Below are 144,179 nucleotides of genomic sequence, written 5' to 3'. Positions count from 1 at the left end.
GAAACTTCAGGTATCATTTTAGAAAATGATAGAATGGAAATTGGAAGTGAGAATGGAAGCACAAGAGAGCACAATCTGTGCTGATAATCCTTCCACCTTGGACGGCGTTCGTGGTTATATGATAAATGGTTCAGATTGTAGTCAGGATTCAAAATCAATTGGCAGTGCGATGGTTGTGTACTCAGAACCATTGCTCAAGTTCTCATCAACATCAAATTGCTACAAGGAAGAGCTGCCTGTTGAGAATGGGGCCACTGAAACTCTTCAATCACTGAATCTCATCTTTAAAAGTGTAAACTTCAAGAGGGTGCCGAAATCATCAACAATAATGTGGTGATCCGCCAGCCAGTTATCAGTGACATCAATGTTACTTCTGCCAAGGGAAATGCTCGAGGTGAATCTGTTATTGCCTTTTGACTAGGAGTTCAACAGAGGTGAATCTGTGCCTGTTGAAAGTGGAAGTTCAGGCCCCTCAGGATGCTAACATTTCTTTGGCAATGGAAATCCACACAAACCTGGGTTTCCCTCATATGAAGTGTTATCGAATGTACTAAACTGGTTTCCAACTGGTATTTGACATGTGAGATTGTTGTGCTAGACGCTGAATTGTTGGAGGAATGAAAGCTGCAACAGTGATGGAGGGATCTCACCCAAGATGTTGTTATGTGAAAGGTCCAAAGCTTCAAGATATGTCAAGTTTCCCAAGGATGATGGGATGCGGCTAGTTAGAATGTTATTGGATACATTAAGTGAGCGAAGCCCCTTTAGGTTCCCAATAAATTCTGGAATCTTGCCTTCAAATCTATTGCTCGACAAATCGATGGCCATGAAGTCTTCACGAACCTTTTGGAAGTATCTATCTAAACCTTTATTCATCAGCGTGATTGAGTACTCATAACTGTAACTAGCTCCAAGATACCAACTACTGGGTCCAGATTCATAAATTAGGAAGTCAAATGCTGTCATGTACTCTAATCCGTTTAGATCGATACCTCTCATTGATTTTCCAGAGAGGATGAATTCAAATGCAAACTGACCGGTAAAATTATTTTGAGACAGATCAAGGATGCGCAAATTGGGGAAACCATCATGATTGCTTTGATGTCTCGGAATAACACCGTGGAACCCACTATTCCTCATTGCCAAAACTTTTAATTCTGGAAGAGTTCCCAACCAAATGGGGAATACATCATCGAACTTATTGTTTGACAGAACGAGAGACTGGAGCCTCAAACAATTCGCCAATGACCTCGGTAATTTCCTCTGCAGTTGGTTACGACTGACATCAATCAGCATCAAATCGCTTCCATTGGTGGAGCAAAAATGAGGAAGAGTGCCATGAAAATAGTTGTTTCCAACACTTAAAACTTTAAGACTACTACTGAAGTTTCCGAGACACCGCGGAAGCATACCACTCAAATGGTTACTTGACACATCAAGGGAACCAAGAGAACTCGCATTACAAATCAAAGGTGAAATTTCTCCAGTTAATTTTTTGTGTGAAATGTGATAGAATTCCATGGATTGTAACGAAGGTACCAACAATGGCCCATTGAGCATGTTGAACACGAAAGATCTAGCCCATCTAGTTGAACCCAGGGAAGGATAGCCGGAGGCTGGTCAAAGCCTGAAAGGATGTTATGAGAAATGTCCAAGAACGCCAAAGACTCTTTGCTTGTGTACCACATCCATTTTGGTACTTGGCCATGTATTCCATTCCAAGAAAGGTTCAAGAACTTTAATGTATCTTGATATCTTAGGAAGTTTGGGAACTGTCTTATGTTGCACGAACCCAATCCTAGCATCTCTAACCTTGGAATGCTAGATGCATTCATAGTTCTGGTTTCAGTGATCACATCCAAGTTGCTACCAGATAGATCTACCCACTTTAAATTTGGTAGCAACTTAAGAAGTTTGAGGAACTCCACTGTACCACTGAGAGTATTATAAGCTAGAAGAAGTTTGTTGAGACTTGCTACATTCAATAATGACTCAGGAATCTCTCCCTGAAATTTATTGAAATCAAGTTCTAGAACAGTAAGTTTGCCAAGATTACCTAGACAAGATGGGATTGGACCAGATAATTGATTTTCATGAAGACGAAGTACTGCGAGCTGGGTAAGATTCGCAAATGAAGAAGGAATTTGGTCATTGAACTCATTAGATGAAAGGTCCAAATAGATGAGATGTCTCAGATTACCAAGAGAAAATGGTAATTTGCCGAACATGCCGCATTCAGCTAGGACGAGGGATGTCAAATGTGACAAATTGGCGAAGGTATTAAGTATTATGGATGATATTTTAATGGAAGGAAGTTCAAGTGTTTTTAGGCCTGTTAAGTTTTAAGGTAGGCTTCTTAAAAAAGCTTCATTCCAAAACATATGACCATTATGAGATAGATCAAGGGATGACAACTTGGTCAATTGTTAAACTTCAGACGGGACTTGACCAGAAAGCATAGAGAAATAGAGGTTGAGATACCTGAGCTTTGGAAAATTCCTAATGGTATGAGGAATTTGAGAGAAATCGAAATGATTGTCAGCAAGGTTGAGGCTCTCAAGATGAACAAGGTGGAAGATGGTGTTGTTGGAGTTGATAGAGCCATAGAGACAACTGGCAAGTCCAATCACATGATGAGTCTCCTCATCGCACTCGATCCCGTCCCATGAGCAACAATTGTTGTTTGATTTCCATGAAGAAATCTTTGGATAAGCACCCTCATAACTTGAAGCAGACATGTTAATGACAAAGCTTTGCTTGAATTGCAGTAAGGCAGAGATCTCATCATCATGGCAAGGAGGAGTATATGACTGCAAAGAGTTTGCCACGACAAGATGTGACAAGACAAATTTTGAAAGGATAAACATCGACGCAAATGCTAAACATAGAGATGATAACCCCGTAATAAAATCTATGTTTAGTTTGATGAATCTGGTTTGCACTTGGAGAAGATGAAAGGACGTATTTATAGACCGTCCTAGCCTGCTGCAAATTATTGAATTAAGAGAAAATTTCAGCCCACGTCCCCAAACTATGCTACCAAGGCCAATTTGATACCCGAACTCTCAAAAGTATCAATGTGATACCTAAAGACCTAAATTGGCATCAATGTGATACTTCCGTCTAAAATTTCTGACGGCGCGGTCTGTATGCTGATGTGGCAAGCACGTGGGCAAAAAAAAGAAGGGCAAAATTGACTTTTTACCCTTTTTTGTTAATTCATTTTTTTTATTTTCTTTTCTTTTCATTTCTTGTTCTTCCTCTTCTTCTTCTTCTTCTTCTTCCTCTTCGTCTGGGATTTTCTTCTAGCCCTAGACCAGTCCGACGACGATGGTGACTCTCTCCCAAGAAATCAAAGAAAAATGGCTTCTTCTTCAACCTCACTCTTCTTCTTCTTCTCTCTCATTTCCTCTCCTTCTCCTCCGCCCAAACCATCACTAACGCCGCCGGGATCCTCTACAATTAAGTGAAAGAGAACATTTTGGAAGAAATTGCACAATGATTCATGAATCAATCTTGAGTCCAAATCAAGAGTTTAACAAGAGTTTAAAAATCATAATCTTGATCATCTTCACCCTTCTCCAGTTCATCATCTTCACCCCTACTCAATCCCGAAGCTTTGTCTTCATTCCTATGATCAAATTCAACCATCTTTACTCCACCATCTTCAACCATGTTGTCAACTCTAACATCTTCAACCATCTTCTTAAACTCTGAATTCTTCAACCATTTAAATAGAGAAACTAACTAAACAAATCACAAATTAACATGCCCAAAATTGCGGAAAAGAGAGAGAGAGAGACGTTGTACCAAGACCCAAATTAGTGAGCAACGCCTGCAATTTGAGGAAAAATAGAACAGCCCAACAAAACCCAAGCCGAAAAAAAAGAAACGAATTCAAGAGAAGGCACCGGTTCGCTACACACCAAATTCCGGCGAACCCAACTCCACCAACCACCTCCTCCCATCGCTTTCCTTGTTCGATCACTCAAGTCCCTCCCATTCGGCGCCAAGATCGGCCACTCTCTCACAGTACCTTTCGGCTGACCGCCTCGTCTCGCTCAACAACTCGGCCGCCCCAATTTACGCCGACGGGTCATTGATCATCTCGGCACCAGCAGGTTCTTCAACCGGTATCAGGTTCGATTGGGACCTTCAGCCCCAAGCTGCTTGGCTCCATGAAACCCTAAGAAGAAGATCGTAGAAGAAGAAGAAAATGGCAGAAGAAGAAGAAGAAGAAGGAAGAAAAAGAAATGAAAAGAAAAAGAAAAAGAAGAAGATCGCAGAACGCAGAAGAAGAAGAAGGAAGAAAAAGAAATGAAAAGAAAAACAAAAAAAAATGAATTAAAAAAAGGGTAAATTGGTCATTTCTCTTTTTTGGGACCCACGTGCTTGCCACGTCAGCAAACAGACGGTGTCGTTAGAAATTTTAGACGGAAGTATCACGTTGATGCCAATTTAGGTCTTTGGGTATCACATTGATACTTTTGAGAGTTCGGGTATCAAATTGGCCTTGGCAGAATAGTTTGGGGAAGGTAGCTGAATTTTTCTCTTGAATTAATTAACTAATATTCCATGTCCCTATTGCATGTACTGTTTAAGAACAAGTGCGTGAAAGATGCATTTAATGATTTTTTTTTTTTATGTAAAAAAGTGATGAATAAATGTAAATGGAAAAAGAAAAGACAAGTATTATTGAATGAATGAAAGTTTAACAGGTTCATGAATTAATTTGTAGGAAAATTTCCATTACATTTTTTTTTTAGGAAGAAAAAATTTATTAGGACGCAACCTCTCTCATGCATTGAACTGATCCTAACAATTATTCTTTTTACGTGGGATCTCACTGAACTGATGCAATTGGGAAACTAATTAATCTCATGCAAGAGCTAAGCACTTGAACCCTAAAGCTTTCTCTTTTGTTTTCAGTTTGTTATTTTTTTTATTTTGGATAGAGTATGCTTAAAGTCTAAGAATCTATCATAAACCTATTTTTATAAAATATCGATAATCTTAAAAAAATAAAGAGGATTGAAATTGACACACGATTTTTTGCAAACCACATCACCTCTTATTTTTGTTATGCACATGTTCATTGTAAAACATATACAAAAGTAAATATACGAGGATATAGGTTGCAATGGAAAAAGAAAAGAAGACACTTTCATCACTGCCTAAAATAAAATGCAATATCTTAGCGGTGCATGAAGCATGGAAGCAGGGAGCTAGAATGGATATCTTTTAGTGTTAGAGAAAAATCGATTGAGTTTGATATAATGTTATAAATGGACGACCGATTACCATTGGTTAAAATTTAAAAATAAAAGCGTCAAAAGGTAGTGGACTAAAGCAAAACAAAGAATAAGCGCACTAAATTGTATATATTATTATTAATAGCATAGTAAAAATAAATGATCTAGGTATAGACCTGTAAATGGACCGGATTTGGATCGGATCGACCTAAATCCAAATCTGTTTACTTAAAAAAAAAATTCGATCCAAACCCGCTCCGTTAACCCGGCGGATCGTTGATAGCTCGATCCAAATCTGTATCAACTGGATTAACGGATACCCGATCTGCATGCTAATCCGACCCGTTATAATTTCAAATATTTTAAAATTTTAAATAGTAATATTAAATTTATATCATGATACCTCATAAGATATTAATAAAATATTAAAACAACATGAAAAGTATCACCAAAAGTAGAATTACATTATCAAAATTCTTAATGCTTCTTGGAATCTTGAGTGATAGACTGTCCCTTAGATTTCTGCAAAAAAATTGTATTAGAAATTCTTCATATTTTATATTTTATATTTTTAAAAAATAATAATATATTAATAAAAAAAATAATATTTTATTATTACAAAAACGGCCCGGATCATTAATGGATCGGATCGACCTAGATCCGTATTTGATCTGTTAAATAAACGGGTTAACGGATTCGGATCATTAACGGATCAACGGATCAAAACTTTCGATCCAAACCCGTCCAATAGTCACTGATCTGGAGCGGGTCCGGATCAAAATACGGTCTATTTACAGGTCTATCTAGGTATCTTGATGCATCTTGATATTAATGATGGACCCATTCTTTATAGAGGAATGCTAGCAACATTCCCCTCTAACCTGTCCCTTTCTACCTTCCCCACTTATCTTATGCTATGTGGATTCATTTATGATTACAATCTATGTATTTACTACCTTGAAAAAATAATTAATTCCATTCCATGTTTTGCCCTTATTTATGTTTGACCTTATTAAATGCTTTCTATTAATATGAAAAAAAAAAAAAAAACTCTTAGACTCTTTTGTTTTTCTAACGTTTTTTCCATTTGTTATATTTCCTAAGTTTTTCAACGAATTTTTTTCAATTATTTGGTCATGTTCCATAATACTAAGTTTTTTTTTATATAAAACCCACAAAAAACAAAAAGAAACAAAAAAATGGTAAACCTCACTAACATGGCAGCTGCAAACGTTTTTTTTTTTTTCCTTTTTGTTAGAACACATGTTAGATTAGATGATTATATAAATTTTCTCTCTTTGTTTTTTTTTTTTTTTTAACATTCTCTTTGATATATGTATATAAGTAAAGCAAACGTTTGGCCATTTTTTTGGTTTCAATTCTTTTTTCTTTTTTTTTTGGGAAAAAATTTGAAGTATGTTCTTACATATATATGTATGTATTTCTTATGTAAATACGTACATAAGCCCACAAGAGTAATATAAATTGGAAATAAAAAGGATTCACAAAAGAAAGAAAAAAGTTCAGAAACTAAAATTAATTACTTAATTAAATGCATGTGAAATTAAATAAGGGTAAAGAGGGGAAGTGAAAACTTGTCTTTTAATTGTATTAATTATTTGAATTTTTTAGATAGTGGAATACACATGACATGCAATGAATGAGAAATGTCGAAAGAGAAAGGTTGGAGAGGAAGATTGCTAGCATTCTTCTTCTTTATAATACGTACTTTTAGTCATAGACTAGCCAGATTGGTTGATTGAGAATAGGCCAAGTTAGTTGACCAATACATCTATAGAGCCAATCTACCTATTTGTGAATTTCTTGGATGAAGGATGCAAGTGACTGCAGGGAATTAATACGCTATCAATAGACTCAAATTCTCCAGCCATGCAATTAATATCACAAAAGATTCGTTGTATATGGAACTTCCAAACATATACTTATAAGAACAATAAGTTAATAATTTTTTTGGAGGTCAAGTCCTCCAACTTATGAAATGGGGCAACCTCCAATAAGTTTTTCCATGTTAAGAAAAACATGTCTGCACTCGGGTCTTCCCGTCTGATCGTTGATGCATGTCTATATGTTCATGTATATTGCCTTTCATGAAGGATAAGAAAGCAACGTCAGTGGTTGGAGATGAAGCAACCTGACTCGAGAATAATTACAGAACTAATGTGGTTCAAAGTTGACTACATACTGTTTTGGTTGATGTCAAGAAATCTCATTTTACCGACAAAAAAAAAAAAAAAAAAATAAGACATTAATTTGGATCCACTATTGACATGCAGCCAAATTGCGACCTCTAATCCTCTATCTCATTCGAAAGACTTAGTCAGACTGTCACTGTAAGTCTACATCGTTTTAATTGCAACTTCTAATCCTTCATCTCATTCTGAAGACTTAGTCAGACTGTCACTATGTCACGTTTGGTTCATGGAAAGTATGCATCAGGAAAGGAAATTTGTTCATTTCTTGCGTTTGGGATAGAAAATTTGTTCATTTCTTGCGTTTGGGATAGAAAATGAAAGGAAATACTTTCCTGAAGGAAGAGAAAATAAGGAGGAAAGTGGTTCCTTCCAAACACCAAAGGAAACACTTTCCCCTCTTCATTCCTTGCATTTATTACTCACAACATGTTATATTATTGCATTAATTACAAACTTTTTAACAATTTTCCTGATAACTTTTCTAATGTTACTGTGAACCAAACGAGGCCTATACGTCTACATCTTTTTACTTGGTCTTGATCTGTTTCATCTATTCATGTTGCGATATTTTTCTTCTATTGTGTGAGTTTTACAACTCTTTGTATGCAAGTGAGAAGTATGGAATTCAACTGATGGGATTCCTACAAATGAGGACTAGTTGAGAATTTTATGTGAGACTCACTTTTCGATCACATTCCGCAAATCAAGCGTTAGATGGTTAGATATTTTTGTATAGATCATTTATGTAATTTTTCAACTAAACTAAAAATTGTTAAGGCATTCATAATCATGATTTATCAGTTATGAACATGAATGGTTCATGTTTGACAGATTTGGTTCGTCCATAGATTTAATCTAGTTCGGTAACTTAACGATTAGTAATTTGAAAGAAAATTTTCAGAAGTGATCTACTTATGCATACATAAATATCTAACTATTGATTTTCTGTAATATAATCGAAAAGTGAGTCTCCCAAACCATTGATTAGAAAACCCTCAACTAGTCCTCATTTTAATGATCTGACATAAACATTTAACGGTTGATTTTCCGTAATATAATCGAAAATTGAGTCTCCTAAATCATTGATTAGAAAACCCTCAACCAGTCCTCATAAAATGAGGACTAATTGAGGACTTTTGTGTGAGACCTACTTTTCAATCACATTTCTGCAAATCAAGTGTAGATATTTAGATATTTATGTGTAGATCATTTATGCAATTTTTCAACCAAATTGAATAAGTCACTGCCATAGGTTGGTAGGACGAGATGGGCTTCGTGCTGGTTTATGCACCTCGTGTGACTTGTCTGCTCTAGGTAGGCGGCGAGTTCCTTGCTTGGTCAAATGGTCGCTGCCTCCTAGTGGCAGGGTGAAACCAAGTGTCACTGGATGTATTTTCCAGTGGCAACATGGTGGGAAAGCTGTGAGAATGGATATTATGTTATGCTGTATTCGAGTTGCAGATCGAGTTATCTTTCCGTTGTGTCTCCGCTGGGAAGCAAATAGAACCGTCTGGAGCGCGTTCTTTGCTAGTTGGTGCGTATTTGAATACAATTATTTAGTAGAGATTCATGATATTATTTCAGGATGTACTCTAGGTGCCTATTGTAATCAGGGGTTTAGGCTTAATGTCCCCCCCCCCTTGTATTCGACGGTTTCATTAATCAAGGCTTGAGGGCAGCCGCACCAGCCCTTTATTCAAAAAAAATAAATAAATAAATAAAATAGTTAAGACATTCATAAACGTGATTTATCAGTTATGAACATGAACGGTTCATGTCTGACATATTTATTCGTCCATTGATTTGATTTAGTTCGGTACCTTAACGATTAGCAATTTGGAAGAAAATTATTAGAAGTGATCTACTCATGCATACATAAACATCTAACAGTTGATTTTCCGTAATGTAATCAAAAAGTGGGTCTCTCACATCGTTGATTAGAAAGTGTTCAACTAGTCCTCATGTTAATGGCCCTCATTAAAAGGGTTCCCAATTGTCTAAATATCACAAATTATTTTGCAGTTGTTTGTCCCCAAATCTATTAGCAAATGCAATAGTTTGATTGTTTTAAGTAATTGTAATCAGTTTTTGAAAATTAAAATTATTGTTTTGGTAAGTAGAACTAGAAGAAGAAATAGAAAATAGTGTCAAATTATCAATTCCTATCTTGTTGATTAGTTTGGAAGAGATCAAATCTAGATATAACCTTGTCATAAGCCCTACATCTCCCCACCCTCACCACTTAAGCTAAACCACAATAGCAAATCACTTCCCTATTTCATTAAAACAAGGGTCCTTGACCCAAAGCACTAAAATTGGCCAAACTTATCCTACTTACCCCAGCAACAGATTTTTGTTCCCACTTACCCAATTTAAATTGAAATGACAATTTTACCCTCAATTTAATTAATATTTACATCATGTCACCTCTCTCTCTCTCTCTCTCTCTCTCTCTCTCTCTGCCATGGCGGCTCCGAAATCAGAAGACCACCACCGCCGGACCTTCACTGCGCCCAAACCCCGCCGGACCTTCACCGCGCGCCGACCTCGATTGGATCAAAAGACGATCCCAGCTTTGCTTCGTTCAGAGCTCATCGGCGGAAGCATGGCGACCAGATCTTCCAGCCGGAACTCGAACTCTCCTCCAGAAAGCTCCGGATCTGTACCTTTCGTTGATTCTTTGCCGGAGACGAAGACATAGCTCCTGAAGACTGGATCCCTCTGCAATTTTTTTTCCGTCTGAGATCGACCGCTTCGGTCCTTTTTTTTTTTTGGACAACGTTTTTTTTTTAATAGATAACATGGAGCAGAAGGCCTATAATCAAAGAGAAAAGAAAAAAAAATGTTTTAATTGGGGGAATAGACGTCTATTGCCCTCCAATAGACGTGTAATAGACGTCTATTGGGGGGTAATAGACGTTTTGAATTGATATAATCTCCTCTTTTTTTTTCTTTAATCAAAGTTTTGTTTGTCTAAATTTAGGAAGATTAGTTCTCATTCCGGTGACCAAAAGTTCTATTGGGGAGCAATAGACGTCTATTGGAGAGCAATAGCCTATTGGGGCAATAGACGTCTATTGGGGAGCAATAGAGGTCTATTGCTCCTTTATTGGGGGGCAATAGATGTCTATTGGAGGCACCGAACTTTTTCGGTGAGGTTGTCATAAAAGTCCGGTCGGCGGCGGCCGGTGACCGGACTCTGGCGAAGTCCCCTATGGTCTCTCTCTCTCTCTCTCTCTCTCTCTCTCTCTCTCTCTCTCTCTCTCTCTCTCTCTCTCTCTCTCTCTCTCTCTCTCTCTCTCTCTCTCAGTAACAAAGGTGAGGGTAAAATGGTATTAAAAACAAAAAACAAAAAAAAAAATCTTAATGAGGTATTAGGGAATACCTCCTTAAAGTGTTTTGGGTAAGAGGGAATTAAAAAAAAACTTAATGGGGTAAGTGGGAAAAAAAAATCTCTAGAAATGGGGTAAATGGACAAAAACCCTTAAAATAATAAGATAGTTTAAGTCCGGAGATTATTTAGTATTTTTGTTTTCTTCATGTCATTTTGTCGAGTAGAATAAAGGCAAAAAGTGTAAAGAAAATAGAGCCTATTAGAATCGAAAGATAGAAGGTTGAATCATATTTGATGAGCACAAGCATCACTTGATTTACGCAGCACGACCCAAAGAAGAGCACCTCATCCCAGTTATGATAATTATTGAATTGAAATAAGGAGGCAGGCAATCTTTGCTTCATCAACATTAACTTATAATACTGATTTTACACAGTGGTAAATTTTATTATTTACTATTATTAATTTATGTTGTTTAATTTGGTTGTGCGTTCTGCGAGTAATAAGTCCTCACACTTATTGTGTAGGGCTAGTCTGGCTTCGTGCCTGTGTGTGCACTTAAAGTGCCTTGTCTGCTCTAGGTAGGCAGCAAATTCCTTGCTTTGTCAAATGGTCGCTGCAGCCTAGTGGTAGGGTGAAGCTAAGTGTCATCGGATTTATCTTCCGGCGGCAACATACACTACTAGAATTTTGGCCTTAGACATCGGCCAGAAACCGATGTTAAAAAAAAAAACCATCTGATGTCTTAGTGGGTGATGTTAAAGATCACGAACAAAAAGACATCGGTCAAAAATCGATGTCCAGTTCAAAAATAGACATCGAATAAGCTTATGGAACCGATGTAAAATCGTTATTATGATGACATATTAGTGTGTTTAGATGTTGTTAAACCTTCATATTTTGGCATTTAATGCTTAATGAAGTATAGGTCCAATAGCATAAGTATTCATTTTAACACCGTTGCTCATATTAGAAACGATGTTTTATATGGCATCAGACATCAGATTCTTTTCATTTTGCCTGCGGTTTGTGAGGTTCACGCATATTTTCCATATATCCCACTATTTAAGATTCAATCTACATTCCTTAGTATTGTATGAACGATGTGCAATATTATAATAAACATCATTTTCTTTCATGAAGTGATGTCAATTTTACTATATTACATCAGGTTTTAGGATAACGACGATGTCCATATTAATAGTAGACATCGTTTCCCAAATCGTAAATCGATGTCCATTTTGATTCTAGACATCGTTTCCCAAATTGTAAATCAATGTCCATATTGATGCTATACATCATTTTCCAACTTGTAAATCGATGTCCATATTGATACTAGACATCATTCCCTGTAGTTTACATCGACGTCCATTAGTTTTTGTAACATCGCTTCTTACTCAATACGTCGTTATCCATGAAAAAAGAGACATCGATTTTTGTTTCGAATCTGATGTATCATCTCTTTAATGACATCGTTTTTCTAGTTTAATACTGATTTGAAATAAGTGTATATACATCATATCCTTTATAAGAGCATGATGTCCACTAACTTTTTAATTGCTGCTACAAAATCAACCAAATCCACATTTGACAACATGAAATTCTAAATTAATTTGAATATGGGGCATTGAATTAATTTTTATCAACATCAAAGATGTTAATAGTTCAAAAATAGGCAAAAAGACCCTAACCTACTTCAAGGCTAGCTTAAAACATACAATTGCAATAACTACATGGAGTTTAATTTGTTCGCAGCTGCTGCAACAATACAACTACTCCAAAATGGTTCAAAAAAATATAACTAGCCTTACTCAAAATCACTTTGCTAGTCTCCATCTATAGCAAAGTCTGCAAATAGTCAGCCACTTCAATATTCACCTCGTCAAGTTGTTCTTGGGTGTATCTTTTCCGAGTCTTTGCTGCCCGCTAAAAACATATAGAATAACATAAGTCATAATCATCAGGTAAAAGGGTTTGTGATTATAGACAAGCAATCGTCTCTAAGCTGGCCGCATAGTACAAAATAAATTGCACGTAGTCCATCACAATTTTTGTTACTTTCAATTGCAAATTCCTAAGAAGTACGAGGAGTGCAAGTAAGATTGACCTATTTTGTTGACCATAATTCTAACTGTTAGTTAATGTGTAAACTAGTCTACCCTGCGACTACAAGGATTTGCATTGTTATTCTTAATTGTTCCTGTTTGTCATATTGTGAATGATTTTTGTTAACCAAACGAGACATTCAATCCTAAAATCACTGATGATAGATTGAGATGGGTGCCCAGTTGAGCAGAAAATGACTAATTTTCTTTTCATTGGGAACACATAAAAAAGTGATATATATGCTTATGGACGATGTTCACCAACTACTAACCTTTAAGCTGGAGTCTAGTTTTCCTGCAAGAGTCGTGAGCAAAGTAGATTTGCTAGAACTTGGGTGTCCTAAAAGCAAAGTCATCATACGAAAGGAAAAGAAGAAACATTAATATAAAAGTACACCTCTATGTTGATATTATGGTTACATTACATGTGAAAGCGATGAATTTCTTTAACATAGCACCATCTCATCTAGGAATATACATTACATGTCAGCTATCAATAAGTTATACTTATGTAGTTGAAGAGTAAAAGTAATAGGACTAATTACTTTTGCACCAAATACAGTCCATATTTGGTAACTATATCTATCAATGCATGATCTCAATAAATAAAATAGGCCTCTACCTTTTAAATTTCCAGTGTCTTCATTTCCTTTCATATATGCAGGTCAAGTAACTATTATGGAAGACCAGCATTTCAATAGAAATTAATTTCATTTCCAAATTAATGGAAGCACTTCCAGTGAGCTGATCAATTTAAAACTCATGACTATACATATACCTCTATACCATCACGAGTATAGTTGATGAAAGTAGGCAAAGCTCTTGATCCTGTTTGAACGTCTGCCACGATATTCAGGTTCTCGTCCCTTACTTCCACCTTTCGAACCTCCAATGCCACTCTTTAAGCCAAAAAAAAAAAACACAGAACAATTTGCGGTGAGTAGTGTAATTTAGAATCATAAGTCAACATTTGCTGAACTGATCTAAACTCAACAATAATATAAGAAAGCTATCCACACTTTGAACAAAACAGTACCTGCTTGCATAGGTCCTTCAAGAAACTCAGAGTATGCAAAGGGCTTTATGTCATTGAACTTAGCAATGAACGAGTGCTTTACGATATCGATAATCATTTCACAAACGAATACCACACCAGCGTTCTGCAGTACCCAAATGTTAAAACAATTTCCCATCAAATGTTTCCTCTAGAATGTTTTGAGCTAGGATGAATATGATAAATGCAGAAATGTGGAACCTCTCCACAGAATCTGGTCATAAACAAAAAATAAAATAAAATCAAAGAGGATTTAGGACCATCTGAAAAGAATATAAGACTAATCTAATTTAATTCATCGAACACAGAACCACATCTAGTTTAATTAACATAGTGGCTATAAGCCAATAAAAGGAAGCAAACTCACCAAAGTATACCAGGCTATGAATGTTTTCCTTACTATATCGCTTGAACACATTGCTTTTTATCTCGGCAAAGTTATAGGACACCAGCAAAGCGAACAAGGCATTATTGTGAGCAACAATGCAGTTTGACAAAGTAATTGCCTGAACTAAGAGGATAAATGAATGAATAAGTACGTAGAGTCAAGGATCCAATGACACTGAAGGGAAAATAACATAACAAAAATCATAAATTTCCAAAGTAAGGATATTTGAGGCAGTCACGACTAAAGCTTGGTCGCAAGTAAATCTCCAAATCCAGAATCCCATATTTTCTGTTGGACAACTACCAAGTCCGTCTGCTGAGTTAAATAGAGTTTGCAATACATTTCCATTAAAACTCTGGCATAGTTTGTCAAATATCTGTATAGAGGGGCAAGAATCAGTAACATGAGTGTTAGCTAAAACACTGTAACAGAGTAGTGCAATCACTACATATCAAACTGATGGACTGATATTAGACCATCCACCCATTGTCTGTTCATCATAAGTGAACCATTCTAACATGAATGAGTGAGATAGGGCCAGACTTTTGACCCTTGATTATGGTAATAACCTTTCACTAGTTGGTGTAAAAATTGTTTTTGATAAATTTTTGTTTCTTCAACTATTTTCCTTTTTGTAAGTCTGAATCGCAAAGTACAGAAAAAAAAAAAAAAAAAAAAAAAAAGAGTAACTATTTATAGACATTGCTGCCAACAGCAATACTTCAAAATGAATATTTGAATTCTATTTTACTTCTGCCTTCTAAAAGGGTCAAGTATACATATTTATATATTTATGAAGAGGAAAAAGAATTCAACAAGGGTATAACATAAATTAGATTATAGGTTCAAAATCTTAATTTCCTCCAACACATTGTACACCACATACAATTTGAGTGTTCCTTGACCACGAATCATGCATGAAAGCTGATATTTGAAACAACTCAATGAATAGATAAAAAGACCAGTTAGTACAGTGATCCGACTCTTGTTCTAATTGATGGGAATTGGGATCACATTCTAATAATCCCGGCAAACTGGCTTTAGTTAGATGCTTCATGAATATTTAACACTACTATTTTTGAAAAAAGCACATAGAAGGCTTTCCTAACCTGTTTGCTCCAAAAGAATGACACCACAAGCCATTATCGTAAAACACCCAAAATCAGACAGTCTGCTGCAGATGCCCTCCAGCACCTTATTCCTCCGATGCAATACTTGGTAATTGAATTGAAAATTATAAATAAAATAAAATAAAATAAAATAATTCATAAGAGGCTTTGTAAATAAAAAGAGCTAGTACGAAGATTTATCTGACTATGAAAAAACCCAAATTGTCCAAACCAAAAAAAAACCTCAAAACCAGAAGAACCTTAACCCCAAAACCAGATGCTGAAGCTGTGGGAGACAATTCTTCCGGGGACTAGATCTGAAGGAAGGGTTGAGGGGGAAGACGAAGAAGGCGAAGGCTTCTATCTTCTGAGCTTACAAATTTTATCATGTGATTGTATTAGGCTCCCAGTCTTCTTCAGGGAACACAGGTATCCCCAAATTTCCACCCATCTATAATTAAAACCCTAAAATTGAAAACCCCCAAAATTCTCAGGACCCAAATAGAAAACAAAGAATTCAGTCGCAACGACTCACCATTAACGCGATTAATTCAGATCAAAACATGTTGTAAAGGGTGCTTTGCCAGATTGAGATCTTCAGAGATCTTAAAGAGCTCGAGAGCTTGAGAGAGAGAGAGAGAGAGAGAGAGAGAGAGAGAGAGAGAGAGAGAGAGAGAGAGAGAGAGAGAGAGAGAGAGAGAGCTTGCGGGTGGAGGCGATAATGCCGGCGAGGGGGTAGAGGTGGTTAATAAGAAAGAGATAGTTGACGGAGTGAGCGCAGAGGAAAGCGATGGTGGCCATGGAAAGAGGGCTGGAGAGGAAGGAGAAGAGAGCTACGGTTTCGAGGAAGAGGGAATGTATGAAAATTGGAGAAGTGAGTGAGATAGATATGGGCAAAATGTTATGATTCTTCCTTCTTTCTTGATATTCTGCCTGAGTCAACCTCCTATTTCCTCCAGCTGGATTAGCTGCCACTGGTGGTTGCCTATTTGGGGCAGTTGGCTGTCGGATTTGAGCAGTTGCTCCTGCTTGTGTGCTGCCTGGTCTATGGGGAGTTGCCTGATAGTTCCGGTTCCCAAAAGATCCCCTAGAGTGATTCCTCAAGTTCAACTCTCTTTCTTCATAAACTTTGGCTAATTCACATGCTTCATAGAGTGTTCTTGGTTTTTGAGCTTTAACATCTGCTCTAATAGAGTCCTTTAGTCCCCCAATAAAACATGAAAGTAGTACCTGTTGAGAGAATCCCGGGGCTCTTCTAGAAAGTTTTGTGAATTGGTCCATGTAGTTTTCCACACTCCCCACTTGAGTCATCCTTGCCAAAGCTGCCTGATAGTCCACCACATTATGTCCACTGAACTCCCTCATTAGGAGGTCAGACAATCCCATCCAAGTGTTTGGGAATTCAGTTTTGAACATGTACCACCTGTCAGCAGCTCTATCAGAGAGATGCATAGTTGCTAAAGCCACCTTCCTTTCTTCAGGCACTTGATAAAGTCAAAGTATTGTTCCACCTTGTTTAGCCACTCAATAAACCCCCACTGAAGACACTAAATTCCATCTTCATTTGTCTCATGGTTGGCAAATTGGGGTCAGAGGCCTCTTGGGTTTGCTGCTGAATTTGTTGATATTGGGGGTACAACTGATGTTGTTGTATAGGAATAAAATTCTGATGTTGTATTGGGGTTTGGCTGAACAATGGTAACGATGTGGTAGTGGTGGAAAATATAGGTTGAACCTGCATAGTGAAAGGGTGAGTATGTGAACTATTTTGTGATGGTAATCGGGTACTTTGGTAATTAATGAGGATTAGCGTAAGACAAGGTAGGTTGGGGAGGTAAGCTAGCAAAGTGAATGGGGGAGTGGGAATATGGTCCTGAATAACTCAAGGTGAACGGATCTAGTCCACTGTGGGTACTTTGGTGTGGGAAGGGTATGGGATAAGGCCCTCCAAAAAGGTTGAACGGTTGTGTCCCAAATCCCGTATGTTGATAATAGTGAGTTTGGGCTATTTGTTCATGATTCTGAGATCTATTCAAACTAGATTCACCCCCATCAGCATTAACACTGTGGATACTTGATAAAACAACCCCAGAAGCGTTGGTTATCAAAGCTTCACCATGACTCGGTAATAGGGGACTAGTGGAACTAGTATGAGAGGTAATTGGCACAGTCTTAGTGTTAAACTCGCTAGCAAACCCTAGTATCACATCTTTATCCCCTAGATTCAGTGGGTGGCTACGAAGAGATCTTGACACACTACCACTGGTGGCCACGGCGTTTGTAGCCGACAAAACTCCTTGAGTAGATGAAGCAGACTCTAGCCTACCTGCTTGAGCTGGTGACCCCGAAGTTGGTGGTAGGGAACCAAACTGCAATGCTTGGGAATTTGGATCTAGGATGGGGCGTTCAGATCTATCCCGTATAGACCTCAGTTCTTCCAACATCTCAGTACAAAATGATGTTAGAGACTGTTGATAAGCACTCACAGTCTCTTGGAGAGCATTAAGCCTAGCAGTGGTTTCATCCCTATGAACCTGTAAATCAAACTCAACATTGGAAAGTTCAGCAGCATCTCCACCCGGAGGATGAGCTCTACCTCCCTTCAGCTTCACCATGGCCCTCAGATTGAGGGCATTGATACCAGTTGATAGGAGAGTAGCTCCTAACTTAATTATGTAAGAAAACAGAAAACAAAGCTAAAAAGAAGGAAAGATGATATTCATTTCTGGCTTCTCCACAATGTTTACATAATTTATACTGAGCTGAAAGCTAGCAGATCTTGACACTTGTCAAAGATCTAGACATAAAGTAAACCCTAGACAACACAACTCTATCCGGACTGGCCACGTGCAAGGCATGTGCACGATCAAAATATAAGCCTATCTGCTAAATTCAAAACGGTGCGAATTGACAATCAAACTCTTTAAAGTCAGCAGCACTATTCCTAGCACCAATAGGATACCAACACGAAGGAAGAATCATAACAGAAAAACTGACAAAGTGTGGGTGGAGTGGAAATTTTGTTCCCCGCGTGTCCAAATTTTTAACTTAATCTTTTCCGCGTTTTTTTTCAATTTTATAATCAAATGGTAGACATCGGTCAACAGTAATAAACGATGTTAATTATATAAATATAAATCAAAATTTAAGGAATCAATGTTAATGATATTTTTTTACATCGCGTGAATTTCTTACCGATGTAATTGTCGTGATGTCTAAGAGCAAAATTCTAGTAGTGATAGTAGGAAAGCTGTGCTTTTGGTAATTATGCTATGTTGTAATCGAGTTACATATCGAGTTATCTTTCTGTTATGTCACCGCTATGTCAAAGCAAATAGAGTAGCCAGTAGAGCACTCTTTGCTAGTTGGTACCTGGTTGAATACATTTATTTGGTAAAGGCTCCTTATATCATTTCATAACGTTCTCTAGATGCTTATTGTAATCATGAGTTTAGGCTTAATGTCCCCCCCCCCTGTATTCGACAGTTTCATTAATCAAGGCTTGAAAGCAGTCGCATCAGCCCTTTATTAAAAAAAAAAAAATTAATATCGCAAAAGATTTGTTGTATATGGAACTTCCATATATATAGTTTTTCAATCTTAAGAAAAACCTTCCCGTCTGATCATTGATGCATGTGTCTATGTCTATTGCCTTTCATGAAGGATAAGAAAGCAACGTCAATGGTTGGAGATGAAGCAACCAATTAAGACTCGAGAATAATTATAGAACTAATATGGTTCAAAGTTGATTATTCTTTTGGTTGAAGTCAAGAAATCTCATTTTACCGACCAAAAAAATAATAATATTGGATCCACTATTAACATGCAGCCAAATTGCAACATCTAATCCTCTATCTCATTCAAAATTAGTAAGACTGTCACTATAAGTCTACATCATTTTACTTGGTCTTAATTTGTTTCATCTATTGATGTTACGTTATTTTTCTTCTATCGAATAGAGAATGGAAAATCTAGACCATTGCGTGAGTTTTACAACTCTTTTGTATGCAAGTGAGAAGTATGGCAACTGAGGGGATCCCTACAAATGAGGACTTTTTTGTGAGACTCATTTTTCGATCACATTCCCGTAAATCAATCTTTAGATGTTTAGATATTTATGTGTAGATCATTGTGTAATTTTTCAACCAAATTGAAAATCGTTAAGGTATTCTGTGATGCACCGCAAATTCGTATTTACTTTCCGAGGATTTTCCGGAATTTAAATTGTGGGTATCGGCCGGTTTCGTGGCTCGTGGATGGAACGGAAGTGTTTCGGGCGAATAATTATTCAGCAAGCGTCATTTTAGAGGGGGGCAAGGGTTGACTTTTTATTCGTTGGGTTTCTCCGAAAACTTCCTTCACGAAAGTTGTAAAGCGCGTCGATACGAGTTTGTGGACATGCAGAACACGAGAATCACATGCAGAACACTAGAATCGGAGTTCGTATGAAGAAGTTATGGGCTTCGGAAAAACTTTCCATTTTGGTATAAAAGGACGAAAATTTCTGAAAATTGCAAAAGAGCCCAGATTTCCCAAAATGGAAACCCGAGCTCAGTCTCTTCTCTCCCGAGCCTACGTCGCATGTAACGTCCCGAACCTAAATCTACGTGTTTACTAGTCATTTGGACGGTAAACGACCTTTACTTTCACTTTTACTTTCGGTTTAGTACTTTTAGTGGCCCTAAAAGTTGACTTTTTGTTCGGGTCAAAATTTGAGAAAATGTTCTTCATGAAAGTTGTAGGGGACGTTAAACCGAGCACGTGCATAGGTGGTTCGTAAAAATCGGAGTTCGTATGTGAAAGTTATAAGCGAAATAGTAAAGTTACTGTTCATGGTAATTTTTGGTTAAAAATAGAAAGTTACCCCGGGTAGGTTTCCATTTCCGGAAACCCACCCTTCCTCTTTCTCTCTCCTCCCCCCGAGCTCTCTCTTCTCCGGTTCGGCCATTTCCCATCTTCCTCCGATTTCCGGCGATTCCGGCCACCAACCGGCGTGCCACCGGTCACCAGAGGAGCGCCTCCTCCCTCCGAGCACCCTAGCAACCTTGGTTTTCCACGATTTGGCCGGAAAACCACGGATCGAAGCAAAACCTCCTCCGGCTGCAGTTTGAAGATTTTGACGATTTCCGGCGATTCCGGCCACCTCCGGTCCCCATCTCGCCGTCGAAGGTTCGGTTTTCATCACTGATCATTTCCCCTATGGCCTTATATCACGATTTGTTGTGTAGATGCCGAATCGACGAATTGAAAATTCTAGGGTTCTTGAGGATTTCTGGGTTTGTGTTCATCGATCGATTTCGGCCACTTTTAATTGTTATTTGGAAATGTTGTAGTTGAGAAGTTGAATCAGTGTGTTGAGAAGGTGCTACTGTCAAATTTTGGTGGCCATCGGAGATGGTGGCGGCGGTGCCGCCATTGTGGGCGGCGGTAGCGGCGGCTAGGGTAGTTTATAAATTTCAATTTTTAGCTAGTTAAATTCTATAATTATCATAGAGCTTATATGTGAAGTTTGGTGATTTTTGGAGGAGTTTGGAATTAATTGTGATTTTCCGAAGTTCGGAGTTGTGTAATTGAATTGCGGAAAATCCGGCCGTTGGATTTTCCTCGTTTTCGTTGTGGAAAATGTTAATTGAGGAATTGGTGTTGTGGAAGAGATTTGGGTTGAATCCGAGAAGTAATGGAGTTGGGGATTTACGGATTTTGTTTAGGTTAGAAATTAATTATTCGAATTGCCGTTTATGGAAATGTAATTGTGTACAGGACGATGTTGCGAGCTACGGCTAGATGAAGGAACTCGTTTGCGTGGTTGCCAATAGTACTGTGAGTGGACTTTTGATTTTAAGTGATGCATGCCATATTGTTTCGTAATTAATTAATACGTTTATTTATTTAAGAATATAAATCGGTTTATTGATTTCGGATTTTGAATTTGATCATGATTTACCCTGGTTATAATTTTAGAATGATTTTGGCTCTACGTTTTAAAAGATTATTGAGGATTTAGAAATAAAGTATGATTTGTGATTTATTTAATTAACATGTTATTTTCCTAGCATATAAAGTTGATTGCGAATTATCTCATGGATTTACTTTTAAATAATGATTCTTATGAAGTATTTATGTTTTATACCGGTTGTGAGTTTTGGTTATGAAGATGTTATGCTCGGATTCGAAATTAAATGATGTTGATTTTCGACGAATTGATTTTCGATGTGATTTTCGAGATTTATACTGTTTATATTATATTTATACTCGTCGATTTGAGATTTCTGAAAGATTTTAGAAATGGGATTTCGATGGATTAAATTCTTGTTTATTTATTCGATTTTTGGCATTGGGAATGCCTCATTGACAGTCTACTTATTTCTTTAGCGTGTCCCACACGCTGTTAATTTATACGATTCTTTGAGTATTTCCGGGTACGGTTGGGAATCGTACCCGTGTTTTCTTTATACGTGGGACATGGGGAAGCTTTATTGATTTATCGGTTTTTAACCACCATACCCAAGGTCGTTATATATATATATATATATATATATATATATATATTATATTACTGGCTAGCCTATTAGTACTCCTCCCTACTTACTATGTGTTCGTAGGCGAGTAAGAGTAGAGCATGGGATGCTCCAGAGTGTGGGACACTCCGACCCGAGCCTATAAGGCTCCCTTCTTTCGTATGGTGAACGTTCTTCCCCATATTTTTATTTTGATTTGACTAGCGGGGCTAGTCCGGTTTATTTTATCCAGCGGGGCTGGAATGTTTTGCACGAGTTTTGAGTTTCAAGAAATACGTTTTATATTCGTTGCATGCATCGAAACTTTATATTGTAAATTGTGGGAAAGTATGAAATCCTTTTTCCGTTAAATTGTTTATTTTTGTCCACTCACGCTAACGTTTTTCGTCTACTTTCCCCTGGGCCTTTCGGTTTCTAATGCCCAGTTTGCAGGCGAATTAGGGGAGGTCGGGCGTACATGACATTTGAGGCATAGTTGTCACTACTTCCGCAGTGTAGGATCGCTTGATCCTTTACTCTTCTTTTATATCCCTGTGTATAGTAGTATTGCTCTGCATAACCTTGGAATTAGTATTTTTGAGTTTTGTGTTTTGTGAAAGTGGAGTTGTTGGTAATTGGAAGCAGGGTGGCTCCAGGAGTATAAGGTTGGTTTGCTGGAAGTGTTTTATGTGTTTTACAGGTTTTTGGGTAGTCCATTTTAGAGGTGACTCTGCCGAATATTAGGTAGAGTTATCCCTAAGGTGGGCCCCACAGGGCCACCTCGGATTTCAGGGTGAAATTCGGGGCGGGTCCTGTCAATTTGGTATCAGAGCATTAGGTTGTTAGGTTCTGTAGACTCGTTTCTATTCTGTTACCTTATATACTTGGTATTGCCCGGTACCTCTCGAGTGATGGCCCGACTGCAGCGGTTCCCCATCGTGTGCTCTTCGGTGCTGTGGTATTCATCAAGTGTGTAAGGTACAAAGTTAGGGATAATTTCTGTTCCTGAGTTCAATCTACTCGTCGAAACGAGCATTTCGATATATTGTTTGTAATTTTTGGAGATCGTATGAGCATATTGTGATTTTTACGGTTTCGGACTGTTTGATGTTTCGATCTGTGAGGATTCAAGCTTCCGATCGACTTGTGGTTTTGGCACATCCATCGTAGAAGTAATCCGGAGACATTGGGTGGTCTCGGATGTGGTTTCGCCTCGATTGGCGTCACTTTGGGGATTTTAGTTCAAAACAGGGGTTTCGGACTTAAATCGTTTGTGGATTGTTGCTAAGTTGAAACCGTATGTGATTAGGTGCTTGATGAGGTATCATTGGACGGTTGTTTTGTGATGTGGCTGCCTTGTTTTGTATTAAAGACGCAGCGTTAGTTTCGAGGTGAGTAATCTCACAAGGTTCATTATGAACGGAATTACCATTATTGTTTTGGCGTTAATTATTTAACTGCAAACTATAGTTGGTATTAGTAGACATTTCTGAGTGAATGACTGCATATATATATATTTACTTGAAATATATATATATATATATATTTCTTTTTTGTGGATGATGTGTGATGAATAATATGCATAATGGTGTTCATATTATTGTTAAATGCGACTTTCATAGAAACAATATTGTGGAAAAAGGTGTTTTCTATTGTTTTGAAAAGTATAGATGGTTGATTTTGAGACCAGATGGGGTCTGAAAAGCATAGGTCGCAGATGGTGACCAACGGTTGGTTCTAAGACCAGACGGGGGCTGAAAACCAAGAGTCACAGATGGTGACAGGATGCAGATGGTGACCAGCGGTTGGTTCTAAGACCAGACGGGGGCTGAAAACCAAGAGTCACAGATGGTGACAGGTTGCAGATGGTGACCAATGGTTGATCTGAGACCAGATGGGGTATGAAGATCAAGTGTCACAGATGGTGATAGGTCGCAGATGGTGACCAAAGGTTGATTCTGAGACCAGAAGGGGTCTGAATGATTATAGGTCACAAATGGCGACAGGTCGCAGATAGTGACCAAGGCATGAAATGGGGAATCGCACAGTTGGCCGGGTAAGTGGGTACGATCAGCTAGGGTGCTAGTCTGTCCGCCATGGTACTTCATGGATCTAAGTAGGTTACTTATGACTACTGGGTACATACTTTGTCCAGGTTGGACTAAGAATCATATTCTATTTGTTAGGTTAACGATAGGTATGATTGAGGGTGTGTTAATGTGTTATGTGTCCAGGTTGGACTAAAAGAATCATATGCTATTTGTTAGGTTAACGATAGGTATGATTTATGAGCTTTGTGTTTTGTCCAGGTTGGACCGATTTGATGTGTTTTGTCCAGGTTGGACTGATTTGATGTGTTTTATCCAGGTTGGATCGATTTATCATATTTGAATTGTTAGGTTAACGATTTATATGATTTTGCCACTGTGTGACTTTTGTGATTTCCTTTTGGGAAAAGAATATTGTTTTGGGAAGCATGGTATGTTTTCCTTATTCTCGAGTCGAAAGGTTTTCCTCGTGTTTGGTGTGAGTTGTGCGGGCTTTTATCCCGTGATATTGTGTGAGTTGTTTTGAGTTACTCATACGGGCTTGCAAAAGCTTACCGGGTTTGTTGTGTGGCAACCTGGTACACCATTCAAACGGTGTAGGGGTTATTTCTACAGGTCAGGATAATCATGGCCGATGCTGAGGTAGCATGCTTGCAGCTTAACGATAGGAAGCCCATTTTGTGACTTTACTGTGTTTTGACTTTCGCTTGTAGCAAAACTCTGAGGAGCATTTACGTTTTATTTTGTGACGGCAATTTAATTCGTAAGCTTATGTAATATATGACTTTGTGGGCGGGTCAATATTGATATAGTGGATTCAGGGTATCAATATGTATGTTGTATAAGAGAAAAAGTTTTCCAGGTATTTTGTATTGATGGCTGAACGTTCACGCATGTATAATTATGGGATTATATATCAATTTTTATTTGTGTTAAAAATCAGGGGCGTGACAGATTGGTATCAGAGCGTAAGGTACATATTTGGTGATAATCAGTACTACCCGAGTGATGGCCCGACTGCAACGGATCCCCATCTGATGCTCTTCAGTATTGATATAATCACTGGGTATGTAGGATTGTTAGTTGTGAGTTAGAGTGTAGAATTGTCAGAGCATTGGTTTGCTATGTTAGTGAAGTTGTGAATCTAGATGTTGGTTCTTTGAGTTGCAGTCATTTGAGGAATGGGAACCTCTGGATTGAACTCTGATGGGGTGATGAGGATTGTTTTCGGGGAAAGCTGTATCCTTTCATACGAGCTTAGTTGTTAGATTGTTGAAGTCATGTTGTTTGACTTATGCTTGCGTTTGGAGGTTTTGCAAGTATTAATCAAGTGTGTTTTGCTCCTTGGGTGATGGATTCACAAGGAGGTAGAGCTAGGGGTCGAGGTAGACCCAGAGGCAGGAGTAGAGCTCGAAGTAGGGGCAGGATTCCTCCTCCTGCTGAAGAGACATTTGAGAATGAGGTTGAGACATCGAGTGTTAAGCTACCCGTTCCACCTGTTGTGGAGGTTGTCAATGTTGTGGATGCCACTCGTTTGTCGACGTTGGCTAAGGAGATTTGAGGCTGGGAGCAGTTCATCTCATTAGCCCAAGGGACTAAGAGTGTGAGGGATTATGAAGGTGAGTTCTGGAAGAGGCGCAGGACTCATCAACAGGCGCTAGCTACAACAGGCGCTAGCTAGAGAGGTAGCTGCACCTGTTAGGGTTACACCTGTGGGGCAAGTGCATGGCACCCGTGAGGTGTTTCAATTTCGTTGAGATGTGGAACAATATTGAAAATGAGTTCATTATTGCTCGAGGATGGTGAATTTCACGTGTTGAGATACCATGAGTCACAGATGGTGACTGATCACAGATGGTGATATATTGAGTCACAGATGGTGACTGAACACAGATGGTGATATATTGCGTCACAGATGGTGACTGATCACAGATGGTGATATATTGAGTCATAGATGGTGACTGATCACAGATGGTGATATATTGCTTCACAGATGGTGATATATTGAGTCACAGATGGTGACTGATCACAGATGGTGATATATTGCGTCACAGATGGTGACTGATCACAGATGGTGATATATTGAGTCACAGATGGTGACTGATCACAGATGGTGATATATTACGTCACAGATGGTGACTAATCACAGATGGTAATCAATTCTGAGTGGATGACTATATGTGTGTATATATATATTATGGGGTATATATATATATATATATATATATATATACATATGTATTAGTGGCTTCGTAATGAATCTTTGTGATGATTGCAATGTAAAGCTTGTGTAGAAATATTTGTGTAGCTTGTGTAGGAATATTTGTGTGATGATTTCTATCTGTGTGATGACTAGCAATGAATCTAGGTGATGATCGCTATCTATGTGATGACCGGCGATATCTATGTGATGACTGGCGATATCTGTGTGATGATTAGTTGGATGATCACTATCTGCGTGATGATCGGTGGAATCTGTGCGATGATCAGTGTGATGACTGCTCGGTGGCAGAGCTGAATTGTTATTAAGTTAACAATGATCGCGAAGACTGCTGTGATGGTAGGGGTTACCTACGAACGTTAGAGTGTGGGGTTATGATGTCAGTCAGAGTTCTTGTCTGTCTGCCATTATAGCTTATGGGAGTAACGGTCGAGGTTACCGGAGACTCATAAGAGTGTAGTTTAAAGGAGATTTCAGAGAGTATTCTTCCTTTATTGTCTAGATGAGACTTGAATTGCTTCTTGATGGTTAAGTTAGCAAATAGAACATTGTCACAGTGGTGATTTATGTTGTCCTTTCGGTGGAAATGATATGGAATGTTAGAAGGAATCATGGTTGCATGGTTTCCTCAAGCTGATGTGTGTGAGGATAAGAATGTACCTTATCTAATTCTGCTTGTGTGCTAGAATAATGTGTGATAGTTGTGTACTTCTTTCCATGTGTTGTGTTGTGTTGGGTTTTCCCTGTTGTCTAAAGTTAGACTTTGAGTGTGGTTTGTGGTGTGATGCATCCTTCATTGTTGTGGTAGTAGAGGGTCTATACCACTTTGATTTTGATTGCAATGATAGGTGATGATTTATGTGTGGGTCAGGCGGGGCCAAACCTTGGCTTAATTTGCGTCTCAAGTTGGGTAGACATTTATTGAGTTCTGATGCTTGGGCTTTTGTTGATTTGAGTTGAAGTGAAGGTTTCACTTTCAATTCTTGTAATGCAAGGGTTGCATTATCGAGGAAATGAGGCAGATACTGTTGTGATAACAGGATTCTGGACTCTTGTGTGATCTGTGTGTAGTGTTGCAGTCACGGAGTCTTTGTTGGGTAGTATACGTGGATGAGATCCATGAAACGATTGGGTGACCACCAAGCGGTGTGGTAAAGATTCCTAGTGCTGTGATACTAGGTAGGGTACCTGTATCTGTTGTTGATCTAGGTATGTTGTACAGTGAGACAAGAATAGGTTGTTGAGGAATGAGAATTGGATGTGGGGATAATTTATCCGTACTTGTTGGAGTAGTACGTTTAAATTTCAGGACGAAATTTCTTTAAGGGAGGTAGAATGTGATGCCCCGGAAATTCGTATTTACTTTCCGAGGATTTTCCGGAATTTAAATTGTGAGTATCAGACAGTTTCGTGGCTCGTGGATGGAGCGGAAGTGTTTCCGGCAAATAATTATTCAGGAAGCGTCATTTTGGAGGGGGCGCAAGGGTTGACTTTTTATTCGTTGGGTTTCTCCTAAAACTTCCTTCACTAAAGTTGTAGAGCGCGTCGATACGAGTTTGTGGACATGTGGAACACGAGAATCAGAGTTCGTATGAAGAAGTTATGGACTTCGGAAAAACTTTCCATTTTGGTATAAAAGGACGAAAATTTCCGGAAATTGCAAAAGAGCCCAGATTTCCCAAAATGGAAACCTGAGCTCGATCTCTTCTCTCCCGAGCCTACGTCGCACCATCCACTTCGCCGGCTTCGTTCTTCCTCCTCCAGCCATCATAGGACTCAATCCAAGGTGGGTTGTGTTTGCCTTGCTGCCCTCTACACGTCTATGGAAGCAATCGAGGGTGGGTCGAGCTGTAGCTCGTGCTACAACGTCGAGAAAAACCCGATAAGAGGTCGGAATCGCCTCTATTCGCCGATCTTCGTTCTCCCAGCTCCGGCCACCTTTGGCGGTGGTTCCAAAAGGGATTCTGCACTTCAATGGACGTAGATCATTTCCCCCAAGGTGGCTTGCATCAATTTCATCTGTGGAGATCGAATTGGAGCGAATTCAAAACTAGGGTTCATCGGATCCGTCTGCTTCTAAGGTAAAATTCGATCGATTGGCTCATATTTGGACGTTGATGTAGTTATGAAAGTTGAAATTGGGGTTGAGATGAAAAACTTTGGTGTTAGGAGTTTTGTCAAATTCTGACTTTGGGCCGCCGCCGGTGCCGCCACTGTGGTGGTGTTTTCCGGTGGTTTTTGGCCACCTTAGGGATAGTTTCTGTTCCTGAGTTCGATCTACTCGTCGATACGAGTATTTCGATATATTGTTTGTAATTTTTGGAGATCGTATGAGCATGTTGTCATTTTTACGGTTTCAGACCGTTTGATGTTTTGATCCGTGAGGATTCTAACTTCCGATCGACTTGTGGTTTTGGCACATCGATCGTAGAAGTATTCCGGAGACATTGGGTGGTCTCGGATGTGGTTTCGCCTCGATTGGCGTCACTTTGGGGATTTTAGTTCAAAACAGGGGTTTCGGACTTAAATCGTTTGTGGATTATTGTTGCTAAGTTGAAACCGTATGTGATTAGGTGCTTGACGAGGTATCCTTGGACGGTTGTTTTGTGGTGTGGCTGCCTTGTTTTGTATTGAAGACGCAGCGAGAGTTTCGAGGTGAGTAATCTCACAAGGTTCATTATGAACGGAATTACCATTATTGTTTTGGCGTTAATTATTTAACTGCAAACTATAGTTGGTATTAGTAGACATTCCTGAGCGAATGACTGCGTATATATATATTTACTTGAAATATATATATATATATATATATATATTCTTGTGGATGATGTGTGATGAATAATATGCATAATGGTGTTCATATTATTGTTAAATGTGACTTTCATAGAAACAATATAGTGGAAAAAAGGTGTTTTCTATTGTTTTGAAAAGTATAGATGGTTGATTTTGAGACCAGATGGGGTCTGAAAAGCATAGGTCGCAGATGGTGACCAACGGTTGGTTCTAAGACCAGACGGGGGCTGAAAACCAAGAGTCACAGATGGTGATAGGATGCAGATGGTGACCAACGGTTGGTTCTAAGACCAGACGGGGGTTGAAAACTAAGAGTCACAGATGGTGACAGGTTGCAGATGGTGACCAATGGTTGATCTGAGACCAGATGGGGTATGAAGATCAAGTGTCACAGATGGTGATAGGTCGCAGATGGTGACCAAAGGTTGATTCCGAGACCAGATGGGGTCTAAATGATTATAGGTCACAAATGGTGACAGGTCGCAGATAGTGACCAAGGCATGAAATAGGGAATCACGCAGTTGGCCGGGTAAGTGGGTACGATCAGCTAGGGTGCTAGACTGTCTGCCATGGTACTTCATGGATCTAAGTAGGTTACTTATGACTCCTGGGTACATAGTTTGTCTAGGTTGGACTAAGAATCTTATTCTATTTGTTAGGTTAACGATAGGTATGATTGAGGGTGTGTTAATGTGTTGTGTGTCCAGGTTGGACTAAAAGAATCATATGTTATTTGTTATGTTAACGATAGGTATAATTTATGAGCTTTGTGTTTTGTCCAGGTTGGACTAAAAGAATCATATGCTATTTGTTAGGTTAACGATAGGTATGATTTATGAGCTTTGTGTTTTGTCCAGGTTGGACCGATTTGATGTGTTTTGTCCAGGTTGGATCGATTTATCATATTTGAATTGTCAGGTTAACGATTTATATGATTTTGCCACTGTGTGACTTTTGTGATTTCCTTTTGGGAAAAGAGTATTGTTTTGGGAAGCATGGTATGTTTTCCTTATTCTCGAGTCGAAAGGTTTTCCTCGTGTTTGGCGTGAGTTGTGCTGGCTTTTATCCCGTTATATTGTGTGAGTTGTTTTGAGTTACTCATACGGGCTTGCAAAAGCTTACCGGGTTTGTTGTGTGGCAACCTGGTGCACAATTCAAATGGTGTAGGGGTTATTTCTACAGGTCAGGATAATCGTGGCCGATGCTGAGGTAGCATGCTTGCAGCTTAACGGTAGGAAGCCCATTTTGTGACTTTACCGTGTTTTGACTTTCGCTTGTAGCAAAACTCTGAGGAGCATTTACGTTTTATTTTGTGATGACAATTTAATTCGTAAGCTTATGTAATATATGACTCTGTGGGCGGGTCAATATTGATATAGTGGGTTCAGGGCATCAATATGTATGTTGTATAAGGGAAAAAGTTTTCCAGGTATTTTGTATTGATGGCTGAACGTTCACACATGTATAATTATGAGGTTATATATCGATTTTTATTTGTGTTAAAAATTAGGGGCGTGACATATTCATAATTGTGATTTTTCAGTTATGAACATCAACAGTTAATGTTTGACAGAATTGGTTATATTTGTACCTGATTTTGGTAAATCAGCCCTTAAATCTTTGGCTGATTGATGAGGAAAATTTGTTGGTTTTATTGCTGATACTCAATAAAATTTCATATTTATAAGATGAGTTTTTCTATTGGAACCTCCAAATTTGCTCACTTGACCTCTATGTTTTTTGCACCTCCTATCAAATTTTCAAATACTAAATTTACTCACTACACCTCACTAAAGTTCCTTAAATAACCTCACTCATATAATTTGCAAACAAACTATTATCTTTAAAATAAATAAAAAACTTAGTCATTTCAATGATTAATTACTCTATAATCTTAATTACATGTATATTCCTTAATCAGACAACATAAATCTCTTATCCAATAAAAAAAAATCAAAAATAATTTCTAATCAACAAGAAAATAACATGAACTATTGTGTGATTTTTTTTAAAACTTTTTTTTTTCTTTTAGTTGTGCAAAAAAAAAAAGAGTAATAATTTTTTTCTTAATGTTTTTTTTTCTCTATTTTCTGCACCTCATGATTAATTATTTAATTTTTATTTTTTAGTTTTTCTATAAATGCTAACTTTTTTTGTTTTTTACAAATATAATAGATAGACGTAGATTTAGGTTATAATATGATTTATTTTGCTCTCCCTCACAATATGTGTTCAACATGTATATCATATATTTTTATGTCTCATGATCTTAATCATAGTTTTAGTTCTCATTAAATATATATGAATGCTTTAATGAGTATGTAGTGAAATTGGAAAATGAAAATAGATAAGGAAAATAATAAAGTATGCAATCTGATTATTATTGAATTGGAAAGTCTAGAGAAATAAAAAAAATATTTTTTTGATATAATTATTGTCCTTAATAGTCATTTTATAGTAGGTTATATATGTAATTTAATAATTCGATTATGAATGAGGTCAAGTGAGCAGATTTGGAGGTCTCAATAGAAACACTCTTATAAGATTTGATTAGATATTAACTTTTGGAGAAGAAATGAGAAGGGCAGGAAATAACGGCGATTATTATTTTTTGGAATAATTAATGCCAAAATTTAATTAAGTTTGAAGGCATTAGAGAGAATATTGCATATTTAAGAGCAAATCAATTATAATGCCCGCCGCAAGAAGGATGCAATTATGGTGCGATGAAGGAATTTATTACACCAAATTTCAACTGTATTTCTTTGCTAAATGTCATGTTTGTAAAATTGTAATAGTCTAAATAGGAGGCGTCTAGCTCATTGTAAAAGGTCCCCGACCAACACAACTCAAAATCAATACATCAAATTCTCTACAATATCAATCTTTTCATTCTTTCTCTAGTCTACTTTAATTTTTATCGCTTTCTTTACCTTCTGCACTTTATCTTTCTTGCAATTTACTGTTCAGTCTCTTTAAATTTCATGCAATTTAATTAATTCGCATTTAGATTCTTGCTCTTTCACTTTCCGCACTTTACTTTCTACAACCAATATCAAAAAATAAAAAAGAGAAGCAACATCGGTGAAGACGCCAAAAGTCCTTGCAACAAAGGCAAGAGAACCCAATCACTTGAAAGAAGTCTAATCAAGCGCAAATCTTATCAAAACCTCGCTTGGCCAATTGGCCGCGAGTTGGCACGCCTGCGTATCAAGAAGGACAATTGGACTTCAAATCCCTCGGCTACTAATTTGGGCCGAGACGATTTTGAGGCAAACAGGTTCATCCATTGATTTAATATAGTTCGGTACCTTAACGATTAGTAATTTAAAAGTAAATTTTCAGAAGTGATATATTTATGCATACATAAACACGAACAACTAAAATGAGGACTAGTTGAAGACTTTTGTGTGAGACCCACTTTTTAATCACATTTTCGCAAATGGAAACATCTAACGGTTGATTTGCAGTAATGTAATCGAAAAGTGGGTTTCCCAAACCATTGATAGAAAGTCTTCAACTAGTCCTCATTTTATGAGAGCCACTAAAATGAGGACTAGTTGGGGACTTTTGTGTGAGACCAAGTTTTCAATCACATTTCGGCAAATTAACTATTAGATGTTTAGATATTTATGTGTAGATCATTTATGCAAATTTTCAACCAAATTGAAAATCGTTAAGACATTAATCTTGATTTATTAGTTATGAACATGAATGGTTCATGTTTAACAGATTTTGATCTAGTTTGGTACGATAACAATCCATTGAGTTGATCTAGTTTGGTACGATAATGATCCATTGATTTGATCTAGTTCGGTACGATAACGATTAACAATTTGGAAGAAAATTGTCAGAAGTGATCTACTCATGCATACATAAACATCTAAAGGTTCCCTTGTCAGTCAGCCAACAATGAGGTGATCCGCCAGCCAGTTCTTAGTGACATCAATGTTACTGCCGCCAAGGGAAATGTCGAGGTGAGTCTGCTAATGCATTTTAACTATGGAGTTCAACATACGTGACATATTGGTGCTTCAATGAACATTAGGGTCCTTGAACAAGAAAAAAAAAAATGCGTTTAGGGTATTTCTTCATGTACATACTATTCAAAAAATCCCCAATTATATAGGATTTTTGTTCACTCCACCTGATTTTGAACTTTGAAGGCAAACATAGCTCAATTGAAGCTGTAAGGTATCTCATTAGTTTGTTACTTTGTTCTGGTGATCAAGGAATGGCTCTATGCTTTGCTGAAAATTTGAAATGTCCCATAACAATCAGATTATTTGTGGCGTATAAAGTAGAAATGAGGGCCCGTAATGAAAATAATTCAAACAAGTTATATGGTGGACAGTTTAGAATTTCCTATTTCTTTGGTGGTCTGTACGCTCAAAGCTAAATAAGTCACCTATTCGTTACAATCCTTGTGGATCAGAAAGTCACCTACAAGCTGTGAATGTGTTGATTCACTTCTCTAGCTCCTTAATCCTTATAATCAACTGATTAGGCAATTGTATAGCAAAGAGCTGCTACTGTATACAACACGTCAACACTGCATCAAGATTGTCTCCTTTACATTGTCATGTCAGTTCCTCCTTCCTATTAACAAGGTCAGAGAGTAGTTTCATGTAACGGATATGTAATTTACAGCTTGATTACATTTATAACTCCAAAAATATTGAGGCCAGAATCGAAGTTCATCAATAAAACCAATAACCAGAGAGTTCAGCCAACATCCCACGGATATCAACTTCACATTTTAATATCTTGAATTTAGATTGCTCCAGTCCAATTCAATCATCATTAGAGTTTCCGAACGTGTTCATAAGCAAACCACAGAATCTGCAACCATGAAGCAAGATATCATAACCAATTACTTGCAAACAGAGAAACAAATAATATGTTGGCGTGTGTTTATGAGGGAGGGAGTACCATGATAGGAGGTCCAACAAGTGCAAACTGTCTAGAAAATCCTGAAAAGAATGCAAGGGGTCCTCTCGATTTTAGAATTTTAAGGGCACAATCCAGGGAGGAGCCACTTTTCCCTTGTGCTAGAACATTTTTTACTGGTACAGAGCATGCTGCACTGAAGAACGCTGAAACCGCACTTGCACCTGAATAAAAGAATACGCTATTATCACTATCATGCACTTTTATAAATGAGCAGAATCTATCCCAATTCCCAGAAAACAAGTACCCCATCGAGAGCATTCTGTTTTATATCTAGAATGCGTCGAAGTTTACTGTTAAAAAAGTGCCAAAATTATCAAATTCAAACTTCCAACATTTGAAGTAAACATATGTATTACTTGTAATATTACCATTCTTTTGAAGTAATGATTATAATAGAGATATCAGAAATCTACCAATACAAGACAGATCTTAGGAGCTACTAGTTGGAAGGGCACAGCTCAGTAAATTTAACATGCAACATAACTAGCATGCCATTTGTTCTTCTTCAGGTCCAAATAGTTGGTTGGGTTATGATTAAGAATTCTAAAATTTCAGATCTATAGTAATGAAAATAGAAAACTTGAATTACATTCAGGAGATTTATGTGTTTCAGTTTTGTCAAGTCTAACCACCTTTTCATGAATAATTCTTTTTCCCCCTTTTTTCATTTCCCTTATCACATATAGGTGAGAACCTATGCACCTAAACCAATGTGGGAGAGCAACTACAAGGAAAGGCATAAATCCATTTGACAACGGTAAGAACTGCATATGTTGGTCATCAAACTAAATACCAACAACAAAATAATAACCAAATTATATGATATTGGAAATGTAATTGTCCTATGTCTCATCCTGCTGTGATTAAGGAGTTTTAAAATTGTATTGTGAGATAAGTGTATACAGCTATGGATAAGTTTTTATTAAGCTATTAATGCCTGAAAAATCAAGTAATTGTGAGAGGATTTTTACCCAGCTGTGCTCTTGTTTCGCTTAAACCACACGAGTCCCTGAGATAACAAAGGCTTGGATTGCATACCCACATTAGTCCCCATTCTTGTCTTCACATAAGGACCAGCATTTGTCCATAGTGCTGAAATTTTTCTATTGGCACTCATAGAGTAGAAAGCATCAAATATGTTTCTGTATTTGGCACGCTGCACTACTGATAAAGTCGTGGGATCAACCTGCGGGAGACATGCAGAAACAAATGGAAAGCTGAAGTATGCCTCAGCTGCCCCGGCAATCAACCCGCAAGCAGCTTCCCGATAAAGAGTTAATGCCATTCCATCATTGGTAGCAATTGCTTTGTTTCTTAGAGTCCTAATAGAACAAAGGCAATAAAATCAAAATTCAAATAGGGGCATTCTAAATCAGATGAAAACTAGTTACACTTGAACCAGATAAATAGCCATCTACACTCATTAAACAACAAAGGTTATCACTTATTAACCCGAAAAACAAACATTTGCATTTCTCTATGTGTCATAAGAACTAGTACTAAATCGGTAAAGAATTACAGTGAATACTTGTATGTTTTGGCTCATTGGGGACTTGAAAACTTACTCGAATAATCCAAGTTGAAGGCTTGTAGATAAAGTACGGATCACAATCCCATCAGGACACGACTGCAAACAACAATGAATTCACCCAAGTTTAATCTTGAAAGCCCTTGTCAGAATTCAACATCAAGATGTTAACTTTCTTGTTCAAAACTCAAAACCCAAAACCCAAAACCCTGAAAGTGAAAAAGATGGGACCTTGGCAAGAATGTTGAAGCCCAGAAATCTGGGACTTCGGCGAATGGGAGATAACAATGGGCAGTAGTAGATGGCAGCGAAAGGAACATAAAGGGTCAAGCCTTGAAGAAACGCAGCGAGTCCGCCATTCACAAAGGGCTTTAGCGACGGCCAACGCTCAATAAACGGCACGTCGTACTCTGGCTTGGTCTTCTTCTTCTTGTTCTGGTCTATGATGAAGCAGCTCATATCATTTGCAATTCTAGTGGCTACTCTCTGCTACTCTTCCACCTCTCCCGCGACCTTGTCTCTATTGTGACCAAACTGGAACCTAAAGTTACAATGGGCCGTCTTTGCTCATCAGGCCCATGATTTTTCTTGCAAGCATATTACATAAGTACATTTACATATCTTTCTTCTACTGATTATGATTTTACTCTAATGAGGTGGGGGGTATGCTTTTTTTTTTTTTTTGTTTACTTGCTTTGATCGGGTAGGTTTCTAATGAGGTCATATTTTACTCTTTGTCTTGGATGTAATATCCGAATGTTTTGAATGAAATTCTATATTCTGATAAAAAAATAATTATAATATAATATATCTTTTGAATAAATTATAAATGTATGGTGAATTTCGTTAACTCAAGTTATAATGACACATTACATAGTTATATATCTTTCTTCTACTCATTATGGACAGATAAGAAACAAATGGCATGTAAATTAGCATTATCATTCAAAGGTTCTATACTCACTTATTTAAGTAAGCCTATGCACTATGAAACACAATGGCATAGTGAATATGTAAAAAAAAAAAACTAAAATTTTTTCCTTGTCCTTCTAAGTCTTAGTTTGGGATTGCTTTTGAAACTGCTTTTGAGATCAAAAGCGCTTCTAGAAATGTTTGGGCTGTTTGGTAAACTATCAAGAAACAGCTTTTGACTCGAAGCACTTCTCCCAACCTCCGAAATGGAGAAGCTACAATTCGTAGCTTTTGATTTCAGCTTCTGCGGGAATCAAAGTCGGGATGCGGAGGATTAAATGAAATTTTGCTCATCTATCTGAATTGTCCTCAGGCTTTTCTCAAATTGACATCCTTCTCACACTCCTCCCTCTGGAAAACCCCTGGCAAAGATCTCGACGGCTTCATCTACAATGCCTCCACCTCTTCCTCTTCCTCTTCCCTCTTCGTCGACGCCTTGAATTCCGTTCAGATCCAGTTCCCTGAAGGCTTCTCTCCCGCCGCTCCAGCCTATGCCTCCTCCATCCACCCCAATTTGCTCTGCAGAAGACCACCGACTCCAATGCCCTGCTCCCAAAATCGATTCTTTATCTTGCTTCTCTGAAGATCGAGGTCGGGAAAGTGGCCGGAGCTGAAATCTGGAAAAGAAAAGGAGGAGGGTTTTGTGTGGGTAAGAGCAGCGATCGTGGGAAGAAGGGGAGGGGTGCCCAATTTGAATTACATGGTGGCCTTAGACAAATTCTCAGGGACCTGAACAAGAGGATTCCTAATAACATCATCAGTACGCCCTAATCAATCAGTTCACCTTCATTCTTTGGTGATTCTCATTTTCTATTAACTCTAGTTTTGGGTGTTGGTTGAATTTCGTTGCAATTTTATGTTGATGTTGTGTGGATTGTGTTTTGTTGTAGGTACCAACATGCGAACTGGTTGTTGAGTTTCTATACTCCTGGTGTGTCTCTTTACTTCAATTTGCTTGCAATTTGCAAGTGTGATAGGGAATATCAACCATAGGAACATGGTTAAGCTTTGGAGTTTCTGTTATGAGAATGAACATATGTTGTTGGTATGTGAGTAGCTGGAGAATGGATCCTTGGATAAACTGTTATTTTGGTATGAAAATAATATGAATCAAGTATCTGTTTTGTACCTTTGGTAATGCAATGTCGGAGTATGCTGCCAGTTTTGGATTTTTGGTAGAAATGGATGTTGTCTTGTGAGAAATGGTTGTTGTCTTGTGAGAAATGGTTGTGCCTGGTTTCTGCATATAATTATCCTTAGATTTAGCATGTGTACCATTTATATATAAAGAATAACGAGAGCTCAACATAGTTCTTGATATACAAATAGATTCACAAGAGTGAAATTATTTTGCATTGTTAGCAGGATTTGATGAAATAAATGCAGACAATTTTAGTACCTTCACAAATCATGATAAGTATCTTGTCTGTTGACAGCTGATCTTGGGGAAGGTTAAATGACCCAAAAAGCAGCCATCTTTAGTTATAAATTATAATCCACAGAAAGGCCCTGCATCTGCTTATTTCTGTTCAAATAAGAAAACTGGAGAAACGTTTTGACCAATCTTTCCTTCTGCTTTAATAAAAGCAAATCCCTGAATCAATACCCATGGATGTGTCACACAAGCAATTATGCTTTTCATGTTCCAACATTAAGCAATCTTCAATTTTTATGAATGATTCCACTGTCCTTCGAGTCTTTGGTCCACATACAAACAATCGGAGGGATAAACTGTTCCCTTTGAGATTACTACCATGAAGTACGATTATAATTTTTATACACAGACATTGAGAGCGTGGACAAGAGCAGAAGTCTCATCATCCATCTTAATTCTGTCCTTCTCCATCATCTTGAGGATGTGAGAAGCTGACCTCTAAGCAGAATGGTGCATTCTTAGCAATGATTTGTATAATGGCAAACTTGCAAAACCCAAGTTATGGATTACTATTACATACCAATTTGCATCCTCAAATTTCCTGTTTAGTTGCGGTGTTAAGAAATATAATTGCACAAAATCTAATGAATGCATACAACTTACTGTTTAGTTGAAAATTTTGAACAAGTATACAAGACAATACATGAGAAAACTTTTAATTTGGTACGGGTACAAAATTAAAAAACAAAATCATGTATTTTAGAAGTATTTGTAGCATTCATGACTATTTTGGTAATTATACTCAGCCAAAGCACTTTTGCTTTGCAACTTACCAAACACTCAGAAATTGCTTTTCGTTTTCACAGCACTTTTAAAAACAGTTTACCAAACACTCAGCTGCTTCTTCTCACAGCAAGTTCGAAAGTGCTTCATCTCACAGCAAGTTCAGAAGCGCTTCTTCTCACAGCACAGCAATCCCAAACTAAGCCTAACTAAGGCTAAGAGGTTTTGTGTGTAAAACAACTTTAGAACTTCTTCAACAACCGTAGCAATAGCAGCTTTCTTTGATTTTGGGGGGGGGGGGGGGAGGGATTTTTGGATCCCATGGCAATCTTCCCCTTTTCTTCGTGGTGTCATCATGCTCAACAATTGCATCCTCTTTCAAACTCTGTACATACCTCCAACAATATGGAGTATTTACTACATCACCAAGCATAAGTAACACCCTCTTTGAGACACCCACAAGCCATGGTGAGGCCCAACCGAGACATGCATCTTGTAGCCCTATGTTCAAGCTACGCTACGGTATCCGGAAGTCGCAAATCCGTCGCCGGGAAGCCACCTTCCCGGCCTTGCCAACATGCCCTCACAAATAGGCTTTCTAGACTAGAATAGTAGTTTTGCATCCCACATCTAAGAAAATGTAAAGGAGAAGCATTCCTTCACCTATAAAAGGAATGCCTCCTCCCACTTAAACACCATTCAACATAACTCCATTACATTTCTTGTAATCTTGTTGGGCCGCAAGGCTCGACACACTAGTATAAGCTTTCAAGTGGACGTAGTCTCCCGCTAAGGCGGGAGGTGAACCACTATACTTCGCTTGTGTCACTCTCTCTCTCTCTCTAAAGCTAACTAGAGATCCCACGGATCACAAACGTTAACAAACTCATAAAACCTTCAGCTGTCTCAACAAGACCAAGTGACTTGACAGTAAATTTAGTAGTTAACTCAGGCACTATAAGGTTGTCTCACATTAGCTGAGCATGCTATTTCATATGATGAAGAAAGAGATTGGTTGCAACTTTAGATGGAAGAGGAAGGCATAGGCAAGTATGTACGTCTGCTTAATTCTAAATTTCAATAAAGATTATAAAGAAAGTCTATTAGTAGGGTGTAAATTGCAACGATTAGAAGAATAAATGTAAATAATCAAAATTCAAATGTTATGAATAAATCAAAAATCGGAAGGATAATTTAATCATTTTGCCGATAAATAAATGTACCTGAGTTTTTTTTTGGGTTCTTGACCCAAAGCACCAAAATTAGACAAAATTATCTCACTTACCCCAGAAACAGATTTTCATTCCCACTAACCCAAATTAAAGAGAAATGACAAATATGCCCTCAGCCTAATTAAGAAACTACAACCACTGCCACCACCCTCATCTCTCTCTCTCTCTCTCTCTCTCTCTCTCTCTCTCTCTCTCCCTCCTCCGGCGCTGTCTTTAAATTGTTGCGATCGAATTCGGGAAGAAAAGAAGAGGCGGAGAATGTGCCGGTGAACCCTAAGGACTTCACGGCGACGGGCCAAACTAGCTCGGAGTTTCAAGAGCTCCGTTTAACCTAATTCAAAACCCTAAGCCGGAACAGAAGTCGGCGATTTGGAGTAGGGCTGAGAAGACGCCGACTAAAGCTTCCAAGGCCAAAGCTTCCGATCCGGGGATGCCTCTTCGGACACCGGAAAAGCACGGTGCTGCTTTTTCGGCTCGGAAATGGTTCGGTTGGGCCCAGAGGAACGATTTAGGTGATTTTCATGAGGATGGGGGTGCTTGTAAGACTCAAGTGAGCAGAGGACGTAGTAATGGAAATAAGGGTTTGACAAATTTGACGCCTCGGATAGCCAGGACGTTGGGAAAGGTGGTTCAAGTTATTCAGAGAGTAAATGTGAAATTTGCAAGCAGAGCAATTTGTAATTCGACTTCACTATTGCGGGTCTATTGCCTGAGGGTGCTTTGGTCTTCGGTGCCCAGAGCATTTTCTGGTGCCCAATTTTTTTTTTTTTTTGTAAACTGTGGGAAGAAATCTAAGAAGCAAAGGAAAAAAAAAAAAGAAAAAAAAATTGTATTAGGGGGCGAATCAAAATGGTACTACTTCTGTTTTGCAACAGAAGGCCAGAAAGGAAAGAAGACAGAAAAAATAATATTCAATTGCTCCCCAATAGACTATTGGGGAGCAATAGACATTTGAATTGATGTAATCTACTTATTTTTTTGTTTAATCAAAGTTTTATTTATTTAATTTTATGAAGATTAGTTCCCATTCCGGAGATTGAAAATTCTATTGGAGGGCAATAGACGTCTATTGGGGGGCAATACAGGTGTATTGGGGGACAATAGACGTCACGTCTATTGAGGGGCAATACATGGCTAATAGATGTCTACTGGGGGGCAATAGACGTCTATTGGGGGCAAAATAACTTTCCGGTGGGTGGTAGTCCGTGATCGGAATCCGGCGGCCGGTGACCGGATTCCGGCGAAAATTGGCCGGATTTCGGCGACCGTTCACCGGATTCCTGCGAAGTTGGCCGGAATCCGGCTGCCGGTGACCGGACTCCGGCGAAGTCCCCTATGGTCTCTCTCTCTCTTCCGTTCTCTCTCTCTCTGTCTCTAAGTAACAAAAGTGAGGGTAAAATGGTATTAAAAAAAAAATAAAAAAATAATAATAAAAATCTTAATGGGATATTAGGGAAGACCTCCTTAGAGTGTTTTGGGTAAGAGGGAATTAAAAAAACTTAGTGAGGTAAGTGGGAAAAAAATCTCTAAAAATGGTGTAAATAGACAAAAACCTTTTTTTTTCTTTTCTTTTTCTTGAGAATATTTATAGAATGACATGAGTTTCCAATTAAACCCCGACAGATAGTCCCCCCAAACACAAAACACTGTAAAACCCTAGCAAAGTCTCTCTCTCTCTCTCTCTCTCTCGCTCTGTCCCTCTGCACCAGAAATCAGGTATGGCGCAGAACCTTCTCCGCCTCCGGCGAAGCCTAAGCAGCAGCCTCGTCGCAAATCTCCACCGCTCTCTATCGTCCACCTCCGCACTCTCCTCTGTCCCACGCTCCTCTTCCCCTTCCCCTTCCTCCTCCTCCGCCGTTGTTCAATCTCTCCAATTCCGCTTCCAATCTCGATCGTTCAGGTCGTCCTCCTTCTCTTCTGCACGGCCGCCTTACGGTAGCAACAACCAAAATGACGAGATTGGCCCCGACACCATACTCTTCGAAGGCTGCGATTACAACCACTGGCTCATCGTCATGGACTTCCCCAGAGATAACAAGCCTTCTCCCGAAGAGATGGTCAGAACTTATGAGGAAACCTGTGCCAGAGGCTTGAATATCAGGTCACCTCTCTCTCTACATGTTTGTACTTCTTGTAGTGCAAAATTGGGTTGGTTGGTAATGTTATTGCTGTTAGATGCTGTATTACAGAGCCAATTGAATGTTAGCTGGGGCCAATAACCGAGCCATCGACCAGTTTAACCGTATTGAATGATAGAGGAAATGAAAAAACTAACACCATTCAAAGCAAAGCAAAAGTTTCAGCTTATACATATCTTCTTTCTTTGGATTTTCTTCTGCCTTGCCTACTATGCCTAGCTTTCTGCCAAAAATATTAACCTTGTGTTAGTTCATGTGCTAGTATTTCATCACTGCTTGTAAATGGTGACTGGTTTTAGCCAGAGCTACCACCGTTATTAGGCTTGAATACGATGAAATTGTATTTCAAGTATGGTCTTGTTAAAAATGAGTTTTGACAGGATGATCGAGTCAAATGAAGTCGCCTGGGACACAAAGTCCCATCTACACATAGTTAGAGGGGGACTGGAAATACGTATGTATAGGTGTGGAGTCGGAATGAGAGAGATATAACTTGCTAGTGACTACAAAATGCACACTGGATTTGTAAATACATACATTGGCCAGATTTTGTATTTTGTATTTTATTTTTTTAGAAAGATATCGAAAATACAGGCCGGAGCTTAAACATACTGTGGGTCCGTTTGTTACACAGGATTAGGGACTGAATAAAATAACCCAGCTTTCTGGCATTTGCATCTGTTTACTCTTTAGTTTATGAAACTTTAATTGTTTATTATGTATCAGCTCAAAAGCTTTGCTTTAGTTGGAGAGAATTAGGGTGAGTTAGCAGCTTGCTGCTATATGATTCATTTTGCTTAAGAATGAACTGGGTCATGTGGTACTGTAACTAGTTATTTTGTTCTGTCTCTGGAATTTCTCTGTTGGGCTTGCCATGTTGTCATGGACTTATGATTAATGCTTGAGTGCTGTGTTAATCATTGCAAGTTGATTGACGTCAATTGGCTGATTGGTTGTTTTTCTGGTTTAGTTTCGAATGTAATGTAATGCTTGGTTGTGGATGATTCATTGTTTGTTCTATGCATTCAGTCATTAAAGCACATTATTTTAGATCACCAACTTATGCCTCATTGCTTCATTTTCTACTTTAATATATTGAACCATATAGGTTATTTGGTTATCTTCTTTGTGATTCAGTGTGGAAGAGGCAAAAAAGAAAATTTATGCTTGTAGCACAACAACGTATACAGGCTTTCAGGTGTTGATGACTGAGGAAGAGTCTGAGAAGTTTAATGGTAATTTCATAGCACTTTATGTTACCTTCAATCATCCTGAGATTCTTTTCAAAAAGTCAAGATAGTCCTGAGACTGACTTTTCCTTAAACAGGTGTACCTGGAGTTATTTTTGTGTTCCCGGATTCTTTATTTTTCTGCACGATACTGGAAAAATGAGTTGGCGAGCGGTTTAACATCTTGGCAAACAGCTTTGGAGATTGTAAGCCCCAACGACACAGGAACGAGCATTTTCGGGGAGAGTTCAGACCTGGAGGGGAATCACTAATGTCTCCCTCTTAGTTGTCCAGTCTACTTACTTCTCAAATCAAAAGAAGCGGCTGGGCGAGAACAAGAAGCGGTCGTCGAAATTTTTGTTGATTCCACAAGCCTTGAAAGTACATTGGAGGTACATGTGCAAAAGTAACAGACCAGCTTGATCCAGAAAAGGCTTATATTATTTGGAACCCTGGTTCACAATTCAGTATTTGCAACTGCAGTTGGGCACAAATAAGGAACCTGTGTGAGCATAGACTCAAGATACTCAAGGTTATTAGTGTCTGCAGGAAAAGAAGTCATCACGTGCCATCTGTCAGCTTATTGCAGTTCCACCAGGCCTTGCTTGATATGCTCCGTTGCCCAACTCATGATTCTTTAATTCGTGATCACGCTGTTTCTTTTGCGGTCTTTGTACAGAACCAGTTAAGTGGACCTAATTTTGAAAGCAGCAATGGCACAATGGATCAGGCAGCCTTAGCTGATAAAGATCTAGAATTATGTAAATGAGGGCCCAGTAAGTGAAGAAGTATTATCTCATGAGAATAGTTGTGCGGATGAGCATGTTGCTGTGGGCACTGAAACGAGTAGTATGGTTGCATGTGGAAATGGCCTATATAATGAGGGTTGTGGAGAAGAAATCACTTCGTCTGAGATGGGAAGATGGATGTTGACCCATCATCCATCTGTATTTCTCCACCTGGGTTACATTCTGTTGATGAAGTTGTGTCCAGCCATGTCCTCTCACGAAGCAGACAGAGGCCCTTGTTTAGCGCAGAAACTGAAGATTTGCTTTCTGCAGATGATCCTATCACTAATTCAAGTGAATATGAGGATGATATGTTAGATGAAAATTGTGAAAAAAATGTGATGAGTACGGATCCACTCTCCCTTCACATCCCTTGTTCAACAATGGAGTTTGTGGAGCAATGCACAGTACGCCATTCTAATGATCTCCACAGCCATGAAGTCAATCCCGCCATTGTTTCAAAAGTACATAATGACATTACAGTATATAATAATACCTCCCCATCTTCATCTGTGCCCGTTGAACCACAAGCTTCAGGTGTCATAGAAAATGAGAGCATGGAAATTGGAAGTGTGGACGGAGTGGTCTTTGTGGAGCATTGCGCATCAACCAATCCTAATGGTAACCACAGCCATGATATCGATACTGCGCCTACTGTTATTTCCAAAAGATCCCCTGACAATACTGTTTATTACAAGACCTCTGCATCTGCATCTATGCCTGTTGAATCAGAAATGGTTGTAGTGGCCGAAACTTCAGGTATCATTTTAGAAAATGATAGAATGGAAATTGGAAGTGAGAATGGAAGCACAATCTGTGCTGATAATCCTTCCACCTTGGACGGCGTTCGTGGTTGTATGATAAATGGTTCAGATTGTAGTCAGGATTCAGAATCAGTTGGCAGTGCGATGGTTGTGTACTCAGAACCATTGCTCAAGTTCTCATCAACATCAAGTTGCAACAAGGAAGAGCTGCCTGTTGAGAATGGGGTTACTGAAACTCTTCAATCACTGAATCTCATCTTAAAAAGTGTAAACTTCAAGAGGGTGCCGTAATCATCAACAACAATGAGGTGATCCGCCAGCCAGTTATCAGTGACATCAATGTTACTTCTGCCAAGGGAAATGCTCGAGGTGAATCTGCTAATGCCTTTTGACTATGGAGTTCAACAGATGTGACATATTGGTGCTTCAATGAGCTTTAGGGTCCTTGAACAAGAAAAAAAGTAGTGTTCAGGGTATTTCTTCATGTACATACTCTTCAATAGATCCGACTATATAGAATTTTTGTTCACTCCACCAACGTTGCTGCATTGAAGCCTTAGTATCTCATTACTTTGTTCTGATGATCAAGAAAATATAAATATTTTAATAACTATATGACTAATCTACTGTATTTTCCTTAGATGGTTCTTGTAATATTCCCATATGGAGGAAGGAAAACGATAGCTAGGTAATGTGAATTTCGTTGTTCTGAAACTTTGAAGAGGAGGCCGGTGTATTGCAGGCTTTTTTGTCTTTTCCTTTTTTGTTTTAAGGGTAATGGGTGGAAAGCATGGGGTGAATTTTAGTTGCTGAGTTCATTTAACAAAACCCTTGTGTAATGAAAATAAATAAATAGTGTCGCAAGTTACTTTGATGAATGATACATTGCCTCGCTTAACTCAAGCGAGCTGGTCATATAGCAAATCTATTTGAACATTTGGGAAGGTTGATAGCATTTGATGCATGAAATTGCCTGTATCTAAAACGTGCATATACCTCTTTTTGATCTCAAGATTAGGGATGACAAAAATCTCCATCGGGTATTCGACCCGAACGGGGAGAAATTCGGGGATGGGGATCCCCAGTACTCGAATTTTGAAATCGGGTACGGGGCGGGGATGGTATTTTGATCTCTATCCCTATACCCACCCAATAAGAATTATCTGAAATATATATATATATATATATATATTATATATATTTTTGATATTATTTATAAATAAATATTTATGTGAACTTCATCTTTTTGTCAATATTTAAATTCTGTTAATAAATATGTTAAAAAAAAAAGAGATTCTTTTAATAAAAGATCTTTATCAACATGTTAATTTTCCTTGATTGAAATATTATTTTATTTTAATGTTTGATTTTAACATCATATTTTACAATCCATAATTATTTATATAAATTTTTATATAATAAATTAGTAATATTGTTAACGGGGATTGGGGCGGGTATGAGGACCTAATCCCCAATGGGGACGGGGACGGGGAATCCCCAGTATCTTATTACGGAGATTTGGGAGGGTAAGGGGATGGAGAATGAAGTCGGGTATGGGGATGGTAATTTAATCCCCTTACCCTACCCTCCCCATTGCCATCCCTACTCAAGATTAGTATCAAATGTGAAGTTATAAACCGAGAATTACGGAACCCTCCAAGAAAAATTCCAAAATTATTCATTCATTAATATTACAAAACCTCGTGTATAAATCTATTACACATAACAAACAAGAAGCCTTTCTTCAACAAAACAAGCAAACAGCAAACAAACAACAAACAGGAACATGTATTGTCTGATCACTCAACTTCTGGGCATTCTCATCAGTCTGATCAGAAATGCAACAATCTCAATGAACCGCTCACTGAACCTCGTGGTCACAAAGTCTGCAAGAACCACTCCCACCACCAACCCACTCACTAACCCCGCCGCAGCAAATTTCCAATCCAATTCAACTCCATCTTCTTCTTCTGCTGTTGAAGGTGGAAGTTCAGGCCCCTCCTCAGAACGTGAACATTTCTTTGGCAATGGAACTCCACACAAACCTAGGTTGCCCTCATATGAAGTGACTTCGAAGGTACTAAACTGGTTTCCAACCGGTATTCGACCTGTGAGATTGTTGTGCGAGACGCTGAATTGTTGGAGGAATGAAAGCTGCAACAGTGATGGAGGGATCTCACCCGAGAAGTTGTTATGTGAAAGGTCCAAAGCTTCGAGATTTGTCAAGTTTCCCAAGGATGGTGGGATTCGGCCACTTAGAATGTTACTGGATACATTAAGTGAGCGAAGCCCCTTTAGGTTCCCAATAAATTCTGGAATCTTGCCTTCAAATCTATTGCTCGACAGATCGATGATCATAAAGTCTTCACGAACCTGTGGGAAGTATCTCTCTACACCTTTATTCATCAGCGTCATTGATTGGTCATGTTTGTAACTAGCTTCCAAATACCAATCATGGCTGTTTTCATAAATATCGATTCCAAGTGTTGTCATGTACTCGGATCCTTCTAGATGGATACCTCTCATTGATTCTCCAGAGATGATGAATTCAAATGCAAACTGACCGGTAAAATTATTTTGAGACAGATCAAGGATGCGCAGATTGGGGAAACCATCATGATTGCTTTGATGTCTCGGAATAGCACCGTGGAACCCACTATTCCTCATTGCCAAAACTTTTAATTCTGAAAGAGCTCCCAACCAAACGGGGAATACATCATCGAACTTATTGCTCGACAGAACTAGAGACTCGAGCTTCAAACAATTCGCCAATGATCTCGGTAATTTCCCCTGCAGTTTATTACGACTGACATCAATCATTCTCAAACGGCTTCCATTGGTGCCTTGGTGAGGAAGAGTGCCATGAAAATAATTGTTTCCAGCACTTAAAACTATAAGTTTACTTGAGTTTTCCAGACACCGCGGAAGCATACCACTCAAATTGTTATTTGACACATCAAGGGAAAGAAGAAAACTCGCATTACAAATCAAAGGTGAAATTTCTCCAGTCAATTTGTTGTTTGAAATGTGATAGAGTTCCATGTATTGTGACGAAGGTACCAACAATGGCCCACTAAGCCTGTTGAACGAAAGATCTAGCCCATCTAGTTCAACCCAGGGAAGGACAACCGGAGGCTGGTCAAAGCCTGAAAGGAGGTTATGAGAAATGTCCAAGTAGTCCAAAGACTCTCTGCTTATGTTCCACATCCATTTTGGTACTTGGCCATGCATTCCGTTCCAAGAAAGGTTCAAGTACCTTAATGTATCTTGATATCTTAGGAAATTTGGGAACTCTCTTATGTTGCATGAACCCAGTCCTAGATACATTAACCTTGGAATGTTGGATGCATTCATAGTTCTGGTTTCAGTGATTACATCCAAGTTGTTACCAGATAGATCTAGCCATATTAAATTTGGTAGCTTAAGAAATTTGAGGAACTCCACTGTACCACTGAGATTATTATAAGCTAGAAGAAGTCTCTCGAGACTTGCTACATTGAATAATGACTCAGGAATCTCTCTTTGAAATTTATTGAAATTAAGATCTAGAACAGTAAGTTTGCCAAGATTACCTAAACTAGATAGGATTGGACCAGATAATTGATTTGAATAAAGACGAAGTGCTGCAAGCTGGGCAAGATTTCCGAGAAAACATGGGATAGTGCCATTAATATGGTTCTCCCCAAGTGAAAGATATGTGAGTTGGGTAAGATTCGCAAATGAAGAAGGAATCTGGCCATTGAACTGATTATCTGAAAGCACCAAAAAGATGAGATGTCTGAGATTACCAAGAGAAAATGGTAATTTGCCGAACAGGCCGCATGAATTTAGGACGAGGGATGTCAAATGTGACAAATTGGACAAGGTATTAGGTACTGTGGATGATATATTAATGAAAGAAAGATCAAGTGTTTCTAGGCCAGTTAAATTTTGAGCTAGGCTTCTTAACAATTTTTCATTCAAAAACATATCCCCATTGTGAGATAGATCAAGGGATAACAACTTCGTCAATTGTGAAACTTCACGCGGGACTTGACCAGAAAAGGCAGAGTAAGAGAGGTTGAGATACCTGAGCTTTGGAAAGTTCCTAATAGTAGGAGGAATTTGAGAATCGAAATGATTGTCAGCAAGGTTGAGGCTCTCAAGATGAACAAGGCGGAAGAGGGTGCTGTTGGAGTTCATAGAGCCATAGAGACAACTGCTACTAAGATCAAGTCCAATCACATGACGAGTCTCCTCATCACAATCGACCCCGTCCCATGAGCAACAATTACTGTTTGATTTCCATGAAGAAATCTTTGGATAAGCACCTTCATAATCTGAAGCAGACATGTTAATGACAAAACTTTGCTTAAATTGCAGCAAGGCAGAGATCTCGTCATCATGGCAAGGAGGAGTAAATGACTGCAAAATGTCAGCCACCACAAGATGTGACAAGACGAATTTTGAAAGGATAAATATTGACAGAAATGCTAAACATAGAGATGATAACCCCATAATAAAACCAACGTTTAGTTTGATGAATCTGGTTTGCACTTGGAGACGATGAAAGAACGTATTTATAGACTGTCCTGCTGTAAATTATTGAATTAATCAACTAATATTCCATGTCCCCATCGCATGTACTGTTTAAGAACAAATGCGTGAAAGATGCATTTTATTGTACGTAGAAAAGTGATGAATTAAAGTATTGTTGAATAAATGAAAGTTTAACAGATTCATGAATTAATTTGTAGGAAAAAATTTCCACTACATTCTTTTTTGACGAAGATAAAATTTATCAGGATATGCAATCTCTCTTATTGAACCTGTCCTAACAATTATTCTTTTTACATGGGATCTCATTGAACTGATGCAATTGGGAAACTAATTAATTTCATGCAAGTGCTGAGCACTTGAACCCTAAAGCTTTCTTTTTTGTTTTCGGTTTGTTATTTTTTCTTTTTTGGATAGAGTAATCTTAAAGTCTAAAAATCTGGTTCCCCTTGAGCGCCTTAAAGTATCAGAACCTTAAAATTCATAATTGCATCTAGGTCTTCCATTTTAGACGGCTAAATTGGACGGACATGCATCTATGGGTGCAGATACGCGTCTCCGAGATAATGGCATTAACCACCTCTTTAATTGCTGCCATTAAACTCGACCTCTCAACCAACCAGTCATGCACGAGGATCACATGCATTTGGCCCTAGGAATAGACCCATTTAGGAAGGACCACATGCATTTGGCCCTAGGAATAGACCCATTTAGGAAGCAGAAGAGAACTAGAACCAAAAGCAACAGTGGCTTTCTTATCTTTGATGATGATCCTTCTCCTTCTAAAATCTCCCCCATATGAAATAGCCTTTAACCTCCAAACACTAGGCTTTATAGTGAAATCTCATGCCTGGGATAGACAGTAAAAAAGAGACCTCCTCAATATATTTTCTAGTCTCCATCTATATCGCTCGTACCTTCCTGCTCTGCATGTTACGTACTTGGAAGTGAGGTTTCATCGTCCTTGATGCACCTGCTCAATTCATTTGCATGGGCACAACTTCCCTGTAAGGTTATTTGTATAGTCTATGAATTTTCACAAAAAAAATGCCTGTTGTTCTTCGAGCCACTTTGCTTCCTTGATTACATCTATCATAAACTGATTTTTATAAAATATCAATAATCTTTAAAAAAAAAAAACAAAAAAGAAGTGAAATCGACACACGATTTTTTACAAACCACATCACCTCTTCTCTTTGTTATGCACATGTTTATTGTAAAACACATACAAAAGTAAAGATACGAGGATATAGCTAGTTTGCAAAGGAAAAAAAAAAAAACAATTTCACCACCTCCAAAAATAAAATGCAATATCTTAGCGGTGCATGAAGCATAAAAGTAGCATAGAGTGGACGTCTTTTAGAGCAACTCCAACATGTTCTCCATATTTTGATTTTTCTCTATTTTAGGGATATATAAGCCTATTTTGCTCCAACAGATTCACTATAACTATCCCTATTTTGGGGATAGTGAGGAAAGAGAAAACAAAGTTCCCTACATTTACAGCAATCTCTAAAATTTTAAGGAAGGATTATGAAGATCCCTTCCGAGGTCTTTGTGACCTTATTGAGCAGGTTCCCATTGCTTCTGATCCTTTAGCCACCGATGAGCTTATTTGGTCTACATCATTGTCTGGTAAGCTTATTGCAAAGAACTCTTTTCAATTTCTAAGACCACATGCTCATTCTACGTCATGGGGTAAGTCTATTTGGTCGATATTCATTACACCCCGTATGTCTTTGTTGACATGGAGGGTCTTACATGGCCGTGTTCTTTCTGAGGATTTATTGCAAAGGAGGGGTATTGCTCTTGCTTCTAGATGTGGTCTTTGTTGCAAGAATGTGGAATCTATTGAGCTTTTTTTTTTTTGAATTGCTCCTTTGCTTCAACAATATGGCATTTTTTGTTGAATAAATTTGAATTGGGTGCTTTGCCTAGTTCAATATTAAATGTCTACAATTGTGGCCTTCATGCTGGACGTAGTGCTTAATTAAAGGAGTTATGGGTGGTGGCTTTTACTACTGCTCTATGGTTCATGTGGAACTCTAGAAACAAGGTTAGATTAGATGGTGTAGTGGTTCATGCAATTAATGTGTGTGGGTTTATTGTTGGGCATATTCAAGCTTCTAGTCGCCTTGTTACAGGAATAATGAATAACTCGATTGTTGATCTTCGAGTGTTGAAGTGTTTTGGGGCTAGTTGTAATCCTCGTAGAGCTCCTAGAGTTCTTCAGGTTAATTGACACCCTCCTCCTTCTGGATGGGTGAAGGTTAAACACCGACGGCGCTTGGAGAAGAGGTTTAGGTGTTGAAGGCTATGGTGGTGTTTTCAGGAATGATCAAGGCTGTTTTATTGGAGCTTTCTCTTCTTCTCTTGATATTCCTAGCTCAGTTGCCGCAGAGGTAATGGCGGTCATTAAGGCAATTGAGCTTGCTTGGGTGAGAGATTGGAAATATGTTTGGTTAGAGGTGGATTCTCAAATTGTCCTAGACCTTCTTCGTTCTCCCATGTTAGCTCCTTGGCAGCTTCGTGTGCTGTGGAAGAATTGTTTGCATTGGATTTCTATGATGCATTTTTGCTCCTCACATATATATCGGGAAGGAAATCAAGTAGCCGATGCCCTTGCAAGTTTTGGCACCTCATCTTCTGGTATGACTTGGTGGGACACGTCTCCGGATTTTGTTCATTCTCTTTATAATAGAGATAGGTTTGGCCTTCCTAATTTTTGATTTCGATAGTAATAGTTTCTCTTTTTTGTATGAGAGGTTTCGGTGTTTGTCCCCTCTCCTTTTTATCTTAATTAATAAATAACCTCGTTCTTACGAGGCTTAATAATAAAAAATAAAAAAAAGGAAGAGTTATGGAGATTTTAGAGATTGCTGTAAAATAGAGAATTTGTTGGAGTTTGAGAAGAAAAAGAGGCTAAACCTGTGACTTTTGCTTCCCTATAATACAAAAATGAGAAATTCTTACGTTGGGCAAACGTACCACGTGGCTGGCAGGGCTGTCCAATCAGTGAACATACAAGGGGATGTTTTGGGTATTTTATTTTAATAAGTAAGGATAGTTTCGGAATATATTTAAAAATTTTTGGATTTTGATTGGGCTACCCCACCGCCACGTGGTATGTTTGCCCTATGTAAGAATCTCTCTACAAAAATTATAGAAAAACTATTGAAGTTACTTTTAATGTTAAAGAAAAATCGATTGACTTTAATAAAAGGGTTAATTCCTGTTTACCCAGAAATCACATGTATTGTGCCCACTTGCACCAACAGGTTTGTATTGTGCCCATTTACACAAATCTTTGGGGAAAAGACCTATGAGGGTAGTCTTTTCTAAACTAGTGTCTAATATGTCCTATGCTGACTTTTGGATATTTAACCTTTACTTTTTCTTAGAAAACTCTGTTCATACTTTTGAAAAAAACAAAACTAGCCTTCAACATGCCCAAGTTTTTCACCTAACGGCTCCCTGCCTAACGGTTACTTTAACAGGCGGAATCACTGCTGCTTGTTTCTATCTTAAGCTGAGCCAATTTTTTTCCGAGAAATAGAAAGGCTAAGCCTAAAAATAGTACAGGATTTTAAGACAGAAACAGATATAAATTTTGAAAACATCAAACTAAAATATAATTGACAAGGTGGATGAGCAATCTGAAATTATTTATTTAACATAATTTACAGAGTAAAGTTCAGAGCCTCATTCTCAGGTAAACAGCTAAGGAGCTGCTTAGCTCTCCATGAGAATGATTACAGATACTTGTAATGAAAGCACACTACTTCACACTAGACAGGAAGGAGCACACTGCTACTATGACATTCTTACTGCTTGAGAGAAGACTCTTCTGCTCAAGTTTCTTATCTAGGATTTTTGATAGTAAAATCTGTCTATCTTTTTTTGAATGCCTTACAAATGAAACTAAAGCTCTTTATATAGGGAGTGGAACTCAAACTAGAATTCAAAACATAAAAATGTACAGAACAACCCCGTGATTTTTTGCTTTCCTGAGTGCTCCTGCTGGTAGAGGTCGGATAAGGAAAAAGAAGATTCCTTTAGGTGAAATGTTTTTCACCTTTCTTTTTGAAAAGCAAAAAGCAGCTTCTGGGAAGAGTCCAAAAGTACTTTAGGTGCTTTCAACACATGCTGCTTCACATGTTCTCATCTGTTTCTGAATTGTGGCCAAGGACAAAGGAGTTGTTGTCTGCTTGGGCCATTCGAGCAGTTGTGGCATTGTCTTCGACATCTGTATCAACATACATCTCGTAGCGGTTGTCATTTTCAAGTTTTTCAACCCACTGTAAGCATGCCAGTGTCGAGTCTATCTCCTTTCTTGTGAGAGATAGGAATAGGTCACTGCTGACTACGTCAGGATGATCGTAGATAGTAACTATGGTTTTTTCTCCTGATGCTAGGAATGTATTGTTTGTATCTTCAGAGATGATCTTTTTGATATATTCCAGAGTCATGGCTTTCATCCATGGGATGCTTGAGTTTGGCTGGCAGTTGTATCCAACACAGGCGGGCTGAAGATATTTTCTTTGAATAATTCTCACATAATGATATGGAGAAATGTATTTAACTTCACCGTTTGCCTTCTGAATCCATTCTGGTGGAGTGGATCTGAACTTTAGTCAAAGCATGCAGTCATTTTTTCTGATATTTTTGACTGTGTTGACAATGATAGGGGGCAGGCCTTTGAGATCATCATTCGTTTTGCTCCAAAGATTATGAACAAAACCATTTTCAACAAGCCAAAGCTTGTGTTCTTGAGGATGTTCACTCAGAACATTTACCAGGTATCTTCCAACATAAGGTCCTGCAATAATGAAGAGGATTGGAGGAATACATGCCTCAGAATTATGACTTCCTAACAGACAATGGAATTCATGCCAATCTGATTGTTTTAGTGCTATGATAGGGACTCTAGCACTTTCTGGATCTTCGAGGAAGTGAATTTTTTCTTTTCTAACAGCACTCTGCTATGTATGAAATTCTTCAAATTGTGGTCTAGCATTTTCATAGAGTTCTTCAGCTAGTGCGAAGAGAGCCGGGAACATCAGACCACTGCTTCTTTCCCGAAAGGCAAATAGGAGATTATCCAGAATTGCTTTCTGGTGGTAAGCTAGCCTCCTGCTAGTTCTAAACACAGGAGTGTCAAATGTTTGAAGTTCATAATTAAAAACATTTATTACTCCAGTTGAAGTAGGTTTGCTTTTTGGCAAAGCAACAGCCGTCAACGATCTTGATGAACCTTTACCGTCTGCCGTTTGAGACGGGCTAGCCAATCCTTTACCCTGGGATTGATCAGTTGTGGCTAGTCCTTTTGGACCTAGCAGGAATCTTTTGAGGATTTTTTCTTTGGGATCCTTAGCAGGTTCATGTTCTTTCCCAGATCTTCTGTTTCTGGGATTGCGACCTTCGTCGTCATCTTTTCGGCTGAACATTGCCAGTTCTCTGGTTAAGGTGTCTGGATGATAGTTCTTGTTTCCTGCAATTAATTCAACAATATAATCATATTGGTTAAGAAACAATTGCCAATTTGCTAGTCTTCCTCTATCAGCAGCTTTGTCAAGTTTAAAATTTTTGAAATTCTTTACTCTAGCACAATCGGTGCGAACAGTAAAGGGTTTTCCAAGAAAAGCTGGAGAAGTTAAGATTGTTTTCTGGACAGCCAAAATTTCCTTTTCCCCTGTGGGATAATTTAGTTCTGCTGGGCTGAACTTGCCACTACAAAATTTGCAGATCTTTTCAATGTTAGTTCCAAGCGTTTTTGCCAGGACAACACCGGACCGGTAATTATCACTCGCATCTGTCTGGAGGATAATTTCATCATTTTCCTCTGGTTGTTGGAGAGAAGGGAGATTTCTGCAGAGATTTTTTATCTGCTTCACAATTTTTTCATCATCTTCTGTGAAGTTTCATTTTCTTTTAGAACTGGTTTTAGGAGATAACATTGCTATTAGTCCTGAGATTTTGGGAATGAAATCTCTCCCATAGTTTATGACTCCTAAGAATCTCTCTAGACTCTTAGCATCAGGAATTTTATCTGGGAACTTCCAGATTTTCTCAAGGATGTGGGGTTGGAGTTTTATCACTCCATTCTTGATGTTTATTCCTAGGAAATCAACTTCATCGAGGATAAAGAAGATTTTCTTTTCACTTAGGATAATTCCATGCTGAACTATCAGCTTTACTACCTCGTGGAGGTGTTTCATGTGTTCTTCTCTGTTTTTGGAGAAGACAAGGATGTCATCAATATAGACGACACAGAACTCCGCAACATGTTTGAAGATGTCATCCATCTTTCTTTGGAAGATTGAGGGAGCTTGTTTTAGACCAAAAGGCATTACTAACCATTCGTAATGTCCTTGTGGTGTTCGAAATGCAGTGAGAGAGATACTCTCAAGATGCATCTTGACTTGCCAAAAACCCGACTTTGCATCGAATTTTGAAAAGACTTTATCTCCTCTGAGCTGGTTGATCAGTACTCGTACTTGAGCAATTTGATAACCGTCCTTCATGGTCTTCATATTGACATCTCTGTAGTCAATTACCATTCTAGCTTTTCCTCTAAGATTTTCTGCATGATTTCTCACATAGAATGCTGGAGCATGATGAGGGCTAGTGGATGATCGAATTAATCTCTTGTTCAGGAGATCTTCGATATCTTTTCTGAATTCCTTCTGATCTTCCACTTTGTATTGAGGAATGGCTTTGACATGACAGATAGCATTCATGTCATGTAATCTTAATTCACAGACCACTGGGTCTTTTTCCCAAAATTTCTGAGGGTCTACATCGATATTCTGTTCGAGTAGTTTCTTGATTTTTTTCAAGAGTAGGGATTTTCTGAGACTCAAGCTTGTTCTGGAAGTGCTTGAGGTTATGCTCATGGAGAAAACTAGCTTCTTCATCTTCACTAGTTTCTTCTTTTTCTTCTTCAGAAGATTCTTCAACAAGTAACTCTTCTTGTTGTTTGATTTGGAGTATGGTTTCAAATTTGGGTTTGTAGGAGGTAAGATCACCACTATTCTGTTGCGATCCCTGATTGTGTAGTAAAATTAGGACCTACTACACTTTTGGCTTGAGTAAGCCCGTCTACCCAGAACACCCGTTCTCCTTTTCTGAAGCCTATCGCTTCTTCATCCTGAATAAATCTCTGTTGGAGAATAAAATCATTTCCCAACAAGAAATCTGAGCCTTGGCCTTCAGATTGCTAGACATTGTGGATGATAAATGTTCCTCCACCAATGGTGATATGAACATTTTTTGCTACTTTATTCATGGTGAGGTGACTTCGGTCAAACATGACCCCAGTAGCTGTTTTTTTTTTTATCTTCTTTCCAGAGTTCTTCTGGAATTGCAAATCTCTTTGCAATAGTAAATCTTGATCCATTATCTACAAATGCATGTAGATGATATTTTTTGTGATCAGGGAGTTTTAATCCAATCTCTATGTAGTTGCTGTATCTACTAGTAGAGACGATTTTCGACTGCTGAAGCTCATTTTCTTGAGCTTGTTCCTTTGGTCTGCCTGAGAAAATTCCTAATCCAAAGTCCTTCACACACAGTTTCATATACTGCAATAAATTCAGCTTACATAGTAGAAGTTGAAACAAGAGTTTGCTTCATTGTTTTCCAAGCAATAGCACCTCCTGCAAGCATGAACATATATCCACAAGTAGACTTCTTGGAGTCTGGATAATTCCCTGCAAAATCCGAGTCTGAAAATCCAACAAGTTTCAGATCCTCCACTTGCCTATAAACTAGCATATAATTCTTTGTTTTCTGCAGATATCTCAACACTTTCTTCCCAGCTACCCAATGTTCATGGCCTGGATTAGACTGGAATCTTGACAAAATCCCTACTGCAAAAGACAAGTCTGGCCTAGTGCAGACTTGTGCATACATGAGACTTCCTACAAGTCTGGCATAAGGCTTTGACTCCATATTCTCCTTCTCAACATCATTTTTGGGATTTTTCTTCTTGGTCAATTTATCTCCTTTAGACATGGGAACTTCTCCAGATGCACACTTTTCCATACCAAACCTCTTTAAAATTTTGGTAACATAATTCTGTTGAGACAAACCAAGTAGTCTCTATGTCCTATCTCTTTTAATCTCAATGCCTAGTACATAGGATGCTTCTCCTAAGTCTTTCATGTCAAAATTCTTTGACAGAAAGCTCTTGGTGTCTTTAAGCAGTTTAAGGTTACTGCTAGCCAAAAGTATATCATCCACATAGAGTACCAGAAAAATAAAATTGTTCCCAACTGTCTTCAAATAAACACACTCATCAACAAGATTTTCTGTAAATCCAAAAGTAGAAATCACCGAGTCAAATTTTTTGTACCACTGTCTAGAAGCTTGTTTTAGGCCATAAATTGATTTTCTTAACTTACACACTAAATTTTCACTTCCAGCTTGTACAAATCCTTCTGGCTGCCTCATATAAATCACTTCATCTAGTTCACCATTCAAGAAGGCTATTTTAACATCCATCTGGTGCAGCTCTATATCAAAATGGGCCACTAAAGCCATGATTATTCTAAACGAGTCTTTTGTAGAAACTGGAGAAAAAGTCTCAGTAAAGTCAATGCCCTCCTTCTGTGTAAAACCTTTGGCAACAAACATTGCCTTGTGTCTCTCTATATTGCCATTTGCATCTCTTTTGGTTTTGAAAAGCCATTTACAACCTATAGGTTTCTGATTAGGGTCAGGTTCAACTAATTCCCAAACTGCATTTTGGCTCATGGAATCAATTTCTGCTTCCATTGCTAGCTGCCATTGATGAGATTCACTACTTTCAATGGCCTGATTAAATGTAGTTAGATCACTGTCCTCTGCACAGTCCATTTCAATTTCTGCTTCTTGTAGAGAAACAATGTAGTCACTCTCTTCCCCCCCCCCCCCCCCCCCCCCCCCCCCCACAAGTTGGTTTTCTTGCTCTCTGTGATCTTCTAGGCTGAGGATGTTCAGGATTAGGGTGAGCTACAGGTACTTGATCAGTTACTTGACCAGTTACAGGTACTTAATCAGTTACTTGACTAGATATAGCTACTTGATCAGTTACTTGGTCAGGTACTCGACCAGTGACTTGATCAGTTACATCTTGTTCTAAAGGCAATGCTACACTTATATTCTCATCGGACACAATTTCCTCAAAATCTAAGGATAAATCCTCAAGGTTTGTATTGTGAACTTTTTCACTTAGAAACTTGACTTGATGTGTTTCAAAAATTCTAGGTGAATGATGAGCAGAATATAATTTATAACCTTTAGATTTATCTGGATAACCTATAAAATAGCAACTAACAGTTTTGGGGTCAAGTTTATTCAAGCTTGGATTATAAATCCTAGCTTCTGCATGACATCCCCAAACATGGCAGTGATGAAGACTAGGTTTCCTGCCACACCAAAGCTCAAAAGCAGTCTTTTCTATAGCTTTGCTAGGAGTCCTGTTGCAAATATAATTCGCAGTTTTTAAAGCCTCACTCCACAGAAATTTAGGCAAACCAGTTGTACACATCATGCATCTAACCATGTTCAAAAGAGTCCTATTCTTTCTCTCTGCAACACCATTCTGTTGTGGGTTATAGGGTGTTATATATTGAGCTTTAATTCCATTGTCTTGCAAAAACAAGGCAAATTGACCCTTTTGTTGGCTGGATTCAGTGTACTTTCCATAGAACTCACCACCTCTATCTGATCTCACTGTTTTGATTTTCTTTTCTAGTTGATTTTCTACCTCAGACTTAAAGATTTGAAAGGCTTTCAATGCTTGTGCCTTTTCTGAAAGTAGATAAACATAACTGTATCTAGAAAAATCATCAATAAATGTGATAAAATACACATTCCCACAGATAATTTGATGCCTAAATGGTCCACATACATCAGTGTGTATGAGTTCTAATAAGTTTTGGCTTCTATATGCAGTCTTCTTTCTAGTATTAGTTATTTTTCCCTTAAAGCATTCAACACAGTCTGTTAGATCAGAAAAATCAAGTTCATTTAGGATGTTGTTTTTCACCAAAATTTTCAGTCTCTCTTTTGAAACATGGCCGAGTCTTCTATGCCATAAAAATGCAGACTTTTCATTTAGTTTGGTTCTTTTAACACCTGTTAAAGTGCTAGTACTATTAGTGTTATTTTCAACAAGTAAAATTTCTTGTTGAGCCATTGAACAATTTAACTGTAAATAATCATTCATAATAACACCAGAACCAATTTGAACAGAATTTTTAGAAATAAGAATTCCATTATTATTCATAACAAGTCTACAACCATATTTTACTAAAAGAAAAACTAAAACCAAATTCCTTCTCATGGAAGGTACATAAAAAACATTGTCCAGAACTAACAATTTTCCTAATCCTAAATCGAGCATTAAGGTTCCAATAGCCTTGACTATCACTCTCATGCCATTGCCCACACACAGGTTCACTTCATCACTTTTTGGGATTCTCCTCCTTATGAATCCCTACAAGGAATTAGTAATATGAATAGGTGAGCCTGAATCTATCCATCAAGACTGTGGTTCAACATTTATAAGATTAATTTCTAAGGAAAAAACTATATTAGAAAAAATCTTACCCTTTTGGCTAACCAATTTTTATAGCCAGTGCAGTCCTTTTCTTCCTTAATCCTAGCTTCCTCATCCACACAGATGGATATAAGTTCATCTAGAGTCCAGTTTCCCTTTTGAGAATTGTAACTGGTCCTAAGATGACTAAAACTGTTAGGCAAGGAATGTAGTGCATAATGCACTACCTGCTCATCCCTAACCCCCATCAAGAGTTCCCTGAGTCTGTCATTTATATTGATCATCTTCATAATATGCTCTCTAACTCCCCCTGAACCCATGTACTTCAAATCATGAAACTCCTTGGTCAGCCTAGCTGCTTCTGCTTTTTTACTTTCTTTAAACTTAGCACCTATGAGTTTCAAAAAATCTGATGCTAGCTCAGGCTCTTCTATACTTCCCCTGACAGTCTTAGACATAGAGGTACGAATGAGGTTCTTAGCCATTCTATTGGATCTATGCCACTTCTTGTAAAGATCAGTATCTTTCTTGGTGCTCTTTTCATTCAACTCTTCAGGCTTATCCTCAGTAAAGCAATAGTCTATGGTCTCATGCATTCCCATATAGTTCTCTATAGAATCTAGCCAAGCTCTATAGTTGGTTCCAGTTAACATCAAGACACTGTTCAAGTTCATGTAAGAGTTACCTAAGGAGCAAAACAAAATTCATGTGAGTTCTCAATTTGTAAAGAAAATAACTTTAAGTTTTCTATGTTTTATTATGCTTTTAGCAACCAAAACAAGAACAGTTCAAGAAAAGTTCATACAGAAAACCTAATCATTCCATACTTGCATTCATGTAAGTCCATAACAAAAACAATATTAAGCATCACTTTTGAGCAGAAACTTAATATCCTGGAGTTCTTTATCAATATGACATGCTTAATCAAAATATGTTATCCAAGGAGATTCATCCACATCTTTAGACAGAAGAAAAATTTCCAAGTATCCAAATATATCTTCATAAAGCATGCATACTGCTGTCTTGCTTTCTAAAACCACACTTGACCACTTCTTTGGAAGATAAAACTGAAGCATAGTTTTAAATCACAAAACACAATTTCAGTTTTGTTACTCGATCATGTACAATTACTTGATCAGTTACTTGGTCAGGTACCTGATCAGTGTTTTCTGCCAACATCAATGAAGGATGCTTTGTGCATCATAATCACTTATGCCAACAGAAAACCACAAAACATATGAGCTCTTTTACTTTATATTCTATCCAGATTCATCCTTGTAAGAAAATTAAGCTCTTGTATCTATCAACTTTAATAATGTGTAAACAATTTCTGGGAGATTTTTGTTCTTCATACAATTTTACACAATCACAGATACAATACCATATAAGCAATTAATTCATCATGCATATTCAAGCACAATCTAAATTGTTTCGATTCCAAGAAACCACAGAACAATCAAGAAATTGTAAATTTCATCCGGTCACAATCTACTCTAGCCTAACGCATGCCGGGAATGCTACTAGGGTTCTTGCGCACAATCAAAAACTTAACAATTATGCTATGAATCGAAAACAATTTTCACAGAAAAACCTGTTTTTGCTTTTTCCCCAATTTGCTGCAAAAATTCTCAGCGGAAGCGTGAATTGGATAACCAGATGCAGCAATCGACTCTATTGGCTTCTTGATTCACAGCAGTTAGGGTTTTGAATCCCTTCTCGAGATGAAAACATCTTGCGCGTTTCCGAATCCAATCTCAGACCTCGTTCTTGATCAAAACTAACTGTTGTGATACAACGGTCACTTGTTCTTGATGGTTTTGGTCGGGTCTGGGCTTGGATGCTCCGCGTGCTGTGACTGGGCCTAGAGTAAGTAACTTACCTTGATCAGGTACCTTATCAATTACTTGGTCAGTTACCTGATCAGTTACTTAACCGGTAAAGCAAAAACCTTTTTTTTTTTTTCTTTTTTGTTTTGTTTTGTAAAACCCTAAAATGATTTTCATATTTGTGAGCCTATACTCTGATACCAATTGTAAAACCATAATTACATGCTCACAACATATGCACAACAATCACAAAAGGGATCAAGGCTTACCTTCAGCAATCACTGGCATGGATTCCATCTCTGCAACTGCACAACAACGATCACTAGAATATAGTCTTTTGTTACTTACCAACCTTGCTTCTCAATGGACAGAACTAATGCATTAATCGTGGTGGCAACAGAGACCAATTCATCCATATATATATAGGTGACTTAACCCTCAAGAAGCTTCCGGTTAAAGCATTCCTTATCGGATTAGGTTTCCTAGTTAGATTCTTAATGTATCATATCTTGTAGCCTTTCTTGTAGTCTAAGCAATGGATTACTACCCTTAATGAATTGATACACTGCTTCATTAAGTTACTAGTATTGATATACAGTTTGTATCCATGTTAAACTAGGTTTGACATTTAGCTAATCATCATAATTACTTTATGATGATATGTGTTAAGTCCATATTTGATCTAACAGACCCGAGTGCATACATGTTTTTCTTAATATGGAGAAACTTAATTATTGGAGGTTGCCCCATTTCATAACTTGGAGGACTTGACTTCCAACAAAATTATTAGCTCATTGTTCTTACAAGTGTGTGTGTGTGTGTGTGTCTATATATATATATATATATATATATATATGGAAGTTCCATATACAACGAACCTTTGGCTCAGTGGTGTTAGCTCAGTAGTTAGATCACCCACTACCTAAGATCGAGGTCATGGGTTCGAGTCACCATGGGGGTAGGAATGAAATCCTTTAATCTTTTTTTTTAAAAAGAGAAAAAATAAAAAGAGTATATATATGGAAGTTCCATATACAACGAACCTTTTGTGATATTAATTGCATGGCTGAAGAATTTGAGTCTATTAATAGCGTATTAATTCCCTGCAGTCACTTGCATCCTTCATCCAAGAAATTCACAAAGTGGTAGACTTGGTGGTCCACTAGCTTGGCCAATTCTCAATCAATCAATCTAGTCTATGACTAAGTATTATAAAGAATTGGTCCATCATTAATATAAAGATGCGTCAAGATACCTAGATCATTTCTTTTTACTATGCTATTAATAATATATACAATTTAGTGCGCTTATTCTTTGTTTTGCTTTAGTCCGTTGTCTTTTGATGCTTTTATTTTTAATTAATGGTAATTGGACGACAAGGGACGACCAATTACCATTAATAAAATAAAGGCACTACTACAAAAATCGAGACACATAACACTCATCACACAACGGAACAGAAATCCGCTGTTGTGTGTTAACACAAATTCTGTCAGACAACGGTACAATTCTGTTTCTGTTGTGTGAATGTAAGCAAATTGAAAAAAAAAAATTAGGAAGATATCACACAACTGAGTTAAGACTTTTCTGTTGTGTAAATGGGAAGCTGATTTCCCTCCATTCTGAGCTCATAATTCCCTCTCAGAACAAGCTCACCAATATGGAATTTGAACTCTACACACAACAGTTTTTTCTTATTCGTTGTGTGATTGAATGTTGTATGAAGTTCAAAAAATCCTACTAGGTGTACCTTGTGCAAGATGCACAAATTTGTACAACAGATTGTTAAAGATCTGTTGTCTGATCATGGAACTTGGTTGCAGAGCGCGGCAAAGTTTCACTCAAATCAAACATATGTAGGCATAGACGGCAATTTTCCCTCCCCTTGTTTGTCTAAATTTTTACCTATATACATTCACACAACAGATTCTTAACCATACGTTGTCTGACAGACTTAAAATAAAAAATAATAAAAAAATCACTAGCTTACCCACGACCATGTTTCAATAAACTTCTCTGTCTTCCCCGACTCTCTCTCTCTTGCCCTCTCTCTCAATACTCCCTTATCTCTCACTCTATCCTTTCCCTCACACCTTCGCCACCTTCCTCTCCAGGAAGATGTCGTCACTAGCCAAGCCTTCTCTCACTGCCTCCTCCACTCCTAGGTCCGCCTACCCCAACTTCCTTGCTTATATTCTTTATCTCTTGAAATCCAAATCCTCTTTAGCAATGGAGGAGATAGAGTGCCCTAGATCCACTTTCTCTCTCCTCCTCGCCACCAAATCCAAAGAGATGCAGAAGACTCTTCAGTTTCTCCGATTCTATAGAAAGAAAGAAAACAAAACCTCTCTCGACCAGCTCTCAACCCTCTCAGTCATCTTCTTCACCACTTTATTTTCCGCTTCTTATACAAAATGAAATTCTTGTGCCCTCCTCACTTCTAATCCAAACCACTAATTCAATCCCTCAATTTTCCCCATTTTCCTCTCAATTTTTCGAAATCCATACCAAATTTTTCCTCAATTGAAAAAATCGGATTGTGAATTGAACATTCTAAGGTTCCAAGTAATCAAGCAGTAGTGAGATGAGCAACAACCCGGAGAGTTTAAATTTCCGATTCTTCTGGCGTTGAGACTGGTTGAGTCTAGCCATCTGCGACTCGACTCGTTTGGGGAATCTCGAGCCTCTAGTCGTCTTCGTCGAAGACCTCGATGTGCAGCAACAGATTCATTTTGTGTCGGTCGTCGTCCAGGCTCCACCAGTTTGGGCTGAACGACAAGGCGTCGCCGGTGAAGGACGGCGGGAACGAGGCCTATGAGAGCATTTTGATGCCGAATCTGGATCAGCAAGGCCACCTCCAGAAGGTATGTACTAGCTTATCTCTTCCTTCTTTTTTGAAGTATGGTGCTTTTTTGGTCAAGTTTTAATTGATGTGTTCATTTTGGATTTTGTGTTGTGATTAATGGAATTGAGAGGAAATGATACTGAAGATGTGTTTTAGTTAATCTAGAATTTACCTTTAGTCTCGCGCTTCCCTCTTCAAGCTTCGTCACTCTTCCTCTTCTGGGCATTCACTCTTTTTCTTTAATGTCGTGTTTAATTGCCAATAATTGCAGGAAAAGAAAAAAGTCCAGACTTAAAATTTTAATTTGATTTCAGTGTTGCTATAGAGAAGCAGAGCTTGATGCCTGGAAAGCATTCAATAGATGGTGTTGTCTCTTCATTTTTGTCCTCTGTTTAGTTTATATATGAGTATCTAGAGCAGTCATAGTTTCATTAACCAAAAAGCTGATCATATATGCATTATCAGAACTCATTGCAGTTACTTGAATTGAGATTGTATATGAATACTTAATGAGCTTTTGTTCTATTGGTCAAGGACATGTTGAAAACTCAACGAAATCACAGGGCTCTTCTCCTTGCAATGGTTCTTCGGATGATGGTACCTCTCTTTTTCTTTTTTGTTATACTTTTTATGAGGGTCAATTGTAGTTTTTTGCATCAAATAACTCGTGTTTGATCGTTCTACCATTGTAGGAGAGACAGATTGGAATTGTTTAATCAATTGTATAAATTTGAATTGTTGGAGCTTTACTTAGGAATTGCATTCAATCTAGTTGTTAAGCTTTTAGGGTTTGTTTCAAACTATATTATCTCATTTCCATTCAGGCCCTTAGGTTGCAGTGATAATTTGATACTTTACATTGCAGAAAACACAAATGAAAGCTGTATGATTTTGCCACATAACTATATAAGAGTATTAATGATATGGGCCATTAAAATTTGTGTGATGAGTTCTATCTTTAAACTATATTATAGTTTTACATGAATTTACATAGAATGTGCTATCTAGCAAAAGGAGTCTAGTGATTTTCGTTGTCCATAGTTGACTAGGTTGGCAGAAATTTACCCCAAAGGTAGTTTCTTGACACCTTTTTGTTTGTTTGTTTTCTTTTCTTTTTTTGTTTATAATGAGATGGACTAGATATTAGATCCAACTATTACCTTGTTACTGTAGTTTTATTTACCCTTTTTCTATCATTCAAATGGCTCATTGTGTAAATGGCTTTGATTGCAGCTTAACTTAGAAGCAAGTTAAATATGTTCAAGAACACATTCCAATCTGGGTTTCTCTCCATTCTATGCAGCCTTGGGTATGCCTCATCGTCTTTCACTCTTGTGTTTTTAGTTTTCGTTTATCATACTTGTTGTAATTTTGATGCTTAAGCTGTGCATTTTTCTGGATAATTAGGAGCAAACCTTTGCAGATATGGGATAAAGAATGTAGTCCGAACAACCTAGTAATCAACTTCTGAGATGCTTTTTAAATTTCAAGTACTTTTATTTGTTGTTCTTGTCTCTCGAGTATGGTCTGGACTGAAGAAGCAACTCCTTAGTTTCTTTTTTTGCTTGGTCTGAGCTTCTTTGAATCTGAAATAAGTCTTAAGGCCTTGTGCTGCCATTTAAAACTTATATGGGCTTCTATAGGCTTATTTGGATCTTAAATAAGTTTGAATCTGTAGCTCAAGGATTAAAGTGGTATGTTTTTTCTATTGGGTTTACATCAAACTTCTTCTTTGTCCATTACAATATGTGTGCATAGAAACAACATAAACATTTAGTTATTCATGCACGAACTATATACTTATGGTTGACATTTAAAAATTCAGATGGTGATATTAATCTTTATATGAACGAACTATATACTTCTGGTTGACATTTATACAAGCTTATCTATCTAACTATGTTTGACCTAGTTACATTGACATCTAAATGCAGCACTACCCGTGGCTTCTGCTAATGGTCATCTTGACATTGTGGAGTATCTTAATTATCAGTAGAGGAGTGGTAAGGTGTATGCCTTACATTTTGTTCTTTTAATTGGATTGTCTTTGATTGATTGAACCGGTGATATTAGTTTGTTGAAGGATTAGCTATTTATTTGGCATGTTTGTTTGTTGGATGACATGTAATCACTTCAATATACATCGTGAAGTACATTTTTCTTTCCATATTTTAGGATGTCAATTGATTGCATTATTGACTTGGTCAATAAACTATGACAACTCTTGATGGATATATTTCTTTCATACTAAAATTGAGGATTTATCGCTAAGAATTCATTTCACAATGTAAACTCATATTGCTTTTGCTTGAAGAATGCTAGTCAGAGAAGTTTAGTGTGTCCTTCATCTATGTTTGAGATTTTGTTATCATATGTTGTTTAGCGTCTCCCTATGTTTGTTTTCTATTATGTTAGTATTTATTTGTCAACATCCTATGCCCTTTTTGATTTGGAATCCTACATATGATGGTGTATATACCATCTTCCCTGTGATATTTTGGTCACTTGCACTGAGAACAATATTGATTTACTACCTCATTAGGCACGTTAAACTAAATTAATGCAGCGGAACTTTTAACCATACGTGCTATTTCTTTATCATGCATCTAGACCTGATAGGAGAAGTTGGGAAATATTATTTTCTTGAGAGAGAGATTATGGTCCTATATTTACTTACAAGTTCTTGTAAACAATTGTTTCCCTCTTAATGAAAGATTTGAAAATAGAAGGGCTGATGTATGTAGTAATCACATTATGGTTCTCTGATAGTCATAAAAGAGCTTCATAGAGTAACCGAGTTATTTCTTTTTTGTGTTTGTTTGTTTGTTTGCTTTATATATCCTCTTATCCTCATATATACAATGATGCTCGTAGATAGCATTTAGGACCAAGGCAAAAGAACTTCTCCCAGATCAAAACCAAGATAATAAAGGTTTGCATCACTAGCTGTTACCCAATTTGTTCGTTGTTATTTATTTTGTCTTCGAATGATTGCTATCTAGTGGTTTTGTTATTGGATAGTTAACTTTAATTTTATAAATACTAAAAGCCTATGGTATATAGATATACTACTCTGCAGACCTCACTAGAGCTCTTGGTCTGCTCAGAGTTCTAATTTTACAAGGTTGAAGCTTGTACCTTCTGATGGTTTCTTCTTGTTTAAATATGTTATTCTTGTTTAAATCTATTTTTCAGCTGTTATTCTTGAAGTCAGAGTTATACATTCATACTTTGTATTAGGTTCCATGATTATTAATTTTGGATTCTTTTGTTTTCACTATGTTGGATTCACTGCTTTTAGGGTATTCCTCCTTAACCGAACAACAAGGAGTGTGGCTACTTTATCATGCGATACATGAGAGACATCATTGAGGATAAAGACTTTTCATTTGTTAACAAGATACAATAAAGGTTGTTTATTCTATTTGTGTTCCAATGAGCTTTTTATAGTAATTTTGACATGGGTTACTTGAATTCTTTTCAGTGGGAGAGAAGAAGCAGCCTTGTTTATACCCAAGTGGATATTGATGAGATAAGGAATGAGTGGGCTACGTTTGTGGTTAATGGATACGTGTAGGAGCCATCACTAGCTGATGTTTTTGGAAAGCATGATGAAATTTTGCTTGTGCTGATAGATATCACATGAAACAATTATCAACTTTTGATTCATTCATGCATCGATCTAGCTAGACTAGGAATGCTTTCTTTGTTTGTCTAGTAGTTTAATTATCTAGTTAGATGTTTGGTTGTACTTGACAAATGCAACTATATAGTTACACTAATTATATGGATCAATGTGGCTTTATATGTACTGTTTATTTGGTAATATATGTACTGTTTTTGTGGTAAAATATATGCTGCATTGTTTCTGGAAAATTGTTCCAAGCTAGCTAGCTAGGTAATGAATGAACAAACAACAGTTCACAAGAAGTTGTGAGAAGCAAGCTCAGACAACACAACCTCAAATAATCACACAACTGGTTTATAATGTTCACACAACAGTTGATAAAAAGAATATGTTGTCTGAGAGAACCTCATACAATTTGTTAAGGCAATCCAAGTTGTCAAAGGTTAAGTCATACAACACAAGACAAAACCATGTGTTGTATGATGATAAAAGAGTTCAAAATTGAGGCTTCTCCTACAACAGTCACTAGTTGGTACCCAATTTGATTACAATATTCACACAACGGATAACCAAATATAGTTGTTGTGTGAACTAACAACCAACAACAAAAGAAAACAAAATTCTGTTGTGTGAGATTCATAACACACAACAGAAATAAAATGATCACTGTTGTCTGAGTAATCAATAGACAAGGGAGATAATTTTACTTTAGTTGTGTGTTACTTACCTTAGACAACAAATATTAAGTTATATCCGTTGTCTATTATTAGTCTCAGACAACAAAGAATGAGTTATATCTGTTGTCTGTTCTTAGTTTCAGACAACAAAAAATGAGTTATATCCGTCGTGTTATGAATCTCAGACAACAAAGAATGAGTTATATCTGTTGTGTGTTATGAATCTCAGCAAATTTCCTTTTCTATTATCTGACTGTGCCGCCGCATCCCCGCCCATGCCATGCCTGCGCAGAATTCACACAACAGAAACTAGTATTCTGTTGAGCAAAGTACTATCACACAACGGTGAAATCACCGTTGTCTGATGATTTAATCACACAACACTCACTTAGACCACGGTGAGCTTGGTCACCACACAACACAAATCCACCGTCGTCTGATGACCTTTTTGTAGTAGTGGGGGTTCTTCCCGTAAACCCAGAAATCCCTTGTATTGTGCCCATTTGCCCAACACTATTGTATTACACTATTTTCTTAGGAAAAGACTAATAGAGGTGGTCCTTTTCAGGATAATGCCCTTTGTATCCTATGTCAACCTTTGGGTTTTTTGGAATTGACTTTTTATCTTTAAAAACTTCATTTCAAAACTTTTAAAAAAAAACAAGACTAGCCTTCAACATGCCTAAGTTTTTCACCTAACGGTTACTTTAACATGCGGAATCACTGCTGCTTGTCTTGATCCTAGGTTTTAAAACTAGTTTTTTCTGGTAAAAAGTAACACTTAGAACTTTTTGGATTTCTACAGGATACAAGCATATAACAGATAAACATGCATACTATAGATATAACAGATAAGTAAAAGTTTGATGAAGTGGGTGAGCAATCTGAATTTATTTATTCAGATATAAATACATGTTAAACATTCAGAGCCTCATTCTTAGGTAAACAGCAAAAGGCTGTTTAGCTATCCATAAGAATGAGAACAGATACTTACTTGTAATGAAAGCACACTACTTCACACTAGACAGGAAGGGAAGCACACTGCTATACTATTTGAGAGAAAACTCTTCTGCTCAATTTTTATGATTCTGTTTCTGACTCTCTTTTCGAATGCCTAACAACTGAAACTAAGGCTCCATATATAGGGAGCGGAACTCAAACTAGAATTCAAAATATCACAATATACAGAATAACTCCGTGACTCTTCTGCTTTCCTGAGTGCTCCTGATGATGGAGGTTGGATGGGGAAAGCATAAACACAGTAGGTGAAATGTCTTTTTCTCCCTTTTTGAAAAGCAAAAGTAGCTTTTGACAAAGTCAAAAGTTATATAGTTGCTATTTTGGTGCTTATTCTTCACCTGTAGCTTCACATATTTTCATCAGTTTCTGAGTTGTGGCCAAGGACAAATGAGTCGTTGTCTGCCTGGGCTATTCGGGCAGTGGTTGCATTATCTTCGACATCTGTATCAACATACATTTTATAGTGGTTGTCATTTTCAAGCCTTTCAACCCACTGTAACCATGCTAGTGTCGAGTCTATCTCTTTTCTGGTGAGAGATAGGAAGAGGTCACTGCTGACTACGTCAGGGTGATCATAAGCAGTGATAATGGTTTTTTCTCCTGCTGCCAGGAAGGTATTCTTTGTATCTTCAAAGATGATCTTTTTGATATATTCTAGGGACATGGCCTTCATCCATGAGATGCTTGAATTTGGTTGACCATTGTATCCCACACAGGCAGGCTGAAGATATCTTCTTTGAATAATTCTCACATAATGATATGGAGAAATGTACTCAACCTCACCGTTTGCCTTCTAGATCCATTCTAGTGGAGTGGATCTGAACTTCAGTCGAAGCATACAGTCATTTTTTCTGACATTCTTGACAGTGTTGACAATGATAGGGGGAAGGCCTTTGAGATCATCATTTGTTTTGGTCCACAGGTTATGGACAAAACCATTTTCAACAAGCCAAAGCTTGTGTTCTTGAGGATGTTCACTCTGAATATTGACCAGGTATCTTCCAACATAGGGTCCTGCAATAATAAAGAAGGTTAGAGGTATACATGCTTCAGAATTGTGACTTCCTATCAGACTATGGAACTCATGCTAGTTTGATTCTTTTAGTGCTATGATAGGGACTCTAGCACTTTCTGGATCTTCTAGGAAGTGAATTTTTTCTTTTCTAACAACACTCTGCTGTGTTTGAAATTCTTCAACCTGTGGTCTCGCATTTTCATAGAGTTCTTCAGCTAATGCAAAGAGAGCTGGGAACATCAGACCACTACTTCTTTCCTGAAAGGCAAATAAGAGATTATCTAGAATTGCCTTCTGGTGGTAAGCTACTCTCCTGCCAGTTCTGAACACAGGAGCATCAAAAGTTTGAAGTTCATAATTAAAAACATTTATTACTCCAGTTGGAGTGGGTTTACTTTTTGGCAGAGCAACAGCCGTCAAAGGTCTTGATGAGCCTTTATCGTCTGCTGTTTGAGACGGGCTAGCCAATCCTTTACCCTGGGATTGATCAGTTGGGGCTAAGCCTTTTGGACCTATCAGAAACCTTTTGAGGATTTTTTCTTTGGGATCCTCAGCAGTTTCATGTTCTTTCCCAATTGTTTTTCTGCTTCTGGGATTGCGACCTTCGTCGTCATCTTTTCAGCTGAACATTGCCAGTTTTCTAGTTAAGGCGTCTGGAAGATAATTCTTGTTTCCTGCAATTAATTCAACAACATAATCATATTGGTTAAGAAATAATTGCCAGTTTGCTAATCTTCCTCTATCAGCAGCTTTATCAAGTTTGAAATTTTTGAAATTTTTTACTCTAGCACAATCAGTGCGGACAGTAAAGAGTTTTCCAAGAAAAGCTGGAGAATTTAAAATTGCTTTCTTAACAACCAAAATTTCTTTTTCCCCTGTGGGATAATTCAGTTCTGCAGGGCTGAACTTGCCACTACAAAATTTGTAGATCTTTTCAATGTTAGTTCCAGGCGTTTTTGCCAGAACAACACCGAACCAATAATTATCACTCACATCTATTTGGAGGACAATTTCATCATGTTCCTCTGGTTGTTGTAGAGGAGGAAGGTTTTTGCAGAGATTTTTTATCTGCTTCACAATTTTTTCATCATCTTCTGTGAAGTTCCATTTTCTTTTAGAACTTGTCTTAGGAGATTACATTGCTGTTAACCCTGAGATTTTGGGAATGAAATCTCTCCCATAATTTATGACACCTAAAAATCTCTCTAGACTCTTAGCATCAGGAATTTTATCTGGGAATTTCCAGATCTTTTCAAGGATATGAGGTTGAAGTTTTATCACTCCATTCTTGATGTTTATTCCTAAGAAATCAACTTCATCGAGAATAAAGAACATTTTCTTTTCTCCTAGGATAATTCCATGCTGAACTATCAGCTTTACTACCTCGTGGAGGTGTTTCATGTGTTCTTCTCTATTTTTGGAGAAGACCAGGATGTCATCTATGTAGACGACGCAGAACTCCGCAACATGTTTGAAGATGTTGTCCATCTTTCTCTGGAAGATCGAGGGAGCTTGCTTTAGACCAAAAGACATTACTAACCATTCGTAATGTCCTTGTGGTGTTCCAAATGCAGTGAGAGATACACTCTCAGGATGCATCTTGACTTGCCAGAAACCCGACTTTGCATCAAATTTCAAATAGACTTTAGCTCCTCTGAGCTGGTTGATTAATACTCTTACTTGAGCAATTTGATAACCGTCTTTGACAGTCTTCTTGTTGACATCTCTGTAGTCAATCACCATTCACTACAACAAAAAACCTCATTTGCGAGAAACAAATTTCTCACTAAAAACAGACATTTCGTCGCGGAAGTACTTCCGTGAGGAAATTTTTTTCGAAATCATTATTTCCTCGCTAATTGCTTCTTTTCACGAGGAAATAGTTCATCGTAAAACACGGGCTTTTAGCGAGGAATTCATAATTTTGTCACCATTGAATTTGGCGGGTTTTATATAATTTTCTGCCAAACTAATAATGATTAAATAGTTATTTCCTCGCTAATTGCTTCTTTTCACGAGAAAATAGTTCATCGTAAAACACGGGCTTTTAGCGGGGAATTCATAATTTTGTCGCCATTGAATTTGGCGGGTTTCACATAATTTTCCGCCAAACTAATAACGACGAAATCATTATTTCCTCGCTAATTGCTTCTTTTCACAAGGAAATAGTTCATCGTAAAACATGGGATTTTAGCAAGGAATCCATAATTTTGTAACCATTGAATTTGGCGGGTTTTACATTATTTTCCGCCAAACTAATAACGACGAAATCGTTATTTCCTCGTTGAATGTCATTTTCGCAATGAAAAAATTCCTCACCCTAGTCTCATATTTCCTCGCTAATAACATGATGATTTAGGAGACCAAACTATGGTCACTTTTAGTGATGAACAAAAATATTTGTCGTACAAAGTGGTGTATAGTGAGGAAAATATGTTTCTCGCAGAAAACCTAATGACATTTAGTGAGGAATCGAAATATTCCTCGTAAAAAGTGACATTTACTGAGGAAAATAAATTCCTCGCAAAAAACTTGGTCGCTAAAAAGACTTTCTGTTGTAGTGATTCTAGCTTTTCCTCTGACATTTTCTGCATGATTTCTCACGTAGAATGCTGGAGCATGATGAGGGCTAGTGGAAGGTTGAATTAATCTCTTGTTCAGGAGATCTTCAATATCTTTTCTGAATTCTTTTTGATCTTCCTCTTTGTATTGAGGAATGGCTTTAACATGACAGATAGCATTCATGTCATGCAATCTCAATTCACAGACCAATGGGTCTTTTTCCCAAAATTTCTGAGGGTCTACATCGATATTCTGTTTGAGTAGTTTCTTGATTTTCTCAAGAGTAGGAATTTTCTAGGACTCAAGCTTATTCTGGAAATGCTTGAGGTTATGCTCATGAATGAAACTAGCTTCTTCTTCTTCTTCAGAAGATTCTTCAACAAGTAATTCTTGTTGTTGTTTGATTTGGAGTATGGGTTCAAATTTGGGTTTGTAGGGAGTAAGATGTCACGCCCCTGATTTTACACACATGAAAATCGATATATATAACCCCATAATTATATGTGCGTGAACGTCCAGTCATCAATACAAATACCTGAAATCTTTTTCCCTTAACTTACACACATATTGATGCCCTGGATCCTCAAAGTTAATATACACTCGCTCCAAAGAGTTATATATTACACAAGCTTACGAATTAAATTGTCAACAACAAAATAAAACGTAAAGGCTGCTCAGAGTAACTATACAACGGAAGTCCTTATCAAAGGTAAAGTCACAAAGATGGCTTCCTACCGTAAAGCTGCGAAGGCGCTACCTCAGCTTCAGCGCGATTATCCTAACCTGCAGGATTAACCCCTACACCGTTGGAATGGTGCACCGGGTTGCCACACAACAAACCCGGTAAGCTTTTGCAAGCCCGTATGAGTAACTCAAACCACACATGCACATCTCACGCCAAAAACGAGAAAAACCTTTCAACTCGCGAATAAGGAAAACATACCCTGCTTCCAAAAACAATACTCTTTTCCCAAAAGAAACAACGAAAGTCACACCGTGACAAAATCATATAAATCGTTAACCTAACAATTCAAATATGATAAATCGATCCAACCTGGATAAAACAATAATTAGGTCCAACCTGGACAAAACAGCAAATAGGTCCAACCTGGACAAAACAACAAATGGGTCCAACCTGGACAAAACAGCAAATAGGTCCAACCTGGACAAAGCATCAACACAATTAAATCATACCCATTGTTAACCTAACAAGCAGAATATGATAAATCGATCCAACCTGGATAAAACAATAATTAGGTCCAACCTGGACAAAACAGCAAATAGGTCCAACCTGGACAAAACAACAAATGGGTCCAACCTGGACAAAACAACAAATAGGTCCAACCTGGACAAAATATGTACCCAGGAGTCTTAAGTAACCTACTTAGATTCCTAAAGTTCGATGGCAGACAGACTAGAGCTCTAACTGAATCGTAACCTGTCACCCGGCCAAGGTTCAATCTGACGATATAATATTGCCATGAGGATGCAACCTGCAACCCCGGATCCTTAGGCCAACCTGACCCTCAGATCAAAACATCAAATCAAATCAAAAGGAGAAATCACAACCTGTGACTCTCAAGTCCTCAGACCACCGGTCGTCAGATCAAAACGTTAAATCAATTCAAAAGGAGAAATCACAACCTGTGACTCTCAAATCCTCAAACACTTTTCAAAACAATAGAAATACCATTTCCCACCAATTGTTTTCCAAAAGCCACAACCCAAAACAATAAAAAGCATCGTTCATGCATATTGTTTCACAAATCCACAACTAATACATGAATACGTATGTATATATATACATCCCATAATATATATATATACACACATAGTCATCTACACAGAAATGTCACTAATACCATCTACAGTTTGCAGTTAACTAAATAACTTTCAAAACAGTATGGTGAACCCGTTCGTGATATGAACTTCGTGAGATTACTCACCTCGAACTCCTGCTGCGTCTTCAATACAGAACCGAACCAAACTATCACCAATAACTCGTTCAATTCACCTTTTAGAAGCACCTATTCACCAATGATCTCAAATCAGTAACAATTCACAAACGATTTAAGTCCGAAACCCTTGTTTTGAACTAAAATCCCCAAAGTGGCGCCAATCGAGGCGAAACCACATCCGAGACCTCCCAAAGTCTCCGGAATACGTCCACGATCGATGTGACCCAACCACAAGTCGATCGGACGCTCAAATCCTCACGGATCGAATAAATTCACCGATATGAAACGGCAAAAATCATAACAATTCCATACGAACTCCAAAATTTGCATATTATATATCGAAACGCTCATATCAACGAGTAGAACGTATATAATACCAAAAAAAATTCCTTAAGTGGCCGGAACACCGCCGGAACGCCACCACAGACGTGGTGCACCGCCGCCGGCTAAAAACACATTATTTCACAAAACTCCCAACATCAAAAAGCTTCATCTAAGCATGCTTGTGAACTTTCATAACTGGATCGAAGTCAGAAAACAAGCTTAAGGAATCGAAAACTACCTCACAAGCCGTGAACAGTAATCCCAACTGAGTTGATCGAATTTTCACGTGAATCGATCCAAACAACCACCAAGGATCGATCGGCGAGGCTGTTCTGAGCTCAACCAAGAAAACTCGGAGCCTTGCCGACGTCGGAACTGTGTTTTCCGGTCGGGTCCGATTTCTCCAATCTGCACCGCCTTGAACTGCCACCGAGACGGAGAATCGCCGTAAGAGAACACCAGAGGGACGACCAGACGGCGGAGGCGATCCTGTCTGGAAAGTTTCACGGCCGGAGACCACCGCAGTCGGCCGGAAAAGTCGGGTCGGAATGCCGGGTTCGGGTCGGGTCAGTCTGAAATCTTCGATACCGAAGGTAGCAGCCGAGAGAGAAGAGAGAGAGAAAGGATTTCCGGAAAAGGAAACAAATGAAAATAGTAAGTTTCTCCTTCGGGAAACTTCTATTTATACCAAAATGGAAATTCTTTCCAATGGCCATAACTTTCTCATACGAACTCCGATTCTCGCGTTCCACATGTCCACGAACTCGTATCGACGCGCTCTACAACTTTCGTGAAGGAAGTTTTCGGAGAATCCCAACGAATAAAAAGTCAACCTTTGTGGCACCCCTAAAGTCACGCTTTTCAAATAGAAATTCGTCCGAAACGCTTCTGCTCCATCCACGAGCCACGAAACCGTCCAACAACCATAAATTAGATTCCGGAAATTCCTCGGAAAATAATTACGAATTTCCGGGGCATCACATAAGATCACCACTATTCTGTTGCGATCTCTGAAATTGTGTAGTAAAGTTTGGTCCTACCACACTTTTGGCTTGAGTAAGCCTGTCTGCCCAGAACACCCGTTCTCCTTTTCTGAAGTCTATCGCTTCTGCATCCTGAATAAATCTCTGTTGGAGAATAAAATCATTTCCCAACAAGAAATCTGAGCCTTGGCCTTCAGATTGCCAGACATTGTGGATGATAAATGTTCCTCCACCAATGGTGATATGAACATTTTTTGCTACTTTATTCACGGTGAGGTGACTTCCGTCAAACGTGACACCAGTAGCAGTTCTTTTCTTAGCTTCTTTCTAGAGTTCTTCTGGAATTGCAAATCTCTTTGCAACAGTAAATCCAGATCCATTGTCTACAAAGGCATGTAGATGATATTTTTTGTGATCAGGGAATTTTAGTCCAATCTCTATGTAGTTGCTGTATCTACTTGTAGAGACGACCTTCGATTGTTGAAGCTCATTTTCCTGAGCTTGTTCCTTTGGAATGAATGGTTTACATTCTTCCGGAACAATTTTTGGTGGTTCAACCAGTTCAATATTTTCATCGATTTTTTCTTCATCGATGATTTCTTCCTTTTTTGAGGAAGATGGTTCCATAATTTCTTGGAACAAGGCTTCTACCTTTTTCTCTTTTTGTTCAGAGAAATATTCTTCATATTCTTGTTCTACCAATTGGCTGACAAGGCCATTCTTGGTTTTTCTTCTTGCTTCGGCTATGAAGCATTCTTTGTGATAAGTCTTTTTTGACTCTTCACAAAACATAGGGAGACCATCCTTTTCGTGACATAGACAGCAGTTACAAACGAATGTACCAGGGTTTACCTGATAAGAAGACATTAATGATTCTGTCTTACTTTCTTCCCAGTTTTTTATTTTGAAAACATTCATCTGTCTAGATTCGAAGTACTCTACTTCAGAATCTGTATCAGAATCAGAAGATTCTTCTTCTTCAGACCAGGCAGAGTAAACTGACCTGTCGTCTTCTTCATCATCAAAATAGGCTATTTCGTAGCCTTTCATGTTTGCTGTTTCTACTATATGCTCGTATTCTTCAAAGAGAGCTTTAGTAGATCTTTTAACCTTTTCCGGGCATTTATTGGCATAGTGCCCTTCAGCTTTACATAACCAACATCTGCAAGCTTTCTTGCTTGGTTGTTTATGTTGATGAGTATTCTTCTTTTTCTTGAAGAATTTCTTCTTAGGATCTTCATCCTGTTGTTTCTTGTAATTGAAACTTTTCTTGAATTTCCAATCCTTTTTCTGATTACTCCTTTTGAATTTTTTAGAGTAATATTTTTCTTTCTTCTTTCTGTGGAATTTGGATTCATGACATCCCCAGTTGGTTGGTATATCCAGTATTCCGTAACAGAAATTTTCAACTCCTTTGAGTTGTTTCTTGGCCATCTTAGCTCTAAAATTGGCTTTACATTGCTCTTTTAGTAATTGCCGGATTCTGTCGGCAATTCCTCAAACTGAAAATCTTTCAATTGGTTTTTCAGCTATGCTTTCTCTCACAGTTGTTTTCCATGGTTCAGGGAGTTTCCTATGAAACAGGTTGACTAGATCTGTATTCTCTAGTTCACCAATCGTACAGTAATATTCTTGAAATTCATTCAAGTATTCTTCAAAATATCTCATGTCACAAATTTTGAGAGCATGGATATTTGATTTGGCCGTTTCTTTAGCCTTTTCGCTTAGATTTGAGAAATCTCCACATAACTTATCGTACAGGGTACTGCAAAATCATATGGAGATTTCGAAGTCTTGATCTCTTCCAGCCATTCTTTTCCTCTGGCTGTCTCTTTAAAAGAGAAGTAATTAATACTTCTTGGCTACTCCGGTGAGAGTAGTTTCAAAGTACATCTGAAGATCAGGAGCTTCAAATTTTCCAAGAGTAAGAGCAGATGCCATCATCAGGCTGTCTACCCATTGGTCAAGAGTTTTTCTCTTGTCTAGAGCTTTGTCTAGATCTAGCCAGATACCATAATTGGAAATTGGTACTCTGGGTATCTTGTCCTCTGGGACAAATCTTTGAGAATTTCTTTCTCCGTTTTTGCCCGTAGGGGCTTTCTGTATAGGGAGTTTTGGTTTTCCCTTTTCTCTAATGATAAAAGTTTTGGAGCTTTCTCCTTCTTCCATTTCAATATCTTGGTAGGGAAGGAGTTTTCTTTCCTTTCCTGGATTGAAAATTTTCATTTCTTCGATTAGTTTTTCTAATCGTTCAGGATTTTCGCAGGACTCTGCTTCTTCATAGAGATCATAGAGCTTTTGTGCTCTAAGCATATTTACTGGTCTATTCAAATCAGCTTCCAATTCTTTTTCAGTGATGGACTCTGATGGTTCTTCAAAGTTCTTTGTACCATTAACACTAGCATCTCTAGTGCTGTAGCTTCTTCTGAGAAGATTTTTGTTTATCCTGATGTTCTCAGGACAGACATCACTTTTCCTGTGATTGTCAAAATTTAGACTGATTTCTCCAGTCTTTCTACTTTCGTAAATTTTTGCTGCTGGTAGCTTCGGACCAGATAATTTCCATTCAATAGGAAAAGTTACTTCATTCCAAGTAACCTTGTGAATCTGTTGTGAATGGTTCTTCTGACTGGTGAGGAATCCAGTAGTAAGACCAGGGATGTTTGATATCCTTGTCTTTGGCTCTACTGTGGTACTCATCAGTTTATAGTATATTCTGTATACTATTGCCAATTCTTGCATATCCTTTTTCATAGATATGTCATCTGTCTTGACTCTCAGTCTCAGATAATGAGCTGCATCTTTCAAGCTGGTTGAGAAGTTTGGGAAGCAGTTGAAATAAGCCACTTGATTGAAATAAGCCACTAGCTTGAAAATCTGTTAGTCTATTGTCTTGTAAGACACATAGAACTGAACAGTTTATGCCTTCTCGAGCTAAAAGCTTTATGCCTACTTGGACTGCTCCAATGTGCATAAATTGATAATTTTTTGCTTTTGCTCTGGCCACTTCAGCAGGAGTGATCATCAAGAGATCTGTTTCTCCTGTTGTGGAAGGGGTTGTAAATTCCAATAATTTGAAGTGATGGCTATCCATCAGGTCAAATGTTCCCCTTTTGTAGATTTGTTTGAAATCTAGCTTTGGAATTGAGGCGTTTTTTTACCTCATGCTCGATTTCGTTGTATTCGAATTCTTCAGCATTTAGGAGTTGAACTCCTTTCTTTTTCCCGAAGATGCTCATCATTTTGACCTCTCGAGTTTCTTTCGGATTTTCATACCGAATACTAGTAGAACTAGTTGCTGGATCCAGAAAAATCATGTTCGGAACAGATTCTTTTCTGGTCTTTCTAATGGTTTGAATCCATTAGCTTTCTTTGTTTTTACTGTAGACACTTTCTTATCCTTCAGTATATTTTTCATAGAATCTAGCGTTTTTTGTTGTTCATTGATTTTTCTACTAACACTTATTAGTTTTTCTTCTTCCGTTTTTGGAAGTTCCTTGATATAATCCAGTTTGTTTTCCAATTTTTCTAATTGGTGGATTATAACAGGTATTTTTTTCTAGATGATCTTGATATCTAGATATTTCTTGTTGCAAGTTCTGATATTTTTCATCAGAAGATTTTAATAGAGAATTCAGTCTCTCTATTATCAAATCAGACATTGTCCCCATTGGGGATTCCCCTGCTGAGCCTTTTACAAGCTCTGATACCAGTGATTTACGGATCTAACCAATGCTCAAATAATCAAGAGGTTTTTGTTCCTCTTTGAGAGTATCTAAGAGATTTTCAATATCTTGCTCAACTTTATAGATCCTAGTTTGGATGCTAAAGATGAGATCCCAGTAATTGGGAGTGTCTCTCTTAAGACTTTCTCTATAGTTTTTCAATTTTCTGAATTTTTCTCTTTCTTTCTTCAATTCTTTTGTAGTATTGCGACAAATAACATTTAACTCAAGTCTGTCAACTATCGAAATTATGAATAGTAAAATGTACTGTTTACCTTTGAAATAGAGGATGAATTTAACGACTGCACTTATATTTAAACAAATAAAATTCTGATGGGCCCACCACGTTTCAAACAAAACGGAAAAGGAAAAATATTATCATTGATATACGAAACAAGCAAACACCGAAAGAGACTGCAAAAAGGGGTACTATAGGTATGAAAGTTGACAAGATGGGTAGGTAGGAAGAAAAGGGAGAAAAGTTTGTGTAAAGAGGAAAAAAAATAAGACATTGGGGTGTATGTGAAGTATTCTCATGGATTCGGGGTGTATGAAAATTAACCCTTTTGAAGTTATAAACAGAGAATTACAGAATCCTCCAAGAAAAATTCTAAAGTTATTCATACTTTAATATTACAAAACCTCGTGTATAAATCTATTATTACACATAACAAACAACAAGCCTTTCAAAAAAAAAACAAAAAAACAAGCAAACAAACAACAAAGAGCAACATATATAGCCTGATCGGTCACTCAACTTCTGGGCCTTCTCATCCTTTTCATCAGTCTGATCAGCAATGCAACAATCTCAGTGAATCGCTCACTGAACCTCGTGATCACAAAGTCTGCAAGAACCACTCCCACCACCAACCCACTCACTAACCCCGCCGCAGCAAATTTCCAATCCAATTCAACTCCATCTTCTTCTGGTGTTAAAGGTGGAAGTTCAGGCCCATCCTTAGGACGTGAACATTTCTTTGGCAATGGAAATCCACTCAAACCTGGGTTTCCCTCATACGAAGTGTTGTCGAAGGTATTAAACTGGTTTCCAACCGGTATTTGACTTGTGAGATTGTTGTGTGAGACGCTGAAAATTTGGAGGGATGAAAGCTGCAACAGTGATGGAGGGATCTCACCCACGAACTTGTTATGTGAAAGGTCCAAAGCTTCAAGATTTGTTAAGTTTCCCAAGGATGGTGGGATGCGGCCACTTAGAATGTAACTGGATATTAAGTGAGCGAAGCCCCTTTATCTTCCCAATAAATTCTGGAATCTTGCCTTCAAATCTATTGCTCGACAGATCGATGGCCATGAAGTCTTCACGAATCTTTTGGAAGTATCTCTCTAAACCTTTATTCATCAGCGTGATTGAGTACTCATAGCTGTAACCAGTTATAACATACTCAACTAACCAGTAACTGGATCCATGTTCATAAGTGAAGATTTCATATGCACTCATGTACTCTGATCCGTTTAGATGGATACCTCTCATTGATTTTCCAGACAGGATGAATTCAAATGCAAACTGACCGGTAAAATTATTTTGAGACAGATCAAGGATGCACAAATTGGGGAAACCATCAGGATTGCTTTGATGTCTTGGAATAACACCGTGGAACCCACTATTCCTCATTACCAAAACTTTTAATTCTGGAAGAGTTCCCAACCAAACGGGGAATACATCGTCGAACTTATTGCTTGACAGAACAAGAGACTGGAGCTTCAAACAATTCGCCAACGACCTCGGTAATTTCCCCTGCAGTTGGTTACGACTGACATCAATCATTATCAAACCGCTTCCATTGGTGGTGCATAAATGAGGAAGAGTGCCATTAAAATAGTTGTTTGCAACACTTAAAACTCTTTTTTCTATTTTGAGAAAACCAACACCTGAAACTTGAAGAGTATTACTATAGTTTCCGAGACACCGCGGAAGCATACCACTCAAATGGTTATTTGACACATCAAGGGAAACAAAAAAACTCGCATTACCAATCAAAGGTGAAATTTCTCCAGTTAGTTTGTTGTTTGAAATGTGATAGAATTGCATGTGTAACGAAGGTACCAACAATGGCCCACTAAGCCTGTTGAGCGAAAGATCTAGCCCTTCTAGTTCAAACCAGGGAAGGACAACCGGAGGCTGGTCAAAGCCTGAAAGGAGGTTATGAGAAATGTCCAAGAACTCCAAAGACTCTGCTTGTGTTCCACATCCATTTTCGTACTTGGCCATGCATTCCGTTCCAAGAAAGGTTCAAGTAAAATAATGTATCTTGATATCTTAGGAAATTTGGGAACTCTCTTATGTTGCATGAACCCAGTCCTAGATACTCTAACCTTGGAATGCTGGACGCAATCATAGTTCTGGATTCAGTGATCACATCCAAGTTGTTACCAGATAGATCTACCCACTTTAAATTTGGTAGCTTAAGAAATTTGAGGAACTCCACTGTACCACTGAGATTATTATAAGCTAGAAGAAGTCTCTTGAGACTTGCTACATTGAATAAGGACTCAGGAATCTCTCTTTGAAATTTATTGAAATTAAGATATAGAACAGTAAGTTTGCCAAGATTACCTAGCTAGATGGGATTGGACCAGATAATTGATTTTCATGAAGATGAATTGTTGCAAGCTGGGTAAGATTTCCGAAAAAACATGGGATAGTGCCATTAATATGGTTATACCTTGTTACGAGTCAAGTATTGATCAGCCTTGAAGGAATATTTAATTAGGTTGGGTTGCTCGTTAGCATAGGACGCACGTGGCCATCATTAATTAGGTAGACTTATATTTTATTACAGAACTTAGTTTAATTAATTAAACTTGTATTAGGGTCTTTTCTGATTTGCTTGTCGGGGGAGACGTGGCTCCATCATAGCCATTTAGTCTAGTATATATGGCTGTACTAGGGTTCTGCGCAACCACTTTTGAAGAAATATAATTTTCCTTTGCTTGTGTCAATTTTCCTTTCCTCTCTGCAATCGGTACCAGGGTAGATCCCCATCAACTGGTATCAGAGCTCTCGATTTTGGGGAGCGATGGTTAAACACAAAGGGGTAGGAGGAGCTCTTCCTCAAGCTTCGGGAGAGCTCACCAGTGTGGAGTTCGATCTACAAGTGCACAAGGATGAGACTACGGCTAGACTTAATGAACTCCAGTCTACTCTGAATGTGTACCAAGAGTCCTTCAACTCATTCCGGACTGAGATGATGAATGAACTCAGATCTATGAAGGACACTTCAACTGCAGCTGTAGCTCACCTTGACTCCTCCCCACTGAAATTTGGGTCTTTGCCTCCTACGTCTGGCTCACCAATTTTAGCTGCGAGAATGGTCTCGGCGTCTTCCACAAGGGCCTACACAACAACCACTGGAACCCCCACTGCTAGTACATAGCGTTTCTCAACCTCACACATCCTTAAACCCACCAAACAATGAGGTACCTCTAGTTGTTTCGAGTGAAGTTGCTACTGGAAATGTTAATGCCTCTGTGGAATTGGGACCCAATAATGTGTTGTTTACAAATGCTTCTGGAGCCTTGGTGCCTAACCCCATTAACATAGACAGTAGAAACAGGGAGGATGTGAATTTAATTCGTTCACAAGTGCAGAGTGAGCAACTTCAAACTCACTATTACCAGCATTCCAATTTTGGATCGCAACCTTTCAATCATTTCATTGGTCCGTCTGGACCTATTGCTATTCCCAACAGCCAACAGTTTAACTCCTCACACGGACCCATGGGAAGCAGCTCCGATCCCTTCACTATGTCCTATTCGGGACCCTTCTCTCACACACCCATGAGTTTTGTGGATATGCCGACACAACCACCACCAGCTATGACAAACCACATGACAAACCACTGCTACTCACAGTCATTTATGCCACACTCTATGGCCACAGCTTACCCTACTTTTGCCACTACTACAACTCATATGCCATATAATTACATACCAAACTCACTGTCAGGAGCCAACTTTCATCAGCAACAGTCTTATGGATATCAACAACAACTATTCCAACCACCCCATCACCATCACTTTGACCCGAGCTTACCAACTATGAAACAAATGAAGTTGGAGCTTAATGTTTTCAGTGGAGGGGACCCTGTGGAGTGGTTGAATAAGGCTGAACAGTATTTTGAATTTTATCAAGTGCCAGAAGACAGAAAATTAACCCTTGCTACTATGCACTTAACTGAGAAAGCCTCTGATAGATGGTTTATGTTTGAACATGAGTTCCCAAACACTTGGCTGGGGTTGGCTGATTTACTAATGAGAGAATTCAGTGGCCATAATGTCGTTGATTACCAAGCCACACTAGCCAGAATGTCACAGGTTGGGAGTGTGGAACAGTATATTGAGCAGTTCACTAAGTTGTCTAGGAGAGCTCCGGGATTCTCTCAACAACTTTTGCTTTCTTGTTTTTTGGGGGGCCTTAAAGATAACATCAGAGCAGATGTGAAGGTCCAGAAGCCTAGGACTCTATATGAAGCATGTGAGATGGCCAAAATATTCGAAGAGAGAGAGTTGAACCTCAGGCATAGCTCTAAGGGAAATTTTGCTAACAGAAACAACCATGTTGTTCAACCTAGACCTGCCACTATAACAAATGCAGGTGGCTATTACAGAGGAGCACCACCCACTAATCCTGCTAGGATACAAGCTGCTCAACCAGTAGGGGCTAATAACCAGGGTGGTGGGAGCAAGAGGCTAACTCAAGCTGAGTACCAGGAAAGAAGAGCACGAAATCAGTGCTTCTTTTGTGACGAGATATTCTGGCCTGGCCACAATTGTAGAAGGGGCCAAGCTATGATAATTGAGGTCATGCAGGAAGAAAGAGAGATGCCAGTCCCGAATCCAAATGCTGAGGTGAGAGAGGTACAACACCCTGAGGAAGAAGTTGAAAATCAGGAAGTGGAATTGCAGGTTATGGGGGATGGAAGTCACACATCAACTATGCAACTTAAGGGGGAGGTTTATAACAGAAAGGCACATGTGTTAATCGATTCGGGAGCTTCCCAGAACTTCATTCATCCTGCACTTATTAAGCAGTCTAAGGCCAAGGTTCAATCTATCCACCCCATCAGAGTTCGGCTTGCTAGTGGGGCAATTATGCACACTAAGGGACAGGTTACACTTGAGCTATGTCTACAACAATTTCATTTTTCTGCTAATTTCTATATATTACCTATTTCAGGGTGTGAAATCGTTCTTGGGGCTACTTGGTTGAGGACTTTAGGAGACATAACATGGAATTTTGAGACCATGAGGATGAAGTTTCACTACAGGAAAAAGGAATATGCATTGCAAGGTGAAACTGAAACTCAAGCTGTCGTGGTAGGTTGCAAGGTAATGTCTAGGTTACTCAAGAAAGAGAGGGAAGCTATACTAGTCCAACTCAACACGGTGATAAATTCCCCGACCAAGGAAACAACTCACCCTGATATTTTGAAGTTGATCCACAAGTATTCTGAGTTGTTCGAGACTCCTAGTTCTCTACCACCAGCAAGGCCACAAGATCACAAGATTGAGCTAGTACCTAACACAGTAGCCATAAATGTTCGAACCTACAAGTATCCCCACTTTCAAAAGGCAGAAACTGAAAAGATTGTGCAAGAATTGTTGGATGCAGGAATCATCAGACCAAGTGTAAGTCCATTTTCATCACCTGTATTGCCGGTTAAAAAGAAAGATGGAACTTGGAGGATGTGTGTGGATTATAGGTCACTCAATGCAGCTACAGTGAAAGACAAATACCCTATACCGGTTGTGGATGAATTGATCGATGAAGTACATGGGGCCACTGTGTTTACCAAATTGGATTTACGATCCGGCTATCATCAAATTAGAATGGCCGAGCAAGATATTAGCAAAACAGCATTTCAAACTCATTCCGGTCATTATGAATTCCTAGTGATGCCTTTTGGGTTGACAAATGCGCCTTCCACCTTTCAATCAGTAATGAATGAAGTGTTACGGGATTACCTGAGGAGATTTGTGTTAGTCTTCTTTGATGATATCTTAATCTACAGCCCTACCCTTGAGACACATCTTCAGCACTTGGAGCTAGTCTTCCAACGACTATTACAACACTCACTCACTGTGAAAGAAAGCAAATGCAACTTTGGCACTTCAAAGGTGGAGTACCTCGAGCATGTCATTAGTGCGGCAGGAGTAGCTGTGGATCCCTCCAAGATTGAGCGCATTAGGAAATGGCCAAAACCAAAGAATCTCAAACAATTAAGGGGATTCCTAGGGTTAGCCGGATATTACAGAAAGTATGTGAGGGGGTTTGGAATTATCGCTAAGCCTCTGACCAACATGCTTAAGAAGGAGGGATTTCATTGGACCACGGAAGCTTTGAAGGCATTTGAGACTTTAAAGGAAGCTCTAATATCCACTCCAGTTTTGGCCATTCCAGACTTCTCCAAGGAGTTTGTAATTGAGTGTGATGCGTCTGATTTGGGTTTAGGTGCAGTATTATCTCAGGAAGGGCATCCTGTTGCCTACATGAGCAAGGCATTGGCTTAAAGACACCTAGCCCTTTCGGTCTATGACAAAGAAATGTTGGTTGTTGTCTCGGCAGTGCAGCATTGGCGGCCTTACCTACTAGGGCATCACTTCAAGATATACACAGATCACAAGACCATCGAGCATTTCTTGAACCAAAGAATCACCACTCCAGCTCAACAAAAATGGCTACTGAAGTTAATGGGGTACGACTACTCTATACAATATAAGGCTGGGAAGAGTAACGTTGCTCCTGATGCCTTGTCCCACACCGTAGACCTTGCAGCGATTAGTGGAGCTTCACAGCCAATTCACAAGTATGTTTTAGAAATACAACAAGCCTGTAAGCAAGACCCTGAGGCCTCTCAAATCATGCAATCCCTGCAAATGGATCCCCATAATAAGAAGCACTACTCACTCGTCAACTCCCAACTGTTTTACAAAGGAAGAGTTTATGTCCCTACTATTGACAATTGGAGACACAAGGTCATGGTAGAGTTTCATGAAGGCTTACTCGGAGGTCATGCAGGGAGGACAAGAACATACAAACGCATACACAGGAACTTTGCATGGTCTGGTATGCAAAAAGATGTCAAAATCTTTGTGGCTAACTGTGATATTTGTCAACGGAATCACTATGAAACCATCCTGCCTCCCGGATTGCTACAACCACACACTATACCTGAGAAAGCTTGGAGTGTAATATCAATGGATTTCATTGTAGGGTTGCCAAAGTCCGAAGGGAAATCAGTGATATGGGTTGTGATCGACAAACTCACCAAGTATGCTCACTTTGTCCCATTGTCTCATCCATATACAACCGTGTCTGTTGCCAAGGCTTTCATCGGTGAAATATTCAAGCTACATGGGCTGCCTGAGGATATTATCTCAGATAGGGACCCTATATTTCTCAGCCTATTTTGGGAATCCTTTTTCAAATTGCAGGATACTAAACTCAGTCGATCTACAGCTTACCACCCTCAAACAGATGGACAAACTGAAAATCTAAATCGAACATTGGAGCAGTAGCTACGATGTGTTGTGGGAGATAAACCTCACACTTGGGTGCAAGCCTTGCCGTGGGCTGAATGGTGGTATAACACTGCGTATCACTCAGCCTTGAGGATGACTCCATTCCAGGCACTATATGGCTATGCACCACCTCCCATAATTCCCTACCTACCAGGCTCCACAGCAGTAGCTTCAGTGGATGAACAATTGAGGAACAGAGATGAATTACTAGCAGTGATCAAAAGAAACTTGCAGAGGGAACAGTCCAGAATGAAAGGGCTGTATGATAAGAAACACACAGAACGTGAGTTTCAAGTGGGAGATTGGGTCTATTTGAAGCTACAACCCTATAAACAGCATTCTATGCCTGCAAGTGTGTTTCACAAGCTCTCTGCCAAATTCTATGGACCATTCCAGGTGGTTGAGAAAGTTGGTCAAGTAGCCTACAAGCTACAACTGCCCTCCACCGCCAAAATACATAATGTGTTTCATGTGTCACTATTGAAGAAAAAAATTGGTGACCATGTGGAAGTGGAAACCCAGCTACCTAACATGAGTGATACATCCACTTCGAGGTGGGCACCCGAATCAGTTTTGCATACCAGAATGGTGAAGAGACATGGTGCAGCTGCTACACAGTGGCTTATACAGTGGTTCGGTACTTCTCTGGCAGAGGCAACGTGGGAATTTGCTCAAGAAATCATGCAAAGGTACCCTCAGTTTAAGTTCTAATTGAAAAAAACTTGAGGACAAGTTTGTTGTGATGGGGGGAGCACTGTTACGAGTCAAGTCTTGATCAGCCTTGAAGGAATATTTAATTAGGTTGGGTTGCTCGTTAGCATGGGACGCACGTGACCATCATTAATTAGGCAGACTTATATTTTATTACAAAACTTAGTTTAATTAATTAAACTTGTATTAGGGTCTTTTCTGATTTGCTTGTAGGGGGAGACGTGGCTCCATCATAGCCATTTAGTCTAGTATATATGGCTGTACTAGGGTTCTGCGCAACCACTTTTGAAGAAATATAATTTTCCTTTGCTTGTTTCAATTTTCCTTTTCTCTCTGCAATCGGTACCAGGGTAGATCCCCATCATACCCAAGTGAAAGATATGTGAGTTGGGTAAGATTCGCATATGAAGAAGGAATTTGGCCATTGAAATTATTACCTGAAAGGTCCAAATAGATGAGATGTCTGAGATTACCAAGAGAAAATAATGGTAATTTGCCAAACAGGCCGCATGAACTTAGGACAAGGGATGTCAAATGTGACAAATTGGACAAGGTATTAGTGATACGCCCAAAATAGGCGCTCAACTTAACCCTGCAAGATGTAGTCGTTAGCAATATAGAGTAAGCAGGGATCGTTCAAGCCGGGGATTGAGGGTAACCAATTAATCACAAAGAAAAATAAACTAAGCTAAACTAACAAAGAACACAAATCAAACAAACAAAATCTGAAACTAAACAAAACAAAAACGTCAGATACTAGAAAAATATGGCAGGAAACAGAAAGGGATAGAAAGGGCTCTGCAATCCTAAGTTGAAACAATTTGGGGTTTTTAGTTTGTAACGAAAATAAAAGATAATATAAAAGAAAAACGATTTTTATTTTAGGTTTTGAGAAAATAAGACGGAGAACATGTTAGAGACTCGGAAATCCACCACCAATTACTTTCGAACAATGTTAAGTTAACCTAGATTCAATTACTAAGGTGTGAATAGAAATCAACCAAGAAACAAGTCGGAGCAGATCATGTCCCTTATTAATGTTTCCCTAAATACTTAGTCTACGTGAACGCACAATAGCTAAGCCTATCAAACATGCGATCAAGGTATAGAACGCTATCCTATCAACAACACATATAGTGTCAACATATTTGAAGCATTAAGATCTCATGGAAACGATTGGTTATAGAGTTGCAGTCTAGTGTGGAACGCCTACCTAGCATGCTCTTCTAGTTGTTTAAAACATCAACTTTTGTTCAAAGCCTTGCATACTTGTGGATTAGAAAACAAGACGATTAGGTGAATTATTTTCTAAACCTAGCTCCAATTACATGCATATATCCTAAGTGTCGACCCAAAGAACATAAACACATAAAAGTTTTCAATCAATCAGAATTAAACAACCAATTCACACCAAAGATCAAGAAAATAGATTTAAACAAACATATGTTCTACATAATTGGGGCTTCAAACCTTGCCCCTAACAAAAAGATAGTTAGTTACACATTGTTTTAAAAACCAAAATAAAACAAATAGAGAAGAAGAAAAAGATGATGGCGGATGAATGAGAAAGAGAGATAGAAGAGAAGGTGAAAGGCGTGGTCATCTCTGGAGCGTGTGCAGAAGCTCAATATATATAGGAGCTAGAAGTGCAGCCCTAGTTTCCTTCTTCAACAATGCTTTGAAAACCTTCCCTATTTGCTTGAGGATTCCTTTAATTGGTGCACAATTAAATGATTTTGAAGCCTTGGTAATCTTCCCACAATCTTGAGGAATCATTCTAGGACTCTCCTTCATATTTGTAGCAGCAATAACCTCCCAAAAATTCCCTGGAAATCCGTCCAAAGAAGAATTCTGCAAAACCGTCCTGTTTTGACTAGGATTCAATTTCTGACTCTGAAGCTTCCTTCTTGGACAAGTAACGACTTCGTCTTGACAAGTTTCTGGATGGTTCTTGACTCCCACGTTCTCTATGACATCATATCATCTAGAATAATCAATAACCTTCTGGAAAAACTCCAAGAAAGTCGCCGGAAAAGATCTCCCAAAAAGCTTCGTGAAAAGCTGACAGTTTCTGCCTTATCGGGAAGCATACTTCGACTTTGATTTCCTACTGCCTCGTTGATGATTTTGACCTGTTCTTTGGCTTTAGTTGAAGTATAACATCATGTATTCAAGGATCGCTGGTCATTCCTTCAAATGTGAAGCTGGAATGATGTAATAATTGCTCCTCAAAACCGTTCCCAGAAAGCTGATTCTGAAACTGCAGTTTTCTGCTTTGCAGCAACTGTTTTGCACAACGATTTCCGTGGATTTCCCTTGTGATTTCTGGCCAAATTGTTGATTAAACTTGGTCCTCTGCATCAGTACTTCATGTTTCATGGCTTCGTTGCTCCTTTTCAGCTCTTATTTCTCTTGAATCACTCCATGAACTACCTAAAAAGAAAACAAGTTAAAACTGACTTTTTAAAGGAAATAGCTAAGAAAAGTGTAAGGGATTTCACACTATATTCGTCGCATTTATGCTCCTATCAAATTCTCCCACACTTAGCTTTTGCTAGTCCCTTAGCACAGTCAAAACAAAGAAAATAAAACAAGGACTCAAAACACTCAAAACAAACTATGCCTTCAACATTGTTGTCTCAGAAATCTCTTACTTTCATAGCATCAAGATTAGCATGCAACCAAGAATCAATCATAAGTAATTCAAGAGTTAATTAAAACATATATTCCACATATAAGCATGTAAGACACGGATGTGACAATGGTGATGGGTGGAGCTTAGCATGTATCCAACAAGTCTGATTCAAACCTCACAGGATTTACCACTCTTTCTTCTCTCAGATCAAGGCTAATGCTTAAAAGCTTTTTCACTCAAATATATGTGAGAGATGATAATATTTTCGACAAACAAAAAGCTCACATATATAAAGAAAGAAAGGCTATGTCGAATTTTATATGTATTTTTTTTTTCTTTTTCGATCTCATGAAGGATACCAACTACTTGCCGGACGGAACAAACCATATGCTCAACTCTTGTAACCAATCTCCACAGATCAAAGGCTGCCCATCTTAAGGATCAAAAAGGTCTTACTTTAAGGTTGTAATGGGGCCAAGATTTAGGGGTTTAAAGAAACGAAGGGGTAAGGGAAGACACAAAGTGTTCTAAAAACCTAGTGGAGCCTTCATTGAAGTATTGAGACATCTTCTTTTAGTCACCAAGGCATCTTGCAACGTTGAAGCTTCTTGTGTGTATTTATTGAGGGTCAGATGTCATTGTGTTGGACCCTTGCTTCATTCTAACATTCCTTTGAACACTTGTGAAATAGGACAAAGACCAAATTCATCGTACTTAGGCCTTCACTTCAAAACAAACTCCTTATCCACAATGGGGGGACTAAAATCCACACATACTTGCACTTTTTTTTTTTACTTTTTTTTTCTTTTTTTTTTCGGCATACATATTTTTCTTCTTTCTCATGGACAAGTCTTTCCCCCACACTTATTCTTTCTCATCATCTCTTTTGTAGTGCCTTCAAAATCTTATCCGTCTCGTGAATTAGCTCCACTAAATCCTTAGAACAAGGGTAGGGATATAACTATACTAAGGTTTAAAGGTTAGGATTTTGAGGGTGATGAAAGAAAAAGGTTTAAATGTTGGCTCAAAGGGGTTAAACTAAGGGAGTCCCACGACGGGCACAAATATGGACACAGGCTATTTTTGGCTTTGGTGGAATTTCCTAGGTGCCTTTATCTTTTCCAGAATCAGGGACATGTATTGATAAAAGTTTCGACCAGTACAAGAGCAAGTTCTAGTAATCTCTAGAGTCCGTCAAACTTAATCTGTGGCAAGCAGTCAATCAAAGAGAAAGATAATGAAATCACTAAGCATCGCCAAGAAAGTAAGAATATATTTTTCAATAAACACTCACAAAGAATAGCAAATAGGCTCAAATTCTCACAAGGGTTATTATGAATCAAAACTCATCATCAACATGCTCATAATTCTGTACCAAGGTCAACAAAACCACATCTACTACACAATCATATGCTTTCTATATATCATAATTAACCAAAGAATTCTGTTAACATCATCACAATATTGTGATCCTCTTTTATCCATAATTTCAGAGATTAAGTTCATCCTAGACAGTTGAAGGCAACCTAAGACTCGAACAACAAAACAAAAACTGAAAACAAGAACTAAAGACTCCAAAAGAAAGAAAATAACTAACGCAATTTATTTTTTTGGATTTTTGAAATTTTTCAATTTTTTTTTTATTTTTTTAATAAGACTCAAATTGGATTCCCTTCCCCCACACTTGAATCATACATTGCCCTCAATGTATGGTAAATTTAATCAAACAATGCATAAGAGAAGCGTAAAGAGAGGAAATCAAAAAAAAAAAAAAAATTTAAAAGAAGAAAGGTGAGAAGGTTGATAGAAAAGCTCCCCCTTGTAGACCTCCCAATGCTCACGACCTTTGGAGATGACAACAAAAGACCCCAACCTCAAGACCATAAGGTCTTGACTTCCTAACGTAAGCTCCATGTGCAGTCTTGTTGCATCTTTGGAAACCATAAGTTTGTGTCGGCAGCCCATGTTCCAGGTCCCATAATGTTTCTAGGAAGCTTCAGATGACGATTATATCACTTGGAGGTGAAAGTGGACATTGTGAGCTCTCTGGGCATATGTGGAACACCTTCTAACTCCAAGCGGTTTGAAAGTTATAGCCCTATAAAGTTAGAGAAAAAACAGAAATTTGAACAGAAAACCGGGCAAAGTGACCTTTACCCACTCAAACCTTTATTCCGGGAGCATCACTTGTCTAATGGACGCGATTTTTGGTCTGAAGGTAATATACATATAGAGCTTTGAGTCCATGTAAAGAACTCCTCATTTCATCCACGGAAATACGCCCAGTTTTTCTTTTTCCGTGACACAACTGCACAGTTTTCTGTTTTCCTGAACTGACCTTACTGCATTCAAACTGGAACTGGGAATGCATATGAACTCCGAATCCAGTTCTGTAAAAATAAACAGAAACTACACGCAAAGATCTTTCCATCCATGTATGGTACATCTTCTGGTTCCATCTGAGCGAAAAACGGCAGTCGTCTAAAGTAGACTGACTGTATGGTCAGCACTCTGTTTGTACAGAAGGGACACTTTTCACACTTCTCTACAACCTTATGACCTGCACACGAACTAAAAACATAAAAAGTGTTTAAGTATAATGTATTTGAGAGAGATTGATGAGAGAGATGTGTTCTTATTATTGAGAATAGGAGCCCTATATATAGGGATTACAAAGTGCTAGTTCTAATGTTACAAGGAATACCAATCCGTGTAGGATTGGGAAATCTAGAACCTTCTCTCCTATTGCTACTCCTAGTTTGATAAGGCACACTAATAGCTGATTTCCTTCAACTCTCCCCCTTGTGCCGCTCAAACTTGGTGGTGACGCTTCATCCGTTGCCTCGTTAAAAACCTTGCCAGGTAACAAAAACCCTGTGGGATAAAAATAACCCTGGTCGAAGGACAAAAAGAGCACAACACGTCCTTCACTCTTCGAGATCGAACATGTAGACATCATAACTCCCCCTGATGTCGATATCTCCCCCTGATTGCTATAATCGTGGGAGTTCGGATAACTTTCTCAATCCGATGCTCTTCACATGTTTCTCGAAGGTGGATTTAGGTAACGACTTAGTGAATAGGTCCGCTACATTATCCTCTGATCGGATTTGATTTACTTCAATCTTTAGAAGTGATTGTTGTTGCTGATTATAAAAGAACTTAGGCGATATATGTTTGGTGTTGTCGCTCTTGATGAAACCTAACTTCATTTGTTCAATACAAGCTGCATTATCCTCATAAATGCATGTAGGTTCATCTGTGGTAGACTTCAAACCACAACTTCCTTGAATGTGTCGAATTACAGACCTTAGCCATACACATTCACGTACAGCTTCATGTAGAGCAATAATCTCTGCATGATTTGAGGAAGTAGCAACAAGGGTCTGTTTTGTAGACCTCCAAGATATCGCAGTGCTTCCCATGGTAAAGACATAACCAGTTTGGGAGCGACCTTTGTGAGGGTCAGAGAGGTACCCTGCATCAGCAAAACCCATCAAGACATCATTGTCGTTTTGATGGAGGGAGACATGAGGACGCCGGCCACCATGAGCGGTGGCGGCGCCGGCGGCGGCAACATGGCCGGCGGCCATTCCATGGACGGGGGCATTTTGCCTTTTGGAGTCCAATCCCAATTTTCCGTCATTCCTTTTCTCTCTGTAGGGATAGAATAGGCCCATATCAATCGTACCTCTTAGGTATCGAAATATTGTCTTTATACCAATCCAATGGCGGCGTGTTGGCGCAGAGCTATGTCGAGCTAACAAGTTCACTGCGAATGAGATATCCGGTCTTGTGCATTGAGCTAAGTACAATAATGCGCCTATTGCACTCAAATAGGGCACCTCGGCCTCTAATGGTTCTTCGTCCTCATCCCTTGGACGAAACGGATCTTTTCCGGGCTCAAGACTACGGCCGATCATGGGAGTACTCGTAGGCTTTGCTTTATCTTCATTAAAGCGCCTTAGGATTTTCTGAGTATATGCAGACTGATGGATCAAGATTCCATCACTACGGTGCTCGAGTTCTAAACCGAGACAAAACCGTGTTTTCCCAAGATCTTTCATCTCAAATTCGGATTTCAAGTATTTAGCAGTTTCCTTTAACTCATCTAGAGTTCCAATTAGGTTCATGTCATCGACATAAACTGCTACGATTGCAAATCCGGAACTTGTTCTTTTAATGAACACGCATGGGCATATTTCATTGTTAATATATCCCTTCCCAATCAAGTAGTCACTTAGACGGTTATACCACATCCGTCCGGATTGTTTTAATCCATATAGTGAGCATTTTAATCTTATTGAAAACGCGCTCCGTGGTTTAGAGCCACTTGATTTGGGTAATTGAAGTCCATCTGGAACCTTCATATATATCTCTGAATCTAGATCCCCATAGAGATATGCTGTAACCACATCCATAAGCTGCATGTCAAGTTTTTCGGAAACTACCAAACTGACAAGGTAGCGGAACGTTATAACGTCCATTACGGGAGAATATGTCTCCTCGTAGTCAATTCCAGGGCGTTGTGAGAAACCTTGCGCCACAAGGCGGGCTTTGTATCTAACAACCTCATTTTTCTCATTACGCTTTCTAACAAAGACCCATTTATGGCCAACAGGCTTTACATTTGGGGGTGTCTGTGTTACAGGCCCAAACACCTGTCTCTTTGTTAGTGAATCCAATTCAGCCTGGATCGCATCTTTCCATTTAGGCCAATATGCTCTTCGTTGACATTCTTCAACAGAGCGAGGTTCGATATCATCATATTCTATGATTCCTTTTGCAATATGATATGCAAATACATCATCAATCGCCATAGAATTTCTATCCATCATCTCATGTACACTAGTGTAATTTATGGAGATCTCTCTATTCTCTGGAGTTGGTTCTGACATTGGAGCGTCCCCCAATGATGTCTCTTGGACATAACCATAATCCGGAATATTCTCATGAGATGGATTATTTACATCGATGATTAATGGATTATTTTGTGCCGAACTCGCTTTCTTTCTTGGGCGAGGATCCATCGAACCTATGGGCCTCCCGCGCTTCTTGGCGGGAGCCGTGGGCCTAGCCACAACGTCACCATCATTGAGAGATGGGGCGTTGGCGCCATGCTCATGCATTCTTGAGTTGGCGTCATGTCCTCTACTTTTAGGGACATCAATCCTTGCAGGCACGTTTGCAGCAGGTATGTGTGATCTCGTCACTTTAGCGATATCAGAAAACGCATCAGGCATCGAATCTGCTACGTTCTGAAGATCGAGAATTCTCCGCACTTCAATTTCTGACTGTGCGGTTCGGGGATCAAGATGAGACATAGTGGGGACAGACCACGACAATTCCTGTCGTTCCTGTTGAACATTGATGTTCTTATCTCCCCTAACGACCGGAAGACTGTCTCATCGAAGTGACAATCCGCAAATCTAGCGGTAAAGAGATCGCCTGTCAAGGGTTCTATGTAGCGGATAATCGTTGGAGAATCATATCCAACATAAAGGCCTAATCGTCTTTGAGGACCCATTTTGGTGCGCTGTGGCGGCGCAATAGGCACATAGACTGCACACCCAAATATGCGTAAGTGTGAGACATCAGGCTCATACCCAGTAACCATTTGGGACGCAGAGAAGGGTTGAGTGGCAGTGGGCCTCAGACGAATAAGCACAGCTGCATGCAATATTGCATAGCCCCAAGCAGAAATAGGGAGATTGGTGCGCATCACCAATGCTCGAGCAACCATTTGAAGTCGTTTAATGGTGGCTTCTGCGAGACCATTTTGGGTATGAACATGAGGAACATGATGTTCAACATCAATCCCAATGGACATGCAATAATCATCAAAAGTCTTTGATGTAAACTCCCCAGCATTGTCTAATCTTATAGACTTAATGGGATGATCAGGGTGGTGAGCCCGTAACTTAATTATTTGTGCTAGGAGTTTAGCAAATGCAGCGTTCCTTATGGACAATAGCATGACATGTGACCAGCGTGTCGATGCATCAACCAACACCATAAAATATCTAAATGGTCCGCATGGTGGTTGAATAGGTCCACAAATATCACCTTGGATTCTTTGCAAGAATGGTATATTTTCTTTGGTGTCCTTTGCATAGGATGGTCTCGATCCTAACTTTGCTAAAGAGCAGGCTTTGCAGAACGAATGATGGGCTTTGGAAACAACCAATGAGGATTTTGGTTGAGCCATGAAGTCACAATGGACTTTAGAAGTAAAATTTGGAGACAAAGGCGCCTTGGTGGCGTCAATGCCACCCTGAGGCCGCAGGGGGATGGCGGCGCCGGCCAAGGATGGCCGGATTTTGGGGTAAACGGCGCCGTGAGGCGCAGGGGCTCCTTCGGTGTCCAAAAACCGAGTTTGACTTCTTTTTGTTCTGAAAAAGGGATGTCCGTGTGAAGTCTTTAATATATGGATCATCATGTCACGACCTGGGTGTCCCAAACGGTCGTGCCAAAGCCTATACGTGTCGGAATCCCATAAATCATCTCTCATGACATGGTTGGATTCAATGACTCGAATAGTGGTTGCATATAACCCACTAGATCGACACATAAGTTTCTCTAATACTCGTTTATGTCCGTAGTCATTAGAGGTGATGCAAAGGAACTCTTGTCCATTCTCACAATGCGTTTCCGCATGAAAACCATTGGCTCTTATATCTTTAAAATAATAAAGTTCGAAAAACATGTCTACGACATGAGATAAAATAAATCGATACTTTATTAATAATATCCAATGATGACACCAAAGTTTCGTGACCATAATCTAATCCAATATAAAAATCAAATCGTAGACAAATCGTAGTCACTCTATCCGTTCGGTAATTTCAATTTAGTTGTGACCAGGTAAGGTAAAGCGAGATTTTGGTGGAGCGTTGCTCACTTTTAAAACCGTTCTCTCAGATCAAACCTTGCCTAGACATCACAAGTACTCTTGAGTACGCCTAGAGGGAAAGAGTTAATACAATAAGTCATTTTATTGATTTAAGGCATAATTGCCATTACATAATTCTTGGAAAAATAAAAGACTATAAATAAAAATCTGCGGTATTTTGTCTTCATCGCCAGATTTAAAGTCTTTGTGAACTCGAAGTCTTGATCACCATGATGCGACTACCTTCGTAGGTACATTGCAAATTCAGGTCCATTGATCAGACGTTCCATATCAGAAATAGACACCATGAAGAGGATTCTCCCTTGATTGAGGCGCATTGGCGCAATATGCATAGTCCCTAGGACTGGTGGCGTTGGAAAGTGGTGCCCATGGCCAACGTTGGCTCCATGGTTTCCAACCCTATTTCCCTCAAAATCACGCCTCCTACGGTCGTGGGGTTGTCGCCTTGAGCGATTACCTTCTTGAGCATTTCGATCGTATGGATCATGACGTCGATGGCGACTTTCTCTAGCCATAGGACGATGCTCTTGATAGCTATCTTGAAGCCTATCAAATCTTCTTTGCACAAGTTCATTGCCATGTCTTTCAGTAGTGGCCATAGCTTCAATAAGCTGTTGAAAACTTGTGATCCGTCTTGCATTTACATGAGTCCGGAATAAGTCAGAGGACCTCATAGCATAGACGGGGAAGGTATTGAGGGTTTTCTCAATCAATTGGTCTTCTGTGATTGTTTTTCCACAGAGACGCATCATTGCTCTGATGCTGAGAGCTTCCGAATAAAATTGCATGACAGTGTCAAATTCAGAGAAGCGAAGATCTTTCCATTCTGCTTCTGTATTCGGAAGTATGGAGTCACGAACATTGCCATATCGTTCGCGAAGCGCTTGCCAAAGCTTTATAGCGCTATCCTCATTTATGAACTCAAACTGGAGGTCACTATCCATGTGACATTTCATAAAGGCAAGTGCCTTGGAATTATCTTTCTCAGTTTGAGGGTCTGGAGCTGTTTCTATAGGACAAAGCTCTTGGATTGTATGCAATAAATCTTGGGCAGTAAGATGGGTCGCAATGTCAATGGCCCAGTATAAATATCCTTTGCCTGCATAATCCAATGGAACAAAATCGAGTTTGTTCTTGTTTGACATCTCGAGAGATGAAACAGGAACAAGTTAGTTTCGGAGCCAATGCTTCCACGACAACTAAATAATAAGATTTCCGAGCTATGCTACCAAGAAATCGATTTCCAAGAATAATTGGATTAGACCGAAACAATGATGTTTATATGGTCGTTAATCGATGCTTACGGACGCTCTTAGTCCGAAGTCTTACGAACGCTCTTAGTTCGTTAATTGCGTGAATCCCCACGATTCCGCTTTTCTCAAAGATCGAACCCACGTTATAAGAAAGGTGGGATGTAGAAGAAGGGAGGTTTTCAAGTCCCCGAGAAAAGAAGAAGAAATATAAATTCTGAAATTACAGGAACTTCAAAACTTACTCTTTTGAATACTTACTTGTATTTGGATCACGCGCGTGTCGATGCAGGCGTGATGGAGCGAAGCAATCCGAGTAGATTCTGTTCTGAACAGCTTGTACCTCGATTGGTGTACAGATCTCAATATGACTCCGATAAGGCTGAAATTCGGAGGTTAGATGGAAGAGACAGAGACGAACAACTTTGATGAAGAAAGTTTTTCGATCTGAGCTTCCGAACTAGACGTTTCGAGGCTTGCAAGAAGACGGATGTGCACAGGAACGGGAAAAAGATGCAGTGGGTGTGCGTTGGCTTGTTTGCGCAGCAGGGATGCTTCGGTGGCAGCAGGCAGGAACGCAGGACTGCAGGGAGGGGGCAGCAGGGGCTGCTGTGCAAGGTTGCAAGCGCATGGGCGCGCGGGCTGCAGCGAAGGCTCGGTTAGCTCGGGCTAGGGGCTGCTTTGTGAATGAGTTTTGGTTTTCTGTTTTGTGGTTAGAGTCGTGCTGATAACGTGTTTAAGTATAATGTATTTGAGAGAGATTGATGAGAGAGATGTGTTCTTATTATTGAGAATAGGAGCCCTATATATAGGGATTACAAAGTGCTAGTTCTAATGTTACAAGGAATACCAATCCGTGTAGGATTGGGAAATCTAGAACCTTCTCTCCTATTGCTACTCCTAGTTTGATAAGGCACACTAATAGCTGATTTCCTTCAACAAAAAGAAACTAAATAGAAAACGAAGAAAGAAAGAAAACATTCTTTGGGTTGCCTCCCAAGAAGCGCTTGGTTTAAAGTCTTCAGCCTGACATAGCAGCTCTTCATCAAGAGTAATCAAGAGGTTTAGGCCGCGGTTCGATCAAATGCTTAAGCTTCTTCAAAGATGTTTCATGGGCTCTTTCTAGCAACTTAGGTAACTTGGGAGCAATGGATAGATAGGATTTGATGCTTCTCTTTTTCTTTCTCTTCTTCCATTGTCTCCTTCTTTTCTTAAGTTCAACAATCACAGCTAGAATGATCTCCTTATCTAATTTGAGATATTCACTTATCACCATCTCCACATGATCAACAAACTCAACCATTGGTTGGATGTGGGAACACATGTAGAGGTTGAATGAGGCGTTATAGGATCAGATGGTCTTCCATGTGCTAGCAATAAAGGTCCAAATGTAGGAGCTTTGATGGACTCCTCTTTTAAGCAATCCTCCCTTGTGGCATCATATCCTTTTGGATCTTCATTAGGTAACATAATTGTTTCAGGCACTTGGGGCACATTTGCATGAAGCTCATCCTTACTTTCTTCATGATAGGATTCCTCGTCATCAAAGGGATCTTCCATTTCCCACTTTTCAAGCTCGGTTATGTAGCATAGTTCATAGTCCTCACAAGTCTCAACATTGAGTTTCTCTTTATATGACTCCTCCAAATCCATTACTTCATCCTCATCAAATGTTGAATCATGGACTGCATCATGAGGTTGACACAAAGCCGTAGTTGTTGGGAGCTCCCCTAAAGTTGCCATCGGTTTAGAAGGGTGCTCCTGAGATATTAAGTTCTCCAAACGCTTTAGTTTTTCTGCCAAATCATCATCAAGAGCTTGCTTTTCCTGAATCCAAGCTTGAAAAGAAGCATCTGAAGCTTGTTGTCCCTGAATCAAAGCTTGAGTAGCAGCATTTAGTTCCTTAATAATCTCATCATCATTATTAGACATACCTGAGTTTTGAGGAGGTGGGGCTTGTGGCCAATAGTCATGGTATGAATATGGAGAATCTTCGAACTCATTGAAAGATCCTTGTTGCACGTTTGGATCGTCATTCCACGAAGAGTAAGGAGGATTATCCCATGCCGGATTGTACGGAGGAGAATAGTAATTATTCCATTGCCTTTGGTTGTCTTGAAATCCTCCAAGCATGGTATTTTGATTGTAGTATCCTTGATATTGGATGCTTGGACATGTCTCCTTAGAATGACCAACTATGGAGCATATGAAACACACCTCGTAAGATTGATGCCACATTGAAAAACAAAATAGAAATTTAAGTTAGTAATATATACAAAAAGAATGTGTAAAATCCAAAAAATCTAAATATAAACAAAAATAAACCAAACAATGTGAATGTGAAAAATAAGTATTTTTCAATCCCCGGCAACGGCGCCAAAAATACATACGCTAAAAACAACAAGCGCTCAACTTAACCCTGCAAGATGTAGTCGTTAGCAATATAGAGTAAGCAGGGATCGTTCAAGCCGGGGATTGAGGGTAACCAATTAATCACAAAGAAAAATAAACTAAGCTAAACTAACAAAGAACACAAATCAAACAAACAAAATCTGAAACTAAACAAAACAAAAACGTCAGATACTAGAAAAATATGGCAGGAAACAGAAAGGGATAGAAAGGGCTCTGCAATCCTAAGTTGAAACAATTTGGGGTTTTTAGTTTGTAACGAAAATAAAAGATAATATAAAAGAAAAACGATTTTTATTTTAGGTTTTGAGAAAATAAGACGGAGAACATGTTAGAGACTCGGAAATCCACCACCAATTACTTTCGAACAATGTTAAGTTAACCTAGATTCAATTACTAAGGTGTGAATAGAAATCAACCAAGAAACAAGTCGGAGCAGATCATGTCCCTTATTAATGTTTCCCTAAATACTTAGTCTACGTGAACGCACAATAGCTAAGCCTATCAAACATGCGATCAAGGTATAGAACGCTATCCTATCAACAACACATATAGTGTCAACATATTTGAAGCATTAAGATCTCATGGAAACGATTGGTTATAGAGTTGCAGTCTAGTGTGGAACGCCTACCTAGCATGCTCTTCTAGTTGTTTAAAACATCAACTTTTGTTCAAAGCCTTGCATACTTGTGGATTAGAAAACAAGACGATTAGGTGAATTATTTTCTAAACCTAGCTCCAATTACATGCATATATCCTAAGTGTCGACCCAAAGAACATAAACACATAAAAGTTTTCAATCAATCAGAATTAAACAACCAATTCACACCAAAGATCAAGAAAATAGATTTAAACAAACATATGTTCTACATAATTGGGGCTTCAAACCTTGCCCCTAACAAAAAGATAGTTAGTTACACATTGTTTTAAAAACCAAAATAAAACAAATAGAGAAGAAGAAAAAGATGATGGCGGATGAATGAGAAAGAGAGATAGAAGAGAAGGTGAAAGGCGTGGTCATCTCTGGAGCGTGTGCAGAAGCTCAATATATATAGGAGCTAGAAGTGCAGCCCTAGTTTCCTTCTTCAACAATGCTTTGAAAACCTTCCCTATTTGCTTGAGGATTCCTTTAATTGGTGCACAATTAAATGATTTTGAAGCCTGGGTAATCTTCCCACAATCTTGAGGAATCATTCTAGGACTCTCCTTCATATTTGTAGCAGCAATAACCTCCCAAAAATTCCCTGGAAATCCGTCCAAAGAAGAATTCTGCAAAACCGTCCTGTTTTGACTAGGATTCAATTTCTGACTCTGAAGCTTCCTTCTTGGACAAGTAACGACTTCGTCTTGACAAGTTTCTGGATGGTTCTTGACTCCCACGTTCTCTATGACATCATATCATCTAGAATAATCAATAACCTTCTGGAAAAACTCCAAGAAAGTCGCCGGAAAAGATCTCCCAAAAAGCTTCGTGAAAAGCTGACAGTTTCTGCCTTATCGGGAAGCATACTTCGACTTTGATTTCCTACTGCCTCGTTGATGATTTTGACCTGTTCTTTGGCTGTAGTTGAAGTATAACATCATGTATTCAAGGATCGCTGGTCATTCCTTCAAATGTGAAGCTGGAATGATGTAATAATTGCTCCTCAAAACCGTTCCCAGAAAGCTGATTCTGAAACTGCAGTTTTCTGCTTTGCAGCAACTGTTTTGCACAACGATTTTCGTGGATTTCCCTTGTGATTTCTGGCCAAATTGTTGATCAAACTTGGTCCTCTGCATCAGTACTTCATGTTTCATGGCTTCGTTGCTCCTTTTCAGCTCTTATTTCTCTTGAATCACTCCATGAACTACCTAAAAAGAAAACAAGTTAAAACTGACTTTTTAAAGGAAATAGCTAAGAAAAGTGTAAGGGATTTCACACTATATTCGTCGCATTTATGCTCCTATCAATTAGGTACTGTGGATGATATATAAATGATAGAAAGATCAAGTGTTTCTAGGCCAGTTATATTTTGAGCTAAGCTTCTTAACAATTCTTCATTCAAAAACAAATAATCATTGTCAGATAGATCAAGGGATGACAACTTGGTCAATTGTGAAACTTCAGACGGGACTTGACCAGAAAAGCCGGAGTGAGAGAGGTTAAGATACCTGAGCTTTGGAAAGTTCCTAACGGTAGGAGGAATTTGAGAGGAATCGAAATTATTTTTAGCAAGGTTGAGGCTCTCAAGATGAACAAGGCGGAAGAGAGTGTTGTTGGAGTTGATAGCCATAGAGACAACTGCTACTAAGATCAAGTCCAATCACATGTCGAGTGTCCTCATCACAATCGACCCCAATCCATGAGCAACAATTGCTGTTTGATTTCCATGAAGAAATCTTTGGATGAGGACAATCGTACATTGAAGCACTTCTGTTAATGACAAAGCTTTGCTTGAATTGCAGCAAGGCAGAGTTCTCGTCATCATGGCAAGTAGGAGTATATGACTGCAAAGAGTTGGCCACCACAAGATGAAACAAGACAAGTTTTGAAAGGATAAACATCGACGTGAATGCTAAACATAGGGATGATAACCCCATGATAAAATCTATGTTTAGTTTGATGAGTCTGGTTTGCACTTGGAGAAGATGAAAGCACGTATTTATAGACTGTCCTGCCTCAAATTATTGAATTAATTAACTAATATTCCATGTCCCTATTGCATGCACAGTTTAAAAACCAGTGCGTGAAAGACACATGCAATGTTTTATTTTATTTTATGTATAAAGTGATGAATTACACTAAATGTAGAAAGAAAAGACAAGTACTATTGAATGAAGGAAAGTTTAACAGGTTCATGAAGTAATATGTATTCCGGAGAGGATTCCATGCACCGTCGGGTCACTTGCACCAGTAGTGTGCAAGTCACGTGTGCTAACAAACGTTGGTATTCATGGTTAGCGATGAAAACTGAAACGAAGACCGAAAAAAATAAAGTGTAGTAAAAACAAAATTTACCACGAGCAGTTGGCAAGCACGTGGTTTGCAGAGATCGACCTGAAACCTAATTCACAAACCCGATCAATGCCGCAAAGAATTGCAGAAATTTGTAGGATTGCTACACAGCACAGCCCAGTGGCCGTGGTATTCAAATACACGAGATATGGGTTCGGCTTGTTCACAGTGGGGGAAAGGCCGGTTGAGGCACGACTAAAACCTCATTCTTCATCCCCTGTTGTATCAATCCGCCAGACCAGATCCAATTACCCTTTGCTTCAATACCAGACCCAATTACCGATTTACTTCTACAAAACCAACCAATTATTTTAGAATCATAAGAAAGCTGAGCCTGGAGGAGACCAAAATGTCGACTTAGATGAGGAAAACAGAGGCCATGAGTCTGAGCATCCAAGAGCCAAAGACGATGGGTCTGGTGGCGGTTTTGGCTTTGGCTAGAGAGTAGAATCCAGCGTTCATCCTTCTCTGGCGTGACGGCCGTGACCTCCATGTCCGACTTTTCCAGTTTCCTACTAGCTTCCAGATTTCACCCTAGTTTAATTAGATGAATTGAATATTGACTGATCTCTGTTTTTACCATGTTGACCATTTTTTTTTCGGGTTTCAGTTCTTAACGGCGTTAGTGTGAAGTTAGTGCCACATGAACGACTGGATCAAATGAATGGCTGAGATTGCATATTGACTCTCTGGTCACTTGCACCGTCGGTACGTATTGGGGCCGTGACCACTTACCCAATTTCAACTTAAAAATTGCCCACTTAATCCACTAAGAGTTTTTTTTACCTCATATACCCAATCTAACATCTATTGACAGTATTTCCCTCATTTTAATTAATGAATTACATTTATCTATCTCTCTCTCTCTCAGACTCTCTCTCTCTCTCCCCACCGATTTCTCTCTCCTCGTCGACTCTCCCCCCCCCCCAACCGATTTCTCTCCTCCATCCCCCGAATCTGGCAACGCCATCATTCCGCCATCCCAGTCGCGCCAAATAAAAGTGCCGCCTTCTCCAAGTAAATCGATCCCCAGCTTGGATCTGTGAACCCAGTCCAGATCGGATCAGTCCGATCCGATGCGATCCAGGCCGCCACAGATTCGACGTCGCCCGGCAAAACTCGAACCTGCACCTTCAAGCCATTCCGCCGATGAGTACAGCTAGGCATCTGTGAAACCCAGTCCATATCGGATCAGTCCGATCCGATTTGATCCAGGCCTACTACATCGCCCGACCACCCTCGATCCTACACCTCCGATGTGCTTTGACTCCGCCTCGTTCCAATCGAACTAGGTGAGCGGCAGTTCTTGTTGTGTTCAGGACCGACTTGAGCTCCTCTGAGGAGGAGTTTTCAGTGACCCAATTGAGAAAAACGTTGTTTGGTAAATAACCAAATTGGGGTTTTGATTGTTTTCAACGAATTCAAAGGTTTTGAGGCTAATTGGGTACTGGGTAGAAGATGATGTGGATGGAATTGAACTGAAGTTGACCAAAGTAGAAGATGATGATGAACGATGGAGATGGTCAGTGGAGATGGTATCTGTAATGTATTCATTTTGGTTCACTTGAGGGCAATAATATGATTATTGAGGCAATAATATGATTATTAGGAGGCAATAATATGATTATTGGGAGTCAATTATATGATTATAAATTGATCAATTGTGCCTGTTGTGTATTCATTTTGGTTTTGGGAGTTCATACAATTCATTGGACGGTAATAATATGATTTTTGGGAGGCAATAATACGATTACTGGGGGGCAATAATATGGTTATTGGGTATTATTAGGTCACCGGTCGCCGGATTCCCGTCACCGATCGCAGGATTCCCATCACCGGTCGCCGGATTCCGCGGCCGGCCACTAGTCACCGGAGTTCGGCAAGGTATCCAACGACTTGTCTCTCTAAGTGAGAAAGAAGGAGAGGGCAAAAAAGTCCCAAAAATGAATAAAAAGAATAAAAAAAAGAATTAATTGGGTAATAGGGAAATAATCTCTTAGAGTGTCACTACCAGAAAACTACTCTTTCACGACGCACAATTTACGGCGTGCATCTAATGCATGCCGTAATTGACAATCATTTACGGCGCACTTTGATATGCGCCTTAAAAAATATAAGATTTTGGTCATTCACGGCGACCATTTAATTTACGCCGTAAAAGTAGCTATGCAGTTATGGCGCCCATATTTTGCACGCTGCAAATGACTTGTTTGGAGTCTTTTATGGCCTGTCTCTTGGTGCGCCATAAATGAGGTTTCACAAGGGCGCCTAAATTTTCAGCCATAAATTGAACTTCCCACTTTTTTTGGTTTTACCCCACTAGAACTCTTTGCTAAATCAGAAGGCTCAAGTGACAGAAGATTGAAAACCCTCTCTTCTCCAATTCTTCAAGTCCTCTTTCTCTCACATAATCCATGGCGGCCTCTCTACATATGAGCAGAAGAACTTGAAGCTCGAGCTCCTTCGACCCATGAATAGGTGAAGAGGATTTGGTCGGTGCTTAACATAGATGACGAAGAACCCATCGCAGCAGTCCAGCTCCAAAGCTGATTCTCTCCCGAAAGGTAAACGCCCCCAATTTAATTTCAATTGAAATTTGTAGGGTTTTTAGTATAGGGATCCCAATTCCATGGCCTAGCTCCTCTCAAAAGATTCAAACTTATGCAGCAACCAGCACCGCCACCACCTTGATGATGTCATTTTGCCCATTCTTCCTGCGAAGAAGAGAAAGGAGACTAGGGACCAGCCCATTCTCCCTAACCCAACTCCTGCCACCTTCACCGTCACCACCTATTTGTTGTCGGCGAAGAAGAGGGTGTGGGCACTTCCACCCGATTTGTTCCCCGAGAAGCCAGTTTCAGAGCTGGATTGAATCTTGAGTACAAGCCGGATCTCGGGGAAGAGTTAGAGGCTGGTGGAGAAACTGTTGAGTGATAGCGGTTCTGGAGTCAATACTCGGATAATAGTTCAGCTTTGACTAGGTTTGTTTCTATGTTTCATATCGATTTCTCTGTAATGTAATCACTATTATGCAATGCTCGAATTGGGTTTCTGTAGTGTTGAATTCGTTGTCTCGAATTGGGTTTCTGTAGTGTTGAATTCCCTTATCTATGAAACTAATGCATTCGTCCAAAACTAAAATAAAATGAAACTAATGCAGAATTTGTGATTGTAATTCTCTGCAGCTCCATAATATTCTGTATGGTGATGCTAAAGGATGGTTTAAAAGAACCTGTTCTTTTCTGTATCCATATGTTCTCGGAGTTGTGAACCCTGATGCTAAAGTTGTACGAGGATGGAACAAGTTCTTTGTCATATCTGTAATAGAGATAGTAGACCAACCATATAAAATTGCTCTCAATTATCTCCATGGAAGCTTTTTAGTCGACTTAATTATTGTTTTGCCACTTCCTCAGGTAAGCTCTCACTTTAAATTGTTTGGATATGCTTGATGTGCAATTGTTTAAATTTGATCATTATACAAATGTCAAATACAAGTCAATGCATCGAACTTTATAACCCTAAGATTACTTATCTTTATCCTGTTTTCATTAGCTGTTCATCAAATTTTTTTTTCTACAGACACCGCATATGATGGGTTTTAGCTTTGATTCATTTCTACTGTTGTTGTTGTTGTTATGAGCTAGTTGGTTTAAATTCTTGTTCAGATCATAATGTTGTCGGTTGTTCCTTTAGGATCGTTTTGAGCAAATCAAACAAAGAATCTTCTCCGCCTGGCAGACTCTATTTCAATATTTTCCCAGGTTGTATAGGGTTCTGCCCCTGCTTGCTGGTCAATCTCCAAATGGCTTCTTTGTATTCGAGTCAGCTTGGACAAATTTTTTTATAAGCACTCTCGCTTTTTTGTTGGTTGGCCATGTTATTGGGTCATGCTAGTACCTCCTTGGCTTACAGGTGTGTGGAGTTCCTTTCCTTCTCTAACCTAAATATGCAGATTCCCTTATTTGTTTGATAATACATTTGTAATCTTTCTTGTTCCAAAGGGTTAACCAATGTCTTCGAGATGCCTGCCATAACTCTAATCTGCAGTCATGCGGGAGTTTAATAGATTGTTGCAATGCTCAATCTATTCCAGAGTCAACTAAATGGAGAGAAAATGAGGAGGTTGCTGGTTGTTTTAATCCGGAAGGAGATTTCTCCTATGGAGTATATACTCCAGTTGTCAATCTCACTACAAGAGATAGCATGACTAAATATTTATACTCACTGTTTTGGGGATTCCAGGTACCTTACATTATATCTTTAATTGTTTATAATAGAAATATGTTTAGCTGTTTGTATAGTTAAAAACAAAAAATATGAATCCACGGTGTCTTTCAATTTCAACTTTCCATTTCTTCTGATGGAAAAGGGTAAATTAGTTAATGATCAAGGAAACTTGTATCTGTTCTCAACATCAAGAAAATGTCAAATATAAGTGAAATTAAATGGAATGCCGGATATCCGTATAGGGAAATTTGCCTCAGTATATTTTTCTTCTTCTTATTGATGATGATGAGTTAATGATGTTGCCTCTAGCACTACTACCACTTGCCCCCTGGTTGGGAGTAATAATTTTTAAATTTGGTTGATAGTGAGTCTACAGATGTTTTGGTCAATTTTATTATGATTCCACAAATAAATTAAACCTTTCTGCTGACATATTATCTCCTGTGGTTTATGAAGCAAATCAGTACTCTGGCAGGAAATCAAACTCCAAGCTATGTTAATGGAGAAATTGTTTTTACCATGGTAATTATTGGACTGGCAGATTTCAAAGTACATGTTGATTAATGCTTAGAGTATTTACATGGATTTCAAAGTACATGTTGATTAATGCTTAGAGTATTTACATGGATTTCAAAGTACATGTTGATTAATGCTTAGAGTATGTTATTTCCTGGAGGTTATTTGCTTCCAATTTATTTTTACTGATTCATCTGCTTTTTTATTTCAGAGCATTGTCAGTCATGGGGTTGAAAAGCCAGCTATCCAGTGATGAAGAACTTCTGGTTGTTCGTCTTTGGAAGGGTCTTCAATGCTGCTGCTATAGTGATTCAAGATTATGATGCAATTGTGAACAAGTATGTAAAACACTTCTCACTATAATATGAATTAGAACATTAATTGTAAAGAAGTGCTTCTATTTGCTTATGATACATTAATTGCTGAATTAGAACTTTAGCTACATGTGTTTTCCTTGAATGAAAGACACATGACAGACTAGATTTCATTGCTCTGTTTGTGTTTGTTTTGGTTATGCAGGTAAAAGTTGGCATCAAACATAATATGAAGATATTTAAAAGGCCACAGCATGGATCACTGACCATTTATCTTTTGCAATCAACAAAGACGATTCTAATCTAGGATGCTCTCTATTAATCTAGAATGTTTTACATTTTAAGACGGTGATGATAAATTGTTGGTTTAATTAAGTTGTTTTTATATAGTATTGTTGTTGGCATATTAATTTACATTTTGTAATGTGATATTGCAGTTTGTTATCTCTCTTTTCATCTCAATAAATTGTATAGATTTATATAGATTTTGAAATGGTATCACAAAATTTACAGGAAAAAAAAAATCGGTGCAAATATTACCTGATGTAAATATCCTACAACCACAGTTACGACGTGTTTCAGATATCAATTATGGCGTGTTTTTGATATCAATTACGGCGTGCTTTGCTATTTCAAAATGAAATAAAAAATCTCTAAAACCCTTTTACGGCGTTCATTGTTGTCTTTTACGGCGTGCTTTTGAGATCAATCACGGCATGCTTTTGATATCAATTACGGCGCACATATTTGGTCATTTACGGCGCGCCTTGTATTTGAAAATCGAAATTAAGAATCTCTAAAACCCTTTTACGACGCTCTTTTATGTCTTTCACGGCGTGCTGGTAGGGTCTTTTACGGCCTTTCAGAAACACGCCGTAAAAGAGTTTTGTCTTTTACGACATGTCCATTTACGGCGCATTTTTGTGTGCCGTAAAATGTCTTTTACGGCGCTCTTTGTGGGCCGTAAAAGACCATTTTTCTGGTAGTGTGTTTTGGGTAAATGGGGTTAAAAAACTCTTAGTGGAGCAAGTAGGCAATTTTTAAGCTGAAATTGGGTAAATGATCATTTCCCCTTTTATTTATTTTTGGATAAAGAGGTTACTTTGTCTAAGAATCTATCACAAACCGATTTTTATAAAATATCAATAATCTTAAAAAATAAAGAGGAGTGAAATCCACATAGAATAATGGGGACAGTTGATTTCATCTCACCATTAGTTAAAAATATAAGCGTCAAAAGGTAGTGGAAAGAACAAGCGCACCAAATTGTATATATTATTAATTAAACGAAATGATCTAGGTATCTTAATTCATCTTTATATTAATGATGGACCAATTCTTTATAATACTTATGGCACGTTTACTAACTTGGAATCGGAATAAATCATGAATCGGAGACAACTGGAATGGGATAAGAGAGGAATCGGTGTGGGAATAATTTAATTCCATTACGCTGTTTACTTACCATGTGGAATCGGAATAAGAATGAAACTGATTACGATTGATGTTGTTTACTTACATTTAGGAATGAGAATTAAACTACTTTGATTACTAAAATACCCCTAGAAAATGAAAAGGGAAAAAGACAACTATATGATTTCAAACACACCCCATAAATCGACAACTTGGAAGTACGATACAATGAGACGGTGGACAACTCGTCGGCGCCGCCGCAATGTATCTAGCGCATCCTATCAGAAAAAGAAAGAAAAAACATCATATATCATGAAAAGCAAATTACCAGACAAGAATATGTACACCCTTTTTCGACTTTTGAAATTTGAAGGAAAACTATAAAAATTCTAGCTTCGTTCTTTCTAAAAAAAGCTTGCTTCTAAGTTGGTCAATAACTATCATGCCAAATTAGTGAAAGCAAAAAAAAAAGAAGGAGAAGATCAGAGAAGAGAGGACAAAGATCAGTGACTAACCAAAGGAGTCTAGCCGTTTCTTTTTTGTCATTGATGTTTTCTGATGTCGACAATAGTATATATATTTCTAGGGTTGGGTAATTTGGTGTTATTGAAATTATGTTAGGGTATTTTTGGTATAAAAAATTGATTCCGGGTGGGTTGATTCCTAAACCCATCTCCCCCCTAGGTTATCGAATTCCTGAGTATTCAGGAATTGATTCCTGATAAAGATGTGTGACCCACATTCATTCCGATTCCCTTACATGTAAGTGAACGACGGAATTCTCTTATTCTGGAATCATTCCATCCATTCTCATTCCAATTCCAAGTTAGTAAACATGCCATTAGTCATAGACTATGTCGATTGATTGAGAATAGGCCAAGCTAGTTGACCAATGCGCATATACAGCCAATCTACCTCTCTGTGAATTTCTTGGATGAAGGATGCAACTTGCTTGACTGCAGGGAATTAAAACGCTATTAATAGACTCAAATTTTTCAGCCATGCAATTAATATCACAAAAGATTCGTTGTATATGGAACTTCCATACATTTACTTGTAAAGAACAATAAGTTAATAATTTTGTTGGAAGTCAAGTCTTCCAACTTATGAAATGGGGCAACCTCCAATAAGTTTTTCCATGTTAAGAAAAACATGTCTGCACTCGGATCTTCCAGTCTGATCGCACTACAAAAAAAATGTCCTTTTCCGACTGACTTTTTCCGACCAAATCCCTTTTTGGTCGGAAGTGACATTATTTCCGACCAAAAATTGTTTCCCGTCGAAAATATAAATTTTGGATGGCCATTATTTCCGACGGCAAACAATCTCTGGGAAAAAGTTTAGAGTGGGGTCGGAAATAATTATAATTTGGCGGCAAAAGTTCCCGCTAATTGTTTTTCCGACCAAGTGTGATGTCGTCGGAAAATAAATGGTCATTTTCCGATAAGAGTTTGTTTCATCGGAAAGTCATCGGAAATTATAGGGTTTATTTCCGACCACTTATTCACCGTCGGAAATACCAAAAAAAAAAAAAAGAGGGTTAAAAGTGGCCAATATATAGATTCCTGCATTTTTTGTCTTCATATTCTTGCAAATTTGGTCATAACATAAATAATGAAAAACCAGAAATAGGTTCATCATCATTCAATGCAACAAAGTATAGCCACTATTAGAAATGTCATATAATAGTAAAAAAGTATACAGTAAATAGTAATCATTTTTTTTTTAAGAAGCGAACTAAGAGCTGACTCTTCGCCCTTATTCAAAATTTTATTGATAAAAAAAATATACAAAAGGGAAGGGGGACTAGACCAAAACCACTCCCAAGGAACACAAAACAACAAAGAGATACAATTCAAATTTATGTGAACACCAACATATACATTACAATGCACATTAATAGGCCTAAATTTTGCCAGCTGATTTCAGATGTCTAGACTTCAACCTTGCCAAATGGATAGTACTGCAATCACAAAACAATTCGTTATTTTGTCAAGGCGTTTTTGCAGCAATTAGGAGTTTTTTTTAAGGTCCTCATACTTATTATACTTTGTTCCATTTCCTGTTTTGCTATTTTGACAGGGTAAATCTACTAATGGAGATTCCGAAGCAAATGCATCTTGATCCTTAGCTGCTAGCCACTAGTTACAAGGTATTCAAACAAACCTTATCTATCTATATGAGGCAACAAAATATTAATAATGTGCGAGTAGTTTAGAATTAATGGTTTTATTACTTGCGGTATTAATAATGTGCAACCAAGTATCTTAGAGTATTATATATGGTCAATGACTTTAGCTTATGATATGATAGCACATATGTACTGTTAAACATGCTATATTTGTTTTCTTTTTCATACCTCCTGTGAGATATTATAGTAATTTGCAACATGTTGGATTGGCTATAGGACGAGACATTGAGGAATGCAGTTGCAAAGTTTAAGGGGAAGAAATGAAGACAATAGGTTTGTCTTTGTTTATTCAATCATGCTTAAGTGGAGATTGTAGTTACTAACTTCAGTACGTATTGGGCTTTTAGGTGGCAATTAGTTTGCTTAGACATGTTTGACAAATGTAATCTTTTATTATTTGTTTTAAGGTTAGTATTTTCTCTCGTCCTATTCTAATGTCATGGATGATGTTATTTTATCTATGTATTAAGACTATGTAGTTTGCATTCAATCAATTATTCAAATCTTCACTATATTTATTTAGTTCTTCAAGTTTCAGAAAATAAATATTCAATTTGTGAAAAAATTCTAATAATTAAAATCGAATGTAATTTCATTTACTATATTTATTCCCACAAGAGGTGAGCCGTTTGTGACAACAATTATTCATCGGTAAAAGTCATTTGTATAGACGGTAATGATTATTAATTCCCACAAAGCAAATATGTAATCGGAAATACTCTAATACTAATTCCCAACAAAAGTAGTTAGTTGGAAATATTTATTCCGACGAAGTTTTTGGTTGAAAATATGTCATAGGAAAAAGTTTTCTGACAACAATTGTGCTCGGAAAAAATTCGTGGGAAAAGACTTATTCTGATGAAATGAGTGGTCGAAACTACGTCATCGGAAATAGATATTACGACCAAAAGTGTAGTCGGAAATAATTCGACGGAAATACAATTATTTCCGACGAAAAACCTTAATTCCATCGACTTTTCTTGGACGAAACAAACATTAATTCCGACCAAAACGAGACTCAAATCCGACAGTTATATTCGTCGGAAATGGTCAATCATTTCCGACGGTTGGTCGGAAGAAATTTATTTCCGACCATGACAGTTCCGACGACTTTCCGATGACTACTTTTCATCGGAAAAAGGTATTTCCGACGAAAATGCCCTATTTCCGACCATTTTTCGTCGTCGGAAATTACCGTCTATGTTGTAGTGTCGTTGATGCATGTCTATATGTCTATGTCTATTGCCTTTCATGATCAGGATAAGAAAGCAACGTCAGTGGTTGGAGATGAAGCAACCAATTAAGACTCGAGAATAATTACAGAACTAATGTGGTTCAAAGTTGATTATTCTTTTGGTTGAAGTCAAGAAATCTCATTTTACCGACCAAAAAAAGAGAAAAAGGAAGAAAAAGAAATAAGACATTAATTTGGATCCACTATTGACATGCAGCCAAATTGCAACTTCTAAACCTCTATCTCACTCAAAATACTTAGTCAGACTGTCACTATAAGTCTACATCGTTTTACTTGGTCTTAATTTGTTTCATCTATTCATGTTGCGTTATTTTTCTTCTATCAAATAGAGAATGGCAAATCTAGACCATTGCGTGAGTTTTACAACTCTTTTGTATGCAAGTGAGAAGTATGGCAACTGAGGGGATCCCTTCTAATGAGGACTTTTTTGTGAGACTCACTTTTGGATCACATTGCCGTAAATCAATCTTTAGATGTTTAGATATTTATGTGTAGATCACTGTGTAATTTTTCATCCAAATTGAAAATTGTTAAGGTATTCATAATTGTAATTTATCAGTTATGAACATAAACAGTTTATGTTTAACAGATTTGGTTCGTTCATTGATTAAATCTACTTTGATACCTTAACGATTAGTAATTTGAATGCAAATTTTCAGAAGTGATATATTTATGCATACTAAAACATGAACAACTAAAATGAGGACTAGTTGAGGACTTTAGTGTGAGACCCATTTTTCAATCACATTTCAGCAAATGGAACCACTAAAATGAGGACTAGTTGGGGATTTTTGTGTGAGACCAACTTTTCAATCACATTTCAGCAAATCAACTATTAGATGTTTAGATATTTATGTGTATATCATTAATTTATGCAAGTTTTCAACCAAATTGAAAATCGTTAAGACATTAAATCGTGATTTATCAGTTATGAACATGAATGGTTCATGTTTGACAGATTTGGTTCGTCAATTGATTTGATCTAGTTCGGTACCATAACGATTAGCAATTTGAAAGAAAATTTTTAGAAGTGATCTACTCACACATACATAAATATCTAAAGATTCCCTTGTAAGTCAGCCAACAATGAGGTGATCCGAAATCATCAACAACAATGAGGTGATCCGCTAGCCAGTTATTAGTGACATCAATGTTACTGCTGCCAAGGGAAATGTCGAGGTGAATCTGCTAATGCCTTTTAACTATGGGGTTCAACAGACGTGACATATTGGTGCTCCAATGAACGTTATGGTCCTTGAAGGCTTGAACAAGATATAAAAAAAAATGGCGTTTAGGGTATTTCTTCATGTACATACTATTCAAAAAATCCCCAATTATATAGGATTTTTGTTCACTCCACCTGATTTTGAACTTTGAAGGCAAACATAGCTCAATTGAAGCTGTAAGGTATCTCATTAGTTTGTTACTTTGTTCTGGTGATCAAGGAATGGCTTTGTGCTTTGCTAAAAATTTGAAATGTCCCATAACAATCAGATTACTTGTGGCGTATAACGTAGAAATGAGGGCTCGTAATGAAAATAATTCAGACAAGTTATATGGTGGACAGTTTCGAATTTCCTATTCCTTTGGTGGTCTGTACGCTCCAAGCTAAATAAGTCACCTATTCGTTATAATCCTTATGGATCAGAAAGTCACCTACAAGCTGTGAATGAGAATAATCAACACTTCTCTAGCTCCTTAATCCTTATAATCAACTGATTAGGCAATTGTATAGCAAACAGCTGCTACTGACCTACTGTATAGAACACGTCAACACTGCATCAAGATTGTCTCCTTTACATTGTCATGTCAGTTTCTCCTTCCTATTAACAAGGTCAGAGAGTAGTTGACAAAGAGGTGTTAGCTCAGTGGTTAGAGCACCCACTACCTATGTACGAAGTCATGGGTTCGAGTCACCATGGGGGCAGGAGTGAAACCCTTTGATCCTCTTTTTTAAAAGTTAAATAAAATAATAATAAAAAAAAAAGGTTAGAGATCGAGTAGTTTCATATAACGGATATGTAATTTACAGCTTGATTACGTTTATAACTCCCAAAATATTAAGGCCAGAATCGAAGTTCATCAATAAACCAATAACCAGAGAGTTCAGCCAACATCTGTGGGATATCAACTTCACATTTTAATATTTTGAATTTAGATTGCTCCAGTCCAATTCCATCATCATTCGAGTTTCCGAACATGTTCATAAGCAAACCACAGAATCTGCAACCATGAAGCACGATATCATAACCAATCTTGCAAACAAAGAAACAAATAATATGTGGGCGTGTGTTTATGAGGGAGGGAGTACCATGATAGGAGGTCCAACAAGTGCAAATTGTCTAGAAAATCCTGAAAAGAATGCAAAGGGGTCCTCTTGAGTTTAGAATTTTAAGGGCACAATCCAGGGAGGAGCCACTTTTCCCTTGTGCTAGAACATTTTTTACTGGTACAGAGCATGCTGCACTGAAGAACGCTGAAACTACACTTGCACCTGCAACGAGGAGGAGGTGGCAGTTGGAAGGATTGGTAGAGAGGAAGTCCCGGCCGAGGGGGAGTGGAAGGCTTCATTGTTTGCTCCGATTCGATGCCTAGAGCATTTTCTGGGTGGCCAAATTTTTTTTTAATAAAGTTGCACACTCACTAGCTAGCCAGTTTTTTTTGAAAAGGAGATAATATCATTCAAATATCCATGGCCAGAAGGCACGTACATCGAATGCTGTCTTACACCACAATCATACATGGTATAAGCTACCAGGCAAAGGACAGGTGACCCTCATTGTTAACAAATCCGCTCACTTATTGAGCCTATATACAGGAGATCAAATCCTCACTACAAAACCTCTCTTCTGAAAAGTAAACCTAGTCGCCTAGAGACCTCAATTGGTGTACAACTAGAGAGAACTAAGAAGCAAGTAGTAAAAGACTCAAAGTCAAGTACTAGGCAAGAAGACCCAGGAACCAAAATCTTCCCACGTCCTTATCTCGAGAATCCTCCGTCGTAACTACTCAAGAGGATTTGCTAGAGGCACGAAAGTGCGTAGTTCTCTAACAAATTAGAGAGTAATACAACCTAGGATTCCCAAAGCAAGGAAGTATGAGAGTAACTAAAAAATAAAATATAATAATATAACAACTTGGGTTGGGTCCACAAAGTGAGCCCAAACCCCATCTCCAGCCCAGATCGGGCCTACCAGCTGCATCCAAGCCCAAAGGACCAAACCGGCCATGCATCCAACCCGCCCGGCCCAAGTCACTAGCTGTGTTGCCCCACCACACAGACCGCCACCCCACCACCGAAGTTGGGCCACTGTCGTGCCTTCATAGTCGTCCCACCATCGGCGAACGCCGTCGAGCGTCCCAGTTCGCCCAACAAACACCGGCATCTGGAAAGTCTGCAACAGGATCCGGATCGATCGTCCAAACCAGCCGTCAATCGACTGTCGATCCGACCATTGACGTCGGCCGGCCGACGAACGTCCACCAACAGACGCCGCTCCGACCCCAGCAAACCCCCTTTCCTTCTCCGATCCGTTCCTACTGCCACAACGCAGCCAGTTCCTTCGGCCAATAGGGACCAAACTAGACAACTTCCGATCCAATCCTTCGAAACCGAGACACAACCCTGGAAAAAAAACTCCCGTCCGGCCTCACCTAACAGCCGCCGGCGCCGAGGCGCAGCCGGACAGGCACTAGTATACACAGCAGCGGTCTCTAGGGTTTTCGAGAGAGAGAGAGAGAGAGACAAAAAAAACTTAATGCAAAACTTTACTAGCTAGCCAGTTAATAGCACTAGTTTTTGAATAATCTAAACTTTTTTTTTTTGGGTGGGGGGGTATGCTTTTTTTTTTACTTGCTTTGATCGGGTAGATTTCTAATGAGGTCATATTTTACTCTTTGGATGTAATATCCGAACGTTTTGAATGGAATTCTATCTTCCAATAAAAAATAATAATAATATAATATATCTTTTAAATAAATTTATGTTGAATTTCGTTAACTCAAGTCGTAATGACACATTACATAGTTACATATCTTTTTTCTACTGATTATAGACACATAAGAAACAAATGACATATAAATTAGCATCATCATTCAACAGTTCCATACTCACTTATTTAAGTAAGCTTACGCACTATGAGACACAATGTCATAGTGAATATGCAAAAAAAAAAAAAACTAAATTTTTTTCCTTGTCCTTCTAACTAAGGCTAGGAGGTTTTGTGTGTAAAACAGCTTTAGAACTTCTTCAACAACCGTAGCAGTAGCAGCTTTCTTTGATTTAGGGGGGGGTTCTTATTTTTGGATCCCAGCAGTCTTCCCCTTTTCTTCGTGGTGTCATCATGCTCAACAATTGCATCCTCTTTCACACTCCTAAAACCTTCAGCTGTCTCAACAAGACCAAGTGACTTGGCAGTAAATTTAGTACTTAACTCAGGTACCATTAGATTGTCTCACATTAGCTGAGCATGCTATTTCATATGATGAAGAAAGAGATTAGTTGCAACGTTAGATGGAAGAGGAAGGCATAAGCAAGTATGTACACCTGCTTAATTCTAAATTTCAATAAAGATTATAGAGAAAGTCTATTAGTAGGGTGTCAATTGCAACAATTAGAAAAATAAGTGTAAATAATCAAAATTAAAATGTTATGGGTAAATCGATAGCTATGATAAAAATCAGAAGGATAATTTAATCATTTTGCCAATAAAAAAATGTACCTGATTTTTTTTTTTTTTTGGTTGAGAATATTTATAGAATGACATGAGTTTCCAATTAAACCCCGATAGATAGTCCCCCAAACACAAAACACTGTAAAACCCTAGCAAAGTCTCTCAGTCCCTCTGCACCAGAAATCAGCCCCATGGCGCAGAACCTTCTCCGCCTCCGGCGAAGCCTAAGCAGCAGCCTCGTCGCAAATCTCCACCGCTCTCTATCGGCCACCTCCGCACTCTCCTCTGTCCCACGCTCCTCTTCCCCTTCCCCTTCCTCCTCCTCCTCCTCCTCCTCCTCCTCCTCCTCCTCCTCCGCCGTTGTTCAATCTCTCCAATTCCGATTCCAATCTCGATCATTCAGGTCATCCTCCTTCTCTTCTGCACGGCCGCCTTACGGTAGCAACAACCAAAATGACGAGATTGGCCCCGACACCATACTCTTCGAAGGCTGCGATTACAACCACTGGCTCATCGTCATGGATTTCCCCAGAGATAACAAGCCTTCTCCAGAAGAGATGGTCAGAACTTATGAGGAAACCTGTGCTAGAGGCTTGAATATCAGGTCACCTTTCTCTCTCTACATGTTTGTACTTCTTTTAGTGTAAACTTGCTTGCAAAATTGGGTTGGTTCGTAATGTTATTGCTGTTAGATGCTGTATTACAGAGCCAATTGAATGTTAGCTGGGGCCAATAACCGAGCCATCGACCAGTTTAACCGTATTGAATGATAGAGGAAATGAAAAAACTAACACCATTCAAAGCAAAGCAAAAGTTTCAGTTTATACATATCTTCTTTCTTTGGATTTTTTTCTGCCTTGCCTACTATGCCTAGCTTTCTGCCAAAAATATTAACCTTGTGTTAGTTCATGTGCTAGTATTTCATCACTGCTTGTAAATGGTGACTGGTTTTAGCCAGAGCTACCACCATTATTAGGCTTGAATATGATGAAATTGTTTTCAACTCACTTGTTGATTTCAAGTATGGTCTTGTTAAAAATGAGTTTTGACAGGATGATCAAGTCAAATGAAGTCGCTTGGGACACACAGTCCCATTTGCACATAGTTAGAGAGGGACTCGAAATACGTATGTATAGGTGTGGAGTCGGAATGAGAGAGATATAACTTGCTAGTGATTACAAAATGCACACTGGATTTGTAAATACATACATTGGCCAGATTTTGTATTTTTTTATTTTATTTTTTTTAGAAAGATATCAAACATACAGGCCGGAGCTCAAACAAACTGTGGGCCCGTTTGTTACAGAGGATTAGGGACTGAATAAAATAACCCAGCTTTCCGGCATTTGCATCTGTTTACTCTTTAGCTTATGAAACTTTAATTGTTTATTATGTATCAGCTCAAAAGCTTTGCTTTAATTGGAGAGAATTAGGGTGAGTTAGCAGCTTGCTGCTATATGATTCATTTTGCTTAAGAATGAACTGGGTCATGTGGTACTGTAACTAGTTATTTTGTTCTGTCTCTGGAATTTCTCTGTTGGGCTTGCCATGTTGTCATGGACTTATGATTAATGCTTGAGTGCTGTGTTAATCATTGCAAGTTGATTGAAGCCAATTGCCTGATTGGTTGTTTTTCTGGTTTAGTTTCGGATGTAATGTAATGCTTGGTTGTGCATGGTTCATTGTTTGTTTGATGCATTCAGTGATTAAAGCACATTGTTTTAGATTGCCAATTTATGCCTCATTGCTTCATTTTTCTGCTTTAATATATCGAACCATATAGGTTATTTGGTTATGGAACTTTAATTGGTTATTTTCTTTGTGATTCAGTGTGGAAGAGGCAAAAACGAAAATTTATGCTTGTAGCACAACAACGTATACAGGCTTTCAGGTGTTGATGACTGAGGAAGAGTCTGAGAAGTTTAATGGTAATTTCACAGCACTTTATGTTACCTTCAATAATCCTGAGACTTTTCAAAAAGTCAAGATAGTCCTGAGACTGACTTTCCTTAAACAGGTGTACCTGGAGTTATTTTTGTGTTGCCCGATTCTTACATTGATCCACAAAACAAGGAGTATGGAGGTGTGTTTTCTTTTCCTCTAACTAGGATGTTTATTTTCTTTGAGAATGCTGAGTTTTAATTTACCAGCAGATTCAACCAATTATGTTACTTTTTGGTTTCCATTTGGATTTGTAAAATAACGAGATAGTTCGTCTATCTCAAGCAGATTAGTTTCCATTTGAAGTTATTTTATTTATTTATTTATTTTATGAATTTCAGGAGACAAATATGATAACGGGAAAATTACAGCCAGACCGCCCCCATTTCAGTATGAGAGGCAGGGCTCAAGATACCGTGATCGTAACAGATACGAGCGACAAGGACCAATGCCAAATCAGCAAGGGAATCCCTCGTATGGCCAACAGGGTTCTCCACAAGGTGGAGGAAACTATAGGACTTCACAAAATTATCCACACCAGACTTATGCCCCACCAGGACAAGGGGAACACAGAGGTCATACACCAGTTAATTCTCCTGGAGGAAGGGACGCATATCAGCCAGGTAGAGGTCCAACTCCTTCATATCAGGGCAATTACAACCAACAGGTGCAAGGGAACAGACCACAAGGAGAGCAGAGTACATATGCTCCTCCTGGTCAAGGGGAATATAGGGGTAATGATGGGACTTATGGTTATGGGCAAGCTCCAAGCTCTGGAACTCATGGACATGGTTTGAGTGGGCTTCAAGGTCCGGGAACAGGTGGATCTTATGGGCAAGGACCGAGTGGTGGATCTTATGGGCAAGGACCGAGTGGTGGATCTTATGGACAAGGACCAAGTGGTGGAGGTTATGGGCAAGGACCAAGTGCCGCAGGTTATGGGCAAGGACCGAGTGCCGCAGGTTATGGTCAAGGACCGAGTGCCGGAAGTTATGGCCAAGGATCGAGATCTGGAGCTTCTGGACAAGGACCCGTATCTAGTGCTCAAGTCCAAGGACCCAGTGCTGGCTACCCTGGGCATGGAGATCAGAGTTTCACCCAAGAGGAGCCAAGGAGAATGCAAGGAGAACAAACAAACTATGCATACATGGGACAGACAGGAACTGACCAAGTAAGATCTCCTCTGTATAGTAACTAGTTGAACTATTTAACTACCGAAGTATCATTACCATTTGATAAAGAATGAGAAATTTGTAGTGACATTTTATGAAACTCATGCTTTTTTTTGTCCTTTTTTTTTGTGCAGGGAAGATATTAGTGATGTTACACGTGGCGGTAATGCAAATATGGATCAAGGAAGGACTTATGACTCATTTCATACTATGTACCTTCTGATGAAAAGCAAAAAATTTGAATTTTGTTGGAGTCTTTTTGTGCCAAATAATCAATCTACTTTCATCTGTGCGTCCCTTTTGGACTAGTGTAGTCAGAAATTTTAGTTTTCCTCTGTTTCATGAGCTTGAACAGAATATTTACTAATTGAGTATATAAGTTTTCTAAGATGCCCATGGAAGTCATTTTAGGTATGAGAAATGGATAATGTTGGTTTAGGGGAAGAAATTTGCTCATCCCCCTTAAACCGGAGCAAATCTCCTCCCCAACTACTCAGTCGTGTATCTCCTCTCCAACTACTCAGTCTCTTATTTAAAACTTGCGATTGGTTCCTTTAGTCCACGGTTCTACAAGCTTATGAAAAATTATAAAAATTTGAACCTGCAATGCCCCAATGGTAGCAATTACTATAATGTTTAAATTTCGAACAGTGACATGGAACAACATGTAGATGCAAGATAAACGTAAGGCATAATCCTGCATCCACATGTTGTAGGATAGACATTAATATGAAGTCCTTTTTGTTTATCCACTGAAGTAGTCAAGAAGACATGTATCATTGTGTCTAATAGACCAACTAAAAACTTTTTGAGGTTTACAGTGTCTCCATTGTTACAAGATTAGAGTGAAAGGAACGAAAACCCCAGAAAAACTTTGTTTCATTTTAATTTGTTCCATCAGCCAAAAAAAAATACAAAACTTGTGCAGAATTACTGCAGAGCTGCAGGGTGAGGCTTCTATATCCTGATGCCTCACAAATTGTCTTGTATCATCTCCACCGTTTTGCCTTCCTTCCATAAGGATTTCTAGGATTGATTCCATGTCGAATTCCATCCACTCTGTGCATGTTCTTCCTGAACATTGATGCACTGCTGTCTAAGTTTAAATTTACCTTGGGTGGATTAGAAAAGCAAAATGAAGAAGCAACAGCCTGTACAAACAACATCACATAGCAATTAATCAGAATTCCACAAAGTTTACGAGTTTGAAACATCCAAGGACTAGAGATAAATTTAGATTTTAGCAATCCTTCATTTTCGTTGGACAAGAAAACGACAAGTACCTGGAGATCAAGCCAGTGAACATTAAAGATGTCCTTCATAGAGTGTGTATTATATGCTAATAGATAAGACCTATATGCATCTTTTGCTGCACGGTTCAGATGGTAGTTGTTGGCAACTAACTTCTCCTGCATCAGTTGAAGTAATTTGATCTAAATTCGTGAAATCAGTTATTATCTAATGTTAATTAACAATGAGGAACAGAAACGTACCAGCTGAGATTGCACATTTTTTTAGCTTCTTCTGATTAAATTCGTACTCTTTAACAGGGACTTTTGCTTTCTGAAAACAGAATGAAAAATGAAATATGAAATGGAGAACAAGTCCCCTAAACACTAAAGCTACAATACTTATCGTATTAAAAAGCTTCCACATTAGACTGAAACGGACCAAGTTAGTAGCTTATACTTGGATTCTATTTCAGTTTCTTTTTTTTTTTTTGGTATTCTTTTCATCAGTATATGAACCATGCCCTCAAATAGCCTGCAACTCTTCGGGAATGAGGAAAAGTAGTGCTTTTCCTTTTCCACCTTCCCCACGAGCTGTTCGACCAGCCTTGTGGATATATTCCTGCAAGAACCAATTCCATGGCACGCAGTATTCAGCATATGGATTAACAAGAATAACAAGAAACCAAAATCAACTGAAGTATGCTCAAGAAAAAATATTACACACCTTGGGTTCATCTGGAGGATCACACTGCATAATCCAGTCCTACAAGCACAGAAAGGAAACAGAAAGAAGCTTACAATTAATATGACCGCTCAATACAAACATTTCTAATTAGCATACTGTTCAACTTTTTTTCCTATTGTGTATCCACCTCATGCATAATAAGTTAATAACGAGTGAGATCAGAGGGCAGGGCAACTAAAAAGAGAAAAAAGAACATACCACGGCAGGGATACCCGGTCCACGAGCACCAACCTCAGTACAAAGTAAGATTATTTTCTCTGCTTTGCAGTAGTAAAAAAAAGTACCTGTCCTCTTCTGCTGCTTTTGCTTTCCATGGATATCAAAGCAATCCACAATAACGTATCTAAGAAGGTCAGAGTGGAATTTTACTGAGTTGCAAGAAGAGAAGAAGACCATCACTTTCTTTGATAGATTCCTCGTCAGGAAAGAATATAGGAGAATAAAATCTCTTGGCACTTGGCACAAGACAATAGCCCTGTTGCAGCCCTATATATATTCGTGGCCTGTAGTGCACACAATCTTGTCAGGTTCTAAAGATTACGGCTAAAATACAAGAATAAAGAGGTCTATATGAGTATGAAGTGGACTTAATATTTAGTGTGGAATCCAAAAGACCAGTTGGATTCCTACCTTAGATCTCCCATCATCCACATCTATATACATAGGCGTTGTCTGGAAGGAAAAGCCAGCAAGATCTTCAACCTACAGGTTTAATGGGAAAAGTATTAATATAAGAAGTAACTCATGTAACATATGGGCAATCCAGTCATGTACAGAAGAGACAAAAACATTTTAGAAACTACTGAACTAAGGCAGCATGTTAGGTTCATAAGTTATGCTAAAACAATGAAAAATAATGTGGAAAGCAAGAGATTGACTGAATAACTGCTATGAGATAGAGATATAATGCTCAAACCTTCTTAGTCTGGGTTGCAGAAAATAAAGCTGTTTGCCTATTCTGCACATTCAATAGAAACTTGATCAGCTAATGCATATAACAAGGTTAAAGTCCATTTGCAATTGCAACAAAAACCACAAAAGGAAAAAACCATAAAAAGTTATTTTGAACTGCTGCAGTCCTGCTACTAGAAAAAAAAAACCAGAAACACATGGATGCATCATGGTTCATACTTGATGTCACTTCTTAAGTTGCAATACTACCCAAGTACCCAGTTTGTTCAAATTATTTATCCGTTAAAAATATAACAAAATATATTAAGACGGCTAATGCAAGCAGTATAAACTCTGCAAAGGCAAGATATAAGTACTAAATCAGTTCAGACAACTATATAACATCAGTGACAGGTTATCATCCAGACAGTACAAAAGCACAGTGTATGGGATTCAGGAACGCATTAAAACAATTGAAATACATTGAACTTCAAACTACACGAGGGATAGCAATACATATGTAAATGGCATCAATGACTCCCAAAAAAGGTTTAATCAGTACCTAAAGGGTAATTAATAATCAACCCAAATGGTACAAATGGTATACTTATATTCGAAACAAAATCAACCCAAATGGTACAAATGGCATACTTACATTAGAAACAAAATCAACCCAAATGTTACAAGTTGCACACTTGTATTAGAAACAAAATCCCTCAAAATCAGAAACAAAACTTTGCTTTATTTTTGCTTCAAACTTGTTCAATTGAAACTACTAAGAAATTATTATTCCATTGAATTCCATTTGTAAAGAACTCAGCAAATGCATCGCCAATAATTCAACTGGCCCTGTTCATTGAAACAATTAGGTTTCACATGCAGAAAAGGTTTTGGCTTAAAGTTCTACAGATAAGGCTTTGAATTACTCATAAACCAACACTGTACCCGCGAGTATATCTGGTAGAGTGTCTGAATGCATACGTCACTATCAGAACATAAACTAAACTACATATTCATTTTTTCTCACCTACAAAACACTCGATGAGAAGATCTTGAGCATCTCTTGCGACGCGTACATGTGGAGGCAACATCTCCTTAATGATCTTGGTCATGGTTTCTGTGAAGAAAAAGTAAGTTTACATCATTCAGTATTCAACTTCAATATGAGAACTAATAAGGTGTAACACAGAAATGCTGATGCTCTGATTTGAAATGAAACCAGTAAAAGTTCAAGCATGCTATAGATTTTATTTGGAAACCTCCAAGATATTTGATTAAGGAATCATTTAACCTATATAGTTAAAAAATGCATCGAGTGAAGTATAAAAGGTAGACATAGAGTGAAAGCAAAATTGCTACCAAAACCAGTGAGCAAATTAGATCTACTTAAACATCTCTTAGGCTTCAACAGTCCATGTCCATCCAACTAAAACTACAGTCAAGTGGGAGATACATGAGATAGTTTGATTCAAGAAAGTGGGAAAGCTATGAACTGATACATGTTTGGCCAAACCAACCTCAGTTATCATATCAAAACAGCCAGAGTTAAGATTGCTAGGATTCAATTGATGGTTTGGAATATTTCTGGAGTTCTTCTTGGACACAGAGACCAGAAAATCCTGTTAAGAATCCAAGGGGTCCTCTTAATCTTATAGTTCTGCGAGTCTAATGTCTATCAGTCTTTGGTGAATAAAATCATGTACTGTGTGACTTTTCTGTGTACCGTTACAGATTACAAATGCTTTCTCTTTACCTTGCATTTTTGATGCACAAACTAAAATAACTTGACGAGGTAAACTTACGTAACTAATAAAAGATCATGATAATAGTAGTAATAGTGAAATGATAATCAAATGTGCAGTAAAACATTGATAGATTTCACAACATAAAACCTACCAGTGAAGTTTAATCTTGAAGCCCTACAGCCAAGTTAGAAATTGCAATTACAAAATGAACAACGGTATAATTAGAGGGATGAATCCAAGCATGGAGGAACTGAGAGTTGGACTAGCAGCATTGCTTGGAGTTGACAATGGTACGGCCCCACCGTTACAACTCACAAGAAACTATAGCTCAAATGCCATGGATTCTCACAGGACGTAGAAGCATTGTTGTAAAACCTGTGCAGCAACCGCAACTAACGCCATCCCAGATTGTGAAGTACACAGATACAACCAGTGTAGAAACTTTAACATCATTCCAGTCGTGGTGGCTGAAGGAGGATTTTCTACTGTTTCCTCATTCTTGCATTGTTGGGATTTTTAGGGCTTTCAGGATATTTCTTTACCTATAAACTGGTTTTGAGATCAATGAAGAACAGTTGCGCTATTTAAAGGGTGCCTTGCAAGGATCGAAGTTGATGATGAGGTTAGGATTTTGATTGGATATCCTTATATCGTATATGGTCAAGATGTCCAAGACAGTAGACGTCGTCGCAGCCTCACAATGTCATGGACTCATAAAGATAGTAGAGAGCATGTATGGATTAATTTATGGCTCTGTGGACCGCTTGGGAAAGGAATGGTAATGGGAATATGGCAAAAGACAATTAAGATGAATGAGCACTGGGGAATATGGCAAAATCTAGATTCATATGGTATTTTTCCTACTCTCAACGACTTTTGCCATTCTATGAGATTTATTTGATTTGAGCCTTGCTCAAGCACGATAAGTGATCAGCAACTTACTATTTACTTGCAAACCAAGCAATGGAGAATCATGTGTCTTCAATCCTAGATAATCCTATTCAATATTTATCTAATGAAGAAGGTAGTATATCTTGGTTATGAATCTAACCTTATAAGGTAATTAAGAATCCTTTATATGTGCTATGTCCGATGGTTAATTAGAGACTGGAATTTTGAAAATATTTGGTTTAGTAAGGAAACTACTGCATTGTTTCATGACGATTTCCCTCTCTCTTTGTTTCGCTTCTTCCACCTCTTTTCCTACAACTATCCTATGCAAAGTAGGATTTGCAAGTTTGAACTCAATCGTTTTACTTGGTTTTAAGAATCCGTTTCTATTTTTCTAAGATGCTACATAATTGGAAACCTTTTCAATCCCCAACTAGGACAAAAGAGAAAGCAAAGAAAGAATTTTATTTATTTATTTATTTTAATAATAGTCCCTCCTCCCTCCTACACAAAGTAGGGGTTTACAAGTTTGGACTTAATCTGGATTTACAAGTCCTTCTAGGAAAAGATCTACTACTTCTCTAATATGCTAAAGAATTGGAAACCTTTTAGTGCCCAACTAGGCTAAAAGACACTCACTATAAATAGGGAGAGGGTGTCTACAATAGCTTCATTAATTCAATACTCGATATCTTTCTCTTATTTTCAGTCACATATATATTTTCTTTGTCATTTTCCTCGCAAAGATGGTGCACACAGATGCTAGATTCGTGGTCGGTGTGGTTGGGAATGTCATTTCTGGTGGCCTTTTCCTCTCTCCAATTCCTACATTCACACAGATATGGAGAAAAAAAGATGTGGAAGCTTTCGATCCAAAACCTTACCTTACAACAGTGTTGAACTGTTTGTTCTGGTGTTACTACGGATTGCCATTCGTGAATCCAAACAGCATTTTAGTTGTCACTATTAATGGAATTGGGCTATTTATAGAGCTCATGTATATTACCATATTCTTCTATTATGCCGCATCAAAAGGACGAAAGAGGGTTGCTACATACTTTATATGTGAACTTGTTTTATTTGGGGCTTTGGTGGCTGCAACTATGTTGGCAATACCTGAGCATAAGATGGCAATAAATCGACGTTTGAGGGCTGTCGTAGTTGGTGTGATCTGTGATTTTTTCAATGTTCTCATGTATGGCTCTCCCTTGTTCAACCTGAAAGATGTTATTAAAACTAAGAGTGTGAAATATATGCCATTCACTCTCCTAGTGGCCAACTTCCTGAATGGTTGTTGCTGGACATCCTATGCTCTTATTGGAAAAGTTGACTACTTCATTTTAATTAGCAACGGACTCGGTGCAATTTTTGGAGCAGTTCAATTGATGGTTTATGCAAGATACTACAAAACTACACCAAAAGATGAAGACCTCTCTAGCAAGACTACTAATGAAGTGCAACTTTGTACTAATGTCTAATTATCGAATATCCATCTAGTCATAATGGCTTCAAAATTGTAGACGTTTAGTTTAATTTTCATATTTTACAAGTACTATTTTCTTTTTTTTGTTGTAAATATTAATGTGGCTATTCATGTAATAGCAATTAGTGTTACGTGATATACTCCAATTAAGATTGATTGGTGATTAACAGAATATAATTAGCGATTGATTGATTGTAATCAGACGAGTGATTGATGTAATCGTTAAATAGTTACCTTTTGTAAACCTGAGGTACTCCTATATAAACCTCATTGTGAGATGAATATAATCACTCCATTTCTCATACTTCATTCTTGGTGTCTAAACTCTCCCTCTCTCAAATTATTTTATTATCGTTTTACAACACGTTATCAGCACGAAGCTCTAACCAAAGCTCTAGCCAAGAAAAAAAACCCCCCTGCTGCAGCCTGTTTGCACGCCCCTAAACCTCTTGATTGGGACCTCAGATCAAAAACTTTCCTTCATCAAAGTTGTTCGTCTCTGCCTCTTCTATTTGCCCTCCAAATTTCAGCCTTATTGGAGTTGTTTTGAGACCTGTACACCATTCGAAGTGGGAGCTGTCCAGAAGAGGCGAATAGCTCTTGGATTGGCTGAGAAGACAACCTTCTCAGTTCTGCACATATAAACTGAAGATTCATCCGCTCTTCATCAAGTAATGTTTTCCAAATTCTAATTTTAAGTCATGTTTTCAAACTTGATTATATGAACAATCACCATGATGCATGAACTCCCAAATTTACTTTATTAATTTATTTGGTTGATACATATATATCTGTCATATATATTTGTTCATGTTTTTGGATTTGATTGACATATACCATGACACATTGACATGTAGGATTCCTATTTAATATTACTATAATGCCAGAAGCGTTTATTCAAATCATTGCCATAATAATGTGCATCAGTTCCTGTTAATGCCGTATATTACGCTCATCACCATAATGATTTCATTATTGACTTTATGATATTTATTTACTTCATTACAATTTCTTAATGCTGTACATTAAGTTTATTGCCATAATGATTATGTAATATTTATGGGGTTAATGAAGCGTTAATGCCAGAAGCATTTAATGAAAAAAAAAAAAAAAAGACAGGTTAATGGTGAATATTAAATGAGGCTGAGTCAGAAGCTCAAATCAAGCCCAAAGTCATAACAACAAATTCGAGCCAGAAGCTCAAGCCCAAGTTGCAAGACCAGAACAGAAGCTCATCACATGTTGCCATGACAAAAGTTATGAATCTTCTCAAACTAGGCTCATCCAGTTGGATGCGATGTCTAGGCAAGGTTCAGATGAGGTCGTGTACTTAAGTGAGCCTCGCTCCACCTAAACCTCATCCTTCCTTACCTGGTCGTATTCAATTGGAGTTACCGAAAGGGTTGAGTAATAACTTTTCATTCCTTGACAGACCAGTTTGAGCCCAGCAGGCCCACTCTCCCACAGCAGGACCTAGCAGCCCAGCAGATCTCACACACCATTTGACTTACGCATGAAAGCCTGGGTCACAAGCCCGCAGACTAAGCCCGATAGGCTTCACTATCAAACCCACTCCTTCTTTGGTCCAGCAGAATCAAAATAAAAGGAAAAATGATTTCATATTGTAAATAGATTCACCATATTTAATATGTGTAATTAATTGCCAGAAGCATTTATTCACATAATTGTGTGATAATTAATCTGTTAAATTAGTAGCATGCAATTAATATCTCAATTGATTTGTGATTTTTATTTATCCAAATTTGTGAGATTATTTCAATTTGCTCAATTCAATATTATTGTGTTACTTGTCTAAATTTTCGCACTAGAATATATGTGTAGAAAATGTAGGTACCTAATGAACTAGAAGTTCTAAATGAACCAGTAGTTCATACATAAATCGAACTTGTAGTTTCGATAATGATATTTAAGAAACTTGAAGTTTCCTTTCATAAATTCACCACACATGATAAAACCAGTAGATTTTACATGTCTAATCCGATTTTTCATACCATGTTATAGAACCTGAAGTTCTCATTACTTACTTATGGACTATATTACCCAAAGCACTAATATTATTTGTTCTTTTCCTATAATGTCAAGTCTCAACATGTTTGACGTTGTTGCTTTGGAGTTTTCCGGAAGAAACTATCTAAAGTGGACTCAAGATGTGAAAATTCATCTGACTACAAAGAAGATGAGATCAACGATCGATACTCATGACAATGTCGTCACTAAGGCTTTTAAGGCGAGTGCCAAAATGTTCATAAAGAAACATATGAAGAAAGCACTCCAAGTTGAGTATCCGATGAAGAGGATCCACAGACTCTTTGGGTCGCTCTGGAAGAGTACTTTAACCACCAAATGACCATTTCCTTGCCTGAAGCAAGACATGATTAGCAAGATATTGAACAAGCCCATCTGCCCAAAAGAATACAAGGAGAGTCACTTTATTAATTCTCAGAATTGATCACTATCTTGTTGCTCACTGAAATGAACAACAACCTCCTGTTGAGGAATGATCAAGCCAAGCCCATTGGTACCTGAGCAGCACTTTTGCTTGAAGAAATTGATGTTGCTCATCGCAAACCTAATCTCGAAAGGAGAGATTGTGACCGTGGAAGGGACAAAGAGTCTGATCTATAAAGAGAGGTGGGCCCATAAATGGCCCATATAACCGGCCCAAAACATGGCCCCATGTTATAGTGCCCCTGCCTAACAAGCCAAAGTGGAAATGAACACTGGTTCGGCCCGCCGCCACCAGAATCAGCATGATCTTTGTTATCGATGTGGAGGAATTGACTGCTGGTCCCGCACCTGTTGTGCGATAGCCGAAGCAGTAGATGAGTATTACGCCGGTCGCGGAACTCAAAATACCAACTTTATTGAAGGGTAATTTTCTATCGATTCCACACTAGAGATCATGGATTTTCAGGCAGTTACTGAACATACCGAGGATTAGAACTCGAAGACATGGGTATAATTGGTCCCTTGTATCATATCTATTTCATCTTAATGAATGAAACATCTTCGGATTATTTTTGGTGATTTATGTTTTCAATCATTTTGGATTATGAAAATGTGGTTATGTTCGAATGTATTTAATTCAATACACTTATTCATACATGTGATCCATTGAATTAAATAAATGAATAGGCATATTCTGTGGGGAAGTTTGTTGTCTGGTTAAAAGTGCTATTACACACACCATACTCCCAGATCGGAGATATTTTTCAAACTTATTGTCTATTCATACCTCTGTGACAACCGTATCAGGGCAATCCAACCTGATAGAGGGCTATGGCAAAGCCTACTTTATGTTGTCCAATGGTACTGAACTTACCATTAATGAGGCCTTATATTCTCCACGTTCCAGAAGAACGTTATTGAGTGTTAAGGATATTCGAACCAACAGTTACCACGTTGAAACCACTGAGAAAAATGAGTGGAAAATCTTTGCATAACCTCTGAGTGTGCGGCCAGAAGCGTACATTGGAGAAATTGAAATCGGTTAGCTAGAAGCTAACTAATTCAAGCAACTACTTGCTATGGCATGACCTTTTGGGACACCCAGGTCAAAGTATGATGCATCGTATCCTCAATTCATCGCAGGTGCACCCCCTTCTGAATAAGGGTCTTGTATATAATGACACGCTATGCCATACTAGACCATCATATGCAAAGACTAGTACATACACCACCATTTTTCTGCACAGAATGCAAGGGAAATTTGTGGACATATCCAACCACCATGTGGACCAGTTAAATATTAATGGTTTTGGTTGATGTATCGACAAAGTGATCACATGTTACACTATTGTCCACAAGAAAATGCTGCTATTGCTAAACTCTCACCCAGATCATGAAATTGAGGGTTCACCACTCGGATTATCCCATAAAGTCTATAAGACTTGATAATACCGGAGAGTTTACATCGAAGTCTTTCGATGATTATTGCATATCCCTTGGGATTGATGCTGAACATATAGTTCCCTATGTTCACACCCAAGATGGTCTCGCAAATAGAATCTTGGTAATGCGCACCAAGCTCCTAGTTTTTGTGTGGGGCTATGCAATCTTACATGCAGCTATGTTGGTCCCGTTGAGGCCCACTGCTACCCAACCTTACTCCGCGTTACAATTGGTGACTGGGTACGAACCTGATGTTTCGCACTTACGCGCATTTGGGTATGCATTCCTCGTGCCAATTGTGCCGTCACAACGTACAAAATTGGGTCCTCAACAAAGGATGGGCATACATGTCGATTATGAATCCCATCCATTATGTGCTCTTTCGAGCCCTTGACAGGCGATCTCTTTACCGCTAGATTTGCGGATTGTCACTTTGATGAGACAGTCTTCCCGCCGTTAGGGGGAGATAAGAACGTTACCGTTCCTCATGAACGACGTGAATTGACGTGGAATGTCCCCACTATGTCTCATCTTGATCCCCGAACCGCACAATGTGATAATGAAGTGCGGAGAATTCTAGATCTACAGAGTGTAGCCCAAAATATGCCAGACGCTTTCTCTGATCTAGCTAAAGTGACGAGATCATATATACCTGCTGCAAATGTGCCTGCAAGGATAGACGTCCCTGTAGGATGTATCGTCCCAGATGGACGAGGTACGACCATGGCGGCTAACCAGTCATATGTCCCTGCCCTGAAGTGAGGTAGACCATTAGGTTCGAAGGATTCTTATCCCTAGAAGAGGGTAAACTTGGCACAAATGAATCCTCTTAACATCGCAATCTCAAACCGATCCATCTCATGAGATAAATCCGGATTATGGGTCTGTCCTAGAAGAGACGATGTTGGGGGACGCTCCAACATTTGAACCCACTCCCGAGAATAGAGAAATCTCGGTAAATTTAGTGAGATTTGGAATCGGGTTAAGATTATCATCGATGATATATTAGTATTTGCGGTGGCCACTAAAACTATAATATGCGATGACCTCGAACCTTGCTTTGTTGATCAATATCAATGAAGAGACGACTGGCTAAAAAGGGAAATAAGCAATCCAGGTCGAATTAGATTCCTTAACAAAGAGAAAGGTATTTGGACCTGTTGTTCCCACACCTCCCCATGTTAAACCCGTAGAATTTAAATGGGTATTTGTAAGGAAGCGTAATGAGAAAAACGAGATTGTGATACACAATGCTCGTCTAGTGGCGCAAGAATTTTCTCAACGCCCTGTGATTGATTACGAGGAGGCGTATTCTCCCGTAATGGACGTCATAACGTTCCGCTACCTTATCAGTTTGGTAGTTTCCGAAAAACTGAATATGCAGCTTATGAATGTGGTCGTAATTTATCTCTATGGGGATCACGATACAGAGATATACATAAAAGTTCTTGAAGGACTTAATATACCCGATGCAAATAGTTCTAGACCACGGAACACGCTCTCCATTAGTTTTGAGGCGTTCACTTTATAGATTGAAACAATCTAGACGGAGGTGGTATAACCGTCTAAGTGAATATTTGATCGGGATGGGATATATGAATAATAAACTATGCCCATGCGTGTTTATTAAGGAAACAAGTTCCTAGTTTGGTATTGTGGTGGTCTATGTCAATGACATGAATTTGATCGATACTCCTGAAGAGATCAAGGAAACCGCAAAGCACCTGAAGTTGGAATTTGAGATGAAAGGCCTTGGGAGAACAAATTATTGTCTCGACCTGGAGCCCGAGCACAGTGCAGATGAAATTTTGGTCCATCAACCAAATTACATCCAGAAGATGTTAAGATGCTTTAATGAGGATAAAAGCAAGCACACCCATGGTTGTCTAAAGTCTAGAGAGAACCGTATCGTCCTGCAGATGATAACGAAGAGATATTGGTGCCAGAAGTCCCATATCTAAGTGCAATAGGCGCATTATTGTACTTGGCTCAATGCCCTAGACAGGACATCTCATTCGATGTGAACTTGTTAGCTAGATATAGCTCTGCGCCAACATGCTGCCACTGGAATGGCATAAAAGACATTTTTCGCTACCTTAGAGGTATGGCGAATATGGGTTTATTCTATCCCTATGCATCAAGGAATGGATCAAACCCCCTTGATCCTCAGAATGATGCTTGCCTTGTTGCATATGCTGATATAGACTATCTATCAGACCCGCACAAGGCACGTTCCCAAATTGGTTATGTCTTTACCATTGGGAATACTGCAATTTCTTGGAGGTCTACAAAATAGACACTTGTTGCTACCTCTTCGAATCATGATGAGATACTAGCTCTTCACGAAGCAGTATATGAATGTCATGGCTAAGAGCCGTTACAAACCATGTTCGAAGCACATGTGGACTGCATTCCACCACTGATGAACCAACCATTATCTACGAGGATAATGCTGCTTACATAGAGCAGATAAAGATGAGTTTCATCAAAGGAGACAACACCAAACATATTGTATCGAAGTTCTCCTTCAATTAGCAACAACAGGAGCATCAGAAGATTGAAGTTAAGCAGATTTGATTTGAAGACAATCGTGCAGACCTCTTCACCAAGTCACTATCAAAGTCTACATTCCAGAAGCATGTCCAAGGTATTGGTCTACGTAAACTATCTGAATTACCTAACATGTAATTTTCAGGGGGAGTCGAAATCAGGGGGAGTATCCTGAAGCATACTCGTTTGACCACGTGTACTCTTTTTGTCCTTCGTTCAGGGTTATTTTGTCCCACTGGGTTTTGTTACCTGGCAAGGTTTTAACGAGGCACATCTTTAGCATGGTCACCCCAATTATAGTACATCCTGAAGATGCTTTGATTTGACATATATATGCATTTGCTCATCTTTTCCCTTCGACCACGGGTTTCTACCACTGGGTTTACCGGGCAAGGTTTTGGTGTAGCAACTCTAATGCATCCCTCTCGTAGACATACTACCTACTTATGGTTCTGAAAAGAAGACTCCACCTATTTCTGAAACTGTGATACTTCTACTCCACACTCAAGCGCGTTGTGCTCTTTTTCTCCTTCGACCAAGGTTGTTTTTTCCCACAGGGTTTTTATTACTTGGCAAGGTTTTTGACGAGGCAACTTAGAAGCGCATAGCAGGTGCAACACTATTGACATGGAATATCCAAGGGGGAGTGTTGTAAATATTAATGTGGCTATTCATGTAATAGCAATTAGTGTTACGTGATATACTCCAATTAAGATTGATTGGTGATTAACAGAATATAATTAGCGATTGATTGATTGTAATCAGACGAGTGATTGATGTAATCGTTAAATAGTTACCTTTTGTAAACCTGAGGTACTCCTATATAAACCTCATTGTGAGATGAATATAATCACTCCATTTCTCATACTTCATTCTTGGTGTCTAAACTCTCCCTCTCTCAAATTCTTTTATTATCGTTTTACAACATTTTTTAATTTTTTTTTCTTTTTTTCCTTTTGGGATCAATGTTGTAGTTTTGATCAAGTATGTATAAAATTTGCTTATGCAGTCAGGGCATTGAGTTACATTGATATTGAAAATTTCAAGTTTTTTCAACGCTGTTAAAAAAAGCGCATTGTACGTAGGATGCAACCATACCCTTGCTTAACCCAATTCTTGGCATCAACAAATAACCTCAACTTCCCAACACATGTGACCATTTACTTGCATGTGTTGGTCCCGTGGATATGCGATTGAACCTGCTTACCAAAACGCCCCAGAAACAATGAAAAGCTGAAATATGCCCCACAGCCCCAGCTACTCCAGCAATCAACCCACGCCCAGCTTCCTGATAAAGCCTTGGTCGCATACCATCGTTGCTAGCTACCAATTGCTTTTCTTCTCAGATTCCTATTGATTAAAGCAAATCAAAACTCAAATACCAAGTTATTGTTGCCCTCGCTTAAATCGAGTCTACATATGTAGCTAGTATTTAATTGGCTTCAGATCAAGTATTTGCTCGTAGAATCCAGCTATCTGACTAAAAGCAAAAGCATCAATCAGATCATACCAGGAATCATCTGCAGGCATCATATCTTTATCTGGCTATGCATCAGATTATTTAAACCCTGTTTGTTTCTTAATATGAACATAGGCGTGTTTCAAAAGTCAGAGGAAAGACCTTGACATTGTTCTATGGGAGCATGTATATGTTGAGGCTTTGGGAAATTAAATAGCGCCTAATAGGGGTATGATAATGTATTGCGGCACGCATTGAATGAGAAAGCAACACGCCCTGCTATTCCGCCATCTAGTGTCAATGGCAGAACTGCAAAAAAATCTCAAATGAGGGCAAAACCGTCCTTTCAAACCCCATTCACTGTTCCCTACTATAGAACAGTGGCACAGTGGAACTGAACTTTAGTATATAGTTAATTAATAACTTATGTAATAATATGAAGCTATCATGCCAAGGGGGAATTATTAGGTGGTCCAAGCCAATAACATCACTCGAATTTCGTGGGAGCAACAACTTCTGCATTAAGGTAATCAACTTCTGCAGTGAGGGAACTATGTCACCATGACTTGCCATTTAGATTATCATGTAGGTAATGGTGCAAATGGCTTTCAACAGGGAATGCTTCGTATAAGAACTTCATGTAGTATTCTTTACAAGGAGCATGCACCTTAGGTAATGGTGCAAATGGCTTTCAACAGGGATTGCTTCGTATAAGAACTTCATGTAGTATTCTTTACGAGGAGCATGCACCATTACTGATTATCATGTAGGTAATCAACTTCTGCAGTGAGGGAACTATGTCACCATGGTACATGATAATCACCATGGTGGCATAGTTCCCTCACTACAAAAGTTGATTATCATGTAGGTAATCATTTCAGAAGTTGATTATCATGTTGGTAATCAACTTCTGCAGGGAATGCACCATGGTGACATAGTTCCCCCACTGCAAAAGTTGGTACACCTTAATGCAGAAGTTGATTACCTACATGATAATCAGTAATGGTGCATGCTCCTCGTAAAGAATACTACATGAAGTTCTTATACGAAGCATTCCCTGTTGAAAGCCATTTGCACCATTACCTAAGGTGCATGCTCCTCGTAAAGGATACCACATGAAGTTCTTATACGAAGCATTCCCTGTTGAAAGCCATTTGCACCATTACCTACATGATAATCTAAATGGCAAGTCATGGTGACATAGTTCCCTCACTGCAGAAGCTGTTGCTCCCAAGAAATTCGAGTGATGTTATTGGCTTGGACCACCATGTAACACTGCCACGTGGTAGTCCAAGACCACCTAATAATTCCCCCTTGGCATGATAGCTTCATATTATTACATCAGTTATTAATTAACTATATACTAAAGTTGAGTTCCACTGTGTTCATAAGGTGCTACAGTAGGGAATAGTGAATGGGGTTTGAAAGGACGGTTTTGCCCTCATTTGAGATTTTTTTGCAGTTCTGCCATTGACACTAGATGCTTCCATCGGTTTCTTCTTTGTTCTACGGTTTTGCCCTCATTTATGTTTAATACATTTATGCACCAGACGATCCTAAAACAATGTATTATATCGATCATCAACAAATTCAAGGGTAGAGAAGACATAAATAACTAATGCCACCAAATTTAAATAGCAAAATCTGGGAACAACATTTGCAAGCAATCTGGAGATTCAAGTGATAAGGAAAGAAACTGTACCAAGCTTTGCTGGTATCTTGATAAGGAAAGAAATTGTACCAAGCTTTGCCGGTATCTCGCCAACACCGTGAGAGTCCTTGAGATAATTCTGGTATCTCGCCAACACCGTGAGAGTCCTTGAGATAATTCATTATCTCAAAGTTACCATACCCACACCTAACCCAGGGCACGTTTACTTACTTGGAAGGAAAGGGAATGATTAGAGGGTAAAAACATTCATGCGTTTACTAACACATAAAGGAATCAGAATGATTCCGGGTAAAAGAATTCATGCGTTTACTAACACATGAATGAATCAGAATGGATGTAGGTCCCACCTCCTTATCAGGAATCGATTCCTGAATACTCAGGAATTCGATTACGAAGGGGGGAGATGGGTTTAGGAATCATTCCTCCGGAATCAATACCGATTCCTTTCTTCTCACATTCCACTTGTCTCTGTTTCATGATTATTTTCCATTCCAAGTAAGTAAACATGCCACCAATTCTTGGCATCAACCAAGGACTTGTTAAACAGCGACAAGCGTGGCCCGTGGCCCACCATTGTACCGATACTGCCCCAACTTAACTACCCGATAGGTGTTGGGTTTTAATCACAAAAGGTCTCGGTATAATTGGGTAAGAGTCACCCACTTATAAGTTATATTTTATTTTTCACTTTTCCAATGTGTGATCTTTCCTCTCCAACACGCCTCCTCACGTGCAACCTAGCTCTAGGTCTGCACGTGAAATTAATTAATCCAATTCCAACTTTGGAAATTGGGACACAAGCCTCATATCAGAGACTTGGTCAATACAATCCGATGCACGTGAAAGTAATTAGTCCAATTCCCACTTTGGAAATTGGGACACAAGCCTCATATCAGAGACTTGGTCAATACAATCCAAGGCCCACATCGGACACTTGGTAACAATCCGATCGGAATTTTTCCGATGGCAATATAAGGAACTCAAATTCAGGCCCATGATAATTAGAGACGTAATTGGAGAGGGACCCGCTCTGATACCATATTAAACAGCGACAAGCGTGGCCCGTGGCCCACCATTGTACCGATATTGTCATAACTTAACCACCAGATAGGTGTTGAGTTTTAATCACAAAATGCCTCGGTATTATTGGGTAAGAGCCACCTACTTATAAGTTATATTTTATTTGTCACTTTTTCAATGTGTGATCTTTCCTCTCCAATAGGACTTCCATTTCTGAAGACATGTGACCGGTTACTTTTGAGTTTCCAATGTCGCTTTGTGATTCCTCCCATGAAATCAGCCTGCTTAAGTCGACATGCTAGAGCTAATGGAAAGCTGAGATATGCTGCAGCTGTTCCAGCAACCAACCCACAAACAGCTTCCTGATAAAGACTTGGTTGCATACCATCATTCAAAGCAATTGCTTCCTTCTTAGTATCCTATCATAAATTAAAGCAAATCAAAATTCAAATACCAAGTTATTTTTGCCCTTCTCCTACAATTAATGAATGATTCAAGACTAGATAATAACTATAGCTAGCTGTTAGGTACTGAAAACCCAGATCGAATACTTACTCGTTAAATCCAAGTATCTGACTATAAGCAAAAGCATTAACCAAAAGCGTACGAGGAATCAGCTGCCGACAACAAGCAAATTTAGTAACTTAATTTGGACAGGCAAATAATTATCACATTCATAATATCATTTTCTTATGCAAATAGCGAAACCAAGCATCTTAATTTATCCATCTATGAATAAAATAGTTAATCCCCAAAACCTGTTTGCCATTTGCATTCTTTTAAACATAGAACAGTAATTAAAAAAATTAAAACAATAAAAAGTAAAAAAACTTGATGAAGTTTGTGAGGTAGTACCTTGATTTACAAGTTCACAAGATTGTTTCGATAGAGAAACACGTCCTTTTCCCAGTTTGCGAGTTTGTAGTCGAGGAACCCAGTGATAGAGCTAGAAACAAGCCTCTGACTCCGCCATTCACAAAGGGCATCATCACTGATCTCCACCTCTCATTCTCTGCACCTTTCTCTTCATCAACCTCGATCTATGCACTCCTCTCCCTTGTTTTAATTACTAAAAACAGTCCTTTTTGAAGAACCAGAAAGAGAGGAGTGCTGTCACTCAATTTGGTCCATGATGAATAAATGTGTGTTGTGCCACTTAGGAGGCTGTGGCCGGCCATATATTAACTTAAAGCTGCCCCTAAAATTCAATTACAATATTACACCCCAATTATATCAAGTAATAAGAGCCCGTAATGGCGTAACTCAATCATCCTATCATACAGTGAGAGGACACCATTTCAGTCTATGGTGAATGAAGTGTACGTACTGCGTGACTTAGCTGTGTTCAGTCATGGGTTCCAGGGGCGGATCTATTCATAGACTAGGACAGCCCGTCCGAGATTTTGAGGCCCAAAAAAAAATTAGATGTATGTTTTTTTTTTTTTTTTTTTCATTGGGGTTTGTCCAGCCCACTGTCGCTCTCTCGGAGTCTCCGTCTCATACTCTCATTGAGACATCGCTACCAGTCTACCACACTACGAAGTGCGAACTCTCAGAGACTCAAAGAGCTCATCGAGACTAGGCGACGCCGCGACGGAGTGAACGGACAGTCCCGGACTCTCACTCAACCAGTCTCTCCCGCTACGGACTCTCACTCATCCAGACTAGGCGACGAACTCTCACTCATCCAGACTAGGCGACGGACTCTCACTCATCCAGACTAGGCGAGTAGGCGACGAACTCTCAGGCGATGCGGCGACGGACTCTCACTCCTCTCGCCGTCTGTGGCTCAGCAGGCTCTCCCGACTCCACTCATCGACTACGGATCTCCTCTCGCCCCTGCCACTAGACTTCGTCCGTTCGTTGTCTCCAACTCTCCATCTCCGAGACTCCGAGTCTCCGACTACACCAGGTAGGCAGGTACTCTTTCTTTTTCGCTCGCTATCTGATTCTGAATCTAGACATCTAGTTCCTCTTAATCAAACTGATTCGTTACTGATTTGATGCAGTAAAATTGGGGATTTTGTTGAAATTAGGGCTCTGATTTATGGAGGATTGCCTGCTGGCTGCTGTAGTCAAATTAGGTCTGTGAATCAGTGAATGTGTCAACTGGAGGATTGCCAATCGGTTCTCCCTTCTCCACTTCTCTCAGAGTCAGAGAGTCAGAGATCAACTGATGAAGATGAACTGATCAAGGAGGCAGGAGCTGCTTTGTTTAATTTTGTAAGTTCAATTTTGTTTAATAGTTTAATTGAATCAATCCAATTTGGGGCAATTTATAGGGTTAAGAATTGGCTGGATTGATGTGAAATACTGAAATTCAATTTCGTAGGTTGTATTGGATATTTGGATTGAAAATTGACGCTTTTGTGGATTGAACTCATTGAAGAATGAAGGTTGCAGACTGGAAATGAGGAAATCAGGTAGGCTGTAGGCTGTGAAATTCAATTTTTTTTTTTGTTTAAGAAATTCAGCCCGTCCAAGGTTCCAATCATGGATCCGCAATTGATGGGTTCGAGTCACCATGAGGGCAGGAGTGAAACCCTTTGATCTTTTTTAGAAGAAAAAAAAAAGTCTACGTACTGCGTGACTTAGCTGTGTACTATCAGAGATGCTCCGTTTACCCAAAATATTACTTTCCATATTTACAGTTTTACACTAGTATCCATCCATGTGTACTGTGACATGTGACTTAGCATAAATAAATGATGAACAAACTAACTGATATCCTTCGGCAGGCTTTCTGCTCTTGGCTACCTACAGGTTACCCTCGCATGCACAAGGCACAACAAGGTAAAATTTCACATCAGATCATATGTAATTCCCGTTTCTCTTAGCTTCCACTCGCATGGAATATGCACAAACAAATTCAGTGTCACATTGTGTCGGAGTGGCCGGTTGTATGACTTGTATCCTAGGAGAAGAGCCCTCCGCTTTAAAAACAAGTGTTAGATGAGGAGTAGTAATGTTGTTTTAAGAGTTTCATGAGCAAAATCATCAGGCAGGAGCAAGAATTTGGTGCCAGTAAAGCGCATGCAGCAGCTGCAGACAATGCTGAAATTACCCTGCACCTGATCTAACTAAAAGAACACAGATCGATGTATAATATACAGTTTCATTCAATACTCAGTATATGATCAAGAATTAATGCACAAAACTTTGGGGCTAAATTGCATTCTTCCATGCCATCTGTTATATCATAAGCTCGAAATATAGCTGCAGCACAATACCATTTGGACATCAAAATGAACAGCAGAACGTACTGATCTGTATTAACAACTTTCTTTGTTCATGAGCAAGTAATGCCTTCAATGTTCTAGCTAAAATATTAATTTGTATAGGTTTCAATATCACAAAGGGACGAATTAAATGGATGATTATTTCCTGGGAGGATGAGATATGCTCCAGCAAGCAAAGCCAAAAATCTGTGCTTGAGCACTGCAACTCCGCCATTGACAAAGGGCCTGAGCATTGAAGCTTACATATATTCTAGCTTCAACTAAAAAGCCAATACAACTAAAAAATGATTGTTTGCAATTTGAACGCCTACAGACCACAATTGCAACAAGGTGTGAGTAATTTAAAATTAAGTGACACATTAAATAATTCAATTCTACAAACCATGGTCATGTCAAACTATTGATTAATGAAATCCAATCCAAATCCAGACTTAATGAGGTTAAACAAAAGAGGATATGAGATCTCAAGGAAAGCTTGACACCAACACTCAAAGAATGACGCTCCAGTGGGGAAATATTTGGCCAAATCAACCTCACCTGTCATTTCCAAACAACCACAGTGGAATATTTCTGGAGTTGTTCAAAAACAGCCCAGAATACCATGATCATAGGTGCAGCTCTAAAAAGATGAAAAAAGAAGGGGGGTGAAATTTGCACACCCCCTTTTACATTCTACACACCCTTCACCTTTTTTTAATATTTCTTATTACTCACTATATTTATCTTCCAAAACTACCCTTCTCTCTCTCTCTCCCTCTC

The 144,179-nt window shown here is 38.6% G+C and overlaps 7 protein-coding genes and 3 long non-coding RNA genes across 11 annotated transcripts; 6 read left to right on the top strand and 4 right to left on the bottom strand.

The window, feature by feature from the left end:
* Positions 1-594: 594 nt before the first annotated feature.
* LOC121049312 (receptor-like protein 12) lies at positions 595-1,521 on the bottom strand. Its single transcript, XM_040506064.1, has one exon. The coding sequence runs from the start codon at positions 1,519-1,521 to the stop codon at positions 595-597; it is 927 nt and encodes a 308-aa protein (XP_040361998.1).
* Positions 1,522-33,567: 32,046 nt separating this feature from the next.
* LOC112167002 (mitochondrial dicarboxylate/tricarboxylate transporter DTC) lies at positions 33,568-36,007 on the bottom strand. The gene is made up of 5 exons (XM_024303939.2): positions 35,727-36,007; positions 35,533-35,594; positions 34,939-35,289; positions 33,947-34,128; positions 33,568-33,856 (listed from the first exon to the last, which is right to left on the bottom strand). Exons 1-4 carry the CDS (start codon positions 35,952-35,954, stop codon positions 34,026-34,028), a joined length of 744 nt encoding a protein of 247 aa, XP_024159707.1. The 5' UTR covers positions 35,955-36,007; the 3' UTR covers positions 33,568-33,856; positions 33,947-34,025.
* Positions 36,008-41,481: 5,474 nt separating this feature from the next.
* LOC112168448 (multiple organellar RNA editing factor 1, mitochondrial) lies at positions 41,482-45,398 on the top strand. The gene is made up of 3 exons (XM_024305568.2): positions 41,482-41,958; positions 43,133-43,230; positions 43,323-45,398. The coding sequence occupies exons 1-3, from the start codon at positions 41,576-41,578 to the stop codon at positions 43,385-43,387; spliced, it is 546 nt and encodes a 181-aa protein (XP_024161336.1). The 5' UTR covers positions 41,482-41,575; the 3' UTR covers positions 43,388-45,398.
* Positions 45,399-46,438: 1,040 nt separating this feature from the next.
* Positions 46,439-81,776, bottom strand: LOC112164444 (putative receptor like protein 25). Its single transcript, XM_040507093.1, has 4 exons — positions 81,675-81,776; positions 50,136-50,141; positions 47,099-47,108; positions 46,439-47,023 (listed from the first exon to the last, which is right to left on the bottom strand). Exons 1-4 carry the CDS (start codon positions 81,731-81,733, stop codon positions 46,580-46,582), a joined length of 519 nt encoding a protein of 172 aa, XP_040363027.1. The 5' UTR covers positions 81,734-81,776; the 3' UTR covers positions 46,439-46,579.
* Positions 81,777-84,159: 2,383 nt separating this feature from the next.
* On the top strand, positions 84,160-86,952 carry LOC121049311. Its single transcript, XM_040506063.1, has one exon. The coding sequence runs from the start codon at positions 84,160-84,162 to the stop codon at positions 86,950-86,952; it is 2,793 nt and encodes a 930-aa protein (XP_040361997.1).
* Positions 86,953-107,185: 20,233 nt separating this feature from the next.
* On the top strand, positions 107,186-110,421 carry LOC112167356. Of its 2 annotated transcripts, XR_002923738.2 has the most exons (7): positions 107,186-107,440; positions 107,544-107,857; positions 108,062-108,292; positions 108,573-109,121; positions 109,563-109,628; positions 109,834-109,960; positions 110,142-110,421. It is a non-coding gene; the product is annotated as an uncharacterized LOC112167356 (long non-coding RNA). The 2 variants fall into 2 exon arrangements; XR_005800675.1 differs by having other exon boundaries at positions 108,062-109,121.
* Positions 110,422-113,369: 2,948 nt separating this feature from the next.
* Positions 113,370-114,034, top strand: LOC121049297. The gene is made up of 2 exons (XR_005799531.1): positions 113,370-113,501; positions 113,757-114,034. It is a non-coding gene; the product is annotated as an uncharacterized LOC121049297 (long non-coding RNA).
* A 5,546-nt stretch (positions 114,035-119,580) lies between these two features.
* LOC112166620 (multiple organellar RNA editing factor 1, mitochondrial) lies at positions 119,581-122,971 on the top strand. Its single transcript, XM_024303498.2, has 5 exons — positions 119,581-120,072; positions 121,299-121,396; positions 121,486-121,551; positions 121,751-122,580; positions 122,716-122,971. Exons 1-5 carry the CDS (start codon positions 119,660-119,662, stop codon positions 122,725-122,727), a joined length of 1,419 nt encoding a protein of 472 aa, XP_024159266.1. The 5' UTR covers positions 119,581-119,659; the 3' UTR covers positions 122,728-122,971.
* A 289-nt stretch (positions 122,972-123,260) lies between these two features.
* LOC112167819 lies at positions 123,261-127,720 on the bottom strand. The gene is made up of 10 exons (XR_005800887.1): positions 127,346-127,720; positions 126,477-126,566; positions 125,475-125,516; positions 125,189-125,260; positions 124,757-125,061; positions 124,538-124,576; positions 124,253-124,432; positions 124,075-124,144; positions 123,865-123,990; positions 123,261-123,732 (listed from the first exon to the last, which is right to left on the bottom strand). It is a non-coding gene; the product is annotated as an uncharacterized LOC112167819 (long non-coding RNA).
* A 1,111-nt stretch (positions 127,721-128,831) lies between these two features.
* Positions 128,832-129,563, top strand: LOC112164442 (bidirectional sugar transporter SWEET6b). Its single transcript, XM_024300634.1, has one exon. It carries the CDS (start codon positions 128,832-128,834, stop codon positions 129,561-129,563), a length of 732 nt encoding a protein of 243 aa, XP_024156402.1.
* The last annotated feature ends 14,616 nt before the right edge of the window (positions 129,564-144,179 follow it).

Source organism: Rosa chinensis, chromosome 5 (genome assembly GCF_002994745.2).
Source record: "Rosa chinensis cultivar Old Blush chromosome 5, RchiOBHm-V2, whole genome shotgun sequence".
Taxonomy (NCBI): domain Eukaryota; kingdom Viridiplantae; phylum Streptophyta; class Magnoliopsida; order Rosales; family Rosaceae; genus Rosa; species Rosa chinensis.
Note: the sequence above shows the minus strand (reverse complement) of the source record. Positions and strands in the feature narration are given on the sequence as shown.

Coding starts and splice junctions, on each gene's coding strand:
- LOC121049312 (XM_040506064.1), bottom strand. CDS start 1,521: ATGGAATTCTATCACATTTCACACAAAAAATTAACTGGAGAAATTTCA.
- LOC112167002 (XM_024303939.2), bottom strand. CDS start 35,954: ATGAGCTGCTTCATCATAGACCAGAACAAGAAGAAGAAGACCAAGCCA. Junction 35,290..35,532: donor CTTCAACTTGGATTATTCGA/GTAAGTTTTCAA, acceptor TTGTTCTATTAG/GACTCTAAGAAACAAAGCAA. Junction 34,129..34,938: donor CGAAACAAGAGCACAGCTGG/GTAAAAATCCTC, acceptor TCTTTTATTCAG/GTGCAAGTGCGGTTTCAGCG.
- LOC112168448 (XM_024305568.2), top strand. CDS start 41,576: ATGGCGCAGAACCTTCTCCGCCTCCGGCGAAGCCTAAGCAGCAGCCTC. Junction 41,959..43,132: donor GCCAGAGGCTTGAATATCAG/GTCACCTCTCTC, acceptor TTTGTGATTCAG/TGTGGAAGAGGCAAAAAAGA. Junction 43,231..43,322: donor AGAGTCTGAGAAGTTTAATG/GTAATTTCATAG, acceptor TTCCTTAAACAG/GTGTACCTGGAGTTATTTTT.
- LOC112164444 (XM_040507093.1), bottom strand. CDS start 81,733: ATGGCCATCGATCTGTCGAGCAATAGATTTGAAGGCAAGATTCCAGAA.
- LOC121049311 (XM_040506063.1), top strand. CDS start 84,160: ATGGGAAGCAGCTCCGATCCCTTCACTATGTCCTATTCGGGACCCTTC.
- LOC112166620 (XM_024303498.2), top strand. CDS start 119,660: ATGGCGCAGAACCTTCTCCGCCTCCGGCGAAGCCTAAGCAGCAGCCTC. Junction 121,397..121,485: donor AGAGTCTGAGAAGTTTAATG/GTAATTTCACAG, acceptor TTCCTTAAACAG/GTGTACCTGGAGTTATTTTT. Junction 121,552..121,750: donor ACAAAACAAGGAGTATGGAG/GTGTGTTTTCTT, acceptor TATGAATTTCAG/GAGACAAATATGATAACGGG.
- LOC112164442 (XM_024300634.1), top strand. CDS start 128,832: ATGGTGCACACAGATGCTAGATTCGTGGTCGGTGTGGTTGGGAATGTC.